Below are 108,532 nucleotides of genomic sequence, written 5' to 3'. Positions count from 1 at the left end.
TGATAATTAATTTTTTTATTTTATTTTTGTGATAACACGGCATGAAAATTAATCAATGGATTGGGTGCAAATTTTTTGCTTTGATTTCTCAGTTATTTTTTGAACTCTCTTTGTTACATCTCTGTGTAAATCATATTCAAAACATATGTAAAAGGTATTCAAAGCTATTGCAAGTTCTCAACATGCCAACTTGGTAAGACCAAAAAACTCCAACAAGAGAGGGCTAGGGATAATTTTGTCCAGATATTAAAAAAAACTGTATGAAATCAGAAAAAAATTAAAATGATACCGAAATTGTAAAATGAGAGAGTGTATTTTTTTATAAAAAAATCCTCTTATTTCTTTGCAATGTATCTGCCTGGTATTTTCTTGGAAATTTCTTCATGTGCATTCTGAATTTAGAATTGGCCCTATTCATCCTTTCCCTTATTTTGGTGAATCATTTTGGTGCCTTCATTGCTCAAGGACACTAGATTTATTCTTGGATCTGACTTGAACATGAAGGAAGGTGGTGTCTAAATAGATAGCATCAAAGAGGCAAATGAAAATGACGAAATAAAACAATAATAACATTTGGAAGAAATAAATGGGAGACCAAAAGGAAGCTACAAGGAGCTAGCTTGCAATGATAATGATAATGGTTGAGACATGATTGACCAATGGTTGGTTTTTTTTCCTCCATTGATGAAGGTATGCCTTTGGGTTCGGAGCAATTTATGAAGTCAGAAGGAGTCTCACAAACGGTCACAAATTCTAGATTTCTGACAGAAATAACAATCTTTTTCTAGATTTATTTTAAGAACTGAAAAGAATCATTCAAGTAGCCTAGTAATCAGATATGTGTTCAACATTGTTGTCAGCAAGCAATCCATATATATTGGGAGACACCAACTAGCAGACCAAAGTCTTGTCTGGAGGATTTAAGCATTTGCTAATTTATTCATATGAGGAACTTCTTTTTTCCTTAGTATAAGAAGAGGAACAAGTATGACTCGGGATTACTAATTTATTTAGCAAGGATAAAAACACTTCAATATATAGAACAATGTGCACGTTATTCTTAGGCCACTCAGATTCCTTAGAAGCTTTCTTTGGGTACAGAGATATAATGGTTTGGAAAAAAATATTATAGGTAACACATTTGTCCATCTGGATTATAATTTACTAGTAATAAGTGTTCTCTTGTTGGAGGGTATAGCATGGCCAATTCATTTCCACTGTCACAAAACAAAAGTTTTCAAAATTATGTGCTGCAGCCTGCAGAAGAGAGAAGATTCAAAGAAGGCTGACACTCCAAAGGCAACAGAACAAGGAGTGGATATATAAAAGGAGGAGCCTACAATTTTATCATGACAAAAGGAACAACAAGAATGAGATGGAAAGGGGGCATATTAAAGGCCAAAGGTTGAAATCAAATAAAAGTATAAAACCGATCTAGCACACATGGAGCTTGTTTTCTATCAGCAAATTAAATTATCTGCTGTTGGCGGTTTTCGATAATGTCTGATGACCAAAGACCCTTTTTCGACTTCGCACCGTACCAAAGTGAACATAGAAAAGGCTTATGATGAGAGGAATCGAAACCTTTTCGAAGGTAAATTTGGTCATGAATGAAATGCCTCCTCGATTTATCCATGTTTTAGTTTTTGTACTGTTCGGTAATCTTGTGACTGGAAGAAGCTATACTTGCAGCTCAGGAAGGGGTCTCAATATGTAAGGAGCTGGACTGGGTTAGAACTTAGAAGTCATTGGACAAAGAGGATGTCTAAGATACCCAAGGTCATTTTCCAGTGCAGGAAGCTGGGAATGCAGTGTACCAACATTCGAATTTTTGAGGATCGATGATATAGAGTTATGTTTGAGGATATGTTGCTTCCGACACCAAATTGGGTGGCCATGCATGGTTCAAGATCTTCTTTGTTTATTGAGAAGCTAAGCCATAATCTCGCAGGAATAATCGATTGTGGGATACCAGTTTGATTTGTTGCAAGGCTAGAGCAGCAAAACTAAGTGCAATACATGGCAGGTTGTAAGTGGCTAGGTCTGGTTTAGTTTCTAGTAACCTAGATCGGAACCAATGGGATCTCATGTCCAGATTTGGTCCCATATCCTCTCCATTGAAGGATTAAATCAGTTCTTGGTTCAGATACTTAAAATATCATAAGATCCATTGGAATAGGTTCGAGCATGTTAAGTCTAGGTCTGTAAGTAGATACTAAACTATATATCTTGAACAATTAGTGAAACTAAAAGCTCCCATGTTTAAGAAATTTATCTACAAAATATCCAATTACACGCTCCAAAAATTAAATTATAACCAGCAAGTGCTCGATAGCTAACTATATGATAATGACTAATAAAAATTTTAAAAGGTGCGCTTAATTTAAAAGTTAAGTACAAACATCTAAACCTGGTATAATATATGATCATTTTTTATTCTTTTTATTCACTTAAATTATACAAGAAATTTTACGTGTCAATAGTTTAGAAATTGAAGAGTATAATAAATAAAACTAATATTATAATAAAGAAATAGGGTAAGTAGTTGGGGCCAAGTTTAGTCAGGCATAAAAAACTCAAAATTAGATTGGATAGAAAATTTCTAATAGATTCGTCTTTGGACCCATATGCAACCTATTTATTGATGAGTTAGGATCGATCAAGATCGAATATCGAATTTGCTGGTTGGAGTGACAGTCCTGGTTATAAAATTTGTTTTTGGATACGATCACTTTTGAGAAATTCGCTAGTGCTTAATGAACTTTCATTAGAACCATGCTTTGGTTATGAATTTTTGATTCTTGTGTGCATCACACTCAGCTCCTCTTTGAAAATGAAGTTTGATAACCCATGCCCTTCTTTGTATCAACTCTCTCAAATGTCCAAATGCCCCATCATATTTTAAAAAATTCTCTCAAGGCAATTTACAGTCAGACCTATGCGCAACAATGAGCACAGCGTGACCTAAAACATCTTTTGCTGCTCAGGACCGTTAAAAAAAAAAAATCCTGCAATCTATAGACAGCATTTTTTCCCTTCGCCATTAATGGAAATTTGTTCTTTAGCTAGGTTTGATTCTAATTGATTGAGAAAATTAGCAATATGCAAAGCGTTAAAATCTTCCAAGCTTAAGAAAACAACCATCAAAACGCAACTATCTAAGTATCTATTAAGTCCAATAGCTATCAATTCAACATATCAAGTTGTCAAGTGGGATTAAGACAATTAAAAGATGTCACACCATAAAGATGCTCGGGGTAAATTGAACCGAAAGCGACAAGTGGAAGGCATTCAATTTTGTGCACAACCCATCGCTATACAACTCAAATTTGAAGCTAGGATGACACCAAAAAAAAAAAAAAAAAAAGGTTTGGGAACTAAAGCGAGTGGGGTCTCTTGATGGAACAGTTACCAAATATCCATAGGTTGGGAACATAAGAGTCTACAAGAAAAATGTTTTTTTTTCTTTTTGTTTTTAAGGTAGAGTACCCAGTACTAGAGAGGAGTTGGGAGAGCCTCCTTTTGGAAGGAGACCTTAAGTACAAAAGGTGTGTTTATATGACTGCTTTGCCAAATGAAACCATAAAATTATCATAGTATTATCTTAGTTAAAGCAATGTTTTAACATTCCACTCTTTAGACTATAAATCATGTTGGCAGTAGAGCTTTTGGAATTAAAGCTTTTTGAAGTAGAATTTTTATAAAAAGTTGTTTGTTATTTAGTAACTATATTTTTAAAGTATCGTAAAACTTTAGCATGTGTTTGGTAAATAAAAATACTTTTAGTATGATAAAATAATTATAAAAAATGTTATATAATATTATACAACAAAACATAATAAAATATAATATATATTAATATATAAATTTATGATATAGTATAATATTACTATAATAGAATATTATATTATTATAATATAGTAATATAATATTATATATTGAATATAATAATTTAATATAATATTAAATGATTCGGCATATGTCCTGATTAATTTTTTCTTTATTAAAGTGTTTTCACATTACACCTCCAAACTTGGCAGCCTGTACAAATGCCGACTTCACTCGCACGGTTGCCACCGAATATCGCAGCCTCATCTCCCGAGGCCGTGGGGCCCCACGAAAACCATTCCGGTCAAACTTGTGCGCGCGCGTAATAACCACACGTGACTAGCACGCGTCACGAGAGCTGCTCCCTCGAAAGCCATGCGCGTAAAATTCCCACGAGGTTGCTTCCCATCCCATGCCAGAAATAAATAGTTCCACGGTTTAAATTTAAATTACATGGTCGGTTGGTCTTGTCGAAGCCTAGAAAGAGTAGCTAGTTATACCTAGGTGGTCCAATGGCCATGAAACTTTTGGGCAGGCGTATTTTAAGTTTTATTTTTTTTTAATTTGATTTTTTTTTGGGCAATGTGCATTGTGCAATCCCACACAGTGTCCATTTTACAGATGGGCAGATAAGAATTGTCACAGCTGTCAATAAAAATATATATTATATATTGATAACTATTTCCATTGAGCAGCAGGATGTTTGTCTGCAGTGGAGGTTAATACGAAAAAAAATAACACCGAAAGTTTCGTATGTGGCTAATTACTTTAAAAACATTCTACGAGTTAGAAAAAAAAATCTAAAATATTATAAAACTTGTTATATTTTAATTTTATTAAATATATTCGTACTAAAATTATATAAATTATTTATTTAAAAAATATAAATAAAATTAAAATATACCTATTAATTTTTATTATTATTGAAATAAGTTTTTGCTACTTATATGAAGTTTTCTTTTTGTTTTAGATAAAATAGAAACATTTTTCGGCATTAAAAGAGAACATATATTTGTCTCTAATAAGATACTCATATGCATGATTATTGATATGATCTAATTAGCATTTTTTTTTCCCAGGCCTAACCCCAAGAAAAATTAAGGTCTGAAAAATTTGCAGCCATAATTATCTATATACGAGAACCGCAATGGAAACATCCAAGGCTTGAACGATGAAAGTCCTGTGAGTTTGAGAGATTTCGCTATAGGATGTGTGAACATCTAGGACCAACTTAAACTGGCTGGTCAAAGAAGCATTTGATGATTTCTAAACTTTAGTGTTGTTTGGTGGCTCTTAATTGTTAGGTAGGTTTTTCAACTGCCTTTATGTAGAGTTTTGAGTCTTATAATTCTTGATTTTTAATCCATAGCAACTCTTTTTTTTTTATATAATTGTGGCTGGGGGAATTGTGGGTTGGGGATAAACGGCCGGTTGCTAAAATAGGAAAAACAGGAAAGGAAATAAATCAAATTGCTCTCTAGATTAATAAAAATCGAGAGCAAATCAGCCTACAGCTTATGTAGATTAAGGGATACTGCAGCACGTGTTCGTAGAGGCTGACCACAGACCGATCACGATACTTGTGATTAGATTTGAATAGATATGAACCCTTAGCCAGACTAGAACATTAGAGTTTAAATGGAAAGAGTATGTGAGGATATGTGCAGGCGTATATTTAGTTCTACATCGATTATTCGTGGAAAAGATTTTGAGTACTTATACAGGATTAAGAAATTCAAAAAATACTTTTCGGTTAGCTATTTTGAGTGAGATTTTGGATTGTTGCAAAAAGATCTTGATATTCTCTTCAACAAATTTAGCTAATGGGTTCTTCCAAAGGCAAAATGTGTAGAGGATCTTCTGCAGGGTAGCATAGATAGCTCTTCAGCTCCTGCTGATCCTAGACTTTCCTCGGATAAGGTTGAATTTGTGGAAGTTGGTAGGCCATCCGTTAATATCAAACAAAACTGTCTCTGAATAGGACCCAAAAATTCAGACAACTCTTGAAAACGATTTATCACAAAAAAGCATCCGAGGAAAAGATGAGAAACTGTCTCTGAATGGGACCCAAAAAAGTTGCATCATAAGCTGATCCCAGATTTTCCTCAGATAAGGTTGAATTTGTGGAAGTTAGCAGGCCATCTGTTAATATTCATACAAGTCTTGATAATAAACCAAAGGCTTGTTTTTTTAAAGCAAGCCATTAAGAGATTTTTACTTTTTCTGGAAGTCTGGTTGATCTAATGAGAGAGAGGAGGTCATACAACTGATCCAACTAGAGGGCTTGGAGGAGAGCGAGACAGCTGGGCGACCCAATCTTCCAGCCATGGGATCGCTAGCTCCATTGGAAGGCTAAAAAACAACAGCACTAACAGCAATAGAAAATAAGTTGTTAAAGAGATGTGCAAGCTGGATGGTCTCATATAGGGTCAATCACTCTGAAGATACCTTATGGGTCAGAATGAAGGAGCTCCCTAGAACACTCCGAAATGCACTATCTTCAACAGACCCAACCAAAATTGAATGCGTCTTCCATCTCCCAACTTAAAAGCGGTGCAATTCCAAAAGGCATCAGATCCTTACTTAATGTATTTCCAAATGGACGAGTGATTTAACAAGAGCTCTTTTTCACCCTCATTGGAAATCTTCAACAAGATCATGAGTAATGCGAGGGCTTGAAAGAAGTTTCCAGGCGCATCTCGCAAGTAATTCCATGACTTCCTTCCTCCTTCGATCCGTAGACAATGTTCCAATTCACAGGGCAATAGCATCCAGAATACTTTCTTTCCTTTTCCACAGAAAGGCCCGTCTCATCTAAATAATGCTACTGATGACCCATCTTGAGAGTTTGAAAGAAGTCATGAAGTAATAAGGCATTATTGAAAGAACTGCATCGATAAAGGCAAGCCTACCACCCCACGACGGTAGCTTCCCTTTCCAAGAAGCAAGCCTGGAACTAAGCTTTTCAGCCAACGGCATCCAATAGAGCTTTGGAAGTCTTCTATCAAAGAGAGAAAAGCCAAGGTAATTAAGGGGGGAGGGATCCTTCCTCGCAACTCAACTAGTCGGCCAAGAATGGAGTTTCCTCCTCAATCATATTGAGCTCCATAATCGTGCTTTTGTAATTTTCCCTCCATAGCAACTCAACATCAATTCAAGCCAGGACTAGAATCATGCCGTGCGTCACATGTGAAATGCATTTGGCAACCTTAATTTATATATGGACCTTTCGATAGTTCGGTGCAACAATTATCAGATATAACAAATCACGATGAATACATACATCACCACGAGCGCATCAAATGAACGTATTTTTTTTTGTTTGTGCTGAAACGGATGTATCATACATGTCAGGTACGAATACATAAAAAAAAAGTCAAAAGATAACAAGTTCGAGAGTACACGGGATAATCCCCCTCTCCTGGCCACGGGGTCTCTCCAAAATGGTTAACCACATATAAGGCTACCAAATTTATTGCCTCATTGACCTCTCGATACGCATGCTTTGCCTGCATGGCCATTCCACCATTGATCATAGCCCGAATATCTCTGAGTAGGGAACCTCTCCCACTCTTTGCTGAATCTAACCAATAACTGTAGCCGAATCATCCTTAAGCACGATAGCATTGGTTTGTAGCTCGCGCCAAGCATAGCACACGCCAGTTCAGGCTGCTCGCCGTATGGACGTGATCTTCATAATTTCAAAAAAAAAAGAAAGAGAGAGATAGAAAACACACAAGGGTATTCTCGCCCACAAATACTCAGCGGCGGAGGTGACGAGCCTTGGAGGGTCAGGTCGAGGTGAGATAAGGAAGGGACGAATCCGGCCCGATCCTATCCGGGGATGGAGGTCGGAATCCACATGGAGCCGAAGGGGGCGTGCACGGTGTGGGGACTTTGTTTTGGAGCGCAGAGACCAAGTCTGTGCCGCTTATTGGCCTATCAAGCCGGTTCATGGGCCTCCTCGTGAGGGCCATCTTAGCCACCCCCCGCGGGCCGTTGGTATTGGTTAATTGGGATGGAAAACTTAGATGGTGGTGGTGGTGGAAAACAAGATGTAATTTTTTTTTTTTTTTTGGATGAAATGGGAGGATTTTCCACCCAGATTGTATTAATTATGTATTTTTAAATATATACAAGTTGTATATAATTATATTATGTATGTACAAGAGAGTTAGGGAAGGATATGCATGTGTGTAAGCGCACACAAAGGGCTTGTTTCGTTCGTGGGAAGCATTTTTCCTTCTAGGAATATAATTCTTGGAAAACAAATTTGTAGGAAGAGGATGCCTAGGAAAGTACTTTTGGCATGTTTGGTTAATCATGGGAAAGTGACAAATTTCCAAAGTGCTTATGTTTGGTTAGCCATCCAATTTTCTAGAAAAGTTATGTATAATTCTTATTATGCCCTTAATAAAAATTAGGTCTTTAATGCTTCTTTAATGCTGAGGAGGTTTTTTGGGGAAAAAAGTAAAAATGGAGTGATTCCCGCCTCATGGAAATGTAACTTTTCCATGTTTCTCATGGGAAAGACTTTTCCATGAAATGTGGAAATCATATTCCCATGGGAATACAACTTTTCCGTCTCCCTTCTTTGAAAACTCCAACCAAACAAGAGGCATCTCATTACTTTTCCGTTGACCACACTTTTCTCCTTCTTTTCCCGCGAACCAAACGAGCCCTATGTTGCAGTCACGACTGTCTAGATATGGTGCCATAGCCCCTAATTCTAGAATTGGACTTATCCAGTTCAACAACGAACTAAAAGTGCCCTTTGCTTCAAGATTTTTGGACAATAGTGAGGGACGGAGGGGCCTTCCAAGTTAAGCATATTTTCGTAAAGCTAATGGGGTTGCGGACTGGGTAACCGGTTATGAAGCCAGTCACTCCGATAGTACCTTGTAGGCCAGAGATGGGGAGTTGCCCCTGGTACTTCGAGGTATTTTATTTTTTGATTTTATTCGGTGTATTCATACCCATCGAGTATGATCCACCCGTCTTAGCAAAAAAAAAAAAAAAAAAAGCCAAATGGAATACAACATAGGCGAATCTTAAAGATGCTATACGAGCCCAAGTCGTACGAGAAGCTCCCCAAAGGAATTTTTTTCTCCCCAAACCTCGTAACTTTAGGCCGAGGCTGTCTTGGGCTAGCCCATCCTTTCTAAGCCCAATAAGCCTAAGAAAGAGAAGCCCATAGTCCATATCAACTAAAGCCGGTCCGACTAAGGCGTCCATCCTCCTCGGCTCGCCCCACCTCGCTCGAATATAAACTCTTCCACTCTCAAAATATAAATAAAATTTTTTTAATAAATATCCTTCTAAATATCAAATTTTATATAAATATTTTTAAAAAATTAATATTTATATATATGCTCTTGTAAAATACTTATTTTGCTATTCTATGTTTTTATCTTTATTTTTGCATATGTACCTATACTATTTAATGCAGTTAAAAAATTAATAATTTTAAATTAAAATAACTAAAATTGTCTTAATGGGTGAATTTGTAAAAGAGAAATATTTATAATTCATTCGCAATGGGAAAAAAAAGATAATTTTAAATTTTATTTTATTTTTAATTAAAATAAAATATAATTTTTTTATTAAGAAGCATTTGAAAAAATAATATTTTATAAAAATATAAAAATAAATATAATTTTTAAAAGAATATTTACATAAATTTAAATTTTTAGAAAGATATTTATAAAAAAAATCATATAAATATTACAAAAGCTCTGCTGGAAACCTCTTCCAAGTACGCCACGTGTCTCAAACGTTCTGGGCTCGCCAAGAGTCGCCTTCCACTCACTTTACAACAGAACCCCCCTCCACCCGACTATAATAAATCCGACACCAAGATCATGACCGTTGAAACGCGATCGAACGGCAAGTTTAATAGCACCATGCACAAACATCTCTATCAGATTTTCTCCGGTACCAGAACCGCAGACACCGAGTCAATGCAATTAAATGTAAACCCCGACGCGAAAACTCGATCTCAATCGTCCATATGATCGGTCTCACAGATCGGACGATCTAAATCACTCCACAATCAACGGTGATCTAGCTAACTAGTACTATTTCTTGTTTGCACCCCCCCCAAAAAAAACCAGGAGAAATAATGAATAAATTAAAAAAAACAGTTATAATTTATCCGGTCATCTTCGTTTCCTGTCGCCCAAGAAATCCGAGCGGCTTCGCCTCCCCTCCTCCTCTCCCGTAAAATCCCTCTCGAGCCTCTCGGTTTCTCTCAAGTAATTTTGAGCGAGGAAACATGGGTCCCGGCCTCTACTCCGAAATCGGCAAAAAGGCGAGAGGTATTCGTTTCGACAAATTAATTAAACCTAAATCTTTTAAAATTCTTGTTATTTCTCCAAGAATTTGTTTTGATGTATTTATTTGGGTGCAGATCTTCTTTACAAGGACTACCATACGGACCAGAAGTTCACCGTGGCCACCTACACCGCCAATGGAGTTGTGGGTGTTTTCTTTTTCTTTTTAATTTTATGTTTTCTTAATTTATTTGTGCTCTTGTTTTAATGAGCTTTTTTTTTTTTAATATACTTTTTTCCGTTTCTGCACCGTTGGCGTTTTACGTGGGGGCTACTTCTGTTTCCTTTTGTAATCTGAAACAGTGCTTCCCCCTCCTAAAAGAAATGGATTGTTGCTGAGATTTTAAAGGCTTGTTCATTTTCTCTTCTTGTTAGTTTCGGGATCGATGATTGTTTGATGCTGTTTCTTGTTTTCTTTATTCACTATCGTCATATGCAGCTTCTACTATTTGATTTTTCTTTAGATTTTTTAATTTAATCAAATTTTGTCTTCTTGGGGAGTCTTCGGATGCTTAGAAATGTCTATCTTGGATCACTTTGATTGGAAGAATGGAGATAGGATATCTTAAAGAAATTATTGCAGGTTTTGTATAAAGATATGACTAGGGGTTGTAAATTTTAGCGTTTATGGAGATGTTCAGGAAATAATGTTTTGAAATTTATGTTATATGTATCTTTGTAGACCGATCTTCTCATTTTGCACCTTTCTTGCATTATCAATATGCTTTTATATTAATTGTGTACTAATTCTTGTTTAAGATAGAAGCGATCGAAGTGCGAGATTAGATAAAAGAACATTAGTTTTTGATGAACTTTGACGTATACAACAGTATGCGGCGTGCCTTGTTTTGTTCTTGAAGGTGCACAGTTCATGTCTATATTGTTAAAATTTGTTTTGATATTGAGTGCCTAGTGCATGTATGAATATGTTTGTTGTGTATTGATAATTATAAATGTTCATAAATTTATCATTTGTATACATAATGTGATCATCATGATCTTTATATGCCATGCTTATATGAGTCCTAGCACTTCAGACATTTGCATAAGTGTGTCAACGATTTGGAAGTTTTAACTGCTCCTTGTTGGAGTCTTTTTGTGATACATGTGTTAGATATCATCTTTGGTGTACTTCTGTAATTGACATAATGAATATTAGCAAACAATCTCTAATGTTGCATATTATTCTGTTGTCTGTGCCTAACGTGTGAATAATTGATTCTCTAAATCCACCATCATGATGCTTTTTAGCTGTCAGTTTTGGCAAATATTTTCTCATGTAGTCATATATTTAACTATGTTAGACATACAAATGTTTGCATGGCAATCTGATTTCTAATAATGTAGAAATTAAGAATAGGTTGAGAGATGCAATTTTCTTGACCAGCTATTTAGGCTTTGAGGATTACTTTACTCGTTTCATTTGTATTTTGGTTTGATCCATATAGCAGATACATATTCCAACATAAATTGGAAACCTTTCTAAAAGCCACATGCTTTTTTGCTGTCCTTTTCTTATCTTCTGCTTTGATCTTTCTTATAAGAATAATCAAGTGATTTATTGTTTTGTGGTCTTGAATCTTTTTTCTGATTCTTGTATTTTGGTTGGTATTTACATGGGTATTGTGTGGTTCATAAATGAGAGGCATAGACATAATGATGTGGATGCATGTGTGCCTGTGCATGTCTAAGTAGGATATTGCACTGAATATACTTACATAATTACAAATTTAATCAAAGAAGTACCATAATTTATCATATCCATGATATAGTAAATCATTAATCTATACACCTTTACGTCATTAACAATTGAATATCTGATGCATCCTTTATTATAATTTCCAGAAGTCAGAAGCTCTGGCATGCATTTTGATCTTCACAGAAATGCCAACTCCTGATATTTGAAAATATTTGAGAGTTTTTCTAGGTTTAAAAATTGTTCTCTCTTTTGTATCATATTACTTGGGACGTTTGATAGGAAGGTACCAAAGGGGAAAAATTTGTTAAACTGACATGTTGCGAGATGAATAACCCTAAAAAATCAGGTTTAGCATTGTTTAGGGGTTTGAGGGGCATATGCATGGGTGGCAGATCCACTATAGGCAACGGTTTTTTGGCGCTAATCCTCATTTTTCAGGGTTGTGCATCTGGGCTACGGTAGTTTATCAAGGTCGAAAAGTAAATTAATATTCATTACCAACACCTGCATTAATGAGTAATTTAGCTATCTAAAGTGAAAAAAAGAAACAAAAAAACTATTTATGTTTGTGCGTGTGAATGTGCACCTCTGTTGCACATATGTATGTATATTGCCAACCATGCTTTCTGCATGTGGGTGGAAGGGCAGGAATGATGTACTATCTGCATGTTGAGCTGATTATTGGTGTCATTTGTACATGAATACTTAGTAACAAAGAAACATATTATTTGTTGAATATACACTGCAATGCCTAATAAACTTTTGATGTACACCTTCATGTTGTTATCCTTAGAGGGAGACTTCACTAGCTACTGGCAGAACATGTTGACCTAGTGATGAAATTTTGTTTCTAGATTGTCTGTTAATCATAACACACATTTTTCAGGATGTATTACGTGTTTCCTTTTGATCTGGCATGAAGTATGTCTATCTTGGTCAATTCAGATGCACACTCTGTTTTACGTTGCAGGCCATTACAGCATCTGGTACAAAGAAAAATGAACTGATTTTTGGTGAGATTCAATCTCAGTTGAAGAACAAGAATATCACTGTTGATGTCAAAGCAAATTCAGACTCTAATGTAAGTTGTTTAAGGAGTGAATCTATTATTTTATTATGCTATGTATACTTTTATATTCTGCAGTCTTCTCTTGAAGAAGTATCACTATCATTTGTTATAAGAATTTATTAGGAACTTATTTATATGTGGTTGGATACTTGTTTTAATTAGGATATATAATTTAAGTATTAAGCTTTGATCGGGAAAAAATCCAAAGCGTTCCACACTCTATTATGCGGCCTGTAGCAAAACTATTTGTACTTCTACCTGGCATTATATCCAAGAGCATATAAGTAGCATGGGCATATGCTAATCTTTTGTGCTTTTGAAAGTGACAACTATGAGATGATAACTTTCATCTGTGTTTTTTCCTCTACCAGCTTTCAACAACAGTTACAGTCGATGAACTTGCCACTCCTGGGTTGAAGACAATTTTCAGCTTTGTGGTGCCCGATCAGAGATCTGGAAAGGTAGATAATTATCTATTTGTTAATCTTGTTTTCTGCTACATCAGGTAATTCTTTTTAAGCCTCGAATATATACACATACATGAACTGAAAATTGTCTGAATCCTTTTTCACTTTTTGGTTGACTTCAGGTTGAACTGCAATACCTGCATGATCATGGAGGGGTTAATGCTAGTATTGGATTAACTGCCAATCCCATTGTCAACCTTTCTGGTGTAGTTGGAACTGATGCTGTTGCTGTTGGTGCCGACGTATCATTCGATACTGCAAATGGAGACTTCATAAAGTGCAATGCTGGGTTGAGCATCACCAATGCTGATCTGATTGCCTCGCTGACCGTGTGAGTATCTCTGTAGTGAACTGTCTATTTTTAGTGTTTTTTTGTCCCGATGGAAACATGAAATTAACTGTAAATGTTCTGTTAAGTGTAAAATGAATGCTATCTTTTAAATGAAACACCCAACTAATTTTCGAACTGAAGTGCTAGATTGTGGAGTCTGATACATCAGTCTGAAATTTGCATGCAGGAATGACAAGGGAGATTGCGTGAATGCTTCCTATTATCACTTGGTCAGTCCATTATCAAGCACAGCAGTTGGGGCTGAGCTTACCCACAGCTTCTCAAGCAATCAGAAAAACACACTCACATTTGGGACGCAACATGCACTGGACCCTCTGACCCTGGTTAAGGCTCGGTTCAACAATTATGGTAAAGCTAGTGCTCTTATCCAGCATGAGTGGAGGCCTAAATCATTCCTTACCATTACTGGGGAGGTTGATACCAAGGCAATCGAGAAGAGCTCCAAGGTTGGCCTGTCCTTGGTGCTTAGGCCATAATGAAAGATCTCCTGAGCATCACGTCACTTCCATTCCGCACTTGTTCAAATGGAAAAAGTTAGAATCAAAAGGAAATAAGACCTACGCATTGTGACAGAAGCGTCTTTATTGATTTTATGACTGCTGCTGTTTTTTTTTTTCTTTTACTTCCCTCTTACTGCAGTATTAGGTTCTTCTTGGTTTACGTTTGGATTGTATGAATAATTTTAGTTGGGTGTCTAGGAGTAGAGATTTCCTCCAACATCATTTCACTGTGACCGGCAAGAACTGAAAGCTGGTTTAAGCAGATACATATTGCTTGCTTTTTTTTTTTTATTCTCCTTCCTTTGTGCGCGCGCTTGCAGTGTGTTTATGTCATGATGTTGCCCGACCATGCATAAAAACCGAGCTTGAAGCCAGTCTAGTTTGAGCGTCTGTCCGCCCGCACTCGGCCATCCTGACAATTCAGCCTTAGTCCTCAATGTAATCGTAAAAAACAAAACCAAGTTTTTTTAACATGTCATTCAGTTATTCTTTACAGGAATAGCTAACATTTTATCCATAACAAAAATACTAATGTCAACTATTTTTATAGCCACCAGCATCGGATACTTCAAATACATGTTTGAGACGGGAACACAAAAAGTAAAATTTTAGATTATATTATGTATAGCTTTTAAAGGAAATAGTGGGATGCTTTTCGTATTTTCTTCTTATCCTAAAAAAAGAGTGATTAGAGTTTAATTTGTTCTTTTATTTCATCTTTAAAAATTATAATTTTCATTATTTTATTTTTAAAAATAATTAAAGCTATTTAAATATAATTTATGCATGCAGGGTAAAAGAGGTGAAAGGATATTTAGGATAGAAAAGAAATGGTAGATGGAACGAAAACGCGATATTTTTCAAAGTATTATTCTTATATATAATATTTTATTAAGTTAATGGAATATTTTATTAGAGAAAATCGAACGAGAGGATGGGGTCGGAAACTAACGGCCGTTACTACCACGAATGAAGGCGTTGATGAAAATCTCGGCGGAACCCGAATCCTGATGAACCGGACCGCGAGGAAAACAAACCGTTGTAATGAAAACCAGACCGGGTTTAAAAAACCTTTAGCACCGGCCTTCCGACGCCTTTTTAAGTCTCGCGACCTCTCTTCATCCCATGCCCCCTTGTCCTCTCTCTCGGCTCAGGTACGATCAAATTTCAAGAACTCTCCAAGCCCTATACGCGAGCCTCGCCGCCGGAACCCTAGATCCTCCTCCCAAACTCTAGCTCCCAGGATCGAGCTCGCGATGGACAATCCATGGCGATTCCGGCCGATCCAAGGCCGCCTCTGCCCCGTCTGCTCAACCCTTCACTTCCCCTTCTGCCCGCCGCCCCCCGCTTTCGATCACAACCGGTACGCTGGCGAGCACCTCCGCCGCTTTCCTCCCGAGATCCATCCGCCCTTCCTCCGCGACCCCCCGTTCCCTCGGCCCGTCTACGACACGCCTTTCCGGAACCCTCGAGCGGCTCCACCGATGCCGTTCCCGGAGCCGGCTGCAAGAGGCCCGGAGCCTTGGGTTAGGAACCTCGCCTTGGAGAGGGAGCACCCTCTTCGTCCTGCTTTTCATCCATCGCAGCTTTTCGTTCAAGAAGAGTTCTTGGAAAGAGAGAACTCCCGGAAGAGGATGCGAGTAGAAGATCCTGCGATGGGTAATTTTCCTCCTCCTCCGCACCCCTACAATCGGTACGATTATACCCTTGGCAGGTTCTCAGCGGATGACGAACGAAGATTGAATTTAATTCGAGATCACGGGTGGCAACATTCTACGGAAGGGCCGCAGCAATTGAATGGCGAATACAGAACGGATAGGTTTGGTCACGACGGCATCCAGAAACAGTACCAGAGCGTTGGAGCTGATCACGGTTTTCATGCCCTAGGGACTGGCTCGGTGGGCAGGAATGGTTCGTTGTTGCCCCAAGAACATGCTTTTAGCCAGCAAAATCACCGTCAGCCAAATGCAAACGAGGACCATTGGAATTTCTCGGGAGCTGTGAATCCTCAGAGCAGCGACCGGTTTGTACCTCTTGAAAGGGTGGATTTTGAACGAGGTGGTGCTTATAACCCTCAATCTGGAGAATACGTGGGTGCAAGAATCGTTCACCCTGATGCGTCTTTTCAGCCACCCAAAAGTTACAGACAGGGTGATTTAGGAGTGGATTCAGAAAATCATGTAGCTCACGTTGCAGAGGAACGAAGAGCCTTTTATGATTCTCGGAAGGCACCTGATTATGCATCAGAAGGTCCGCATGGGAAGTATTATGCTAATGATCACCAACAATTCCATCCAGTCGAGAAATCCTTTCATGGATTTCTAAAGCATCCTCAGTATTCTGAGACGGACTACGGCCAGTATGCTGATGTGATGCAAACCCCTTCTGAACTTAAGCCTCCAGTTCCTGAGGATGTTTACAAGCCATTTGGACCTGGAACTTTCACCTCAGCAGAACAAGCTGGTCCGGTTTGTGGCAACCAAGGAGGCTACCCGCCCTTGCCAGGTAAAAGTAACGGTGGTAATATGACTGCAGAAATGCTTGGTCAGGTACATAATTCTCAAATGTTTACTTCTCTGCCACCACCACCTCCTCCGGAAGTACATACTCAAGCAACCTCTTCATCATCCACAATGCCTTCCACACTTTTTCCTGTCCTGACTAGCACTTCAGCTACCACGTCATTTCCACCTAATACTCAAGCGTTTTCTGAGCATCATCCGTTGCCGCAATCCAGTCGCTACAATGAGCCACCTGTTCATATTTCTACTGAGTTTACTACTGAGGTATGATTACCACTTTGAATAATTGATTCTATTCTTAAATTCCCACTCTTCCCATCAGCTTAGCTTTCAATTTTTGTTTAAACTATTAAATTTTCCCTTACTCTTCCCTTCCTCTTTTATTGTGATATTATCATGCAATCTTGTCATAACGTTCAGTCCAACTTCATGGTGTAATCTGCACCATGGTATACTAGTAAGCCAAGAGGTGGATATACCATGTATTTTGCGGATTGTTTTTGTCTGCCTATATGGGTTTAACTTGACTTTTTTGAAGGGTTTATTCTTGAAAAAGTTTTGAGTAACCATACATTACACATACTCTAGATGATCTCGTAATTCAAACTAGGTCCTAGTAGTGCAACTGGATTTGTTTGACATTAGACCCATCATAAAAAAGCAAAGAAAGAAAAGAAGAAACCTACTTTAACTACAATCGTGACCAAACAAGTGAGGTTAGTTGCCCAAATGTACATGTTTATGTTAAAATGTGTGGGTTCAGTTAGTTTATACTGTCACCGAGGCATGACTCGACCTGGACTTGTGACTTTTAAGGCATTTGGCTGCAAAATCTAACTTAGCGTCTTACAGATTTCTAGTTATATGTTAGTCCTATTTCAGTAATTATTAGCATGTGAAACTAGCTTGATGCTTCTGCATGAGTGACATTAGATGTTACTTTGAGTCTGTCATACTGAAGTATGGTTAGGTAGATTTGTGCTAAGAAGCTTAGATTTATTCTGCTTTAATCTATGGTGCGTCTTTTAATGTGTCATCAGTTTGAAGTAGAAAAGATGCTATATTTGTGATGAGTTGCCATCTTGAAGAAGTTTATTGATGCTCTATGATCGACTAACTTGTCTCATTTGGTGGTCTTTAAGTGCTTCCCCTTTGTGGAAGTTTCCAAATTTTCCCCATCTTTCACTATTGATATCATCTTTATTTACTTCTCTCTCATTACCTTAAATCCCTACTTGGTTTAAACCATATTGTTAGTATTGGAGAATCTCTTGCTAAGGTTTTTTATCTGTGGTTCCAACATTCTACCAGCAATTCCCAAGCCAATAACTAAAGACTTCTAGGGAACCTCTGTGGTTAATATATTTGAACCTTTGTGAATTTGTTTTAGGTTCTTGTTTCAGGCAACTTTTAACAGAGGGGAGCCTCCACTGATGATGCTAATCAGCTTAAATCATTCTACTGGTTGACGTTTGAACTGTTTGTTTCAATCATATTATTGGTTTCTATCTATAACTGGACATTTTCATTTGATTGCATTCCCAATGTTATCATATGATAATGGATGTGAAATGTGACTGCAATTCGTTGTCTTCTAATTGGCAATTCTGGTGGCAGAGAAGTTGATATTTTACCTTATAATCATGCTGATGGGTGTCTAATTTGACTGTAATTGTGTTTTATACATTTTTCTTGTGTGCAAAGTTGTATAACATAAAATTGTGATGTATGAGATCAAATATAACAATGCAGGGATTACCATTCATTCATCAAGCACCATCAAAGCAATATCTGGAAGAAGGAGGGCAAGCATTTTCATTGAACAATTCTCTTAAGGATAAACCAACAGTTATTGATGCTTGTCACTTGTTTAAGCAGCCACATCGTGCCTCTCGTCCTGATCATATTGTTGTCATCCTTCGAGGGCTTCCAGGTTGCTTTTCCCCCCTCCTTGAATTATGTCATGATTTTGCTGGAGATGGCTTGAGATTACCTTAATATAGACATTCTTGACTACCTGTTGTTCAGAACTGACAGATTGTTTTTCGTTAGAACATCCCAGTTTTCCACTTTATTTAGACATGTTTCGGGGAACTTTAAGACCTAATCTTTTTCAAAATTTGAATTTAGTATTAATCAGTTAAAAAAAATTCTACTTACTATTTTTCCCTTGTTGGTTCTTTTTTATCTAGCATCCTATTGATTAACACATCATCTACCCTTCAACTTGAAAATCGTGTTGGTAGAAAAAGTATTTTCAGGAAATGAATTAGATTTGCTTTCCTTTTTATTTCCTTTATATTGTATGGTGAAAGTAATTAGGATTTAGGAAGATTGTGCCTGTAGCATTTGGAAATTGTTACATGTGAATCTAAATGAAGGCCTAAAAAATTGAATTATCACACTCATAGTTTGTTATTTTAACATTTTTGCTTAATATTTTTTAATCTCAGGTCGTTACGCTTGATCTTCATGTGTTGTTGTGTCTTCTGTCCGCTAGCAATATGTAAATCCATCATGTCTGTTAGCCTGTTCACATTGCAGACTCATCTATCTGTTAATCCTTCAGTTAATTCTTAGATGCTATTTATAAAAGTAAAATATCACAATATCTCAAACATTTTATTTTCCAGGCACCTGGATCCTTGATTGATCTTTAATAAATAAGAGAAGTTTGACACACACATGTGATCAGAAAAGTGGCAGCAAGTTCAAGAAATGATTTGGCCAAGTCATCGTGAAAAGATGAGCACAAATCTGAGAGCCACTGCAATCGACCAAAAAAACTAGCAAATCACAGTAGATACCAACATGTCTACTTAACTTTGGATAGAAGATCTGACTATATTTGCATATGCTTCCAAGTCATTGATCAACTCCTGCCATTTTTGTTTTGTTGTTGCATCATTATTTATCTGTACTGCTCCTTAATGACAAGCTCTGATATCCCATTGCTAGTAGCAGCAACCATTTACCTACGAGAGGTATATGTATTTCCTGAAGGTGCTAGTGCATATGAAGTCTTATTGATTCACATCTATAGTCCTAAATTGCCATTAAATGTTTGAACATAAACCCAAGGAAAATATGAAAACAACACAATATGCATTTGGATACTTCAACATTTTCGCTGCATTACGATTTCTTTCTTTTTTTTTCGTTTAACCCTAACTAGAAAAACAATCCTCAATTTAAGAAGCATGAATACTTCAAGTCACATGCTGTGTCTGTATCATATACTAATACTCATCAGATGCTTCTTGGATATATGCTTGATACTTTATCCTATTCTCAATATTGAAAAAAAATCCTGGATACTTCTTGGATATATCCAAGATACTTCCTCACCGCATGAGGAGGGCTTTTTCTTTCTTCTTTTAATTTTGTAGTTTATGATGTTAATATTTAAGTGTGAAGTATGGATTGGGGTCGGATTTGAATGTGTTGACTAAATGATGAGCTTGTAAAAGTTGATGCTATCATGCAAAGTGCGTACTATGTTAATAGCCTACAGTCTTTTACGACACTCATACACATTTATGCATGCGCGCACACACATATATATTATATATATATATGTATATGTATGTGTGTGTGCATGTATATATGTATATATGTATTTGTATATACAAGTACGTACATATATGTATATACATATATGTATATATACAAATATGTATACATATATGTATATATACAAATATATATGCATATACATATGCATTCATATATGTACACATTTGTATATACAAATATGTAGATACATATATACTCATGTACAAACATACCCATACGTACATACATACATATACATATGTATACACATAGATAGATAACTAATACGTACATATATGTATATTTACAATATGTATACATATGTGTATATATATACCTATGCATACATATATGTACATATTTGTATATACAAATACGTACATACATACATATATATATATGCACATATACATACATACATATATATATGCACATATACATACATACATATATATATGCACATATACATACATACATACACATATGCACATATAGATACATACATATACATATGCACATACATACATACATATACATATGCACATACATACATACATAGACATATGCACATACATACATACATACACATATGCACATACATACATACATACACATATGCACACACATAGATAGGTAGATAGATAGATCGATTGATCGATCATGATCAATAAGGTGGATTTGCAACTTAATACTTTATCATAGTTTTAGCACATTGGCATAATGAAAACTATCCATGTTCGTATCTGTATGATGCATAAGTTAGAAGCCATGAAAATATATCGTTTTTGGTTTCTAGGCGTTTCTAATGGTAGAGATCATGGTTCATGGTGTGAATCTTAGATTTAGATGTCCTATTATTTATTTTTGGAGTAGTGAGAAGTAGATACCTCTCCTCTCAAGAGGAACATAGTCCATTTCATATACATAGACATATATGTACGTACGTGTGTATGTATATCCTACTTTTTCTAGATTTACGATATCGGTCTCAAGGATTAATTGTTACCTTTGGACAGCTAAAAGTATGAAGTTGCCTTATCTTGATGGGTGCATGATCTTGGGCTACAAAAATTTGTGGTTTTTTTATTTCTAGACATTTTTAATGTGGTATAGGTCATGGTTCATGGTGTGAATCTTTGATTTAGATGTCCTTTTATTTATTTTTGGACTAGTGAGAAGTAGGTACCTGTCCTCTTGAGAGGAACATAGTCCATTTTATATACACAGACATGTATGTGTGTATGTATATCCTACTTTTTCAAGGTTTGCGACATCGGTCTCAAGAATTAATTGTTACTGACATAGCTAAAAAGTAGGAAGTTGCCTTAGCTTTATGGGTGCATGATCTTGGGCATACAAGCACATAGAATTGTTTCATGGGCGACTTGCAGTTGGAAGTTGCCTTGTTGTCGCTTACCATGAAGTATCAAAAACCTTTTAGAGGACTTGAATTTTTTGCTATCAGGTTTTTTTTTGATGATGAATAAAGTGGAAAAAAGGCTTTTGGTTGCCATCTTCGACTTTTGAGGTTACTGTAATGTCAAAAAGTCTGAAAAAAGGAAAATAGAAGTGCAGCAGATAGTAGATTAGGATCCACTTATTCTAGGAGTGCTACGCAAGCACCCAACTCTGCAAATATTTAGGTGAACCACCTTGCCCACAGAAATTTTACCCACAGAAAGGGCTTGCCACCAAGCATGTGGACCTTCAATCCCAGATGTGGATTATTTAGCTGCTAAACATGTTTTCATCACTGTAACAGTGAAATTGGATATAATGTGATGATGATTACGTCTTTAACAAATTCATATAAAGCACCCACCAATTACTGATTCTAGTACTGCTTTTGGCTTGTTATTCATTCTTTTTTGGGTTTGAAGTCATTTTGAAAGAAATCATGCTCTTAATTTAATGGAGCAGGTGCAGAATATGGTAAGGTTCTGTCAAGGGCTAATTGAATTTTCGAAAATGTTAGTATGCTTTTGTCATGCTATATTAAGTTGAAGAGCAATGAAATTGCTCTTCAACATGTGATTGATTTATTTGGTTGGACATATGCATCCAACCTTTAAAATCAATCTCAAGGATCCTTGACTTGTTATGTTTATGTTTTAGTCAAGCTGTTGAAAACATCAAATATAACGAATATTAGTCCTCATTAATATTTTCATGTTCTATAATGCTCAAAATGTGGATTGTTTCATCTTTGGCCGTTCATTATTGTTTCGACTTTTGACTCTTCATTTTTTGCAAATAAAATTATTTATTATTGATGGCTAAAGTCAGATGTTCATGATAATTCTTTATACATGCAGGTAGTGGAAAAAGCTACTTGGCAAAGGCATTACGCGATCTTGAAGTTGAAAATGGAGGGAATGTACCCAGAATTCATGCAATGGATGATTATTTCATGATTGAAGTTGAAAAGGTGAGAGTGCACCTCCGTGGTCGTGGCCATAACAGGCTATCATGTTAGCTGAGATTTCTTCTGCCATCAATGACTTGTGCAAATGCATAAGATCATATTTGATTGGGTTTTTTTCGTAGAATATTATTGATGATGAATTAATTTACGTAATTTTACCTTATTTTGTAGAAGATTGAAGACCATGAAGTGTCTAAATCCTCTAGTTCATACAGAGGCAAGAAACAGATCACTAAGAAAGTGATTGAGTATTGTTATGAGCCCGAAATGGAGGAGGTGATGCCATTCATTCCTGTTTGTCTCTCTTCTATGCTTTTTTTCCCCAAGAGAAAATCATTTTGTTTTACTCTCAAATGTATAAACGCCATTACAGTTGCTTCTTTTCCTTCCTCTTTGTTTATGAATTGTTATATCGCATGCTGGTAATGCCACATCCAAAAGAATCCTATCATGATTGGATAAATCCAACTAGTTGATTACTCCTGGGCGTAGTATTTGTGGTGAAACAGATTTTGTGAAAGCACAGTTAGCTAAAGGCAACCATTTCCACTTAAGATTTTTCATGGGATGCGGCATTCTCCTTAATAGCAGCCAGTTGTCGTTGAATTGAATGATATATCTTAACCATGTTTGACAATCATCGAACAGCCTAAATTTTTGATGTGTGTGACAACTGCCATATAGTTTGAAGGTGGATTTAAAGAAATCTTAACCAATTATGTCATTATGTATGCTTATTTTATTAAGGACAAATAGTGCAGATGTTTGGAGAAATTTTCCATAGCCTTAAACTTGACACCTTATACTTGTGCTTCTGCGATAGTGTTTCTCAACATTATTTTAATTTTTAAAAGCATTCTGGATATTTTTTTAATTTGTATTGTAATGATTATAATTAACTCAGTTAATGAATCTTGAAAATGGTTCTTTGTTTAAATTTTTGGGCAGACATATCGGTTGAGCATGTTGAAGGCTTTTAAGAAGACCCTTGATGAAGGGATTTTCACCTTTGTAATTGGTATGAGGTTTGGAATGCTGTTTTTTCTTTTTTATAATTTTCATGGAACCTGCATGGTTTGACTTTTATTTTTTTGAACTCCATTGCGTTACCACTTGCTCATATCTATGTGTTATCTTTTTTTATCATAATAATAATTATTTTTAACTGTGAATTTGGTGTTTTGTCATGCATGTTAAAAAAATCTCTCTATGCCATGTCATGGCCTTCTTTATTCTGAGTTACTATTGTAGGTGATTCTGTCTTAACGGATATCATATATGAATAGGGAATCACCTCCTTTCTGGCATCACATTAGCTTCGATTACTGCTCTTTGGCCTTGACATTTCTTACATGCATTTGTTTCGTGTGCTCATTTGTTATATGGAAGCTGAATGGTTTGCTGTACTAGAATGTAGTGAGAACTCAGTAGCACCTAGAATTTGATTGGGAGGCCTGCCCCACTGTCCTGGGGTTTTTACTGTTCAAAAAATTCAATGTTTTAGTATGGTTCTAGATGAAGTGGTCAGATGCAGTGCCTATGCAGTGTGCGCTGCCTTCATATTCATTAACAACTAATGCAGCATTGTTCGGCAACTGACTCATTTGTTGCTGGTATGTTTGCCTCGTTTTAGTGGATGACCGCAATCTGCGGGTAGCTGATTTTGCTCAGTTTTGGGCAGTTGCAAAGGTATACTCTCAATCTCTATTTTGTGACTCTGAGTATTTATGATTCAGTTCCTTTGGTTCTGGTTGTGTTGTAATGCATAGAACATACTTTGAATTTAGAAGGCTTATCTAATTTTCATAACAAGAATGTCACAAAAGATTCATTTTGTAACTCTGGAGGTATATGATATTTGCCAAATTTGCTTTCTTATTTTCCCATATAACAATGCAGACATGGCTTTTCTAGCTGTAGAAAATAAGTCCTTTTGTTGGGGTTGAGAAATGCATGATCTTTTTTTAACATTCAATCTGGGGCTCTAAATGACATCTTTTTAGGTTTAGTATATCATGAGTTATGCTTTTTTCTATGTACAGAAAGGGAATTCCTTGCACCGAGAGCACTAAGAATCTGGGACACGTACTGGTTGGCAGGCGATACGGATATGATATGGGTTTGTACTGTGCCGTTTCGGTCTATTTCGGACTCTTTTTTACAAATTTTAAATGAGGTCAGCATATAATTTGCCGACTTCAATTCAAAATTCAAAAATAAAAAGAGGTGGGGACTGGTTTTTTCCCTTTCTGCTTCGTTCCCTTTCGCAGAGAGAGGGTTTGGGAGGGGGAGAGGGAGAGGGAGAAAAGGAGAGAGGAAGAGAGGGAGGGAGGGAGAGGGTGAGGGACACCCTAACCCTAACCCAGCCAAGAGAGAGAGAGAGAGGGGTGGGGGGGTGGGGGTGAGGGAAACTTTAACCCTAACCTAGCCGAGAGAGAGAGAGAGAGAGAGAGAGAGAGAGAGAGAGAGAGGGTGGAAGAGCTTACCGAGAGAGGGTGAGGGACACCCTAACCCTAACCCAGCCGAGAGAGAGAGAGAGAGAGAGAGAGAGAGAGAGAGAGAGAGAGAGAGGGTGGGGGTGGGGGTGAGGGAAACTTTAACCCTAACCTAGCCCGAGAGAGAGAGAGAGAGAGAGAGAGAGAGAGAGAGAGGGTGGAAGAGCTTACTGAAATTGAGCTGTGGTCTTTCTGCGACTGGAGAGGCGGGTTAGCGTTTACGAATTGGGGGGAGGGCATGGAATCGAGTTGTGAGGGGAGAGGGGGTGAGTCACAAGCGAGCCAGAACCATTTTAATAGCAGGGGAGGGGGTGGAGGAGGTTTAATAGCTGAACCGTTTTATTAGCCGGAACCATGTCGGTCCCCAACCAGTCTGGTTAGGCAGACAATGATCCTACCATTTGTTAACACGAACATACTTTGCGTCAAGAATATCTTATGTTGTTTCTATTAGGGACAAAACCTGTATCCTACCATTCTAAGTCTATGCAAACCTCCTGCTTGTCTTATGACAAAATCCTCTCATTACCATTAAGACAAGAATCCTTTTTGTTAATTTGTTTCATTAATTGTATTTCATTTGTGCAAACCTAAGGATCCTTTTACCATACAGCAGATCAGATGCAGTGAGATCCAATTCAGGTTTACGATATTTTAGACTGAGAATTCAGCTACCTGTTGGCTCTTCTGAACATGATAGATGGTGTTCTGTTAATTTATAACTAATCTTGAGTTGCATGTTTTATATAATGTTGATTTACCTATTAAATTGATGCTACATTCTGTTGTTGAACTCTACCTGCTGCTTGTTTAATAACAAGAAGAGTTTTTGGTCCTTGTATTTGTTAAAAGTTTATGTTTTGCTACTCAGGAAGTCCATAGATATTCTATGATTTATTTACAAGAGCTGTTTCCTAAGCCTGATGTTATAAACTGGGTGCTTGCATGATTAAGATAAATGGTTGCAATTGCAGCTGAAATCTAGAAGGGATGATTATGTTTGAGAATGTAGGACTTCAGAAAGGTGAGATAAGATAGAAGGCAGATGATGCAAGCCCTACTCTGGATAAAATACGGGATCTAGTTGCTATATTTTGAAAGAATACTAGGGCGAGTATATTTCTTGGGGAGTTTCAATGGTCTGTTCATTTTCTTTCTTTCTTTTTCTTTTCATGTCTTTCCCCTGTAATGGAAAAAGGTCATGTCTAAGGGATTGGCATGTACTGTTGGTGGTAATAGTGAGGTCCTTACACTGCACCAACTTTTCGAGCATATGATAGCAGATAGTTATTAAGCTTATCATTTTAGGAAAATCTTATTATATTTTAATTCCTAATATAAGTTTGTTTAGTATTGATAATCTAATCGTGATGTGAAAGAACCTATAAGTTACTTAGAGTATTGTTATTTGCTAGCTGTTTACATTTATCAGGGAGCCAATGGGAATGTGATTGATTTAGAACATATTTAGGGTCCTGCTTGGTGCCAATAGGATTATTCATTCCTTCTCCTTTCTCTGAAATTTTGTAGAAGAATGGGCAACCTGAGTTGGCTGGCTGCTTTGGATAAAGAGCCTATATTTTCTTTTGTTTTGCTCTTTTCTCTGATGTTAGTTCAGCTAGGTTCCAGAATGTGTTAAGTAGTATGAGGCGTCTTGTATATATTACCATTTATGTGTTATCTGCAAGAGTAAGCTGGGATGGCTGGATGACTGCTCATATTTGTTTATATGCATGTATACATATATGTGGAATTTATTGTTTGATCTTCTAAAAAGTAATACATTGACAGCAGTTATATGAGCTTTGGAATCTAGTTTATTAAGATATAAATGACACTCCAGCATGTTTTTGAACCTCAATATATTTTTTCGGTCCAATGCAATACAATCAGAACTCATAAGGTTGTTTTACAAGAATCATATTTCTTACTGTTTGTGGGGAGACAGTTTTGTGCCCCTAGCTTGGACAAGAACTAGCAAAACATAATTGCATGTGTAAAGTGGCAAAGTCTAAGCATGGGTCCTTTTTTCTCTTTTAGCCTTTGTCATGGCACCTTGTCAAGCTTTGTGTTGACATTTACAATAGAATAGTCATTGTCACCTTTAACCAATGGGTTAGTTGAAAGTTACCATCTCACCTTAAATGGACACAAGCCCAGGCCCATGTTTTTTGGTCTTCTCCATGACCTGAATTTGCTCCAATATCATAAAGTTGGCCAATTTGTGTGGCAACCTTTACAATCATTTTTTATCTAGTTACTCTTTGCATTTCTTTTGATTGGATTCATTAGATTCTTTCAAGCCATGATATAGTCCATCAATTCTATCACTATTAGGTGCTAGAGTTGAAAAAAAATGTTCACAGTATGTAGGTGGGTCTGCGATTCTTCTTTTTCTTTTTGTGAACAACTAGGGCTGGTTGAAGCATTGGGTGAGGGCAGGATTCAACGTAAACACAGGTTGCTGATATCCACACCCAATGACTACCAATTGAGCTAGTTGGCACTAGGGGTGCAAATGAGTTGAGAGTAGTTCATGAGTTGCTTGAGCTTGATACGGGTCTAAGCTCAACTCGACTCAACTATTATCAAGCTCAAGTCGAGCTCGAGTAGCTCAAATAGTTTTTCGAGTCATGCTCGAGTAGCAAAATATTTAACTCGAAGGCTCGCAAGCCTATATATATATTTTTAATAATATTGTATTTTATTTATACTATATATTTTATTAATTTAATATTTAAAAATACAAGATTTAAATTTTTAATCTGATCTAATTTCTAACTTTTAACCATATTTTTTAATTATGACTAAGGCTTTAATTTGAACTCGAACTCGAGCTGGAGTATAGTTTGGTTGATATTTGGATCGAATCGAGTTGATCATGACTGTTGCTTTTTTTTTTTTGATTGGGTTGAGTTTGAACTTGGATATTAAGGCTTGATCGCAAGTCGAGTTTCGAGCCCGAGTGTTTTGAATCAAGTCGAGCTCGAGCCTCTAGCTACTCGGCTCGATTGCATCCCTAGTTGGCACCTTCTTGTTTGATGCTTATTGACTTCCATAATTCTATCAATGTAAGGAGACCTAATTTATGTTGTTTATGATTGACGATGTGTCTTGGAGCTTCAAGGGAATCGATATGTCAACATTCTATTTTTTCTTGTTTTAGCAGGTTTTTCTACGAATTTTATTGTTCCTCTATTCCAACCCGAATGCAATGATGCTATTGAGAATTTTTTGTAAAAATTCTATGGAGAAGAAAAAAGAGGGAATGAATATATCAGAGAGTGATGGCCCTTTTTTCAAATAAAATTTGCGGGCGGAGTTTGGTTTGTTACTTTCAAGTGTATTTGCAAGAAGGCTAAAGTTTTGGGAGTTCTAATCGGTTCGCTCCCATCCACGGAGGAGATTAGCTTTACTCCTTTTTTGGCCTTTATTGGTAGTGGCTATAACTAATGGGCTAGTGGGCAAGTTTTAGCCGGTTGTTTTTGAGATAAAGGGTGCAAGTTAACTTTTTTACTTTCAACATTTTTTTTTTATGTTTTACTAGTCGTAAATTCAATACGTAAACATTTTTCTCTTCTTTTCATCTGTTTGATCTTGAACCGCATCATAAGAAGTTGTATGACTATGGTATGCAAGCAATTTTATTTTTTTTGCTCAATGTAATGTAGATAGAATGTGTGATCTATGTTAGAGGCCTGTCATGGATATGCACCGTGGTTCTGGCCTTCTAGGAAATTATATGTGTGTCAAATTTAGTTCTTTTTGGATGTATTTCTGCCCTATGTTTGATGTTATTAAGTTGTTGAATCCTCCTCCTTTATTTTGGTATGTATATTACTTATTCTGTTTATTTTTTAACCAGAGATCGGGCTATGAAGTTTATCTGCTGGAAGCTCCATACAAGGATCCAATGGTGAGTTCATATTTATCCCTTTTCTTTTCAAGTGGTAAGATCGATGTTTGCAATCTCAGTATCAAGGAATGTACTGGTGAGGTGCTGGTACAGTAAGGTATCGAGCTGAACCGTACCAGCACTTGACTTGTAGAAACGTACTGGTTCAATACCAATTCACTATTTTTGCATTCTTTATTTTTTTTAATTTTTTGATTTTTAAGATTATTTAACGTTTATGGATCTTTGTATGTGATTTTAAGGGTGTTTTAATTTTATTTTATTTCATATTGGTTTCGAGAGACATATGATTGCTTAATAGATGATGCAATTGTAATGATTAAATATAATTTTGTAATAATTAAACGTAGATTGCATATTTTGAGCTTGAAAATATATATATATATATATATATATATATATATATATATATATAATTGATTTGAATTATAAATAGATATGGACATCTAATCCCTTGTGGAGTGTCCATGATGCTCATAGAAATCGTGTTCTTTTTCATAGTATCGGCTTCCTGGATATCCACCTTGGGATTGATCCGCTATTGGATACTGAGCTGACCATCCCACGACCATTCGAGAGAAGATAATGGCGGTGAAATTTGACCGTAATTTGGTTAAAGTTGTGAAGGGTAGTAACTACTCAAATACGATGTCTTAGATGAAGGATATGCTTATGGCACGTATCCTGGCTATACAAGATAGGATCCAATGTACAATGAGGATCTAGAAACATTCACGGACCTTACTTCACATGTTATATCATTACCTGCATTAGTGCATTGTCCTAAACCACCTCGAGGGGCTCATCTCCTATATGTGCTTAATCATCACTTAGTTTTGAAACTTATTTGAAGCCATAACCATGTTCGAATGTAAATTAATTGTTGTCAAAATAAGATAGTAAGTAACATGCATATCCCCAAACATGCGAACTTCTTTTTAATTTTTTAAATATTATTTTTTTATTTTTTAAAATCAAATTTCTTTTAATATAAAAACATGATGAACAAGAAATCATGATTTCTTCTTCATTGCACGATCATCCTTAGGTGTGTAGCATATCATGAAATATTGTGGCATGATGTTTTCTGATTTTACCAATTTTTGGCCTTTTTTAGGCATAAATATTAAAAAAAAAGATGAATGAAGAGGAGGGAGGGGATTATACCTGATTTGTTTGGATTTGGGCTCAAAACCAGTATAAATCTTTTATCACCTGATTTTCCTCACAAAACCTACCTTTCCCTTCACAATTTTTGAAGAAGAGGGAGGAGAATGGCATCCCATGTGCTCTCCTCTGTTTTTGGACACCGGATGCCTCGAACCGTCTCAAAGTGAGTTGTACTGGGCGGTTCCACGGCTGGTTTGCATTGAGTCCCAATCCGACAAGTCAAACCGATCCGGTTCTGCATTGGTTTGGCCCAAACCAAGTGTTTCAGGTCAGTTTGGCAGACAGTGGGTAAAATGGTTTTAGATATGCTGTTACATGGAAATAGGTGAACTTCTAGATAGAATTTGCTGTGATTAATTTGGAGTTCCAGAGTCTTTGTTGGGGAAAGTTTTGATCATAACTATTCAGCTAAGAACCTTAAATAAAGGATCTGTTAATTTTTCTTTACAATATCCATTAGCAGCTTCACTGTTGATGATTCTTAATTTTCATTATGATAACATTCTTAAAGAACTTATAATGTCTCTTTTCAAAAAGTTCTAATATCAAATTGCAGTGTACTAATAGAGCTGTTCAGCAAGCCATATAACTAGCAGTTCTTTTTCTCAACTTTTGGGCTTCATATCCCCAAACTCCTCAATTGCAGACACCACTTTCTATTTCTCGTTGGTATTTTGTGGGATACATAGCATAGATAGTGTGGATGAAGCTTATAGGTGAGATAAGCTATGGCAAAACCATCAGCATAAACAAGGCTTTATAGTTTAGAAAAGTTTGTTGCTTATGACTATTTCCTTTTTTTTACTTAAATTCTATGACTACAATATTGCTCAAGGTAACCCTTCTTTGAAACACTTATCCTTGCTTCTAGATGAGAACACAATTATTCAATCAGAGCTCATGGAGCTTTTGCATTATTCTTCTGTAAAGAAAATATAATGCGGAATGACTGATTATTACATCAGTTGAGGAAAGATACCAATCCAACAGAACACAATCAACACATGATGGATCTTTGTAACAGTTTGAATCATTTGTTAATAATCAGTTTGATCTGTTTTACACAGTTCTAATACATATTATTTTTGTTTAATATATTTTCTTATGAGTGCTTGTTTATAGACTGGCTGGCTGGTTGGGCCCAAAGTATTACCACATGCTCATATAAGTACATGGACAGGAAACTAAAAACAATAAAATAGAGTAAATTGTTCCAATTGTCTGTCAGTATTTGTCATAACTTGGACAGAAGGTCCAAGAAAACTGAAAGTAACAGAAATGAAAATGTTAAGATGTATGACTGGTAAAAGTCGGAACAATAGAATGAGGAAAATTTGTTGGAAAACCAATTAAGATGGTACAGCCATATAGGCACGTAAGGTGGAAATCCAAGGAGGCTCCAATAGGGAGAGATACTGAATCTTTGTCAAAAGATTTAGAAAGATGGTGGGAAGACTTCAAGCAACACGCACGAAAGTTGTGAAAAAGCATTTGGGAAAACTCGCAGTAACATCAGTGCCCTTAATAGGATAAATTGCCGTTTGAGGACTCATTAAGCTAACAGTAGGTAGTTGGGCAAAGGCTTGATGGTTGACAGTTGATGATGACTATAAATGATATTCTGTTTCTTTCTTCTTGTCGATGTCGTATACCAACTAGATGTTTAAATCTTGCTTCTCTTACGATTTTATCATGTTTTAAAATCTCCATGGAAAAAAACAGGGTTGTGCTGCTAGGAATGTGCATGGATTCCATGTAGATGACATACAAAAGATGGCGGGGCAATGGGAAGAAGCTCCATCCTTATACCTGCAATTGGACGTTCAGGTATGCCTTTAGTTTCTCTAATGATAAACATGAGACCAAACATTTATGGTGATTTTCAATTTAATCATCTTTTCATATGTTTATCTGGTACATTTCTCATTTTCTAATGCACTTTTATGGACTTTGCAGTCATTATTCCATGGGGATGATCTGAATGAGCACTCCATACAAGAGGTAGTTTAATGTAGTATATACATCATTGTTTAAGCTGTTTACGGTTACCGCCTTTGAAGTTTCTATGATTTGTTTGGTAGGATGATTTATGGGTCAGTTTTCAGTTTCATTTTCTCCAAACCTATTATGTGTATATTTTTTCAATCTCTTCATCTATTTATGAAGTTATTCTCAGAGAAACTATGATTTGCAATCTACAGTGTTTTAATGAGGATGTATCCCACATGGTCTCTTAATTAACATGAACTAAGGGTATGACTCCATGTATTCTCCTATCGAATGTTGGATCTGTTACCTGGGGATATCAGAAGTACTGAAACCTTTTGGATAACTGGCTGACCATTGATATGCACTCATTTGGATGTATGAGATGATCATAAACAGTTGTTGTGTTTATATGAAGTATCTCTCAGCTATTGCTTTTCTAGGATCTGAAGAACTGAAAGTGCCTGTCATCATTGATTGGCAAGTTTTCTGTAGGCCTGAAATAGCATGTGGCATGGTCCTATGACAGTGCGTGCGTGCCCGTGTATAACGTCAGGTGCTGAACACTTAGTGTGCTAATACTAGGCCATCATAGCACTTAAAACCTTGGTGCTATAGATAGGATAAAAAATTCTTTGAATAGGTTTTGCATTATTATGGTCCCTTTTTGAGAAAAAATTACCGCTCTTTAGTTTGCTCTCTGCATTTTAATTCATCTTTGTTGACATCTTTTAATGTTTATAAATGGTCCTCCACAACCTCCCCCCCCCCCCCCCCCCCCCCCCCCCCGCGCACACACACACCCACACCAATATATATTAAACAGCAAGTTATTGTTAAGAATTCTAGCAGAAAGAGTCAAAAAGTTATAATATTTCTTTTTTTTTTTCTATTGGCAGGTGGACATGGATATGGATGATTCAGACTGTGGTGATGAAGCACCTAAATTGCAGGATAAGGAAGATGTTGAGCTGACAGACCCAAAATCATTGGGTAATGCACCTGATGATGGTATGTCTTAAATTGCATTGATAATTTTAGTGGACATAATACACTTCCATCATTTAGTTTTTTCTTTGCTTGCATGATTTTGTAACATGTGTAACATGGGCGTGTGGTTATCTTGCTGCAGATATGATGTAATGAGCTTATTGGCTAAGCTCTATCTTGTTCTTTTATCAGTTCTGTAGGATTAACAAGTGAATAAAGAGATGTTGTTAATGCCAAACATTATCTTGTAGGGTATTAAGCCCAATATTTATACTTTCAGGATCCATACTGGTTGGCTGGCAGTGAGTACGGTACAGTATTGTATCGTACCATTTCGGGGTGTGCTGACACAACACGAGTTGGAGAGGAAGGGGAGAGAGAGGGAAGGAGGAACAGGGTGAGGGAGGGAGGGAGGAAGAGGGAGGGGGAGAGGGAGGCTGAGAGAGTGGGAGGGAGGAGCTCTGTTTTAATTTGTCAGCTTCGAACTGAAGTTGGCAAACCACTTGCCTTTTTTAAAGTGAAGTTGGCAACTAGTTTGCCAACTTCAGTTTGAAGTTGGCAAATTAAAAAAGGGCTCCTCTGTTTTGTTTCCCTCCGTCTCTTGTGGCCTCTCTCTCTTCCCCTCCCTCTCTCTCTCGCATCCCTCCCTCCCTCTCCCTCCCCTACCTCTCTCACTTTTCCTCTCGTCCCTTCTCCCTCGCCTGATTGTTTGAACTGAGGGGCGGAACCGTGCTGGTTCGTCTTGGGTGTGGTTTGGTATGTCTCGAAATGGAGGGTTCGGGGCGGTACGGCGAACCTTGTTGAGGTGCAAAAGACTTGCGAACAAGGTCCGCCGTACCGGTACCGGTCGGCGTACCGGTGGCCGGCCGGACCGGTACGGTACCGGTCCGGTCCGGTACGTACCGGCCGGTACCGGTACGGTACGCGGTGGTTTCAAAAACCACAACGCGCGGTGCTGTGGTTCTAAAAAAAAAAAAACCGTACCGGTGCGCCGGTTCGCACCGGTACGAGGCCGGTACCGGCCGGTACGGGCTCCGAACCGGCCGGTACGGGAACTGGCGCACCGGTACGAGGCCGGTACCGGCCGGTACGGGCTCCGAACCGGCCGGTACGGGCCCGTACCGGCCGGTTCGGATAAAAAACCGGGAATACCGGTTTTTTTGCCGTTCCGGTACCGGTCTAGGACCGGACCGGTACGTACGGGCCGGTACGGCATTCCATGCTTGCGAACATATAATTGTGGAAGAATCATGTGCTTGTTTACATTGCACAACCATAATTACCTGTGACAACTCTCCTGCACAAACTCATAGTGGATTGTAGACAAACTCATAGTGGATTGTAGCAAGGTCCGCCGTACCGGTACCGGTCGGCGTACCGGTGGCCGGCCGGACCGGTACGGTACCGGTACGTACCGGCCGGTACCGGTACGGTACGCAGTGGTTTCAAAAACCACAGCGCGCGGCGCTGTGGTTCTTAAAAAAAAAAAAAAATCGTACCGGTGCGAACCGGCCGGTTCGCACCGGTACGAGGCCGGTACGGGCCCGAACCGGCCGGTACGGATAAAAAACCGAGAAATACCGGTTTTTTTGCCGTTCCGGTACCGGTCTAGGACCGGACCGGTACGTACGGGCCGGTACGGCATTCCATGGATTGTAGTCTGTGGGCTTTTCAGACAATGACCTTAAATGCGGTGTGGAGTTGTGAAGGAAAATAATGTTGGCGGAGGTTAACATTGACAGTGATAAGGCAGGTGAAGTGGCGTGATTCTTGTATGCTTCTGTGACTCATTGTTTTGTTACATACTGGTTTTATAGCAATTCAGTTTTCAATCTTGTTGCTAGGTAAATGAATATGGATTCCAAAGTCATGAATATGATGGTTGCGACAAATGATGTTGAAAGATGACGACATTAAACAATAGTCAACTTCAGAGAGACAATACACTAATATTCTTTTACTGGTGTATCTAGTTCGTTGCAAAAACTTTAAAAGCTAGCGCCCAAGTGTTGGTTTGTACTGTCTTCATATAGTTGACATTGATTGAAGCATCTCGTTCCAAAGAAGCGGAAGATAAAATACATGGGGAGCGAGATATAGCAACGAAGAGTTGCAGAAGGAAGTAAAAAGGAGTTGAATAGTGAGCATGACATGGAATGCCGCCAAATTGGTTGGCAATGTGCATAAAATGTGCATCGTCACAGAGAGAAATGAGAAGCTTGATTAAACTTGCATTTTGATCTTTGTATCATGGAAGCTGGACAAAATCAATTTCTATATATTGCTTTCTGCTCCGAGAAAACATCATGCAATTAGAGAACATCTTCTAGACCAATATGCCTCAAAAAAAAGATTTGAGACCAGCACTTTGCTATTGGTGGTGTGTTGTGAAAAACGGTCATCTAAGTAATTCGTTGACAATTATTATGTCACTAACTTAGAGGAGAATCGCTTAATCATGAAAACCTTGTGTAAGTGATGATAGGTTTTTTTCCTTTGAAGTTTCCATTGAACTTGGTATCAATAATCGTGTTAAGAACACTAAGTAACACCTGTGCCTATATGAGAAGACTTACTAGCACAAAATGTGCTACTGGGTGTGATCTCCCTATCAAAGAATCTTTTTGGGGGTTGCATTTCAAATCCCTTTGTAATGCATTCAATGCCAACATCGCTTATTATTTTTCTTTATTATTACTATTTGCTTTGAATGTTGTTCTCTCTAAACCCTTTTTTAGATTAGTAATAGTTTAGTAACTTTAGTTTTTTGTGGTAGTGCGTCTAAATCGATGTTTCAAGTTTGATATTATAAATCCATTAAAAAAGTTACCAAGTAGATTTTCAGGTAGTGTTTCCAACTTATTCCTTAAAGAGTATTACTTCACCTCTCTCATGCCCAATTTTTTACTCAAGCTACTGTAATTTGAGATTTTTGTTCGTGTGGCGGAAATCTGTTGTATGCTAAGAAGCTTGCTGCAGGTCATATGGAGGTTAACTATGAATTCACAATGATTGCGTTGGAGGAGGTTTTTCAGATCCATGTGATAGAGTGGCTAGCCATAGTAATATGCACAAGCATATACCAGGTCATCTTGGCTACAGTTGTACACTTCATCAATATTTATGCCATACTTCTATATTAACACATGAGCAACTTGCAAGTCCTTCCAGAACCTAACATGATAATCATGAAGGTTTAAATTAATTTATTGTAGTTAATGAAAACCCTGCCATATGGGAAGGAACAAGATCCCATGTTTTGGCTTGCTTGAGAACCTAAAGTTCTTTTTGCCAGTTTTGACTTTTAGGACCTAATACTAGGATTCTTTCTCTTGATATGCATGAACAGTTTTAGAGACTTAAATTTTGCTTAGTATCTTGTAAATAAGACAGCGAGTCAACTTGATCTGTCATTTTGGCATAATGGTGTGATGCTGAAAGTTGTGAATCTTTCAGACGACAATGTAGGCATGGGGAGCAGCTGATGGCATGGACCCGTCAGCATGTGCACCAGACAATCTGATAGCATTCACACATTGGATAGTCAACATAGCGCATAGTTTGGAGGCAGCATGATCTTGAAGTTTCAACTTATGTCTTTCTAGGAAATGATTGAGGTATGAAAATGGAAGAGAAGAAGAGAGCTAGAGCTAAAAGCAACTTGTTGTTAAGAGAATGCCCAATAGTTTGAGCTTAGGCATTTAAAGAACATTGTAACTTGCAGAAGAGTTGAATAGGTCAATGATATATCTAGATGATGGAGTAAAGCGGCATTGTCAAAAAGGAGAACATAATGAACAATTTGATCTGCAAGTTATTACTGTTGAGTACTTGCCCAAATAATGTGTCATGTTTTGAATGCTGAAGCATCGCAGTTAGCATACAGCACCCCTCGTAAGCAACTCGGCGCCTAACAAGATGAAAAACATGGATAGCGGCAATGCTCGTGGTAACTAGGAACACATTCAGCAAAACTTGATGCTTTCTCTCAAAGAAAACAAACTTGCAATTCCATGAGCAAGCAGCCAAGAGTGTAATTCCTTAAAAGGTGCCAACTTGAACATGCATTGAGTAGTAATTACTGGATAACTTTGATGTAGTAGAGTATTAGACCTGGACTGGCACAGCTAAGAAGAGTGCGTTATTTTCATGATGATATTAGTTCCCAGCAACAATATTCTGCTTGATGGAGTGTTGGTGTGATTGCCAGGAGAGAGTCAAGCCTGCAGAACATCTGAGATAACTATTGTTAATATTGCCTCTTTTTCTTCATTTTTAATGCAAAAAAAAGGGCCAAGATACAGAAAGTTTCAGGCCAATCACAGCTTCGATGGCTTCGAGGTTCATTATTTTGACGGTATGCACAGTCAGATTGATGATGTGCAGACAAATCGCTAGGTCTTATTTCAGTTTTGGTGATCAAATAGTGTTGTTGTGAAGTCATCCATTAACATCTTATAGACTTTTAAGCAATCATAGATTTTTTGACAAGTCTTATTTTTACAATTTCATTTTGTCAGCATTTGGAGTTAGCAAGGAGTGATCTATGTAACTGGTGAGGATTTGCATCTCCGGATTGTGCTGTTGTACAAGGAAGAGCATGTAGTGAATTCAGTTAAACGGTCAGCAGTCTAGATCTAGTGCATTTATTATGAGTTAGTCAAGACAACAGCCAATCTGTACATTTACAATGGAGCAGTGCCACTATACTTGGATGGCAATAGTACAAAGCTTTACTCAGGATTGATTTTTATATTGTGCACAACAGTTGCTGAATGTGATTTATTTTGCTCTGTGTCTATACATTTTACTATGGCTGCTTACATCTAATTTCTTGTGATCTTGTTCTCTGTGGAAACCTGAGGATCTTTTATGGTTCCTTTTATGTACTCAATATTTTTATGGAATCTGAAGATCCTGATTTCTCTCTTTTTGGTGGAACTGTAAACTAAGGGATCCTTCTTGGAATTGGCAATTGAGCACTGTGTCGTGGCCCAAGTATGGGAGTGATATAACATAACATATTAGTAAATTTTGTTTCAAGAATTGTTGGATTTGCATCTCTTTTACTATTAGACATATGACATGTATGATAAGCATATAAAAACTTTTCTTGAAATGCATCTATATCTGCACAAATATGCTGATTATTCACCTTCACACAATATAATTGTTCATGGTCTGCAGTAATAGATTCTTATTTTGTTTAGGTTTATCAAAAGCTGGAGAGAGATGGGACTCTGAAGGAGAAGAAGAGCCAATAGGAGTAAAAGAGCTAGGAAGGAGTAAATGGTCAAGAGATTTGGATGAGGACGTTGAAAACTCAGATGGTGTAGAAAAAAATTCGAATGCTCTTTCAGGACTGATTCAAGCGTACAGCAAGAGTGAAAAATCTGTTCATTGGGGAGATGAGGTATGCCTTGCACTTTAGCTATAGCAATTAGTTTGTGCTCATGGTTTCTTGAAGTTTCTTGTGCTTTGGTACCTAAGTAAATCTTCATCATTCTTTATCACGTTTCTTTTGTCTTATCGAGGAGTATTTATATTAAAAATTAATCAAATCTTGTTAACACAGGTAAATAGTAATTTACTAATTTGTATACTTCTGTTGACAAATCCTTTTCTTGATTAGATGTTTTTTGATATTGAATTTTTCAGCATCCTTAATCAAAATGATGTTGTTTTACCAACATTAAGTCCTGCCGAGTTATATTTTTTAAATCTTAATTCTTTTGGTGCTGTTTTACTGACATTAAGGAAGTATATGGATGCCTAGATTTGTTATCTGAGACATCCATATGTGGACAAGAGAGATAAGTGGGTTAATATATTGGAGAGGTTGCTAGTTTAGTATTTGAGGTGGAGCTGGAGTATCCAACCACATCCATATATGTAATATCATAAACCATTAATAGGTAGTCTGCTTTATCCTGAAAATCTAGAGAATATGTGATCAGTAACTTCTCCCATCTTTCGTACTCACTTCCTCTGCCTCCTCGAGCTGCATGAAAAGTTTTCAACCGGCAGTGTTATAAGCCACCACATGTTGTGCAGTGCTGTATACCTTGTACCGTGCTTATAGCTTCTGGCATGGTGTGTTTAACAGTATATGATGCCAAATGAATAGGTCATCTATTGTCGTCCTTTTACATTTAAGTTTTCGATTTGGCAGATTGAATGTATTAAAATTACAATTTTAGTGTAAGATATTAATTTATATGATCCAGCATGTATTTTGGAACCTGGACCGAACATCTCACTATGTACTTTGTATTAGTTCATGTGTTTATTTCGCTTTATGTATCAAAATTTGAGATAAATTTCTTAGTAGGTTTTTTCAAATAAAGATATTGATAAGTGAGGCTTTTTGGTTGGATTAATTATGCAAGTGAACATGCATTAAGTTAAAAGATGTTGTCTACATAGAGGTAGACAGAATTCTGTAGCACTGTAAGCTATGTGTATGCATCAATTTCTTTGTATGCTTGGGTTTCAGATTAACACAGATGGATGTATCCAAATTCAATAACATATACATTAACTTTTTATGAGTGAATATGTAGAATCAGATATCTCTCTCTAAAAAAAGAACTTGTAATATCAGATAACTGTCAGTGTGCACACGTGCTGTTTTTAAGAAGTGGCCTTTCATGCCTGCAATTTGTAACAATTCCAAATATGATGTACGCATGGAGGAGAGTAAAAGGCCTTAACCTCAAAGAAGCCACCTGCAAAATATCCATGACCACCATAGCCATTACTGTCTTTGTTGAAAACCATCATAACTGTCGAACCTTGTGCCTAGCTATTTTGGGCCTTCCAGATATGCTTAGACCTAATAAAGTCCTAAACAAAGACAATGCAGTGGATCACTTAACCAAAGTAAACCTGATTACAGGTTTAAAGCTGCTAGTGAAGATGCTCGGCCACATTGTCCTGACATCCTAGGCTTTGATTAGGGTCCTTTTCCGCATAGGTGCTTTCCCTGGCTTTCAGCTGGCAGACCCTATTCTTGTTCTCAACTTAAAATTGAGATTGACTCCTTGTAATCCTTCAAATGGAATTATGCGACTATCATGGGGCCCCACAATCATTGAGCGAGAAAATGTTACTCTATTGGACATTTATGGATAAGGTTCTAAGCGCAGTAAAATTAGAGAAAAAAATACTTGGAACTGTGTTTTCGCTTTTAAGAACTGCAGGAGTATAGTTATAGAATCATCAGATTTCAACTTTTTTCTTGTCCATCAGGATGCAAGCAGCATTTGGTCAACGGCTCATAGCTGTTGTTGATCATAGACAATCCCATATAAAGATTCTCTATGTGACAACATGTGCATAAATATTGAATGGTGATTGATCCTAATTCTGCATCTTACAAAAGATTAGAATAACCTGGCAGTGAATATAATTTTATCCTCAACCTTTCCACTCTACACTCCATGCCACTATTAATTTTGTACCTTGTATTCTTCTAGCTTGCTGGTCTATAGTGGTTACAGTGAAAATTTTCACAGGTGGTACCAAATGTAATCCAAAATATGCTTTTGAAGCCTCTTGATAAATGGGCTCTGCCGCTCCAATGCCTGTCTTCAATTTTCTTTTCTTGCCTGTGCACCACACATGCTTCAAACTCCTCATTTTTTAGATCTGTATAATGAACATATGGAAGTGATTATGATGTATAATGAACCAAGCAGGATGCTTTTGTATTTTTCTTTGGGTTGTTAACTCATTAGTGTAATCTTTCCAAGTTTTTTGCTTTATAGCTTATTGCTGGTCTGAGCAGACTGTCACAAGGTAATCTGGGATCTGTTTTCCTTCCCTCACTATTATTAGTGGCCACTCACTTTGTTTGTTTGTTCTTTTCATATAGCTTTCTCTACTTGTCTCTTTCATATATGACTTTTTCACAATTTGTTTTCTGAGTAAGGAGTTTTCCTCCTCTATTTTTTTATAGTTTTTTGGTTGCAAACAAGGAGTCATTTAACCATTTGGAAAAAAATTCCTTTAAACCTCAATATTAGTGCAGCCACAATTAGCATTCTCTACTTCTCTCTTTCATATCTGACCTTTTCATGATTTATTTTCTGAGCAAGGAGCTTTTCTTCCTCTTTTTTTTTCTTCTTTTTTAGTTGCAAACAAGGAGTTGGTTCAACCGTTTGGGAAAGAAAAAGAATCCTTTTTTTTCTTTACACCTCAATATTACTGCAGCTACATGTTTATTGAGGGCTACATATTATTATGGACTTATGATGACTTTTGTATTGCTATTTGTTTTCAGGTTGATAGGACTGGATTTTCTATTGCTGCTGCCAAGAAACGAGCCACCTCATCATTAATAATTGGTCCAGGCTCTGGTTACAATTTGGTCTGTGACCCATCCCTGTATACATTTATCTTTCTCTTTTCATTTTTAGTAGGCCAATTTATGCTTTAATTAGCGATCAAATAATTTTATGTTTAAGTTTGAAGGTTTTCACATCTCACGAATTATCTCTGTTTATTTAAAACTATCTTCAGTGCTTTTCCCATAAAAGTCTTGACTGCAAACTTATTGATGTTATATTGAGTTGATAAATAACCATGTGGTCCTAGTTTATTATAAAAACAAAAGGCTTTATGTAAATTTAAGTTAAAGAAACAAGTTTTATGGTGACTATATTTATATTCATGTATAATGTAAGTGGCCCAGCATGAACGGGCATCTATGCGTGAAGCCATGAGGTTAACCTCCATAAAGGAATGAATGGACATTTGCATGTGAAGTCATGAGGTGCACCTCCATGAATGCACTCATTTTTTTATTTATGCCCTCCTTGATTTTCTTTGTTTCATAAAAAAAATACGAAGCACGTAAAGGAACCGTGGTAAAAAAATCTCAATTCACATTTTATCAGTTGATGTTATCACAGTAATGCAGCATATTTTCTTGTTTTGAATCATCATGTGTTTCACACATTTCAAATACTAGTGAGCATGCGTGTTGCAAGCTTAACCATAATCATAACCATAACCATCTAGCCTTATCCTGCCTATTTAGGTTCTGCTTCGTGGATCCGTGTTGACCAAGCATTCTTGTTCAGGTTAACCTTTGACTGTGTTATTTGAAATCTTTTCTTATATTTTTCTCATAACTGCCACCCATATCCATGTTACTTCAGCTTTTCTCCTTCTCTTGCATCCTTCAGTATATATTAGAGTACATATCTTTATAAGGGCCACCTCCAATCGTCATTATACAAGCCCATATCATCTCAATCGATTATCCATTGCTTTGCCCTTAATGTGTACAATTCCAAAATAATTCCTTCAACTCCACTATACTCATTTTTTATTGCCCATTTCATGCCATAAGACATTTGTAGGCCTTCAAATCATCTGGCATGCATGCAAAGATTTCATGGTTTTCTTTTACCGTTCTCAGCCTTTTCTGTTCTAAAAAGGGTCTTGTGCCCCCTCAGGATGCCAACCCATTAGTTGGTGAAGAGGATGCTGTAGGGACTACTGGGAGGAGCAACATCAACGAGTCCAGGAGGAGATTTCATGAGCAACTTCGTGCTGAAAGGGAGTCCTTCAAGGCAGTTTTTGATAGAAGGCGACAGCGCATCGGGGGCCTCCATGATGTCGAGGATGAATAGCAGTCTTTCTGTCTGCTACACATTAAGCAGTCGAGTTTGGTCCCTGACCTCTGATCTCTCATTATCATGCTGCTGATCTTTTACTGGTCTGAAGGCAGGACACCCCACCCATAAGGGAAGCATAATGGGCTCAAAATGCTGCAAAGAAGAGAGATCATTTTTGACAGGGAAAAAGAAAAATCTACCCACAATTTTCTGTATGTTGGTTTTTTGTGCTTTATTCAACTGTGTTTATGCTGCATTGATTCCAACAAGAGATCCAAGAGGGAACAATTGTTTTGGAAGTTTGCATCCACGGTGGGCATTGATCATGAAGGAAGATAATTTATGAGGCTCAGCTGGCTTTTGAGAGTCTTTGTGTTGGCTTTCGTTTATTTTAATCACTGCTACATGCATTTGTTGAATCTTAAATGAGTTAGAAATTTTTAAGTTACCTCAGCAGGAGGGAGTTGATATTTGTAACTAATTCCTGTAATGTTGAAGAGAAGTGCTTGAACAATCGTCTTTATTGTCTTTGTATTTCTGGTAAGACATCACGACAAAATTTTTTAGACAATTTACTAATCATACGCATGCTATTTATTGTAGAACCTCTTGATCCCAAAACCCCTGTTTGAAGTGAGAATGGGCTGGTTGTTATTGATCGGAGCTATTATTGTGCATCTCTTGCACCAAAGAGGAATGTGTTACCACCTTGTGTTGTTTATTTCTGTGACAGCAGATGAAAACTGAAAGAAGAGTGTGATTTTGTAACAAGGAGAGATGAAAATTGAAAGGACGAAATGAAGTGGGGATTGAGCATTTGTAATGCACCATTTCATATTTTCATTGTTCTATTTATATATCATGGTTATTTTTAGATATATCTGTATTGGTAAAAGTTAAACCTAATTTTATATAGCAGGAGCTGATATTCTTGCAAGTCTAGCATGATATGCTGTCAACTTGATTCCTTATTATAGAAATTATTGATTATTGGTAACTTTATTGAATGAGGAGTCGGTGTTATGTGAAAGTATTACTATATATGGTTGAGCAGCAACTCTGGGAGATTGGCAACATGATGCGTGAGTGAAATATTGTATTGATGTCTGCCTCATGACAAGCCTAGTTACGGGGTCTTTGATGGTTCAACAATATAAGGAAATGAGTGTACTGCATGCCAATTGATTAATTCAGTTTTTTTTAATATCTGATCTTAAAGAATTGTAATTTTTGCAAGCATGAGATACAAAAGGGGAATACAATCAACCTCTTATTTAATCCAAAAAACATTTTTTTTTTGTTTATATAATTGTTGAAAGAGTAATGGTTTAGGCCTTCCCTCATGTATATCTAACATCTTAGTGAAGACTAGAATTGAACCCAGATTTCTCCGTATAACGGTGTGAGACCTCATAACGTTCTATATCATTCAATATTTGATATGGTTCACACAATTAACAAACTGAAATACATAATCAAGCATTATTTTGCCTGCATATTTATAGTCTTTTGAAATTTTTTCATGGAGATCTTGGGTAATGTTTTTTGATGCATTGTTGTGGCCATATTAATTGCTCAATTCAAATTATTTTTATCTAATTCTTCTTTATGCCTTGTGATCTTGTTATGCTTCATTTCTTTTTCGTCTCTTCCTCCTCTTTTTTTATTTTATTTTGCTACTATTTTTTGAAATTGAGATGAATAGATCGTCCAAGGAGAGGAGGGGCATGACTTGCATTTTTGTTGTAGATATTTTGTTTAATGTTTATTGATGCAATTGATTACTCATTTCACATTATTTTTATTTGACTCATTTGCAAACTTTCTGATCTTGATGAACTTCATTTTTTCACAGATATTTTGACGTATATTCATTGTCATACTGTTATAGGCTTACTGTCCATTCTTTTCACATTATGTTCATTTGACTAATACACAAGTCTTACAGTCTTATTGAACTTTACTTTTTCCAAATTGTTAAGCAAATATCAAGAATGTTAAAGATATTCTCAATCTAGTATTTCATTTTATTACTTCACATAAATGAATTTGATGGTTTTATCTATTTTTTCTCTCAGAAACCAAAATGTGTAACCCAAACTTTCTTATAATTCGAGCAAATTATAAGGTTTGTATGTGCTAAAAATGGATGACCATATTACTTAGTTATAGATGCTATTTAGGTGGAAGGTTGTTGAAATTTTTGTAACTTATCATGCTTATCATATGGCATGGAAGTGCCTTGATAGTTTTGTATAGATTGAGATACCCCACTTGTTGCAAGTGGTATGCATTAGCTAAAATAAATAGATAATATTGTTTTGTATTTCATGCACCGCAGATTTAGTAGCATGTAGTGCTCAGACATCTAAGTCATATTTATTGTTATCCTAAAATTTAGTTCCTTTTATATTTTGAGTTTGTAAAAATTGCTTATCTTTTTATTTATTAAGATTTTAGAAAAAAGGTGTTTATATCGAAGGATTAGTTTAACAAGCTAGCAAAATTTTAAATTATTAAATTAGCGACCTCAATTTTAGAAGATTAGGGACATTTGGAAGAGACCTATGTGGCTGGTGCATAGCCTCCTCTGTTCTGTTGAAGGAAATTAAAACTGCTAACAGGATTAAAATATTGTTTAATAGTTTAGAATATGGAAAGTAAAAATATGAAAATGGCGGCAAGGCGACATGCCAACGCCAATCCGTGACCGCACTCGTCTTCCGTCACTTACTGTAGCCTTCCCTCCCTACGTCTATAAATACCCCGGTGGGAGCGAGGTCATGCGTCGCTTCGGCGCTTGGGCGCGGCTTTGAGTGAAGCTGGGAAGAGGGAAGTCCTGCGCGAGCGAGAGCTCAAAGGGGAAGAATTAAAAGAAATTCTCCCTTCCGTCCGGCAGAGATGACGGACGGCCATCTCTTCAACAACATCCTCCTCGGAGGCCGCGGCGGAACTGTAATCCCCCTCTCGCGATCCTCTTTTGATCTTTCTAGGGTTTTCTTGAGTTGTTTTCGATCTCTTTCTTATCTTTTGTTTTCCCCTTTGTTTTTCGTGATTTGAAGAAGTGAATATAGGGTTCTTTTTCCTCTTCCCCTTATCTCTGTGTGTATATTGTCTGCGGAAATCCGGTGCATTTCGCGTTTCTAGGGTTTCTGATGTCGCTTTGGTCGATTCGGGGTGTTTGAGCATGGGGTTTCTTTGAAGGCTTTGGAAGCCTAGGGTTTTTTATTATCATAGTTCTTGATTGCGGACGACAATTTTATTTTCTTTTCTATCCATGTGTTTCGAAAGTTGAAATTTTATTGTACCAAAAAAAAAGTTGAAATTTTGATTTTTATCAGTTGTTTTTATCAAAAGGTTTTCGGGTTAAATAGGGGAAAAAACAAGTCCGGCTCTTGGACCTGCTTGTGCTAATATTTCACAATATTTTGTTTTAGATTTTCTTTTTTTTGCATTTTTTTTATATGTGCTACCGTGGAATTTCGTTTCTTTAGATATCTTTCCATGTCTTCTGTCAATATTGATGGTATATGGTGTCCAAGACAACGATAGTTGAGATGAAAAATGAAATTGGAATTTTTCTATTTTGTTTTACCCTTTTTTTTGGAAATTCTTTTTTCCTTAAGTAAATTACGGGTATCTAGCTGTATCTGGGTTTCTAAAATTCAGTTGCTACTTGGTGCATATGGTTTCTAGGACACATACATCCAAACCTTTGTAGCTCTAGGAACTTTTTTATGTTATTTGGTGTACCAAAATAAAAAATATTATAAAAATCTTTTAGAAGTTATTTGGTCATCAAACAAACTTTGAAAATCTGAAGTTTGCTTGCCTTTTGCAGATTATATTTGTGCAGTTGAGAAACTTTCATGGAAAATTTCTGTGAATCCACTACTGTTTTGAAATTAGGAATCATAGGACTGAGTTTCAGGACTACTCCGCCGGTATATTGCACTGAGGTTTTATGATCCTGAAATTGCACTTGTTTTATATGGGTGAATGCAGAATCCAGGGCAGTTGAAGGTGCACGCAGGAGGGATTGCATGGAGGAAGCAAGGTGGTGGAAAAATCATCGAAATAGACAAAGCAGATATTACTTCTCTGACCTGGATGAAAGTTCCTAGGGCATATCAGCTTGGAGTGAGGATCAAGGATGGCTTGTTTTACAAGTTCATCGGTTTTCGTGAACAGGTGATTCTTGCAAATCTTTTGATTATATATAAAGTAATAGATACAGCTAATTTTATTTGGGAAAAAGCTAAATACTTCAAAAAATATATAAATTTCATAAAACAATTCAATAGACATAAAATGTCAAGAGAAGTTTCTTAAAACAATGAAAGGGTAAGATTTTTAATGTTCTTTATGCAAAAAAAATTATTATCAAAAAGTTAATGCAACCAAAATGTGACATAAGCTTGAAACTCATATTGTAGGAAATGGTTATTGGTTTCAAATTATAGGTTAAAGACCTACTGCAATGGTGTATTAGCTGATTAAGATTTCTAGAAGAATATTGATCTATGAATTAGAGCTAAATGTATGGTTCTTGTTAAGGTGTATTACCAAGGTGATTAGAGATTAGGAGACCCAAGATTAGATGAAAGAGTTAGGTAGGCACTTAAAGGTGTTGTTTGGTTGACAAATTTTGCTAAAATGACTTTATACAAAGCCCAAGAACGAATATGTTTAGTTGCTTTCCGTAAAGTAAGTTTCTTTATTGTTTTGAAAACCAATTGCTACAACAACCGTAGTGCTTGTTATAGCTGTTTTACTTGAAATTGCCATGCTAAATATGACAGCGACTCTACATAATGCTTTGGATATGAAGATCCTAGTATATCTATTTTTTTAACTTGCTATAATAGTCACTAGACTACAGGTTCAAAGTAGGTTGTTTATTCCATATCAGGTTGGACTGGTTTCTAAGGTTGGAAGTGGACCGGGCCATGCCCCTACTTGAACTCGGCCCGTTTTTTTTGGGCTTCAAACTGAGCTTAGGCTCAAAAAATTTTGGATAATATAGGCCCGAGCCCGATCCAAGCCCAGGCCCAAGCCGAATTACCTGTTTGGGCCAAATATAGGTCTGGCCAAACTAGATTGAAGTTTAATATTTTATAATATTGCTTCATAAGTAAATGAGCTAGTTAAAAATTGGGCTCACTCTTATAGTACATGATACATTATTCTCAGTTAAACCTATTTTAATTTGTCTTTTACTTCCTCATTGTTCTCTTTAAATAACGGCATACAAAAACAAATTAATTTGGGCCTGAATTCGGGTTTCGTTTCGGGCCTTGTTTGGGTTGAGGTGTGGGCCGAACCAATGACATGCCTGAGCCCGGCCCGGAAAACAAAAGAGCTTCACAGTTAAACCCAAACGAGCCCTAGCCCGAAGTTGGCCCGGCCCAAGCCCATTTCCAACCCTACTGGTTTCTAATTAGATGACTCGAACACTACTAGTTTTGATGCTTACAGAGCAGGCTTCCTAGCAGTAGTAGATAACAATTAGTCATTGATATAGCCAACTAGTATTTGTTATTTGTGCTTTTTCTCTCTCTCTCGACGAGTCCATAATCTATTGATGATGATATTTTCTTTGGTGAATTATGCTATATGATTGTGGATATCTTTCTTTTATAGTTGATATATGATTGTGGACATTGTTATTTTATGGTTGACATTATATGGTTGTGGATTGTTTTATGTTTTGAGTGATGTTGTTATGCGTAGTGGATGATATTCTGGGCTTTTACACTATATAATGTTGACCTAATATTCTGATATTGGGTGGATGTCGTTTTATAGCTTTTCCCTTAGTTTTTTATTATTATTTTGCATGAAGCAGATATTGATTTTTGTTACTTAGTAAGGAAAATACTTATATATTTTTAGTAGCTTGTTTGCTATAGCGCCCCCTATTGGATATGAAACCTCCAGGCCAATATGTCTGTTAACAATTTAGTAATATATTGGTTTTGTCAATTGTAATAAGTCATAAAACTTAAAAATGAGTTTTATGAAAGATAGAATTTCACCTCTTTTCAAAAGCAATGCTATAGAGAACACATGTTTTTGTTAATTATTTATTTTATATAAACTTTGAAGCAACTAAACAACTCTGAAGGGTTATTCTTTAGTTTTGAGGGATTTGAGGTGTTTAATGAATAATAACTTAATCAAACAAGAAAAGGTTAACTAGGGACTCGTGGCATGACATGGCTTGTGAATTATAATTCAAGATTAATTGTGGACCATCATTTGCAGTAAAAGGTAGCATCTATAGTTTCTTGGAGATAATAGAAGAAAGACTTGGTTATTGATGTTTGAAGTTCATTTTTCTCATATATTAGCATAGAGACATGGAAAGCATGTGTGAGGAAAAAATAGTCTTATATTATAAAGGAAAACAATATAGTCGTCCTCTATTCATACTAATACAAGGATCTTTCAGTGGGTCATGATTTATATGGCTTACTTTACCTTTTGTAGATTGTTCCTATGTGTGTGAGGCTGGAATGAGGGATAGGTATGGGATATTGTTGGATTGGAATGGTAGGTTAAAGTATCACCACTAACTATGTTTTATGATAAGGTGCGGTTTTAACATAGTCTTGTTTTGTATGGTTTATGTACTATTCTAACTTTATTGATATATATGGTATCATTTAGTAATGCTATGAGGTCCGGCGTTGGTAACAAAGTTTCCCTTCGCAGTTGGCACGCTTCTTACGGAAGGCTTGGTGCCATTCACGGATTTGGTGGTATAAATCCCCAATCAATCCCCTTTGTGTCATGTTGCATCCTGTAATTTAAAGGATTCACTTTTGGCCATATGATTGGGCCTCGTAGCATTTTTTTTCTGTTTGGCAATAGGCTCGGGCCTCATGGCATTTTTCTATTATTAGACATCGAAATGTGTGATGACATCGAAATGTAGTATTCTTTTTTATTAGTTTCTCTGGAATAAGGAGAATTTGTATTGATGTTATGTCCTGTTTATATCATTCTAGAAACCAATATTTGGATAACAGTTGGGTGAAGGAGATTTGCTCACAATCTTGGTGGATTGGGTGGGATGACAAGATGGAGGTTGTGCATGCAGGATATATTTGACAAAGTAATGAACATGGTTTCTTAATGGTATTTTGGCAAAAAAGTTGATAAATTAACATCTGACCAGTGTTTTAAATGTAGTTCATGTGGCTGCATACGTGACCGCATTGTAATAGGTTGGGCCACATCGTGAGCCATCAAGCATCTATATAGGCCATGTTGGTGATATATGTTGCATGGTGCATATAGATTGTGATGATGTTTGATGGGACAATCATTTACTAAATCAACATTTTGAGTGTCTTTTTAATAAACTAGTAGCTTAAATACTACATGTTTTGCTTTAGCAAGATATTTTTAACTGCAGTTGCTAGTCGTGCATCCTTATTGCATGTTGTTATTGTTCTTATTTGTAAATTTCTTGGTTGCACTGATTTTCAGCATAGTTCATAGTCAATTGTTTTAGGTTCACATTTTATACTATAGCAACTTGTTCGAGCGCATAGTTTAATTTTCATTTTTTTACTTATTCATTTTCTTATTTTTACTTATTTATTTTTTATTTTTTATTTTTATGTTTTAATAAATCTATTTTGACCTAGATATTTATAAAACGCCTAGTGCTTTAATGCCTATGTATGCTAGGGGTGAAAGTGCACAGCATTTGACTAATATCTATGTTTGTATCCATGTCTATAGCCATATCAATCGAAGAAAAATATATATGGATATGGATAGATAACTATTTGATCTGTATCTGAATATGCTATTCTATTTGTAATCCTATTTAATCTTATATAGAACTCATGAACTTCGAAGTAAAATAAGTGACATTATTGTCATGTTATAAGTTGATTTACCGTCCACTTACTAATATCTTTGATTTTGTGGTCATAAAGTTAAACTATCTGGTGTGTATCTATATTTGCATCTATACTTTCAATATCTAATTTGTATCCATATCTGTTTAAACCAAATATGAATATAAATTTTTGCATCTGACTAACATCTTTATTTGTAGCTGTATTCGCTAAACAAAAATACAGATATGGATATACTGATATCCACTCCGTATTTGATCCATTTTCATCCCTAGCAATGTACATGCGCACCGCAATGCACTATGCTGTACCTCAATAGCTTGATGACCATTTTGCAAAACCTTGATCTTGATGGAACATCCCAAAACTCGAGTTTTGATATATGTGAACATTCCTCCTAGATTCTGTCTGCATTTTTTTTCTATGACTATGTCCTCCCAAATTTTAAAGAATATGTAAATTATCTTAATTAGTTGTCCACTTTTTCCATATTTGTAGATTACATTCCAGAATCAATTTACAATTTCTAGAAATCAACGATATTTGGAAAGATTTTCCATAATCAAGTTAATCCTCTTATCTATTTAAAAAGGAAAATTTAAGACAAGCATGTGTCTTGTAATAAGAAAAGATTTTAAAAATAGTTTGAATAGGTTTTTTTCAAAACAAATTAGACGATTCTGCTAGTTAAAATGGAAGGAAATTTTTACTCACCTAACAATATCCAAATCAGTCTCAAGTTTCCAAAAACAATGATATTTTGTGAAACCAAACTATTAGCTCTAGCTAGTAAAAAAAGATAAATTTCTCACTCCCTCCACTCTTATTTCTATTTATCTATGCTGATTTTAGGTGAGGTAGATATCTCTTAATAAAATGGGTGTTCCAGTACATGAGGCTCTTGTCATTAGGGTGGGTTAGATGTATGCAGCCTTATCTCCACGTGCAGAGAGGTTGTTTCCGCGTTTCGAACCTATAACACAGGTTATGATGGAACAACCTTATCGTTGCGCTAAGGTCGAGAAAGGCATCTCTTGATATAGATAGATTTTGAATATCTTAGTTTCAAAAAGTAATTTTTATTTTTTGTTTAATAATGTTTTGTAGTATGTGTTTAATGTAATTTATAATTTTGTTTTATATTTTTTCCATCAAATATGCGTTGCATATGCCTTGTTGCTAGTAATTTTTTAAAATAGATGGACCTCTAAGAGAGCTGCTTACATTGTCCTATAAATAGGAATAATTTGATCATGGGATTGTAGTCACATATAATTATGGTATTCATTATGTGAGTCCTCAAAAATAGCCAAAAGGATAGGTGATAAGTTCCTTCTTGACTTAAAAAGATATGTGTCAATTCCTTTTAGATGGCCTTTCTAAAGAAAGCGAAGAAAGAAATAGCGAATTCTCTACCAAATGAGAAACTAGAAACAGGAAAAAAGTCTAACATCTTGGCCTAGCCTTTGTTTGTGAGGGTTATTCTCAGGAATTCAGACCAACACCTCCAAAGGCTACAAAACAGTGAAAAGAGTTAGGGCTTGCTAACTTAGGTAGAAACATGTAAGTGGTGAAACAGCCTGACATCACCTCCCTAGTGAGGATTATCCCTAAAAACTTGGCAAAGTACCAAAAGTCTTCTCCTTATTTAAGAACTCCAAGGGGCTTCTACAAATCATACAGGGAATATGTGAAACAAATTTGAAAACTCTTATTTCAGTCATTTCTGTCTTTCTGCTTTTTCTTCACCCTTACTATTTCTTATTTTTCTTATGTAGGATTGAAAGCTATATCATTAATATCATAATTATGATAGGCTTGTAATGCAATAGGTAATGCAATAGGCAAAAAGTAAAGGAAGTATATGGAGACCAAGGGAAAGAATTGATATGAGTGATTTAAGATATTATTGCTCTATTTGAGATAATGAAAATCCATGCTAATCCTTCAAGTGAAGGTCATAGATACTGGACATGGGATATTTATTGAATTGTGGGTCATTGCTATGAACTTAGATGACTACTTTGTATGGGTGCCTTATTGGTTGCAGCTTAACATCATACGGCAAGGGAGTGGCACTCTCCCCTAGCATGCTAGACATTTTACACAGTGTTTTTGTTTGGTGCATTATACATAAGCAAAATTTAAGCCAACACGTCTATAAATGCTAAGTTGAATATTTTTATGGGTGCTCTTCTCATGCAAGATAAAAAAGTCGTGAATATCTTGGTTCCATGGTCTATGGCATTATGTTATATAATTCTTGATTAGACGAATTATTTTAGATGGACTGATTATCATAGTTATTTTAACATTTTATATTTCACAGAATGGGTTATGAATACTTTCTGGTGGCTTTAGATAATGGTTGTCTTAATTTAACTTTGTAGGATGTCACTAACTTGACAAATTTTATTCAAAAATCTATTGGAATAACACCAGAAGAGAAGCAGCTTTCCGTCAGTGGCCATAATTGGGGAGGTGTTGATATCAATGGTCGGTATTCTTCCTTTAATTACTTATTTTTTAATTTCTGAAACATCATTGTCACCTTAGTTACTATGATCATTGTTAAACATGCTCTAGCTTTGCTCAGCAATCCCACCCCCCTTGGACTTAGTTTCTCCATAGCACTTCTCTTAGTTTCTCCATAGCACTTTTTGATGTGGGACAGAAGAAAGAGGAGAGAGAAGAAGGGAAGGAAGAAAGAGAAGAAGAAACAAGAGGAGAGAGAAGAAGAGAAGGTAGAAAGAGGAGAGGAAGATAGTGGGAGAGGGCAACTCAATATTCTCGAATCTCAATTCTCAATAATGGAAATTTGTGTTCTCAATAACATAGCAGTGGTTTTATATAGACTCAAAATCCTAATAAGAATCCATATAGAAATAAAATATTGAAGTCCTCATAAAATTCTAGTCCTAGAGTCCAAATAAAAATAAATTTTCTAATTTCCAAATAAAATAAAAATTTTCTAATTTCCATATTGCGCCTAATAGAAGTGTGCCGAGATCTCTTATAGGATGGTCCTCCGTCATATTCTTCCTGTTGGAAAGAACTCGACTTCGAAGAGTTTGGGTGCAAGTTCACTTGAGAAGCTCTAGATCCAAGGTATGAGATTCATCCTCTGTAATCCAAGAAGCATCAGATGAAGGGCGGCCTTTTCATTGGATAAGATAACGATTGAAGCCGCTATAAGAAGAAGTAACAATTTCGTTATCCAAAATTGCTTCAATCTCATCTCTAATAGAGTCAAAATCAGCAGAAACAGAGGTTGAAAACGGAATCAGCACATCGAAATTAGCTAGGAATAGGTTCTAGTGCCGACGACAAGGACTATTAACATGGCATCAATGTGGTGGCTGACGTTGACGGGTGACTCAATTCTGCTGACTGCTTGCTTACGTGGCAGATATTGATTTTGTGGCACTGACTGGACTATATGTTGATGTGGCAAAAAAATAAATAGGGTCGCTGGGGTAGATGTGAATCGGAATTGAATCTGTGGGGCTCCTTACTGAGTCTGGGTTGGATTTGGATTAGACACGAGTTTGTAGTCCTTTCTTCCTTCCTCGTGAGGCTTCGGTCCAAAGCCCTAGCACGTGTGGTGAAGGGCCTAGGCCAGGTGGTGGTGGGCTTAGTCTGATCGGAATGGGAGGTTGAGGTCGACGGTGATAAGAGGACGACGTTGAGGAGGGGTGGATCGTGGTAGAGAGGCCACGAGCAGGGTCGACTCACAGTGGGAAGCCTCCTCATGGATGTTCTTGTATGGCGAGACGACGGAGTAGGAGATCCGATGGTTGTGAAGGAGCTGGAGGTGGCGATGAGTGGGTGCAAGTGCGCAATAGCGGATGAGAGATTCGGCAGAGCTTCACGTTGGAGGTCGCCGAGGATGCGGCGGCGCTGTGGGAGGAGGTATGGTGGTTGGGCCTTCTCACGGTAGAGGTGGCTGTGGGAGAGATCCATCAAGGCAAAGGGGTGGGTTCAAAAAATAGGGGAGTACGGCGGGTGTTCTCGAAAAGCAGGGGATCCCAGATTATTATTTTTTTTTTGCATTTCCTTTTTTTGCTTTTGTTTTTCCTGGTGTTGTTGGGGTGCGATGTGGACAGCGAATCTAAGGAAGGTGGTCCAAGGTGTTGCTAGGGCTGCAGTTATGGAACGGCAAAGATGCGATAATGGTGGTGGATCAAGATTTGCTCTGATACAAAACTGACATAGGACAGGAGGAGGAGAGAGAAGATGAGGAAGAAGAAGAAGAGGAGGGAAGAAAAGAGGGAGACGACAATTCAATATTCTTGAATATCAAATCTCAATATTGCAAACTTGTGATCTCAATAACATAGCAATGGGTTTATATAGATCCAAAATCCAAATAAGAATCTACATAGAAATAAAATACTGAAGTCTTCATAAAATTCTTGTCCTAGACTCCGAATAAAAATAAAAATTCCTAATTCTTAAAAAAGTAAAATTTCTCCAATTTCTATATTTGCGCCTAATAGAAGTGCGCCTAGATCTTTTTTAGGATGATCCTCCATCACTTTTTGCATTTGTCAAGTTGGTATATCTAAATTGTGTTTTTGGTATACTTCATTCGAATAAGTGATTTCACATGCAAACTTGTCATGGTGTTACTGTGAAGTGTTGATTTTTAAGCTCAAATTTGGTGTTTTGGGGTTCAATAAATATATTAATCTTGAAGTATAAAATGAATTATGCTAGTTGGGAATTAAATTACAATCATTCTGGGGCTCTTAAAGGTTAGAGACAGGAAGAATCAAAATGTTGATCCTGTGAATCAAGTGGATTAGTCATGTTGATATGATTCTGCCCACTATCAGTATTTTGAACAGTGCTGAAAGACAGGCAAAAACCTAAAGCAACTCAAACTAGGAGGCCAAGATGCAAAGTACTCTAAAGAAATTGTGGTAAAATAAGAAAAGTGCATCCATGATATATGAACAACTTGCCCGAAATATTTAACAATTTTAAGTATCTGCCAGGCATTGGGTCCATGCAGTCCAAAAGAAAATTGAAACCTACAATACTTTATGCCGAATGACAACTCAAACATTTTGTGATTTTGATGTAGTCATCATTTTGTTATTTAAAGAAAGAAAGAAGGAAATAAAAAAAGTGTAGAGGGAAGAAAAGGTTAGCTTGGTCAGAATTTGAGTTTTGATTTATTTTCATATCCGACTGAGGTTAAAAATGAGGGGACAGGGGTCAGAGTTGAGTTAGGGAGCAAGAGGGTCTTGGGTAAAGAGAATCTGCTCAAGGGAGGAGAGAGGCCTAGATCAAGAATTTGAAGAAAAAACAATTATATCTGCCAGGTATTTGTTTCGTGTGGTCCAAGAAAACTGTAAATTGTATTTATTTGACAATCATATATACTGTATGGCACCTCAAGCATTTCTTAGTACAATCATCATTTTGCTGTTTAAAGAAAGGAATAATGAAAAAGAAAACTTAGAAGGAAAAGTAGTTGAGTCAGAGTTTCAGTTTTGATTTATTTCTAGATCTAGTTTTGGTTAGAATGTGGGAATGAGAGACCCGAGGAGTTGGGAGTTTGGGAGAAAGAGGAGTCTTAGGTTAAAAAAAAAGGCCTGTAGAAGGGATGGGAGAGGTATAGATCAAGAATTGGAGAAAAATATTCGGTCATCGTCTTTTCCTCTTTCACAGTCAACAAACTAACAACAAAAGCCATTTCTCAGTTTCCCTCTTTTATAGTCAATATGCTGACAACAAAAGCCATTTCCAATATCATTACTTGTAAGTAGGGTCTGCTGAACCGGTAACCTGTATCGTATCGGTATCGGCCAGCATCAGTACGGTACAATCATAGAATTCGGTTCGGATCGGAACCGAACGGCTCCTTGCCCGTACCGGTGCGAACCGGTCCGGTTCGAATCGGTACAAGCCCGATACCAGGGAAGAAGAAGAGGAGAAGAAGAAGAAGAGGAGAAGAAGAGGAGAAGGAGAAGAAGAAGAAAAGGGAAGAAGAAAAGGAAGAAAGAGGAAGAAAGAAGAGGAAGAAGAGAAAGAGGAGAAGAAGAAGAGGAGAAGAGAAGAAGCCTACCTGTCGCACCGGACCTCGGGCCAAGGATTACCCGTCTTACTCGTGGTTCCGGCCTCTTCTTTACTCGTGGGAGAAGGGGGGAAAGAGAGGAGAAGAGAGGAGGAGAGAGGGGAAGAAAGGAGAGGAAGAGAGTTCGAGAAGGAGGAAGAAGGGAAGGGGAAAAAAAAGAAAAGAAAAAAAAAGGGCGTCCGCGTGGGGAATCACTCGCGCCCTGCGCCCACATGTGGCACCGCGCGCGAGCCCTCGCGGCCCTGCGTGGGCATTTAACGCTACTCTGTGGATAAAACGTGGACACGTGCGCGTTGCGATTTTTTTTTTTTTTTTTTTGCAGTTCGGTACTGGTCCCCATTGGTACGTCGGTTCCGCGTACCTTGCCTGTAAGTAAGAGGTGTGGTTACCTATACATGGGGTATGCCGCTATCATTCAGAGGATGCTGCTTATTTCCTATAAAAGAAATTAAGTACACGCTTTCAAAAGATAAATCATAACACAACAAGGTGTTGACATAAGTGATTGTAGTCTTCTATTAACTGATCAGATGGGATCGTTTATTTATGAATGTAAATAGTCTTTGTTTTCCTTTCTATAGTGTCACTCAAATTACATTATTGCAAACTTAATCTCAACTTGCATTGCAGGAAACATGCTTACATTCTTGGTAGGTTCAAAGCAAGCATTTGAGGTTTCACTGGCAGATGTTGCCCAAACCCAACAGCAAGGAAAAACAGATGTTTACTTGGAGTTCCATGTCGATGACACTACTGGGGCTAATGAGGTTTACTTCTAACAATTTTGGTTCAGGCTTAGGGAAATTGGTTTAGGAGAATTTCCCAAAGTATACTACTACTAGGGTCATTAGTTTTTTGCTGACGACACATTACCATTCGTTACCATTGAAATGGAAGACTATGACCGTATATGCAAATCAAAGTCTGTTGAAATAGCATCGTGGAATCAGTGCAGTGGTTTTGGGATAACTCATCCATCTATATGTTGCTGACTGCTAATTTCTGTATGTTGCCATCTAATGACAGACTGTTGTTTGTTGAGAAGTCATAGTTGGTCAAAATATTGTCGGAGAATCAACACATGACTGTAAATCTCAACATATCTGTTGGTTTGTTCAGGAAACAACCATCCAAGTGCATTGTCCAGGATTCTCTTTTTCAGAGAACATAAATTTCCTTTTTCTTTTTCTTTATCTGTTCCTCATTTTCGTATTGCTTAATTTAACGTGTTGATGGTATATGATGACATAATTCATGCTATAAATTTGTTCTGGAATTTATGTGATGGTAGTTTATTCTGTATAAGGACTGCTGGTTTATGTTACTGAGGTTATCTTTAGACTATGTTGCCACTATTCTGTTCTTGTTTCCTGTGCCACTCCGATTCAATCCTCTTGTTTTCTGGTATTTAATTAGGATCCTTTTTCTGTCCTAGTCTAGCTTCTATGTCCCTATTATTTTCTTGTATCTATTATGGTTCAACTGAAACTCATCAAAAACATTGAAATGTCTTTGTTCCTTTACAGTTCATGTGAAATTAAGTTAGTGCATGAAGTTGATGCGACTGATAATTCGCTTTTGGAATCAACGATAAACCATAAAGAATGTGTTTTGATCTTAGGAAATAAATGTGGTGCTTTCTTTGTTATAAATTCTCTGCTTTTCTTTGTTTAATAAGTACAGTTTGCCGATCTTGATTGTATATAAATATGATGCCTTATTGTACTTCATTACCATGTCAAAACCTCAGAGAATAGAAGGTTGGTTTTAATAGACCGCCTCTTATTATTTTAATTGGATATTGCTATCTTCAGGTCGAATCGTGGCATAGAATAGTTAGTAAATATTTTGCCAATATTGCTTGACTCATCTTGCCGCTGAATCCTTATATATTTTATCCTTGAAACCATAGTATGCTATATTGTACCGTATCGGACAGTATCGGGTGTGTCGTACCGGTTCGATACTGGTACGAGTGGCATACTGATCCTTGGTATGCCAAAAAACTCAGTATTGTACCGCACTGACACTATGCTAGTGTGGCATTGTTACGGAATCCGGTATCAGTACGACGAATCTTGCTTGAAACAAAAGTTATTGTTTGTGCTGGCGTGTGTCAAGTGATTGTATGGGTTTGAGTTGATATTTTTGGTTACATAGATTGGTACACCACTTTTTACGACCAGAAATTATGTAGAATACTAGCTTGTAATTATATGTTTACAAGCAAGGTCCGCCGTACCGGTCCGGATCGGCGTACCGGTGGCCGGCCGGACCGGTACGGTACCGGTCCGGACCGGTACCGTACCACTTTCTTTCCCATCAAAAAAAAAAAAAAAAACCACAGCAAGGCGCTGTGGTTCCCCCCCACCCCCAAAAAAAAAACACCGTACCGGTGCGAACCGGCCGGTTCGCACCGGTACGAGGCCGGTACCAAGCGGTACCGGCCGGTACCGGCCGGTTCACAGAAGAAAACCGGAAATACCGGTTTTCATCTGTGTCCGGTACCGGTCAGGGACCGGACCGGTACGTACCGGCCCGTACCGGCCGGTACGGACCGGTACGGCATTCCTTGTTTACAAGTAAATAGTTCTAGATTGGGAAGCCATTATCTTCAATGCATGATGGTGCTGGTTGATTTTAGTTCTACACTGGGAGTCAATAGCAGCCTATTAATTTTGTTTTTTTTGGGAGAGAGAGAAAGGCAGGGTAATCCCATGCATCTATTAAAATAAATAAAGTAAAACATCACAAAAAATAAAAACAAAAAAAATACAGGATCAGATATAAGGAGAACAAACTAGGAGATTGCCAAGCAAAATGTAAAAGGTTAAACAGCAATAGATGGTATTTTTTCCAAGTGGACTGGTATATAGATTTGTTTTATGCTTGAGGAGAGATGACTTCTTTAAAGATTGCCAGTGCTGTATGAAAAACAGAACAAACAATAACTTTTCCCCCAAGAAAAATCTTGGAATTTGTTTCCTTCCAGACTGTTCAGCATAAATGTAATACCAACCGATCCTGTAAGGCCCCAATATCTTCACACCTTGCACACCACAGAGTCCAAAAGGAAAGAAGGCTAGCATCCTTTGATTCCAAGAGCCAAGTGTAGCTTATGCCGGACCATTAATTTAGAAAATGAAGAATTAGGTTTAATTTTAGGGTTCCATTCCTTTTTTGACTTTTATGTTGTTGCCTTCTGGATTCTTTAAGTACTGTCTTGGCTATTGTCCTTTTGAACCTGTAAAAAAGGAAGAATAATTGTGGCATGGTTTTTGCATGTCCAAAAAAGTTTTGCAAGTCTGGCTAAAAACACAAGGTTGACCCTTTCACCAGTAGCTTAAACAGCTAACGTGATGGGATAGTGTATTGCTGTTTATCTGATATTTGGTCTGATCCATATGACGTGAATGAAATTAAACTTCCAGAATGTTGGTCTGATCCATATGAAATGAATGAAATTGAACTTCCAAAATGTTGTTTAAAAGCATCCATCTGTTGTGTGTTCGACATTGGGTGGTGCCCTGCTGTTGTGCTTCTCTCAACCATGAGTTGTTGCCATGTCAATCGAAAACTGCTGAGGTGGGTGGAAAGATGATCTTGGGAAAGATGGAAATCAAGAAGCATGAGAAAGTGAGGTGGCTGAGAGAGTGAGGCAACCTGATATTTTCGTCATCTTCTCTGTACTCTGTAGACTTTAGTTAATTAACATACTGGAATGTTCTATTAAAAAAATCAACGAGATTATGTTTTATTGATTCTATTAGTAGAATTATTCCAATGTTCTCGCAAATTTATGTTTTTCATTTGCATTGGTATGTTTTTGGTACATTTTGGTGTTTTCTACTATGCCTCTCTGACTGCTTTTTTTCCCCTGATTCTAGAAAGATTCGTTGATGGATTTAAGTTTTCATGTACCTACTTCCAATACTCAGTTTGTTGGTGATGAAAATCGTCCTCCAGCCCAGGTAAATAAAATCAATTTGCGCTGGTGTATCTGGCTGAATGCTGGATTTTGCCATGGTCAGTCCACAAGAAATTTAACCTTTAATTTTTAGGTTTTACTAGAAAAAATCTTGTCATTGGCGGATATTGGTTCATCAGAAGAAGCCGTTGTCACATTTGAAGGAATTGCAATTCTTACACCTAGGTACACATGAACTCGCTGACTGCGTATTGAATCAATCAATTTATCTACTACATGCATGCGTTTTTTTTCCTTTTCTCTTGGTGTGGATTTTTTTTTTTAGCGCGAAGGGGGGGGGGGGGGGTAAATTTTTCCTTAAAAGCTTATAATTTCTTTTTTTGCATCTGCAGAGGAAGGTATGGTGTTGAGCTTCACCTTTCATTCTTACGGCTTCAAGGACAGGCAACTGATTTTAAGATTCAATATAGCAGTGTTGTTCGACTTTTCCTGTTGCCAAAGGTTGGGCTCTTTGTGTCAATATTCTTACCAAGAAGTTTCTCCCTGCTATTGTGGTTTTAAAAGAATGGTGTCTTACTTTATGCTTTTATGTTAAATATTTTTGCTTTAACATTTGCATGATCACAATAAGTTCTTCCTTGAACAGTGTAATAAATATATTATATCGTGTTTTGTGCAGTCCAATCAAACTCATACTTTTGTTATAATCACACTTGACCCACCAATTCGCAAAGGACAAACTTTATACCCGCATATTGTTATTCAGGTAGTTAAGCTATTTCTCTTTTCCCTTGATGGCACACAATTTGACTTTGATCATTGCCCCACTTAATGGTGAAATGCTATTTGTTCTGCCTTGGTATAGTTTGAAGCAGAAGCTATAGTTGAAAGGCACCTGTCCCTAAGCGAGGAGCTCCTAGCTACAAAATACAAGGACAAACTGGATGCAGCGTATAAGGTGAAGTAGACTTTCATAACTCAAGACTTGGCTATTGCTTCTCAGTATCGTGCCATAATTTGGTTTCTACTGAAATGCAATTCCTTGATCACCCAAATTTTTGGAACTTTCACTTTTTCCTTTTCTTTAAAGTAGTTATCTTCGAGTGGCAGAGAGTTAAGGGATGTAGAATTAAGAAGAACTTACTTTTGTTTGGACTAGTGAAACAAGTTAGGATTTGGAAATTGCTGGTTCCTATGATACAATCACAACCACTGTTTTGCATGTCTGCAAATTATGACTGGCATGCTGAGATTGAATTCAGTGCACAAGTTCTTTGTCTCAGAGATGGTGAATTTTGGATTATCTACTTGGTTCACTAAAGCTGTCATAAAGCTAGGTGGTGAGCACTTGTTGCATTGTGTTGGCACAGCTGAAGAAATTAAACACTTGAAAAGGTTACCTTAATGCTTGTACGGGTGCAGCGAGCAAACCTTAATACCTCAGATGTGCTTTTGGTGTGGGTGGTCTCATATTGCCTTGTACAAGTCAACACTTGATGCTGTAAGGTTTTACCTGAATTACCGAATCTCTGGCATTTTTACAGGGTTTGTCTTGATGTATATGGTGCTAATTTGTAATTATTGATCTTCTTTAAAATGTTGAGACTGCATATTATCATGTTGCTATCTCAACTTTTTGTTTGAATTGTCTCTTCCCCCCTCTTCCCAGTCTTGTTTTGTTAGAACTGATATTTAAGTGGACCTTGTAAATTTGTCTGCAATTGTGGAACAATAAATATAGGGTGTATGAACAATAAATCTGTTCTAGTATACTTAACCTTCATATGCCTCTTGTTGTTCCTGGTGGAAAGTCTAATGCATGGAATTCTAAGCTTATTGCTGTCCTCGCTTGCAGAATCTTAAGAATGATCGTCTCCTGTGGAAATTTCAAGCTCAAATATTGTTTTGATGATATTGGGATTGATGGTAGCTGAGACAATCTCTTATAAACCTGACTAGCTTCTTTCTATGCTATACTTGCGTATAGAGAACGTCAAATTTCTGCTTTATTTATTTATAGCTTTTTTTTCTTTTTTCTTTTTCTTTTTTTTTTTCCTTAGGCCGGCGCTTCACAGTACACGAGTACGGAGACACCTAATAAAGTCAGAAAATAATATATCACGGAGAGCCCTGGGCAGCTCTCCCCCCTGCATCCACAAAATGCCGCCTGAGTGACTGGCCACATAAGAGGCCACCCAATCCGCGGCCCCATTAGCCTCCTGATAAACATGCCTGGTCAGAAAGGCCTCGCCATCTCTACCCATGGCCCAAATGTTTCGGAGTAGGGGATGGTCCCACCCCGACACCCTCAGACCCTCCTGGATCCACCCTATAATAGTGGCCGAGTCGCCCTCTATAATAATGGAGCGAGCCTGCAACACTCGTCGGGCATATCGAAAACCCTCCCGTGCAGCTCTCACCTCGGCACTATTTATAGCTTATGATAACATAGAAGAGAAGTGCTTCTCTTCAGATCTGCAGTCTCAAGAGTTTTGAGAGCATTTGTTTTTTATATTTTCATGTCGGGTTTGTGGTTTTTTGCATTGCTATAATTAAAGTTGTTTTTACATCTGCAGGGTCTAACTAGTGAAGTCTTCACTAAGGTTTTGCGTGGTTTGTCTGGTGCCAAAGTGACAAGAGTAGGTTCATTCCGTAGTTGTCAAGGTGGATATGCAGTCAAATCATCATTGAAAGCTGAAGATGGATTGTTATATCCTCTTGAGAAAGGATTTTTCTTTCTACCAAAACCTCCTACTCTCATTCTTCATGATGAGGTAATGAGTTGTGGAACATACAATTTTGAGCAACCAACTGCTAGTCTGTGGTATATTGGCTCAGTGTGGTGCGTGCTGTACATTTAAATATACTGGTGCAGATCGAGTATGTTGAATTTGAAAGGCATGGTGCTGGAGGTTCAAGTGTGTCATCTCACTATTTTGACCTCCTTGTAAAGCTAAAAAATGATCAAGAACACCTGTTCAGAAATATCCAGAGGAGTGAATATCATAGCCTTTTTGACTTCATTAGGTAAGATGCCCTCATTTTTTACTACCCTTTCCTGGATGCTGTCTGATGTCTAACTCCTACTTTGGATTTATGAAGTGGAAAGGGTTTGAAGATTATGAACCTTGGAGATGCGCAAGGCACGAACGGTGTTTCAGCTGTTCTTCAGAATTCTGATGATGATGCTGTTGATCCACATCTAGAGCGAATAAAGAATGAGGCTGGTGGCGAGGAAAGTGATGAAGAGGTGCCCTCTACCGTCACTTATTTCACCAGTCTAATTTTGTTGCAGATGAATCGTGGCACTGCTGATCTTTTTTCCCCTCTTATTGCAGGATGAGGATTTTGTTGCTGAAGAGGATGATGGTGGGTCTCCTACTGATGATTCTGAAGAAGAGGAGTCTGACGCGAGGGAAAGTGGAGATGAGAAAGAAGTATAAGAGAAAACAATACTTTCTTATTGTTCTCTTTTCGAGGCTGGTTTTCTTGTTCTAATTTGACTTGTGACAGATGATATATGCTGAGAAAACTGAAATTACTTAAATTTGCCAATCCAGAAATCTGCTGCAAAGGATTTGAAAAAGGAAGCTGTTGGTACTAAGGCATCATCTACTAAGAGGAAATCTAAGGATGGGGATGAAGAAGGCTCGAAGAAGAGAAGGCAGAAGAAGAAAAAGGATCCTAATGCACCAAAAAGGGCGATGTCAGGGTTTATGTTTTTTTCAAATGCTGAAAGAGAGGCAAGTTGCATGTCCTGTAGAAACATAGTTGTTCTTTTCACTGTTGGCGCACGAATTATCTTTACTAAAAATCCTTGTATAGTGTGTAATCAACCTGATTCTGTACTCTGCTTCATTTGTTGGCCGGCTAAAATAAATATGCCATCTATGGCCTAATATGTTTAAAATATTCTACCTTTCGCAATTCATAGAACAGTATGTGGTAATGATTTGGCCTGGGGTGCACATCAATATTGCTGATTGACTTTGTCCTTGAGTTTTACTTTAAAGAGATAGTCCTTGGTGATGCTCCCTGAATCAAGTTTGCTTTCGAAATGCTGGCGAATGTATTGCAGCTTATTTGTATGATTTTTTTTTTGGGTTTTTTTTTTTTTTTTTTTTGTTGTGCGAACTCCACTAGCTCCTCAAAGAATTTCTGTCCTCTGGAGTCCAAACTTTCATGCACTAATACTTTCTCCAACCTGTTATTCTGATTATGAAGTCTTTTGTGTGATTAAACTAGCTCATGAATTTCTCTTCTAGTGGTGTGATCTTCCGATGAGCTGGCCACCCTATTACCTTGATTCTTACGCTTGCCATTTTCATCAAAATGCTTGTCACTTTTTCCCCCTCTTTAATAAAATGAATACCTGATTTCTATTACTGCATTTGTCTGAAATGTTTCATATTGTTCAAAATGATCATGAAGTCTTCTATACTACCTCCTCACTTCTTCCAGAGGTGCAATCTTTCATTGAATAATGAGCTGTCCAGCCTTTTAGTACCAATATTCCTACTTTTGGATTCTCATCAATATGGGTCCCCCCCCCCCCCCAAAAAAAAAAAAAAAAAAACAATAAATACAATAAATTTTTGTTTTTTGATCCCACACTTGTCTGAGATTTGTCATATTGGGAGAAATGTTGATGAATTTCTTTGTTTTGTTGGTATGCAAGTAATATGGACTTTGGAATATTTCCCTTCAAGTTGCAGTTGGTATCATTTTCTTATGAATCATACAGTGAAGAAATTGGTATTTCGAACTACTTTTTTTTTTTGTGTCCTACTTCTAACAAAATAAACCTTGGTTCTTCCAGAAACAGCCATTCAAGACAGAGGTTGGTTTTATCTTCATGTGAACTGGCTGACGCTGAACATGACTGGATCGGGTTAATACCTGTCTTGCTTGACTGAAAAATATTTGCAATTTCATTTGCTTCAGTCCATCCAACCTCTAAACCTTACTGAAACATCATTAGAAATTGGAAACCTGAACCTCACAAGGTATATGTTAATTTTCGTTGTACGAGGAGCTTTGGCAGGATTATTGGATTCCTTGACTTGGAAAGTAGAAAATGATGCATCAAACAGCAGTGATAACTCAACATGACCTGTAATTATGATATGTGTGTTGGTTTTCTTGACGGTATTCTTGACTGTAATGGAACACCCATTTCTTATTTTCCATTGCTGTTAAGTACTTTTTATCATTTTTGGAAAATGTTTATGAGAAGGTAATTTCGTTTTTGTGCAGAATATTAAGAAAAGCAATCCTGGGATGTCATTTACCGACGTTGGGAGGGCTCTTGGGGAAAGGTGGAAAAAGATGTCAGGTATGTTTTTCTTACTGGGAACAGCTGATCCTTTTTAACCAGTGTCCAACTATTTCTGGAAAATACAGTGAAAATGTCAACTGCGAAGAAAAATGCTTCTTGGGAACATGCTGCCGAACATTTATATGTAGAGCTGGGTATGTTGTCGGGTGCCTGCAACCCATGCTTTTCGTTCGCATGCACTTTGTGCATCGAGCCATCAGCAATGCATGTTGCCTTTACAGGCACATGAAGAAACCATTATGTTTTGGTCTTTGCTCTAAGTTATTTTTGATGTGGGGGGTTGTTTACAGGGAAAGCATGGTGTCATAGACACCAACTGGAAATTAGCTGTATTGGAACATCTGCCATTAGTGGTATTCTGTAAGTTCCAGGGATGGCAGGACTTGTACTACGGGGCACCACTATCTAGTGGTTTGCACTTCTTAGTACCCTGTAGTTTTTAGGATATTATGACTTGTATATTTTACATCACTAATCCTGTTGAGCGAAAACCGTGTATATGCGTCGACATGCCGCCCTTATGTGTCTATGTACATCTCCACCATGCTTGGACTGTTTATAATAAAATAGATTCGAAATGCAAGGAGCTGATATCATTAACTTAATGTTATTTTCTTCATCTTTTGTGTAGCTGAGGAGAAGGAGCCTTTCGAAGCAATGGCACGGGCGGATTCTAAGCGTTACAAGGAGGCCATGGCTGGCTACAAGAGCGGCGGCCCTACAATAAACGTAGATTCAGGTAACGAGTCTGAGTGAGAGGTCGTTGCCTCTTAGCATGGCCCGACTACCAGCGGTGCTGAGGCAATGTTTGCTTAGGCCTCGTACTTGAACTAGGCAACTTTGGTATGTACATGAATAATTTAACATAAATTGCATTATCAATCGTTAAAGATCCCTAGATCTCTCTCTCTGTCTCTCTAATATGTGCACACGAACATGTTTTGCCATGCAAAAGTTTCGACCTCAACAGACATTACTGAAAGGGAAGCTGCAAACGGTATTCACTTGAGCTTCTGTTACATTACAGCGGGCATTATTAACTTGGATGGTTCTGTCAGCTATTTTACTTGAACAAAACTGTAGAACAAGAAATGGGGATCATGCGACCGCTCTGATCATTCTGCGGAAGTAGACCGGAACGGCACGGTGTGAGCTCCCCTTCAGGTCTTTTAGACGTGTCACATTGGTGCGAGATCACACATGGGCTTGCAGGGGCCTCCCTTAGGTAATGGGCTTGGGCTTCATTGGAGGATCGTGCCTGGTGGATGATGCGGTCTCGTTACTTTGGGCCTCCAACCCCGCCGCCGAGTCCCTTGTCTCAAGCCCACGTCGTCTACAATCACCAAAACTTGAGGATGAGGTGAATCACGAACGTGTACCACTTCGAGCCCCCACCCTATTATAAAAATTGCTTATAATGTCAAAATAATATTTTTCATCTATTGTTATTATTTTTTTAATAAAAATTCAATTGATGAAATATGAAATATTTCAGCTTTTTCTTTGCAATATATCTAAATTTTGTTTGTTCAAAATATTTAAAATTATCAATGCATATAATATATTTCTCTATAAAATAGGTAATTCTTGATTTTTGATTCCAATATATTTTTAATACGAATTCAATTGGATCGATCTTGCTATCTGTGTCCCGTGTGCAGGTTATTCCTAGTTATCTCTATAATTGAGTCATGTAAGAGGTTGCCTTCGGCTTCGCTTGCCAACAAAATGTTGAAGTGGGCTCCTCCTGGACTAAAATGAGTTCGGATGTTTAGTTATGATAACTTCCACGCCATGGCCAATCTAGATGCTGGGTGTGGAGTGTGACATAAATAGACCATAAACATAAATTAATAATATAACAAAAATTCAGGAAAATGTGACCTCTTTTCATCATTCAATATCAACCAAATCTTCCTAAAAGTTAACAGATCGTGACACTATCAACATACTGGATGGAAGCTGCATTAGTTGCATGCAGCCATAATCTCGGTAAGGGTTAGGTGGTAGATACCATCTTCATAATATGCTATCGATTATTAATATCATTTTCAGATCTTAGGGGCCACGTGTTTATGATCAGAGCCACACGCAGCTTGTCAGCAGCCTATTATTTCCCCGCGCTCCCTGCAAAAGCTCCAACGGACTTGGAACCCTTCAGATCCCCCCGTCCCCTCCCCTCCCCTCCAAAGGAAGGCCGAGAAATAAATAGAAAACGAAGAAAAAAAAAAAGGGGTGGGGGAAGAAAACAACAGCGAGACAAGCTCAATGGCCGGCCGTCTATCGCGCAGGGTGGGTGACCACCACCATTGGCTCTCCCCTCGGCCCGTCGTTCTCTCGCCCTCCCACCTTATTTCTATTTATTTTTTGGTTCAACACCTTGTTTCTATTTTGAGCTACGCCCTCCCCCTTATATAAACGTCCTCCCTCCTCATTGTGACCCCCACTGAATGCCGAGCGGACCATGATCTTGCCTCCCTAGTCTTCGTGGGTCTGGTCGGTTGGTCTGGTCGGGTCTGGTGGTCTCCTAGACTATACCGAACCCCTCCACAACCACCCACCCCAAAGATAATAGAAATATATATTACATAGAGATATATAGATGCATATATACGAACATCAACAGAAGAAGGAATTAGGAGAGAGCGATAAGGTCCGGCAGCTGACAATGGAGGGCCTCCATACCAAACCCAGCTTCTTCCTCTTCTCCCTCTTCTTCCTGGCCTCTGCTGCCCTGTCCGGCGCCAATGTCGCGGAGCTTGACGACCACTGGCAGAAGAAGGCGGAAGAGGCGTTCGCTAGATCCCGCGCCGCTTACCACCCCGACCCCGAGGGCGTCACCAACCACTTCAATCAGGCCGTTCACTTGTAAGCCCCCCTCTTTCCCCCCCTCTCGCGGCATGCTTGGATCCGTGTCTTCTTCACGTACGTACGTAATTCAGATTAGCTAGATTTGCGTAGCTCCCATGAACATGGTCGGTTAGTTGCCGAAAAACCATTTGCGATCGATCCATGACGTGCTCTTACCATTCAACTTGTCGCTCTTCTTCTCCTCCTAAAAGGTCATGAATGAATGAATGAATGGGTGGATGGATGTGGGGTGCATGCAGGGCCCTGGCGCAGGCGCGCAACAGCACTCGGAGAGGCCTGAAAGCCGTCCGTGCAGACAAGTTCCGGCAGGGGCAGTGCGTGGCCAGCAACCCGATCGACCGGTGCTGGAGGTGCCAGAAGGACTGGATCAAAGACCGCAAGAAGCTGGCGTCGTGTGGGAAGGGGTTCGGTCGCAACGCCGTGGGTGGCAGGGACGGGGACTTCTACGTGGTGACCGATCCTTCCGACAACGACCTGGTGAACCCCAAGTACGGGACGCTCCGGTGGGGCGTCATCCAGGACCGGCCCCTCTGGATCATCTTCGCTCGCGACATGATCATCAGGCTCTCCGAGGAGCTCATCATCAACAGCAACAAGACCATCGACGCCCGCGGGGCCAACGTCCACATCGCCTTCGGCGCCCAGATAAGCATCCAGTTCGTGCAAAACGTCATCATCCACGGCCTCCACATCCATGACATCAAACCCGGCAACGGCGGCATGATCAGGGACTCCCTCCGGCACTACGGCTTCAGGACCAAGAGCGATGGCGATGGCATCTCCATCTACGGCTCCAGCGACATCTGGATCGACCACTGCTCCATGAGGAACTGTGCTGACGGCCTCATCGATGCCATCGAGGCATCCACTGCCATCACCATTTCCAACTGCCACTTCGCCCGCCACAACGACGTACGTTACCACCACCACGGCACCACCACCTCCAAATTTAATTTACTGACATATCGATCCTTCTTCAACCCCAAACTCTCTCTCGCGCACGCTCATGTTATGTTGTTGTTGCTGTTGTTTAATTATCTTGATGAGTGACCGGAGTAGTACTAATGCAAGCCCTTCGTTCGTTCATTCAGGTGCTGCTGTTCGGTGCCAGCGATTCGAACGAGAGGGACTCGATAATGCAGGTCACTGTTGCCTTCAACCACTTCGGGAAAGGCCTTGTGCAGAGGATGCCGAGGTGGGCAAGCCAAAGCAAAAGAGAGACACTATACTCTATTTCGGATCTGCATGCGAATCCTTGGCAATTGGGTAAGGTTAACTGTGTGTCAGTCGAATCTAATACATGAATTTCTGGAGCAGGTGCCGCTGGGGCTTCTTCCACGTCGTCAACAATGACTACACCCACTGGATGATGTATGCCATCGGTGGTAGCCAGCACCCTACCATCATCAGCCAAGGAAACCGGTTCCTTGCTCCCCCTATGAGATTCGCCAAGGAGGTAAAAGCCCACCAACGACTCTCTCGGATCGTCTTATATCACACACATCATTATAATAAGTCCTAGTCCACACACACGTACGGAATAAATATAAACACAACAAAAATAAAAGAATGGATTTGAGGGAGCGGCCGAGCTGAAAAGAAGTTTGGGTGCTGCTGTAGATCACCAAGAGGGATTACGCGACCGAAGATGTCTGGAAGCACTGGACATGGAGATCTGAGGGTGACTTGATGCAGAACGGAGCCTTCTTCCGCGAGTCTGGTGCTCCAGCCAAAAACAATTTCGATAAGAAGGACTTCATCAAGGCGAAACCAGGGACATGGGTGAAAAGGCTCACACGCTACGCCGGTCCGCTCGGCTGCAGAGCCGGCCGTGCATGCTAATTAAAAATGCCTCCTAGCTCCCATATCTCGATGGAGGGAGGGATGGATGGAGGGCGAAGGGCCGTGTCCTCGCCACACCGGAGAGAGGACGAGAGAAAAAGAGAGAAGGCATGTGTCCAAGTGAAAGACCGAGAGGAGTTTAAAAAAAATTCTACTGTGCATGCAATCGTTGTTTGAGATTTCATCGATCATTTTATGGCGTATTTATTTATTAGTATTATTTTCTTTTTCATTTTTGTTTTAGGCTTCCCATTTCCTGCAGAGCTATTCTTCAATGAAATCACAAATGAGTCGATTGTAGTTATTGTGTCCATTAGAAGAAAAAAAAAAAAAGAGCAGGGACAAACCTAGCTGATCCCATTATCGGCTCTCACTTTAAATTAAAGTAATGAATAATTTTCAGCCACATTACCAGTATTTGGGTTGGGTTGCTTCATGGGTTCAGCTGCCTTGCCTGCGAATCTATCGACCAAGCTCTCCGACGTAGATTCAGAGGCTCGTCCTCACGAGATTCGTCGTAATTGAATCAACACGACCTCCTTCGTCCTCACGGGATTCATCGCACCTGAAACTCCTTCCTCTGCGACAACACGACCCCCCTGAATTTTTCTTCTTAATTAAGTAAAAAAAAAAAGGAGACAGGAGTATTACTGAGATTTGATTTTAATCTAGTCTCTATCTACTTTTTTATCCCTGTTTAATGATATATAAAGATTGATAGAGAAGAAACTTATTCCTCAAGGGTTATGTATGGAGGAGTGCTGTATATACTCTAGATATTAAAACATCCTACACGCACCGTTTTCATGACATGTGGCATTCTGGTCAAGAATTCCGAAAGGTCAATAGCGACCACTTGACATGGACTTTAACTGGTTAAAACCTACCTTCTGACCTCCAAAAATGGTGCAATCTTCTCCTCATCATATTGCTTGTTGTTCCATCTACTTGTTCTCATTGGTTGTTACTTATTTTTCCTCCTGCCTTCGCATTGTACATTCCATCCCTGTCTCTTTTGACTCTCATGTACATATTTCTCTCGCATATTCAATAAATTGGGTGGCTCAGGCTCCCCTTCCTTTGGAAAAAAAAAAAGAAAAGAAATACCTCATCGCTTATCTATCTTGTTCCTCCCCCTCCCTATTCTCACCTCTGCCCGGCTATCTCGATGTGGTGCTCCGGCACCTAGCTTATGGGATGGAGTGTGGAGGCAAAGGAGCGGCAAGAGACACGGAGAACACGGGTCTTTCGGTACAATTAAAAACCACACCTCTGCTTCCACCTCCTTGTCTCCCTCTCTCATGTCCAAGTTGCTGGCCTCTTTTTCCAACACTAAACTATGGTTCTTGATTTATAGAGCACAGCATCCACAGAGATGGAGCAGAGTAGGAAGCATTGCTAATCGAAACACATGGGAATGGCTCTCTTTCTGAGAGTAAGGATTGGGTATTTGACACATAAGAGAGAAGTACAAGGAACAGAAAGCAAAAAGAGGATGAAAACTCTTACGAAAAATTAAGAGCAATCTAGTAGCATGCATCTGTGAATTAAATCATCTTATGAAGTTCCCTCTCTGGGTCCAAAATCATATGGTAATTATAATAGTTCCAACGCCAATGAATTGCACAATATGGTTAGAGGTCAAGTTTCGCTAGTAGCCAAGTAAATGAATACATGCACATAAGCTAATACAATACGTGAATCCTGCTTGCAAAATTCTTTAATGAAGGACGGTTTTCTTTTGATTTTCCTTTTTGGCACTTGATCTTTTTTTGAATTAGATTGCCAAAGTCAAGATTATTTTGCAATAATTCTTATCATAACTTGAGAACTCAACTCAACTTAACTAAGCTTTAATCCCAAACTAGTTGGGTTGGCTACAAGAATCCTTTTACTCTATTCCCACTCTATTTATGGCCACACACTTTGAAAGATATAGTGATATCAAGTCCTTTTTCACTATTTCATCCTATATGATTTTCGGCCTATTTCTATTCCTCTTTTCTCATATATATATATATATATATATCAAATCACTCCATGTTCTTACTTAAGTGCCAGTTTCTCAAAAATTTTGTCGGCTAAATGCTGGATGTGTAAATGTTGTAACTTCTTCTATTATTGCTACGGATGCTTGGTTAACCAAATGAATGTTTCTTTTTGTTTTCACGCTTATTGTGTCATTGTTGTCATGTTCTTTTATTGATAGGAACCCAATTTCTAATTGGTAGTCTCCACTTCAAGAACTCTTCATTAAATTACTTTTCTCCATGATAATCCTCATGAGTCGCCATACCTATGCATACTGCTCTGTATCGAGCATACATTGTACCATACTATACTGGTACCAAATTAACTTTTAGACTAGGCATGTGAGAAACTGTTCCTACATAGTATCAATATGGGATCCGGTATTAATATGACGAATCTTGCTCTAGACATATAGTAGAGTAGTATGGCATTATGACAATTGCTTCGAAAAAAAATTTGCATCTTAGTCCGCTCCATTATAGGGTTACTGTCTTTAAGATTTTAAAAATTTGTTAGTAAACTACTCTTTCTTAAAATATAGTAAGTCGGAAATGTATATTTCTTGCCCGGTGCAAAATTGACTTGTGATGATGATGGGCTCCAAGCAACTCCATGAAAGTTTGGACTTTTTGAAATATTTTAGATATTATACATACTTGTTTTGGTATCTTCTGGTTATATATATATATATATATATATATATATATATATATATATTCTCTGGTAAGAAAAGTTTGAAGACAGTCTGCTGATAAATAGATACATGGATTTATATATCCCTAGGTTTGAGATAGCTCTGCCTTGATATGTACCTAAAGAAGCAATTTCAATTAGTTTCATTGAAATAAGCTTCAGGCATTCTCTTTCCATGTGTATTCTAGATTACCCTTTCTTTTCCTGTTTCTTCCCTTCTCTTCTTTCATTGCAGCCCTGTACTCTTCAGAAATTCCATCAGTTTGCTAAACACACAGTTTCGAATTTTCTTTCCTGATTCCTTTTGTTCTCTTTTGCACCAGTTTGGAGGTTCTGTAAAATATTATGATGCATGTCGCGCACAGTGTAATAGCTTATACAACATGATATCTACTATAGTAAATGCATCAGGTTTAAAGATGTGATATCGAGGAGTGTGAGCCTCAATAAGGCAGGAGTTGCATTTGCTGCAAGTTTTTGAAAGCTAATCAGGATTGCCCTGAATTCTGGTTCTCATTTGAGGATTTAAATTACGCATCAAGAAGAGTGCATAAGCTGTTTAAAAGGGTCGAGGCCTTAAGATTCAAGTGCATGGTTGAGGTATAGAAAGGAAATTGGCTGATCTGAAGTAACCTGTTGCCTGAAATGTACGTTCCAGATAGCTTATCTCTGGAACAAGATAATGATTATCTGAACAAAAAGAAAATGATGTGAATAAAAGGTTTTGGGAAGATATGCAGTTACTTATCTCTTGATAAATATCACTCTTTTACCAAGAAACACCATTGGAACAAAAGTATTACATGCAAGTCCTCAACAACGGTTAGTTTAAGATTGAACCGGATGATTTCCAGAATCTTTAGGAAAAAAAATGCAGATTTAAATTTGTTGCGTAAAACTAAAGCTATCTATTATATTTTCGCTTTTTTACGATTTTTTTTTGTTGTTACAACGGATAACTCATACACTTCTAGTATGAATACATCCAAAAAAGTCAAAAGATAACACGTCTCAGAGCGCTCGAAGTATCTCTCTCTCACCAACCGAAAGAGTTCCCCAGAGTGGTCAGCCACATACAAAGCCACCCAATTCACAGTTCGGTTAATCTTTTTATAGATATGCTTAGCTTGGAAGGCAATATCTCTATTTATCATGGTCCGAATATCTCGAAGCAATGGGTGGCAGCCACCCATATCGCTGATGCATCTCTGCATCCAACCAGTCATCATCGTAAGCTGAGTTATCTACAGAATATAACAGGCTTAACATGGATGAACCCAAGCTGCCCTCTTTCGAGCTAGGCCTAGGCGGTTTGTTTTAGACCGATGATGCCGGTCAAGGATCTGCCGACTTAAAAGTCCGTCACGTTAAATCAAAGCCGTCCATCCTAGGGCACCGCACGTGCCAGGTTCCGATAAATACTGGGTCGGGGGCACCTCCGCGAAGCCGCTGCTCGCTCCTCTGGGCTTCTGGGGTTCCCTTTCGTTGCTCTTTCTCCTCTCTTGCGATTCCCCCCGAGTTCCATCGTCTCTGGTCCGGATCACTCCGCGGCGGTGATCGGACGGGGGTACCGGTCGGGCCTGCTTTCCCCGCCACAGACCACGATAACGTCTGCCAATGCGAAACCCTAGACGACATCAAGAAGCACCTCTGGGCAACCAAGTACGCCCCTATCTCCGGAATGGTGAGTTGTTTCCCTTGCCTCCGTTATTTAAATCCAAGATATCCTCTTTGACGTTCAAGATCCGTTCCTTTTGCTCTTTAGCATGCGTTTTTGGGAGATTTCTTTGCGGCTGTATAATATTTTTTATCTTGTCATATAAAAATCGAAATTCGATGCAAATTTTGAGGTTTACAAGTCATAGGCTCTATAAAAGTGGGAAAAAGCTTTTGTTTTCATAGTTTTCATTGCGTAGCATACCAAAGATATGCCATTATAGTGACCTGTTGTCATTTTGTTTGGATTTTCATATTCAGCAGAATTTTTGCTTGGAGTAATCGGGTAAGAAGAAGCATATCTTGACATCTCAAAAGTTAAAGTTAGGTTTGTACTGTAGGAAGATGAAACCATCCGAGTCTTCTTGATATCTTGGTATCTTGATAGAGTTAATTTTGTAAGTCTTGTATCTTGATATCTGCGTCTTCTTTACTCATTGGCTGAGATGTTGTTCTTGGTTGGATTCTTGCTTGATGACCACTAGTGGATGAAAGCAGGAAGGCTCTGGAGGAGTCGTTCAAAAGAAAGCTTGCGATTTTGAATCTCGGATTCGATTCTTTATGACTAGGGGAGCTGACCTTTTTGTTTTATTAAAGAAAGGGCTATGCTTCTTTTTGTTTGTTTTATTCCTTGCAAAATCTTGTTATCGCACTTGGGCTGTGGTAATCTATTTAGTTTCGTTATAAGAAAATTTAATGGGCCAGTGTCATTTTGTCCTAAGTCTTTGGTGTAGAAGATTGTTCTTTGCAGCCTCTCTGAATTTATTCCAGGCTTCCTGCATGCAGTATAAATTTTTTGAACTAATCCTTGCCTCTGGATTTTGCTAGTTAGCAGGAGTCACTGTTCCTTTATGCCTCCCCTGTGAGATGTACTTTCACCTAGGAACCCTGTTATTGAGATGATATCATATTATAATGAAGCTTTGACCTAGCAAAATGTTGTTTCTTTGTTTGCTAGATGCAAGCATTGATTATCATGAAGGCAGTAGTTGTAGGAAAATTTGATGGATCTTGGTACTTGTTTTTATTATCTTTTCTAGATCATATTGTGATGGTTCAAAGTGAAAATTTCAACTAATTGCAGAATCTTCTCCTTTACATACAACTACCATTGTGGAAAAATGCATCCTCATATTGGTTGATGAGTGCAAACATATGTTACTGCCAAGCCACGGAGTCATTGTTAAACTTTCTTGACTTTATAATGTACATGTCATTGCATTTATATATTCTGTGATTTCAGTTACTGTGTTTTTCCTTGCACACCATGTTCAGTTTTCTTTTTTGCAAAATCAAGTATTTATAAAATATTAAAAGTTTGGTATTTGACATCTAGTAAAGTTGTATTTAACTCTTTTCATTTCAGGTATAGTCACATGATTAACAATGTTGTCCTTATGGTCATTGGCACTCTACATGAGAGAGAAGTCCAAGAACTATTAAGAAAATGCCATCATTTGGGCATGCCCGGTAGGTATCTTGTTGTATTAATTATACTGAATGAATTGGATTATGTGGAATGGGGCCATCTTGTTTTTTCATGAAATGGGATGTCCTGCTAGCTCTCCCTATTTTTGACACTTGGGGTGGGAAATGTCTCTAGACACATTGCATGGGATGATCGTACAATAGTCGGTTAGCCCCATCCTAAGACTCAGGACATTGCCCCATCCTCACATCCCATGATATGCCCCACCAAGATTTGAATCAATGCTTATGTTCTTCATGTTTTCATTTCTTGAACTATTAATAAGAGTGTGTGTTTTCTTGCTTTCACTTTCTTCAGCATCACTACCCTTGCAGTGTCCCAAAATATGTGTGAGCAAGGTTTTATGTACCGATGGGATGGTAGGGCATTCCACCATCCCCAGCGTTGGGACAAGGCACCATCCCTAGTGGGGATGGGAAGAGTCGAGAAATGAACTAGGAAGGGAAGTATCAGTATGCCGGATGTCTCATTCTAACCCTAATGTTAGGACAAGGCAATGTCCCCAATGTCAGGACGGGAAGAGTTGGGAAATGACTAGTATGAGAAGTGGCAGAATGCAGGATGTCCTGTTCCATGAAAAAACCAGGACAATCCCACCCACGGTATTTAAAGCATTATTCGTGAGCTTTACAAGCTAGTCCTTGTTCATACACCATTGGCTTCATAGTTCTCTGGATGTGTCACATTAGAGGTACTTTATACTGACTTGGTCTTTTCAGAATATTGCATGTGTATGCTCTTTGTACATATTTTTGTTGGGAAATTGATAAGTCTTATACCTGTCTTGCTTTTACTTGAACTATTAACAAGAGTGTTAAGCTCTTGCTTACCCATTCTTCAGCATTGCTACCCTTGCAGCGGCCAGAGCTTTACAGGCTAGTCCTTGTTGATACACCATTGGCTCCATACTTCTGGGCATATCACATCAGAGCTACTGACTTAGACTTACCCATTCTTTTCAGAATATTGCATGTGTATGTTCTCGTACATATTTCCATTACAAAATAAAAAGGCTTGTTTTTCTTGAAAGTGGTAAAAGCGACATAATGGTTTGGTTTTCAAAATGATTGTAGCTCCACCAGTAAATTGTTGTTGCTCATGCCAAACGGCTAGGCTGACTTGATATCATCCTAAACAAGTATGATGTCCAAATGATTTTGCATTCTAGGTAAATAGCTGTTTACAGTTCCTTGAAGTAGCATAAGTGCAATCTTGACATTCCACCTTTTTTTTATGCAACCCACAATGTTGCAACTCCATTAATCCAATGATTTTTAGTCCTATAATATTTTTCTCATGCTACTGTCAGTTTCATGATAGAAAATTTCAAAGTGGCTCACTGTTGTTGTCTCTTTAGGTTTTATTGGTACAATATTAGCACTGAGCTGACTCGAGATGACTTTTGGAAGCTTTATGCTAATTTTGGTTTGCTGCAAGCTTTTTTTTATCTTTATTTCATATGGAGGTCTTCCTCTTGTAAGAGATGCTTAATTGAATAGTATCTTTAATATAGTTTCATATCTTGGGACCATATTCATCCCGTAGCTGTTTTCTCTAATTAATGGTGATTAATGAATTGTGGAATTAATAAGCTAATATCCGATATGAGAATGCTAAAAATGAGTGCCTGGACCTCATGTTGTTCAGTGCATATTAGTGCATACTAGTTTTTGGATTTATTATGAGAGCGCATTGTTTAAAATCTGGCATAGCAACAGGTAAACTTTCAGCATGTGAATGCATTTTATTCACGTCTAAGTTTTCACTGCTAAGGAAGAGCTTTTATGTGAACTCAATTGCAAAGTGCAATTTTAGGACAAAGTTCAATGTTAAGATACCTTTCTGACAGGGAAAATAGGAAGGTCTGAATCTGCATAGGGAGAGATGCAATACTTCTACTACCCTGATATCTTGCATGGTGACACTGGTCTTCGCATCGCCATTTGTAGGTGTGCCTATGCTAAGATTAGGCTGTTCCAGACATTATAGTGTTTTTTGCAGTTCATTTTTCGTTGCTTTTAGACAAGTCAAACCTGCCCTAGGCCGAGCGCTTCCTCCTTGAGAAATGGGGTGGCGTGGTATTCCACGAGATAGGTTAATATTGTGGCACACAATGTAAAGCGTGTGATGGGCAGACATAAATATCTGGCTACCTTTGGCCGCTTTGCTGTCTCGAGCAGCAGTCAGAGCGAGAGGTTTGGCCAACATCTCTCTTCTAATATTTTCTTTACAGTTGTGCCTCTTTTAATGGATAAAACAATTGGCCAACATCTCTCTTCTAAATAACAATTACAAACCCAATTTGATCGGGTTGGTTTGGTTTCTGATCGCGGTGTTTGGTAGTCCATATCCAACACATATTTGAAATAGATCATACTTTTCGGTCCAAACCTAATGAAATGGCTTTGGTTCATATTGTAGTAGGTTATTTCCAAGTCAGTCCTAGATCGGCTAGATCAAAAGTGGGTCAATCCAAAACTCCAATGTAGGGGTGCAATCTAGCTAAGTCGAGTTGCTAGAGGCTTGAGCTTGACTCTATTCAAAATACTCAGGCTCGGAAGTTGACTTGAGATCGATCGAACCTTAATATCCAAGCTCAAGCTCGAATCGATATATATAAAAAAACAGTAATCAAGATCGATTCATCGCGACTCAAGCTCGAGCTCAAGCCTTAGTTATGATTAAAAAATATGGTTAAAACAAACTATAATATAATATAATTTTAAAATATTAGATTAATAATGTATATATATACACTTGACTAGGCTTCGAGCCTTCAAGCTGAGTGTTTTGCTCTTTGAACTCGACTCGAAAAATTGTTCGAGCTTCTCGAGCTTGGTAATTGTCGAGTTGAGTTGAGCTTGGACCAGACCTGAGATCGAACAACTTGCGAGCTGCTTGACTCATTTGCACCCTTTCTCCAATGCACCTGACTCCTACATAATGTGGCACTTGTGCCCTACCTTTTATTAGAAATGTAACATTAAAATGTACATTGAATCATGGAGTATTGTATATTTCAAGTTCCTAATTAAATGTCACAAAATTTGGGAATATTGAGCTTTATTATTTCCTCAGGAATTTTGACTTTTTTTTATTCTATAACTCCAGGACCGCTGATGAGAAATGAATGGTTTGCAAATGGGAAATTATTTGACTTTCAAATAAAAAAATTGTGTATAATATTATAAAAACAGGGTTTTATATTCTGTTTCCAGTATGATTGATTAGTAAAGCTCATCATTTTTGTTTTCCATTTCTATGTGTTTTTTTTTTTTTTGTTTTCATTCTTTTAATCTTTGCATCTATCAATTTCTCAAGCAGCGCTTTATGAAACTCATCATTAAGCAGTGCTATGTAATGCTCGGAATTGAATGTTTGATGATGTTTGCATTTTTCCTGTTCTTCTGCTCTCCTCCCTTCTTAACCAAAGTCATGTGGTAATATTTGTGTTATAAGGTCTTACAAAATTATGTAGCTTTGCATATAATACCTTTATGTAATTCAGTTTCAGTTGGCATTATCAAATTCTGTGACTACCATGTCCCAGCTTGATCTAGTGGCCATATCATTTCCTTTTCAGTTTGTGTTCAATAGCTTGGGTTGGTTATACCTTTTTGTGATTGACAATAGCATGTACATATGGTTTTTGTACCTTTTTGTGCCTTTGTAAAGCTTCCAGGTTCATGCTGCAATGGAGAAGTATCCTCCATATCAGTCAGTTTTTTCCAAAATTTCTCATGGGGAAAGCCAGATGTTGGTTAAGGCATTTTGTGAAGAGGAGGTGAAAGAGCTCTGCTTGGCATTTGAACAGCAGGTATGCTTGATCAAGCATGAAGTTTTATTTAGATAATTTGTGGTTATTTCAGTTGGCTTCTTTTGTTATTTACCATGGCATTGTTCCATGGCAAAGAGACTCATTCAGATTAATCATTGGTAAAACTCCAAGCATTGAGGAACACCTGATTAAAATGATGATATTTGCGGTTTTGATAACTTAGGCATCAACAAAATTATGTGCTCTTTTTTTTTAAGTAAATGCAGAAATACCTAATGAAAAAATTCTGCAGTTTTGATAGCTTTGATGGCCATTATACGATGTGCTCTTTTCATGAAGCACATAATGTGGAGTAGTGTCATATGTTCCTCTTCTTTTTTGTGTTCATCAGCCATGTTTGTCCTTGCCCATCTTCTTAAGCATTGGCTTTCTGCTTGCTGATTAACTTTTCCCTGTTGAGAACAAGGGGTTGAATAGAGAAGAGGAATAATAGAGAGAAGAGAGAGAATAATAGAGATTAAAATATCCACAAAGGAGTCACTTTATTCAATAAATAAATAAATCATACAAAATTTGTTCGTCCGCATTGTCCTATATTTATTGTCATTCAAACAACCCTAAGACAATGTTTTCTAATCATTAAAGGACGTCAGACATGCCTATAATGGTCCTACAACTTATGCTGTGACCTGTATTTATAGTCATTCAAACAACCCTAACACAATGTTTTCTAATCATAAAAGGACTTCAGACATGCCTATAATGGATCTACAACTTACACTGTGACTCAAAATTGGACTCGTATTCAACCAAAATTTCTATTGTATCAACTTGGTTCACCTTTCCGACAAAAATATCAAAGACTTTTAGGCGAGAGTAAATTCGAAACTCCATTGAGTTCCACATAAAAGACCAAAAATCTTTCCAAATCACAATTCTAAAGAGTTTAAAACTTTCCTAACCGACCTAGACCTAAGGTAGGACTTTTAGATGACATTATATACTCATAATAAGACTCAAAGATCCACTAGAAAAATAGCTCTGAAAAAATTGGTACAAAATTGCGAGAAAATAAAATACTTAACTAACTTTGTAAGACTCCATAAAACTAGAATATAACTAAGCCTAATTTAGACCTAAACTACATCGTCCGTCCTTCGGACTAAGGTTTTTCTTGCTTGGTGCAAATGCTAGGATGTATGTGCATACAGGTTCTGGAAGTCATTTGCCATATTTTGGATATCAAAGCACACTTTGATGAATTGGATGCTCACCTACAAATTCTAGCAATATGCACAGTTCCACAAATTATTTCACTGTTCAGCCGGTCGGATGGGCAAGTTTTGTTGTGAAGCTTCCCCCTTGAGTAATGAAGTTATTCATTTTAAATGCATTGTCTTATGCTGTCTGATTTTGGTTGTGATCTTCAGGATTTACAGGCCGTATGTAGGGATCTAGATTTTTATTTTTGGAGACCCAGTTTTGGAATTTGATTGCATAGCAGCAACTAATTGCAGATTTTTTATTTCTTTATTTTGCTTCCAATACGTTATTTTTTTTTGTGATAATGAGATTAAGAACCAGTCATGTATAGTGTACGTTGATATCTTTTTCATGTAAAACGTAATCAAATGACAGCGCCCTTAGCGTGCAGGTGTTTGATTAGCTCTCCCCAGGTTGTTCCCTGAAAACTGCGCACATTTTGTGACGCCACCAGCGACGGAGTTGGTTTCACCAAAGATTGTGACGAGCTTTTCTCCAAAAAGAGCCCGTGGGGGTCTCCCATGGCGCGAGCAAAGATTTCCAGCCTAATGCTTGCCGGATGTCCATTTCTTGGACGACCTTGAAAACTCTTCCAACCAAAAATCCTTCCTCAGCCTTTTTTTTCCCTCTCTTTTCTTGTTTTATAAAGATCCTGACTTCTGAATGAAGCTGGGGGGGAGAACTGAACGGAAGAGGGCATCATATAAACACTTATATTTCTTGCTTGGCCATGCTCAATAAAACAAAGTGTACATGCTACAAAAAAGAATAAAGGGAGAATGCTAATGATGCAAGGTTCGAAATTATGGCTATCATAGTATTCTAATGATTTTCATAGTTTTGAAGGCCTATCATTGTGCAAGATCTATTCATGACAGAAATTTTAACGATCCCACCTCTACTAATAATTATCCCTTCGAACCGACCTGCGGATGCTTCTGCGTAAATATATTTACCATTTGAAACTTTCCTCTCGTTCTCCTCGACTGGAGGGCTATGATTCGTCGACAGGATCTTGGTTTCCTATGGGCCAAAGAGGAAACCACATCGTTTAGCTCTTAAACTATAGTTTCCAAAGCCATAGAATCTTGTCCACCCGAAGAAGGAAAAGTTATGGGTTTTTGCCTTTGATAATTTACAATTGATAAAACGTGATGATAAAGTAAAAGAGGAGGGCCCTTGCACAGCCGAAGAAATGGAAAATTTCTTATAATTTTAACCTCCAGAGTAGAATCAGCCTGTCCTAATGACACAGGATTGCTATGCCGCTAACCTTTGTCTTGTGTCAGACTAGCTAGTTTTTTATTCAATTTGGGTTGGACGGACTTTCATAAACAAACCCAACTCAAGCAAGCATGACGGATGCTAATTAGTAGGCTGAAGCACGTAGCTTGCACTGCCTTGACCAGAATGATATTCCTGAGCTTGAGCAATATATGCTTAAGTTTGACCTTAATTTCTTGCCGATTGCTTTTCCTAACAGACTAAACCTTTTTAACATGATATTAACTAGTTGTTCAAATTAGCCAGCTGGCGCTGGGCTAGAACTAGCTTTATTGCATGTCAAATCCGTCAACCATCGTTGGTCGAGCCAAGCTTGCATGTAAATGGAAAAATATTGATCTCCAGCTATTTGCTCTCCTAACACTTATTTAATGAATGGAATCAAGTTTTGCCACCCACTGTTTCTGGTATGCACCCATGGTATTGCTCGTGAACGTCTCGCTCTTGGTAGAAGATCAGTTCCTAGGGTTGAACGTGCCTTTACTCAACCCCAAGGTTGCCATGCTGATATTAGTTTTTTGATGAAATATTGCTGATATTAGTTATCTACCAGGAATAAGAAAAGGCCAAAGTCATGGCATTTAGAAAACCATCAAGTTGTTGTACCGTGTCTCTTATAATAAAAGAATGAAAGTTCTTCTGCCTGGCTTTTGCTTCTGATTCTCTTATTCAGGCTCTTCTTCTAGAAAAATTATTAGTTGGATTAGATCCATCATGGACCTAAAATAAAATTATCCTAAGCCGTATTTTATTGTATAAGAATAAGCATGAGAATGTTGAAAGAGCGATAAATGACCATGCTCAAATTTTATTGTATAAAAATAAATAAGTATATAAGAATGAACAAACCATGCATTATCCTCACGGAGCGATCATGAGCGGTTGCCCTAAAGCATAATTTCACACAATCAACAAGTATAATCCTTCACGGACAACTTAAATATACAAAAGGCATTGTAAATAGCATGGTGGCCCACTTTTTTTTTTATTTCAACTGGGGGGAAATCTGTAGGAACTTTTTTTTTTTTTGCTTAAGACGGGTGTTTCATACAATACGTGTACGAATATACCTAATAAAGTCAAAATATAAAAGTTCATGGAGTGCCAATAGCAACTCCCCCTCTCCAGACCAAATGGTATACTTTGAGTGGTAGGCCGCGTAGGCAGCTACCCAGTCAGCCGCCCCATTGGCTTCTCTCAATACATGCTTTGCCTGGAAGGCCCCCCATCTCTCATCATCATCTCTATGTCTCGGATCAGGGGGCGGTCTGTGCCCTCACCCCTCGACTCCCTCTGAATCCATCCGATGACTGTGGCCGAGTCGCCCTCCAAGATGATCGAACGGGCCTGCAGCACCACCCGAACATGTCGAAGGCCCGTCCAGACTGCTTACAACTCTGCTCCTGGAACCGATGTGTCAAACAGCTGGCAGCCACCTGCCGCTACCACCCTGGAGTGCAGGTCCCGAATCACAAAACCAGCACCGCCCCGTATACCGCCATCCAGCACCGAGCCATCGAAGTTGACCTTGAAGAAGCTCGGGGGTGGGGGCTCCTAGGTGAAAAACACCATCTGGGAAGCTGCCGAAGCAGAGAGAGAACCCCAGGTGTCCCAAGCTAACAAAGGTCTATCTGAGGGGTGGGTGGGCCTGATCTCCGTGGCCTGTGCCTGAGCAAACTCCGCAACAAACCTCGGTGACACCCTATGCTCATCGAGTATACGAGCGTTCCTTGCCAGCTAGATCTGATATGCCGTGCAAGTTGCTCTAATAGCCTCCTGACAAGTCTGCGAACTGGCTAGCCACTGTCTCATCACCTGTAGAAACTGTGTCCTAGCACTCTAAGCCTCCTGCGGGATCCCTAACCACTGCCATGCCGACCTCGCCCATGTGCACTGGAAGAGCACATGGTCCACCGATTCCTCAGCTCCACATGTCTCACACTCTGCGGGGAGCCCAAAGCCACGCCTGCTCAGCACTGTTCTCGTCGGAAGGCAATCCCAAAACACCTTCCATAAGAATAGGGCTGCCCTCGGGTGAAGCCCGGACCTCCAGATCCATGTGCAATCCGGCCCCGGCTCATGCTCCTGCTGGATGACACGAGAGAGATCACCCAATCTAACACTGGCCCAACACGAGGTACCCCACACTCTGACATCTAGCCCCGCACAACCTGGTACCGGAATAGAATAGATCCTCTTTGCTAGGTGTGTCCCGAATAGCTGTCGAAGTCTGGCCCCGTCCCACTCTGCCCCTCCTGGTGTTAGGAGGTCGCACACCCGCAGCCCCTCCATTGCCTTTGTATCAACCATGGTCGGCCAACACCTCAAAGGAAGGGCGTCCACCCATGGATCACTGGTCACATCAACGCTCTACCCATCGCTGATCAGCCACCTGGTATTCGCCGACGCTGTCGGCAGGTACCTTCCGATCTCGCGCCACATGAAGGAGACTCAACAACTCTATGGCACCTCTGAACCCCCTCGACCGTATCTGGCTGCCATCATCTGACTCCAAAATTCGTGCGGCTCTAACATGAACCGAACTGCAAGCCGAGCAATAAACGCCTTATGCCTCTCCAAAAGGGACTGCACCCCTAGGCCGCCCTCGTTGGTGGGCAGACAGATCTGCTCCTAGGCCACCATATGCACCCCATGACCTCTACTGTGTGAGCCCCACAAGAAGCTCCGAAGAAGACGCTCAATCCTCAACAGAACCGTCTTTGGTACCACAGTATTGGCTATGCGATACACCGGCATGGACCCAAATACCGATCTGACCAGCGTCAATCTCCCCATCATGGATAGGGAGGATGCCCTCCATCCCTCCAACCTACTTTGGACTCGCTGTACCAGGCCCGAGCACTCTGCCACCCGGAGCCTCCGGCCAGTGATAGGGACTCCTAGGTAGGTCAGCGTCTCCTCCTGCTCCGGTATCTGCAATATCCCTCGGATCTCCTGTCCGACTTTGGTCTCCGTGCTGGGGCTGAAGGAGATTGCTGACTTCAAGAAGTTCACTCTCTCGCCGGACGCTGCGCAGTAGCCCGCCAACACCCTGCGAAGGACCCGTGCCTCAGTAGCCTGCGCCCTGGTCAGAAGAAGACAATCATCAGCAAAGAGTAAGTGAGAAATAGGCCCAGCCCCTGGTGCCGGAGCATAGGCCTCCAGCTCATGACTGGCGCACACTCTCTGCGAGGTACGAGACAAAGTGTCAGCACAAATAATAAATATGGGGATAATGGACATCCCTGACGCAAACCCATGGTGGACTCGAAGAAAAATGATGGAGAGCCATTGACTAAGATAGAAAATCTTGGCCCCCGGACACACCCCATAACCCATCCAATCCACTGCCTGTGGAAGCCATACGCCTCCAGTGCCCGCTGAAGAAAACTCCACCTGATCCTGTCATAAGCTCTCCCCATATCCAGCTTGACTGCCATCAAACTTTTCCGCTGCGATGCTCGCTGAAGATCCCACATCATCTCCTAGGCTAACATGACATTGTGGGAAATGTTCCTGCCGGCTATAAAAGCTCCCTGCTTACGGCTAATAATGCCAGGCAGTAGGGGCTTCATCCTGCCCATAATTATTTTTGCCATAACCTTGTATAAGGTTGTGCACAAACTAATGAGCCTGAAGTGACAAGGTTCAGCTGCATCCTGACGTTTCGGTATGAGCGTGATGAAGGTGGCCTAGAAACTTTTGCTCCAGGCTTTTTACATTGTTACGACAAGTTGATAGCCCGCAACACAAATATCAAGTGGGTCAACAGGAGGAAACCATCGAATGCCTATCCATGAAAGATTCACGAGAAGAATAAGACACTAGCTAGGAATCCTCATGCACACCCGCTGGGATAAGGAGGAGGTTGATATTATCTTGTCTTCTTTATCCCTTTCATCAAAGAATCCCATACGAAGTCCTTACCCCGCCGAAAGGTCGAAGACGTCCAATCAAACGTTGGATCCCCAGCAAGGCTCTTCTGCCAACTCTCAGTAATGGGGACCAAATGCACTCTAACTCGGAGAAGCTGACAGTAGCCGTATGGCCCGTATCAGATTGGAATCAGGATTATGAATTGATCTATCCACAAACGACATAAAACAAGTCAATGAGTCGAAGCCCCACCTCCACTTATACTAGAAAGGTCTTATATTGTAGACCTAATGGTGTCTTGGCTTGTCAGCTTCAATACCATATGCCTTATATGTTTTTTTCTAGACAATATCCAGCTTTTATGAACTCTGAGTTTTCATATAATATTTCTGGATTAACATGAGATGAACAATGAAAATGTACAGTAACAACTGTTGTTATTATATCATGATCATCATAATGGATAATGGGAAGACATCCGTTACTTAGAGTTATATTTTATATATATATATATGGGGTCATGGGATGTTTTTGAGACACAAAGCTCGTCAACTTAGCCGCGCCGCCAAGGCCCGCAGAGGTCTCGGTTAAAAACGTGAATGGTGGCAATTTTCAATTATATTTCTTCAAAAGTAACAATCGATAATAACGATTAGTAAGAAGGACGATGACGGCAGCTGCCGCAGCCTCAACGACAACGACAAGAACAATTTTTCTTTCTTGACTTGTGAGTCAACTAAGCTGGTATGTTTCGAGGTTTGGTGTTTTGTTTTCAGTTACCGTGACGATAAATACGCTTGTACTGCGTAATCCCATACTTCAATCTAGTCTATATATCTGTATGAATCAGAAAATAAAATACATAATTTTTTTTTTAAAAAAAAATCCGAGCAGCTCTAAAGATTGTTTCCATATGGTTAGTCGAATTTGCATATAGTCCGTCATCTTTTATCGTCGTTGTTTTCTACTTTTAGTGCCTTGTTGATGAAATGGACTAGTGGGACGGAGGACTTCTATCTTACAATTGCGTGAAAATGTCTCTCCCCGTTCGTCCAAATTTGAGTCGAAATTTATATTATTAATGCACTGGAGGTTTCTTCTGGCATCACACTGCATGAGTTCCACTTCGGAATCACCCATATATAGCCCAAATGGCAGACCAACGCACCGGAACTCGCCCTGATGCTTTCGATCAACCATTAAAGCTTACCATATGGGCGACTTTAAATATGCATAGAGAGTTTTTTTAAATTTCATTTTTTTTCAGATGGCCATTTGCGCATCTTATTTACTTGAGCATGAGTTGTTTAATCATATATTCATTAACCATTGTTGACGTGCCACAAGTTAAACCCATTTACGGGACTGCAAAATTTGTATAACAATTTTTTTTAGAAAAAATACTCAACATGTTTGTATTGATTGTAGGTCACTTTTTTGTATTTTATTTTGCAATTATAATATCATAAAACATGATATCAAAATTAATCAATGTTCCATGATGCTTGTGGCTATGTCTTATTACAATTATGATTTTAAAGAGTTCACTTAATGAATTTCACCTGTAACGGGGAGATATTTGAAATCAATCTCAACTCAAGCCTTCTCATACAATTTTTTCGAAATTTAGCTTCTCATTCTGACGGTCTACACCAGCTTCAATGACTTAGTGACAAACTTGATTGTCTGTTTGTAATGGACACCAAGGACAATCTTGGATTACCCACTCAATTTGCGTTACCCCCAGTATTGTATTGCAAGAGGCAGAGATAAGAAAAATATATAGTATAAATTGATAAATTAACTGAAATAATAGCAATAGATAGAATGGCATGGACATATAATGCTTGATTTTCAAAATAAAAAAAAAAAATATAACACTTGATTGGCCAATTTGTGGTGTCCAAATCATACAAAAATATAAATACTTTAATGAATATGGCTCCTTTATTCCTTGAAAAAAGTAAAAAAAAAAAGTTAAAAAAAGAGTATGATTTAGCATGTTATACGATTGATGCATGCATTAGCCTATAGCCTATAGGCTGCATCCATCAGTGTTCTTACGTGCCCTCGATTGATGCAGTGCACGAGCCCCATCACATACACCAATTATACGTTACCATGAATAAAAAGTTACATATTTTAGTTGTTTGGTATGCAGGGTTGGATCAAATACTAATCAGATCGGATACATAATTTATTAAAAATTTATCAACAAATCTAATTTATTAATTAAATGGATCAAAAATCAACTTTCAAACCTGCTCATTCCATTAAATAAATAGTCCAATCAATTTGCAATAAATTAAAACAAATTAAACAGCCCTAATTTTTGCCAGCAATACCCATGGATTTAGATGATCTAGTCCTAAATACGATTACCATGTCCTAGGTTGAGCATCCTCTCCAGCCAAACTCGCCTCCATCTTCAAATATCTTGAAATTGTTTAAGTTGTCCAAGTAGCTGTAGCAATTAAAAATGAGAAAACAAATGATACTTCTCATGGCTAGTATCTTTCCACAACATTGTGGATTAAATTAATTTTATGGAAATTAAGTATTAGTTTGGTATCTGCACTTGTATTGGTCCACATGTGCCCGAAAAAAAAAAAGTAAAAAAAAAGAAGAAAGAAAGAAAGAGGGGAAGTGGTGAAAGAAGGATCTTGGTAGCGAAGGCTGTTTTGCTGCAGCCCACAGGAAAGCGGAGACTCTCGGTCGCCATGGCCCGAGGTTTCTCGTCCCAAACTGATGGGATCAACGTAGCCACCAACCCCACCATTACTGGAGAAAGGCTTCGATTCATTATCATACATAAAAAGCTTCTGAAACCTAAACCATTTATATAAGAATGGTTTACATATACGTATCGACCTAAGGCAACTCGTCTCCTCCTTTCTTTCCCCCTCCCTCCCAGTAGAATAGACACCGGTCCCGTGCTCTGGTCTAAAAGTGCCATCTTTTTCCCCATTCTGAGGTTGCAGAAGCGGGGCGTTCTCTAGGGTTTCTAATTTCCTTCTCTGCTGCTGTGGTGGGCGCGGGTGATCGGTTCCTCGGCCTAGGGTTACTTCTTTCTTGATGAAAATTGAAAGCAGCCTGGCGTCGGGAAGAGAATTGGCGTCGGAGAGGGGCAGGCCGTCGACGAAGAAGAGCAGGAAGCGCCGGAGGAGGCCGGGCTCGATGCCGGGGCTGGTCCAGCGGCTGTTCGAGACCTGCAAGGAGGTGTTCGCCGATGGCCGGGCCGGTTTCCTGCCCTCCCCGGAGGACGTCGTTCGACTCCGGTCCATTCTAGGTATCTTGCTGCTCCCTCGTCGTTGGATGTGAAAGCTGTGACTTAGGGTTTCCAGGATTGGAGTAACAATATAGTTTTGTTTGTGTGTGTTATCTGATAAGATTTATATGAGTTTTTAGCCTATAAGAATATGATTAGAAGAACCATATTGCGTCAGGTTTTTTACATCCAATAAAAAAAAAATCATATTGCATCAATTGTACTGATTTAAATTTGGTAGATTGGATGAAAGTGTGTTGTTTACCACGTCTTTTTTTTTCTCTTCCTTCAATGCAAATCCTGTCTGTGGGCTCTCAATTGGACCTGAGCACTAAATTTGGACCGCTTTGTTGCTTAAAGAATCAATTGATGTCGAGCAAAAGATTTAAGGATCATTCATTGTTTAATATTGATTATATTTTATCCTTTTTTTTTGTTGGTTAGGAATAAAATTTTAAGGTTATTTAGCACCCTGCATCCATTTGAAATTTTATGGTGACCTCCCATTGCCTTTCACACAAAAAACAATACATTGTAGGACGTTATAACTTGGGGTGATTGCTTACGTTGCTTCCTTTCCGCTGTTTTTAAGCCTTTCCCATGCAATGCAAAATCTCATGAGTGCTTAAATCTTAATGGAAAGCATGCATTGAGAGAAAGCTTACCTGATTGATTTTTATATAGTGCTTTAGAGCTGCACCTTATTCTCAATGTATTCTTGTTGATTTCATTCTCCTTGTAACACTTGTACGATTTTGATTTCATGATCATGTGCAATGCTGTATTGACTACTCAATAAACAGGCTGCTTTGCAAGGAAACCTACAGATCAGTGTTCTTTTCCTTGTTCAATAGTACTTGTCGAAGCTTGAAGCTTGTTGGTTATGATAATTAGAAGTTGGCTTTGAACTTCCATACACAATAGAGGATACCAAATTGTGGTATGTCTTACGTTTTAAAACACTAGATGGGAGGCCCAGTAGTTACAGCTTATAAAGTTTGAGCTCTTGGGACGAAGTTCTGGCACCTGCGCCAATGACGGCAAGCGGGGATCCATAGGGCAGACATTTCAAAATCTGCCCCATCTAACATGTCTATGCTTTATATGGTTGTTACTTTTTAACACTTTACCTCCTTGTTTCATCCTTTGCCATTTTCAATTAGTATTTTGCAATTTTCCAAGCAAGGCTAGTTTAGTAATTTGCCTCTTAGGTTTCTCTTATTTCTTGCTTTTCACTTTCAGAATCGAGTCTATTGCCTGTTAAGCATGTAGATACACTTATTACTTATATTACATACACTTTCGAATCTGTACATGTGCATACTAAATGACCCTCTATCATACTTGAGATAAGTTAGTACATTATCTCTCATACTTATTACTTATATTACATACACTTTCAAATCTGTACATGTGCATACTAAATCTGTACATTATGCAAGCATGTGAAGGTGATGATCACATCGCGAAGCGTGTGCTCTATCATTGTGCATCATTCTTCTACATTTGGCCTTCCACTAAAACTGCTGCACAAGCACTTGATCCATTTTCAAATGCCGCCCCTGTGATGTCTTATTCTGGAAGGCCCGAAGCAACTCATCCTATATGTTTAGATAGGGACAACCACAGGATTAGGGGCAATATTTTTCGGTCTACTATATTTGCTTTAAATGATTATGAGTAGGTCTATTTTATTGGTCAAATCCAGAAGCATTTTCTTATCTTATTATTGTTGCTGGGTGTACAACTGCATGCAATGTGTGTATGTCATGTCTCTAATTTTCATTTACATATATAACATACTTGCATCTCTAGAAAAGGCTGCTGACTATATTAATATGTAGACTCTTCTTTAGTTGTTGATTGTAACTATGTTTGCTTTTATGCAGATAACATGAATGCATCAGATGTTGGTCTAAGTCAAAACATGCCATATTTTTGGAATGTGGAGCCCCAAGGAACACCTCCGATAACATACCTACACCTTTACGAGTGTGATAAGTTCTCGGTATCTCTCATACTTGAGAGAATATTGTTTTAATCATAGTGAAAACCCTCTACATATTTTTACTTTTTTTTTTGGGTGTTCAACTGCCTCACATTATGCTTGTTTCCTGCAGATTGGTATTTTCTGTTTGCCTCCGTCAGGTGTCATTCCACTTCATAATCACCCTGGTATGACTGTATTTAGCAAGCTTCTCTTTGGCTCCATGCACATCAAGTCGTATGACTGGGTTGATGTTCCTAAATACTCCAATGATGTCATCAACCCTGCACACTGTAAGCTCTGTTGATATCCTTTCTAATTATTACAAAAATAGGTTATTTCTGACTTCCATTTTATTTTATGATTAATCATTATGCTTGTCTTCTCACTATCTTTCGTGCTTTTTCCATATATCTAGTTGTAGTCTAATCCTCATAACTTTTCTTTTCCAACTAATTTTATGATAATCCACGTTCTTTTGGGGGGTGCTGTAGCAGTACAATCCCCAGGAGTGTGCTTGGCAAAAGTAAAGACCAATGCCATCTTTACAGCACCATGCGAGGCCTCCATACTTTATCCAGCGGATGGTGGCAACATGCACTGTTTTACTGCAAGGACATCTTGTGCGGTGCTGGATGTCCTAGGTCCTCCTTATTCCGACCCTGAAGGAAGGCATTGCACCTATTACAATAATTTTCCCTATGCAAGTTTTCCTGGTATGGTTTGTATCCTTTCACATGTTTAATTTATTCTAATGGTACGTTCATTTATGACCTGTTTGGAGTTTAGCAAGGGGCATACATGTTTGAATATAAACAAACAGTGTCAATAAGGGATTAATCTTTTTTTTTTACATCTCTGCTTCTTTTCTTCAGCATCACAATAAATATATTATAATTTTTCATGCCGTCGTCGTTGTTGTCGTACCTGTCATTATCTTAAGTAATTGCATTTGCATTTCCACCATCATACCTGTGATTCCTTGTCCCACAACTTTTTCCTGTTTGAATGTGTAGTTGGACTAACAGGTTAGGAATTGTGTCGATATTGTTTATCTATATCGAGCGAACTTAATAATCATGTTGGAGTACTTTGCATGGGAAGTCAGCATAGGTTCTTAATCAAAGTTGTTTAATCGAGGGGTGGGACCTGCACCATGGTGTTGGGTCCTATGGCCCCCAAGAAACCATTTCCCTAAAAGAAAGAAAAAAAAATCAAATCCTTTCGCACTTACGCATCCTTCCCCGACTCCATGTGATACTATTGATGTTCTGCATGCAGTTTTCTCACCTTTTTCAAACTTTTTTAGTAGACTGGTAAGTTTTTCTTGGTCAATTTGCCCTAGTGGGTACCACATGCCGTTGCCTAGATTTTTAGGCTATGGGAACTTCTTGTTTGCACACATTGATAGGTACATCCTTCAAGCTTTGAAAATTCTATTTCTCCTCTATCTTGAAGCATTGATGCTCGTCTCAAGAGGCTGCTAAAACACCATCTTCTTGCACATGAATTTAGTGTTTGATGACTTCTCTTCCCTGCTCAAGCAAAACAAAAGAAAAGATCCTCAGGCATTTTTTAGGAGTTTATTAAAACAATTTTGCATTACGTCGACATAACAAACAAACTAACTGGATGATAGGATGTTATTGGATTCTTTGTTTCAGAAACTGCGGTTCTGGTGCCTGGTGAGGGTGAGGGGTATGCTTGGCTGGAAGAGAGGGAGAAGCCAGATGACTTCGTCGTATTTGGGGCAAAATATAGCGGTCCAAGAATCATGGAGCGCTAATTTATATGATGATTTTGGCAGCTAAGAAAAACAAGGTTCTCTGCAGTTTGAGTGTATATACACAGACTTGAAAAGAAAGGGATGAAAGAATAAAATTCCCGGAGGGGTTGTGCACGCTCTTCGACAGATCCTTTGTTTCCAAGGTAGACCTTAGTGGAAGGATTGCTGTGGCACCGAAAAGCTTGTATCTTAAGTTTATCTCAGGTATCATCGCTTCATAGGGAAGAATTCAAGTTCTCGTCATCTTATTTTTGTCAAACGTGTTCTCTGTTTAGCAAAATCATGAAACATGTATTCCAGGCATTAATCATAATTTAATTCAAGGGTTTCTTTTTCTTTTATGTGGTGCTTTATTCTTGTTCTGAATTCTTATCCACCCACAGCAATATGGGGTCCATTAAGATGAGCCTGACATCCTAGGATTCTAGAGGATTTTATCATTTCAGCATCTACTTGCCTTTGTATGTATGTTCTGTAACTTTATGTCCTCTGAACTCCAAAGGCTTCTTCTCATCCATCGCGAGCTCACGTTTTAGACATCCAAAATTTTGGCATGGGTTGACGGAGAATAGCGTCCGTTGGATTTAGGGCGTGCACCGACCTTCTCGCAAGCCGATGCTTTGTAATAGTCTCTTGGTTGTTGTCGAAGGTCTTTCTTATCTGTTGCATCCTACAAGGAATAATGCCCTTGTTCCTGCTGAGCTCCTTGTACACTTACAAATAAGTGTACATCATTGGTTTATAAAATTGTGTGCGGAGATCAGAGCAAATGTGCAATGGCATGATGGCTCTCTACATCTTCTTCTCCACCCTCTACTACTTGAATACTCCGTATTGTCTATTGCTTCACCGTCGTTAACAACCTCGCCATCTAGTTTGCCGCTGCTGCTGCTGCCTTCCGCACCATTATCTCCTATGATGTTCGTCTTGCCTCCCACATACGAGGTCGAACTCTACATCAACCCTGTCCTCCACCAATATATATCTTTGTAGCCTTCCAAGATTGCATCTTTCCTCCCTAGATTCAAACATATAGCAGAATTGAGGTTGAATTTGCCAAACTGCAGGCTCCAATGATTCGACCATGCAGTGGGGAGCTAGGGCTTATGGCGTCATACATTGTTGTGTTTGCGTGTTCCATGAGTTTGCCAAGTTCATGGTGGAGGATACATGGATGGTGGTTCGCATCTATCTTTATCCGAAGTCATACGGTGATGCGTGCATACACTAGATCAATGTCATCATATGAGAAGAAAAAGAAAAAAAAAAAATCTAATCCTATCTTTTTGTGTAAAATCAATTATGAAGTTTTTTTTTCGCAAAATTCCATAATTCCAAATTAAAGATTCATGCGCTTAACTATAACCATGTATCTTTATTTTTCCAGGAACCAACCACACTTGGGCTACAAAGAAGACAGATTTAATACCACGACCACATGCGACAACTGCAAGAGAATTAAATTCTTCAATCGTAGTTTATAACCTGTATCATTTTGGAAGACTGGAGAGTGATCTTTCTAGTTTTCCCTGGACTCCCCCTGTGGACTCGGCTTGTTCTATTTGTCGCCCGTCAGGTGCCATTCCGGTGGGTGGCACTCGGTATGGCTGATTCGAATGGTTTTGCTACTTCCAACTGGACTCAATGGAACCCTTGTGCTCATTGCCCACAGTTTCTCACGTAGACTTGTTACTTCTCTTCTTTATTTGTCGTCTCGGTTGTTGTTTTGATCATTGCAGCCCAAGTAGACTGCTTGCTGATAATCGATTGCAAGTGGGGCAAAGCATGCATTGCAAATACTGTAGGTTTTAATACTGATGTTATTTCTGACGTGGTTAGGAATGACTAAAGTTTATCATGAATGACAAAGCCTTTTTTGAAAAATATTATCATCTTGCGGGAGATTTTGACAGTGCTAAGGTGGGTGTTATCTTTCGTTTATTTCCTGAGGTTGCTAAAGAGGATGCAGGAAAGGTTGAGCCATTTATTGTTTTTCAACTAGCTATTGGATAATTTGTAAGAGTTGTTTGCTTGTCAATTTATTGTTTTTCATTATCTCAACAATTAGCTTAGTCAGAGACTATCTCTTCTCCCTCTTTGGTTTTTCCAAAGAAAAACCAAAAAATATATAGAAAAAGAAAACATAGTCATCTTTCGAAAATTTCGAACCCTAGCTCGCCCTAATCGAAAGGCTAAAAACCGTGAGTTGTCGTCGTTAATTATGGTTTGTTCATGGAGTCTGGACTGTGTTTCTTTTCCCATGTTATACATGGCCATCTGGCACGCTCCAATATCCCCTCTAATAAGAGCTAACCCTGGAAGAATGTGATGTAATGGTTTTAACCTATCTTGCTTGCCGAGTTTCCATCCAACTTAATCCATTCAATAACCGTCCATCCCAAGCTCGATGAAGACATTTCCTTAATGTACAGCTTAAATTATAACATTGTGTATGCAGCTTAAGTCAGGGTAGAATATCCAACTGATAAGCTTGAAGAGAATGATGCACTAGTTCTTGTTTCCTTGGATGAACATAAATGGGCTCATGGGCTCAATATCATGTCTTTGGCCCAAAATGGCCTCCCGCAGTGTTCGGCAGCTATCAAATCGGCGCGGTTGTGGCCCATAGACGAACTTGGTCATAGTAAAATAGCCAGGTCTTGGCCCATGGCTCATCCAATGGGCTGTACTACTTAGGAGTTTGATATATTCTTTATGGAAGGCTCATGCTTGGGAAGATATACAAGTTTTTGGTAAATTTGTATTTTCTTCCAATAACTTTCTGAATATTCTTTTATTTTTTTTCAAATTCCAATAAAAGCTTGAGATCACTATGAATCAACTCAGGGGTCTCCAACTACGTCCTTTGGGAAAGGAGGACCATTTTCATTACCCACGAGGTGCTTTCCCATTTACGACGGTCGAAGGCAAGATTAATTAATTACTATCATAGTGTCCGAAACACCTGATTTATCGATCAAACGGTTCTGATTTAACATGCCTAAGCCCTGACCTGTAAGGCTTATGGTGTGTCATAAAACAGTAAAATTCATGCCCATGGCTTTCTAAGTTCTTCCAAATGTTTCGCATATGATTCCAAAAGAGAAGGACATAGATGACCTTTTAATACTTAATACTTTCCTAGCCATTTTTAAACATCATCTGAACTCAGAGAGTCGGTGTTCCAATCTCACTTCCACAATCTCTCCCCCCATTTAATAACACCAAAGTGAGAATTTTCTCTTCTTCCCGGTGTGAATTTGTTCATTGACATGTTCATAGCCTAATTTCCTGGCTCCTACAATGGAAGACGTAATCCTCCTTTGACGCTTGGATTGTTCTTGTTTTCAAGAAAGACACTTGGGTTATTCTTATTGCAGATAATTAGTCTGCTCAATAGTGTTGCGTCACAAGAAAAAAAAAAAAAGAGAAACCTGTTCAATAGTGAATATAGTAACCAATCTTCCAGGGAGATGGTTATATTTTAATTTGATCGGCCGAAGCCTAGATCTCTTAGGTCAACTTGTTCACCTAAGTTGGTGCAATAATTGGTTTCATCAAGTTCAAGTGATACACTTTGATTTGTTTCATCCCAATCTAATTTCATCATCTGGTTATGTATAAAAATTGATTTGGAAGAAAGGCAACCTGAGTTGAAAAGGTTCTATTTTTCACGTTTTTGTCACCACAAATAATAATCAATGCCAGCCAAAGGCTTGGATCTATAGGAAAATGGGACCTTAAAAGGACCTAAGAGTAATACTAGACCTTAGAGTAATACCATGTGAACTTAAAAATAAAGTGGTAGGCTTTATGCAATGTTCATTACTCATTGCTCATCTATTGGTGCAACAACTCTTTCGGGCATTTTTTTATCTTTCGCATGAAAAAAGGATTAACCTTCCTTTGTGTGAATCAACTGTTAGATCACACAATGAATGCTTAGAGATCCATACATGAAGATGAATTAGAAGGTTCGGAGTTCTTTGAGACCTACATATGATTAGATCCAATGGTCAACTATCTTGCGAGAAAGATGCAGCCCGAACCATTCATGAAGAAAGATAAAGCTATGTAGCTAAACAGATGAAGCACAAATGCATCCGGCCCGTGGAGTTCTTGACTTTAGTAGATCGTGGCATCATCCAAGTATGTCATTTTTTTGATAAAGAACTAATAATGGCAGTAGACTTTCTGAAAGTAGATTTAATAAACCCTTGTTTTCAAGTCATGTTGGTGATGGTTACAACAACAATCCAATCACTCCAGCAGTGGATGGATCGTGCCTATAGAAAACAAGTCAGGTCGCACTCACTATGTAGGGACCAGTCTTTGTTTAGGGCTATCTATTTTCTTCGCAACATTAGGAAGCAAATCTTAGTTGAAGTTGTGCATCAAGGTGCATAACACTAAAGAAAACAAGAGGTCCAACCTCAATTGATGTGCTCAATTCAATGCTTGATCAAAGCATATGACCTACTTCAATATGATAAAGGCAATTTGACGTGACCTATTTGTTTTATAACAAGAACTTCAAAGTTAAAAAGCTTCAACAAGCTGCAGAACACCCCTTATATATAATAATTGCCTGTGGGCCATTATACAATTGATTGGGCTCCTTGTACACATGAAAACTTTTAAATCAGTTTAATTTTTCTTTGATGGTTTGAAGTAATAGTCACTAACTTATATAGGAGTAAGCTTAACCTATCATAGAATATTGTTATGGACCCGATAATGCTTGGAGAAAGTAATAATGAGTTAGCATAAAGTGGAACCCATGAATCTTATTAGGTGATGCTTGCTTGCTTGCTTATTCATGTTAAAAAGTCTCAAACCTGCTGTCTAAACTGAAAACAACAATAGCGAATGGGCAGCTTCCAATGCACTCTGGACCTATCGCCGGAGAAATTATTAGGTCGATTAGGTCCACCATGGACGTAGGGCGAAATGAATCCACCTAATAATTTAATCCTGGGATGAAATGAATCCATCTAGGATGATTTCATCCTAGGTCTACAATCGATCTGGTCTATCTAATAATTCAAGCTCATTGCAGGATCCTACTTGAGTCCCAAAAACAAGAGCATGCAAAGCAGACAAGTTGCAGCTGCTTGACTTTGTACTAACATTAAACTTGTTGTAAGTTCCACACGAAAAAGGACACTACAATCATGAGGTGAACTTGGAGGTTTCTGCTCGAGTCCTGGCTTTTTAAGGAATGCTTAAATCCTGGTTCTCTCCCTTTCTTATAATGTTCAAAATGTTTAGTGCAATTTTTGAGAATGTAAAGATCAAAGGCATTGGGTTCTTTTTTCTCAAAAGAAAGAATAAAAAGAGGAAGAAAGAATGAAAGAACGCATTAGGTCACTAAAGAACCTAGCCTTCTTTTATTCAAATATTAAGTTAGATAACAAAACTTGAGTTACAATGATAAATGCATGACCTAAGTCATTTTATATCTCAGTAATCATTGACCACTTGTTGCATAAAAGAAGGCATTAGGATCCAAGGACTTTGTCAGGTTATTATTCTTACTAATTAGAATAATTAGAGCTGCTTGGCTGGGCCAAATCATATTGTCAACTAAATGACTTAATTAATTACATTGGACGAGTAATATTGGCCTCATGAAGAAGAGCAATGGTTGTCGACAACATCAATTGTTGCAGATGGTATTAATCCCACCAGGCCATTCATACACCACTAATCAATTTGACTGGAGTGACAGGTCATGGTATACCAAATCCAAATCCCAAGGTCAGTTTACATCGTTAAGCACACTTCTTCTTTGGGCTTTTCGCATATTGGACCCATATTTCTCAAAATTATTTATAACTTATGTTACCTTCTCAAGCTCCTGCAAAAAATATCTTAGGTCAAGTTTTCGATCAACAAATCGGGATCAAGACCTTATCTTAGATGTTACGGGTGTCATTTATATTTTATAATAAAAGTACCTTTCTTCTTTTTCTTCTTCTACTTCTTTCTTCTTTCCTCTCCAAGTTATTAGATCTCGAGGAGTGAAATCCCCTCCCCCTCCTTTTTTTTTTTTTTCTCCCCAAAAAATATTAAAATATTATTTAGATCGAACGAAGTCAAGGTATATAGTATAAGGAGAGGCCCATTGGAGATGGTCTTGGCAGCCATCCTTGCAGCTGAATTCAGTATCAATTAATATGGATTTAAAGTCGTGGACCCGGGTTGAGACCAATTTAGGGTAGTTACACCTCTGATTAACTTAACTAGGATTCTTTTTATATTAAATTTGGGGGATGGAATGCCAAAGGAAGGTGCTCCTTCCAATATATATGGTTGGAAATTGTCTGAGTTCATTTGTAAAAGATTGGATTCGATATGTGAGAAAAATTATTCATGTTTTGAGCTACTAATAAATAATAAAGGCAAATAGCTATCAATTAAGACCGACAACTACCCAACGCTGTTCGGAACAATCTTGCTGACTCTAATCTGTCCTAAAAAGTCTTCATAATACCATGGCTATCGTGAGAAGACCAACTCAGATCAAACATCCAATGGCCCACCTTAGGTGGGAAACCAATATCTCTCTGAAAACAATTTCAGCAGTTCCTGGGTTGTGGTACGTACATGAAAAACATTTGTAAAGAATAAATATATAATTTTTCTTACATAAATATCCTCCTACAAATTTAAATTTATATGAATAACATTTTACAATTTATATTTATTTCTATCATAAAATATTATTTTTGCGCAAATGCTCCTAATATAACTGTTTTCGAACACCGTTAATAAAAATCAAAATTTTATTTTAATTAAAATAAAATAAAATTTAAAAATTACTTTTTTGTCCTTCATCACGATTATCTTATAAATATTTTTTTTTTACACATCTATTCATTAAGAATAGTCTAGTCATTTTAATTTACAACCATTAATTTTTTAACGGCATTAGATAGTATGGATACATAAGCAAAAATAAGGATAAAAAAGGATAGAATAGCAAAACAAGTATTTTACAAAGGTATACATGCAACTATCGATTTGAAAGGATATGCATGCAAAATTTGATATTTAAGAAGGTATTTATATAAAAAAATCTATAAATATATAAATATATATATGACACTATGAAATTCTTGCGGTACAAACAAACATTTTATATGAAGTAACCTTTTTCATTAGAGAGAGAAAATTCTGACCTTAATATTATTTTATCATATGATATTTATTCACTCTGCTATATTTTTTTGTCTGGCTGGTAGCACTACAGAAACAGAGGGTTTTTCCAACTCTTTTCTACCGACGCTAGGTAAAAATATCGGTAATTTTGGCAAAGGCGCCAAATTTCTGTGCTATGGCATAGCACTTTCCAAGCCAAACCCGGTCAACGGAAGACCAGAAACAATTAAATAAAGACCAAACCCTTGATGAAATAATACCTTCCAAGCATCAAATACCTATGGAGTTTGATAAACTATTAATTATTGTCTTCACGTTTCTCCCTCTCGGGGCTGGTTTGACAAAGGCGTTGAAAGCTCGGCCTCGCACGGTCCGATAAGTTGAAGTAAGACGGTTCAGAAGGGAGGTCTCTTCAATCTCATTGACTCCTTCAGCTTGCTCCCCTTTCTCCCCTTCCTTTGATTCAATCTATTGACGAGCGATCCCCCTTAAATAATAGATACATTGACTAATTGTTTATCTTATTAAGCTGCGCCACTAAAGATTTTCCAAGTCCATCACTGCACGTATTAGCATGATGTCGCACGTACAGTATTTTAATAAAAAAAGTCCGCCAAAGGCCTTGACAACCATGCGAGGTACCTACTTCTTCTTTGAATCCACCGTGCCCGTTTTATTTGATAGCAATGACATTAATTCCATGTTGGACCTTCTCTCATAATAAAATGGGCGGCAATGTCTCCCTTTACATCAAAAGAAAATGACATCAATTCCATGAGACTGAATTTGGTCAAATGGTTATTAGACTATTTGATAATTAGATAATGCGTCTGGCTATATTTCAAGATTTGAGATGGATATGATTATCTATATATATATATATACACACACACATATACATATCGCATCAATACATTACACTTTGTATGCATTTTAATGCCCCCATGTGTTGTAGTTGATGTTTGCTGCACCAAACATTCGAGTGATATCATAAATGTTGGACCTACGCTTGTCCCTATCTGTAGTTAATGTTGTCGCACATAAGAATTATCGTATAAATGAGGAATTTCGTTAATTGATGATCCATTTGTTTGCATCAAATCAAGTATATATTTTGATTGGTTGTTTTCATCAAATCAAGTGTTGAAAGTTCGCTTAGGAATAGAGTCCAATGGGTGGGCCTGCAAGACCGCCAATTACTAAAGTATCATGCATCCAACGACTTTCCAGCCAATCTGAAGTCTTGGTTGGTATCTCAAGTCTGTACATAGTTTGTTTGCACAGGAGTTGGCAGTGGAGGGTAGGGGAAGCGACCTAAGGCGTGTATGAATTCACCGTCGAGATCTAGGAAAGGGAAGGTTTCCCCTCCCCCGAACCCCCTCCCCTTCTAAGGGTTAGGGAACCCAAACCTCGTAACCTTACGTTCGGAAACTTTCAGGGCTCGTTTGGTTCGCGGGAAAAGAAAGGGGGAAAGTGTGGTCAACGGGAAAGTAATGAGATGCCTCTTGTTTGGTTGGAGTTTTCAAAGGAGAGAGAAGGGAAAGTTGTATTCCCATGGGAATGTGATTCCCACATTTCATGAGAAAGTCTTTCCCATGAGAAACATGGGAAAGTTACTTTCCCATGAGGCGGAAATCACTCCATTTTTACTTTTTCCCAAAAAGTCCCTTCAGCATTAAAGAAGCATTAAAGAGGCATTAAAAATCTAATTTTTATTAAGGGCATAATAGGAATTATATATAACTTTCTTAGGAAAGTGGATGGCCAACCAAACATAAGCACCTTGGAAATTTGTCACTTTTCCATGATCAACCAAACATGCCAAAAGTACTTTTCTAGGCATCCTCTTCCTAGGAATTTGTTTCCCAGGAATCATATTCCTAGGAAGAAAAATGCTTCTCGCGAACCAAACGAGCCCTCAGGATATCAGGGGATGGGATGGTTTTCCCTCCCCCGAACCCCCTCCCCTTTCTTATTAGGCTATGGAACGTTACCTCCCTAAAGCCCCCCTCGGGGGGGGGGGGGGGGGGGGGGGGGGAATAGGAGGTAATTCAACTAGACGAAAGGCCGGGGGGCCCATCCTCCAAACCTCCGGTGTTCTCAAACGGCGAAGCCTTATCGCTTCCGGTTTTGAATCCAATCCCTAACCTCAGAAATTGGATCTAAAGTGGGATTCCAAGCACCCGATCTACGCGTCCAACATTAGACACCCAAAAACGCCTCCTAAACTATCTAATCACTACCCCACGTCTCGAGTTTCTAACCAATAAGGATTGGTTTTAGCTTTCATTTGCTTGCGCTATTGCTATCAAAAGTCTAAATGCCCTAAATACCATCTAGTGTAGATACATCCAAAAAAATTAAAAAATAATACATCATAGAGAGCGCTAGGCAACTCCATTTCTTCGATCCACAGAATACTTCCAGAATAATCAGCCTAATCTGAAACTTAACATCACCCTTCACCATAACCCGAATATTCCGAAGTAGAGGGCGACGCCCATCTGCGCCACCAGATCCAATATGGTATAGCGTTTCAAGAGTCCATCCTATAGTACAACTAGTTGGATAGGATAAATAATTATCTCTATGTCTTAGTAAGAACTCTTTGTCCCTAAGAAGAAAAAAAATAATAATGTATAGAAGGATGTGGCATCATGTTATATGAATTGGTTTTGTTGGTCAACATTAAATACCCCATAAATTGCCCTATGGTTAACAGCTTGGTCGTGTATACGGTCATCTCTGAAAAATAAACAGGTGACGGTGCATGTGCTCGCAGGAATTAAAATAAAGCTACCATTTACACGATTTCTCTTCCCACTTGTTGAGAAAAGAAGAAGTCCAAGAAAAACCGAGTGCGAAAGCTATTGGTCCTGGCGAAGAAAGCGGCGCACGGAGCGCGTCCGTAGCTTGAACGGAGCCGCAACTACCTAACCCGTACTACCAAAAAAAATTGGCAAACGTTGAAACCCAAGGAGAAATTAGAAGCCGAGGCATTTTGATTTTGGGCACGACGGGGTGGGGCCATTTTGGTCAACATCGGAAAAAAAATCAGCTGGAGGCCGTCGAGATATGACCGGAATCCCCGCGCGAGTTCGCCAACCCAACGTTTCAACGCCTTGGGATCTTAAAATAATTCGATTATATTACCCACCGTCCTTCTCGAACACCAGCCGGCTCGCCGGAATCTGCTGATCGGAATCTTGCGCGAGACCTCCGGCGCCTCTGCATTATTTTATGCTTCTCTATGTAAATGGTACAGCTAACTAAGATCACAGCACTAATAATCTATGCTATTCGATTCTTCTAATCATCTTTCAGTCTGTGGTTGCGTATTTGTTTATTTTTCAAGTTATCTCTATACATACATACATACATATATATATATATATATATATATATATATATATATATATATATATACATACATACATACACACACATACATACACATACAAAGCTTCTTATACTTTATTTGCTTGGAAGGGTCCTTGGATCTTGGATCATGTAATGATTCTTGACATATAATCGCGAGTTTGGCATCTTGGTTTTACACCACAAGAAAGAAAATTCAACATTTGGGAAATTCAAAAACGCACCAAAATTTGAAAATATATTAGGTAAGACTTAACTATCCAAGTGTGGGATGAAATGGGCTATGCCAACGCCCTACCAAAACCTAAAGGTCTGCCACCCTAGGAGACGACTGCAATGAGTCTTCATAGAAGCTACCCTCCTCCTTCTCTAGGGTTTGGAAGAACCTACTTCCAACCAACCAGGAAATAGCCCGCCAAACCTCTAAAAGAAGTACAAGGTTGTGTGCAAAAAAAAAAAAAAACTCTTTGGATCAGAATAAGATACTCTATAGCCGGAAGATATTTTGTCACAACTAAAAATGTTACCCAAAAAAGCTAGCTTGAATGTATTTTGGGAGTTTTTTTACTTCTGTATAAGTATTCAAAATTTTTCCGGCGAATAATCGATATGAGATTAAACATACACCTGCACAAGTCCTCACATACTTCCTCCGTTTAAGTCGTGACATTCTCGTCAGACTAAGAGTATAAATTTATTCAAATCCAATCACAACCATGAAAATTAGCCTGTAATCAGCCTCAATGAGCCCGTGTTGGAGTATCCCCTAGTCCACATGGACCATAGGCCGGATCCACTCTGATATCATTTTATAACAACCTAGGATCTCACCTAAAAAGGCTAACCTGTTTAAGCTCTAGTGTCCTCGTTAGACTAAAGAGTCAAATCCATTCAAATTCAAGCACAAATATCACAATCAGCTCGGGGTTAGCTCAAATATATCCGTGCAGTAGTATCAACTAGTCTATATAAGTTATGGATTGGGTCTGCTCTAATACTATGTATCACAACCCAGAATCTTATCCAAAAAGGTTAACCTGAAGGTATCTTTTGGGCTCCTTAGTTCTATATAAATATCCAAGATCTTTCCAATGAATAACTAATATGGAACTAAACACATGTATGCACAAGTCATCATATATTCGCTTTTAAATTCTCTCACAGTGGTTGAAATAAGGTCCCTAAGAAAGAGATGCAGGATGCTATTCCCTAATTCTATATGTGGTAGTTTGAGCATGATCCCCTCTCTTGCAGTGCAACTAGTGGCTCCGGTTTTGGTCATTGCCTTGATGACCGAGCCATCCCCTTCTGATTCCCTCATCTTAACAAGTCTTATGGAAGAATCTCGACGGGATACAACCTCTATTTTTTCTAGTTTCGTGGGCAGATGTCGAAGGACAACCAAAGAAGTGTTCATCAAGAATCCTTTTATTATGATCCGCATGCAATATCTATGCTCATACTCTTTTTTCCCACCGGGAAATATATAAGTCAGTTTTTATTGTAAGAAATAATGGGAATATTATTTTGGAATGTGAGGGGAACGAGGAAACTAGCAAAATGAACTTAGATTAGGGACACTATGAATATCTCTAAATGCTCAGTGGTTTGTTTTCAAGAAACTAAACTCAATCGGATCACATCAGATATAATCTCTTCAGCATATGGAACGACCTTTGATTCATGGGTATCAGTATGCAGTTGGCTCAGTATGAGAAATTTTAACCTGTTAGAACTCTGTTTGTGAGGATCCTTACGGGCATGTGTTTAGCCCCACATCAGTTATTCGTTGAGTAGATCTTAGGTACTTATAATATAAAATCAAGAACTCAAATAATACCTTCCGGCTAGCCATTTTAGGTAAAGTCATGTATTGTGACAAATGGTATCAAAGCGGACCTAACTCATAATCTATATAGGCAAGAGGACACTACAGCATGGATACATTGCAGCCGACCATGGGCCGATCATGGTGATTATGACTAGGGGACACTGCAACAAAGTTCGATTATTTTTTGAACAATCGTAGGCCAGAAAGATCTTCAAGGATTATTTCAATCTCTTGAGGATGATCTTCAAGAACCATTTCCTTATCTCCCTCCTTGGAGCAAGAAGATTTGGTGCAAAATGGTTGCTTCAATCCTACAAATGAGCAAAATTGCACTCCTCATAAATGGAGAACCCGCGCACAAACTGGATTCAGACTAAAAATGGAATTAAGCAAGGAGGTCCCCTCCCTTCCCTCTTTTTTTATTTTGGCGACTGATGTTTTAGATCGCATGCTAAAGGTGGCAGTAAGGAACAAGATGATTAAAGTAATGGGAACCTCAAATAACTCAGCTGAAATTCTTATACAACATGCAGATGATACTCTAGTTCTATACAGCACAAGCAAGAGGTACGCATCTGATCTCAAGTTTATTTTATACTCTTTTGAACTTCTTACAGGGCTCCAAATAAACTCTTAAAAAAATTCGTTGATTGGAGTGGGGATATCAGATTCGAAATGCAAATCTTTTGCTGACCTGATGGGCTGTAGCTTATCAAAATTGCCAACAATTAACGTACTCGAGTCTTCCCTTACATTTAACCAAACTCAGAAATTCAGATGTATCTCCTTAGTAGAGAAAATAGAGAAAAAACTATCAGCATGGAAGGCTAAGGTTCTGTCCATTGGAGGAAGGCTGGCCTTCATCAATTGGATACTTGGATCATATACTAGTCCATTGGATGTCTTCTCTCCTCATACCGGCTGAGATAATCAAGAAAATTGAGAAGAATCGTAGGGACTTCTTGTGGAGAGGAAGTATGACGTGCTATGGGTGCCATTGTCTTGTTAGGCGGTCGCAGGTTTGCAGACCCAAGGAAATAGGAGGATTGGGACTTATTAATCTCAAAATCTTTAACCAATTAATGTCTATTAATAAAGAGATGGTGGAGATACTATAGAGAACACGACAGGCCTCGGAGAAGGATTATTTAGAATGCAGATTATGCAAGTAGATTACCAAATCAGATAACCCCTCTATCAATCAGGGTCGGCATCCACTAATTGGAAGAGTGTGATGAAGTCCAGAAATTAGTTCTTTCAAAGCTTACGTCTCAAGGTTGGAGATGGGAATCAAACAGCCTTCTAGCAGGATGAATGGGAATCAAACATATTTGGCAGCAAATCATGAAGGCGCTTCACACACCACAATCACTAAGTGGTATAGAAGAACTGTGGACGACATGGAGAAATAAATGCCCAAGGATGCATCAAAGACTACATGGAATTGCTTAGCATATCTGTAATTTGTTGTTGCTGAACGAAATGGGCGAATATTTTGATTCGAGGCAAACTCTCAAATCCTGAAGCAAAGCATTTTTTTTGCTGGAAAGTTGGACTTCTACTACACCAACTGCTGTCAAGTGCTTCAGGGAGTGGGACTTTCTGCATGCCTTTTTTCTTTAATATATCTACCGGGTGGCTTGACCTCCCGTTCCATCAACAAATGAAAAAAAAAAAACAATCAAAGCGTCAGCCATGTAACCAAACCCTCCATCCCCTCTGAACAGCTTGTCTCAAGAAATAGAAAGAGAAATGAAATATGATACGGATGAAAAGGATGTCAGAAGAATGCTAGTTCACACACTATTGCATGCATATATATATATATATATATATATATATATATATATATATATATATATATATATATATATATATATATATATATATATATATATATATATATATATATATATATATATATATATATCGGTGACAAACAAAAAAAAAAGTTGTTTATCTAACTAAACCATGTGGGAGTTTCTAAGAAGATGTAGACTCATTCAGGAATTAACAATGAATAATTCATAAAATTCATGACTGTTTATTTAGTTTATAAGAATGGAAGAATGACTTGGAGGATCGTTTTGCCGATAATGTATTTCTGGATATAGA

At 38.3% G+C, this 108,532-nt stretch overlaps 7 protein-coding genes across 45 annotated transcripts; 6 read left to right on the top strand and 1 right to left on the bottom strand.

The window, feature by feature from the left end:
- Nucleotides 1-9,939: 9,939 nt before the first annotated feature.
- LOC103704973 (mitochondrial outer membrane protein porin 1-like) lies at nucleotides 9,940-14,538 on the top strand. The gene is made up of 6 exons (XM_008788519.6): nucleotides 9,940-10,145; nucleotides 10,238-10,305; nucleotides 12,830-12,940; nucleotides 13,300-13,389; nucleotides 13,518-13,726; nucleotides 13,914-14,538. Exons 1-6 carry the CDS (start codon nucleotides 10,103-10,105, stop codon nucleotides 14,221-14,223), a joined length of 831 nt encoding a protein of 276 aa, XP_008786741.1. The 5' UTR covers nucleotides 9,940-10,102; the 3' UTR covers nucleotides 14,224-14,538.
- An 810-nt stretch (nucleotides 14,539-15,348) lies between these two features.
- Nucleotides 15,349-43,537, top strand: LOC103705529 (P-loop containing nucleoside triphosphate hydrolases superfamily protein). 3 transcript variants are annotated; one of them, XM_039130450.3, is made up of 13 exons: nucleotides 15,349-17,033; nucleotides 18,522-18,702; nucleotides 22,640-22,752; nucleotides 22,924-23,025; nucleotides 23,698-23,767; nucleotides 24,383-24,438; nucleotides 29,110-29,160; nucleotides 32,053-32,157; nucleotides 32,287-32,331; nucleotides 33,216-33,327; nucleotides 38,517-38,719; nucleotides 41,591-41,677; nucleotides 42,771-43,537. In XM_039130450.3, the coding sequence occupies exons 1-13, from the start codon at nucleotides 15,504-15,506 to the stop codon at nucleotides 42,945-42,947; spliced, it is 2,832 nt and encodes a 943-aa protein (XP_038986378.3). In that variant the 5' UTR covers nucleotides 15,349-15,503; the 3' UTR covers nucleotides 42,948-43,537. The 3 variants fall into 3 exon arrangements, with proteins under 3 accessions (XP_038986378.3, XP_038986379.3, XP_038986380.3); XM_039130451.3 differs by having other exon boundaries at nucleotides 22,921-23,025; nucleotides 38,529-38,719; XM_039130452.3 differs by having other exon boundaries at nucleotides 22,921-23,025.
- Nucleotides 43,538-45,624: 2,087 nt separating this feature from the next.
- LOC103704982 (FACT complex subunit SSRP1-like) lies at nucleotides 45,625-67,669 on the top strand. Of its 4 annotated transcripts, XR_005513497.3 has the most exons (18): nucleotides 45,625-45,887; nucleotides 46,938-47,123; nucleotides 53,200-53,305; nucleotides 57,525-57,661; nucleotides 60,782-60,865; nucleotides 60,956-61,047; nucleotides 61,215-61,323; nucleotides 61,502-61,588; nucleotides 61,688-61,780; nucleotides 63,399-63,596; nucleotides 63,698-63,849; nucleotides 63,925-64,072; nucleotides 64,161-64,259; nucleotides 64,383-64,565; nucleotides 66,079-66,157; nucleotides 66,792-67,003; nucleotides 67,116-67,157; nucleotides 67,244-67,669. XR_005513497.3 is itself a non-coding variant. In XM_008788527.5 (16 exons), the coding sequence occupies exons 1-16, from the start codon at nucleotides 45,834-45,836 to the stop codon at nucleotides 66,914-66,916; spliced, it is 1,932 nt and encodes a 643-aa protein (XP_008786749.4). In that variant the 5' UTR covers nucleotides 45,625-45,833; the 3' UTR covers nucleotides 66,917-67,058. The 4 variants fall into 4 exon arrangements, 1 of the variants encoding a protein (XP_008786749.4); XR_005513496.3 differs by having other exon boundaries at nucleotides 67,116-67,669; XR_015971680.2 differs by lacking the exons at nucleotides 67,116-67,157; nucleotides 67,244-67,669 and having other exon boundaries at nucleotides 65,642-66,157; nucleotides 66,792-67,058.
- A 953-nt stretch (nucleotides 67,670-68,622) lies between these two features.
- Nucleotides 68,623-71,093, top strand: LOC103704989 (pectate lyase). The gene is made up of 5 exons (XM_008788538.5): nucleotides 68,623-69,028; nucleotides 69,271-69,943; nucleotides 70,123-70,226; nucleotides 70,349-70,487; nucleotides 70,652-71,093. Exons 1-5 carry the CDS (start codon nucleotides 68,763-68,765, stop codon nucleotides 70,871-70,873), a joined length of 1,404 nt encoding a protein of 467 aa, XP_008786760.4. The 5' UTR covers nucleotides 68,623-68,762; the 3' UTR covers nucleotides 70,874-71,093.
- Nucleotides 71,094-75,000: 3,907 nt separating this feature from the next.
- On the top strand, nucleotides 75,001-82,655 carry LOC103705002 (V-type proton ATPase subunit d1-like). 23 transcript variants are annotated; one of them, XR_603711.5, is made up of 5 exons: nucleotides 75,002-75,281; nucleotides 76,680-76,783; nucleotides 77,100-77,493; nucleotides 80,478-80,619; nucleotides 82,235-82,655. XR_603711.5 is itself a non-coding variant. In XM_088708032.2 (5 exons), exons 1-4 carry the CDS (start codon nucleotides 75,215-75,217, stop codon nucleotides 80,588-80,590), a joined length of 309 nt encoding a protein of 102 aa, XP_088564158.2. In that variant the 5' UTR covers nucleotides 75,020-75,214; the 3' UTR covers nucleotides 80,591-80,619; nucleotides 82,235-82,655. The 23 variants fall into 23 exon arrangements, 8 of the variants coding, with proteins under 8 accessions (XP_088564158.2, XP_088564159.2, XP_088564161.1 ...); XR_003385346.4 differs by lacking the exon at nucleotides 77,100-77,493 and adding an exon at nucleotides 75,575-75,599 and having other exon boundaries at nucleotides 75,020-75,281; nucleotides 80,485-80,619; XR_003385348.4 differs by lacking the exon at nucleotides 77,100-77,493 and adding an exon at nucleotides 75,575-75,599 and having other exon boundaries at nucleotides 75,020-75,281; nucleotides 80,485-80,619; nucleotides 82,228-82,655.
- A 3,103-nt stretch (nucleotides 82,656-85,758) lies between these two features.
- LOC148700538 (uncharacterized) lies at nucleotides 85,759-86,370 on the bottom strand. The gene has a single exon (XM_088708868.2). It carries the CDS (start codon nucleotides 86,368-86,370, stop codon nucleotides 85,759-85,761), a length of 612 nt encoding a protein of 203 aa, XP_088564994.2.
- Nucleotides 86,371-89,621: 3,251 nt separating this feature from the next.
- Nucleotides 89,622-95,723, top strand: LOC103705025 (plant cysteine oxidase 2-like). 12 transcript variants are annotated; one of them, XM_089926692.1, is made up of 6 exons: nucleotides 89,627-89,879; nucleotides 89,985-90,292; nucleotides 92,161-92,279; nucleotides 92,392-92,551; nucleotides 92,753-92,974; nucleotides 95,432-95,723. In XM_089926692.1, the coding sequence occupies exons 2-6, from the start codon at nucleotides 90,079-90,081 to the stop codon at nucleotides 95,653-95,655; spliced, it is 939 nt and encodes a 312-aa protein (XP_089782818.1). In that variant the 5' UTR covers nucleotides 89,627-89,879; nucleotides 89,985-90,078; the 3' UTR covers nucleotides 95,656-95,723. The 12 variants fall into 12 exon arrangements, 10 of the variants coding, with proteins under 10 accessions (XP_026659870.4, XP_089782818.1, XP_026659864.4 ...); XM_088708027.2 differs by lacking the exon at nucleotides 95,432-95,723 and adding an exon at nucleotides 93,923-94,385 and having other exon boundaries at nucleotides 89,640-89,879; nucleotides 92,810-92,974; XR_016398085.1 differs by adding an exon at nucleotides 93,923-94,248 and having other exon boundaries at nucleotides 89,642-90,292; nucleotides 95,432-95,566.
- The last annotated feature ends 12,809 nt before the right edge of the window (nucleotides 95,724-108,532 follow it).

Source organism: Phoenix dactylifera, chromosome 12 (genome assembly GCF_051530095.1).
Source record: "Phoenix dactylifera cultivar Ajwa chromosome 12, Ajwa_hap1_PhDact_Kaust_v1.1, whole genome shotgun sequence".
Classification (NCBI taxonomy): Eukaryota; Viridiplantae; Streptophyta; class Magnoliopsida; order Arecales; family Arecaceae; genus Phoenix; species Phoenix dactylifera.
Note: the sequence above shows the minus strand (reverse complement) of the source record. Positions and strands in the feature narration are given on the sequence as shown.

What these genes read in the sequence shown, in the direction of transcription:
- LOC103704973 (XM_008788519.6), top strand. Translation starts at nt 10,103, where the DNA reads ATGGGTCCCGGCCTCTACTCCGAAATCGGCAAAAAGGCGAGAG. An exon ending in CCTACACCGCCAATGGAGTT is followed by an intron (nt 10,306 to 12,829) that starts GTGGGTGTTTTC and finishes TTTACGTTGCAG; the next exon opens with GCCATTACAGCATCTGGTAC. An exon ending in CCGATCAGAGATCTGGAAAG is followed by an intron (nt 13,390 to 13,517) that starts GTAGATAATTAT and finishes GGTTGACTTCAG; the next exon opens with GTTGAACTGCAATACCTGCA.
- LOC103705529 (XM_039130452.3), top strand. Translation starts at nt 15,504, where the DNA reads ATGGACAATCCATGGCGATTCCGGCCGATCCAAGGCCGCCTCTGCCCC. An exon ending in GATTTTCACCTTTGTAATTG is followed by an intron (nt 23,768 to 24,382) that starts GTATGAGGTTTG and finishes GCCTCGTTTTAG; the next exon opens with TGGATGACCGCAATCTGCGG. An exon ending in CTCCATACAAGGATCCAATG is followed by an intron (nt 29,161 to 32,052) that starts GTGAGTTCATAT and finishes GGAAAAAAACAG; the next exon opens with GGTTGTGCTGCTAGGAATGT.
- LOC103704982 (XM_008788527.5), top strand. Translation starts at nt 45,834, where the DNA reads ATGACGGACGGCCATCTCTTCAACAACATCCTCCTCGGAGGCCGCGGC. An exon ending in ACCCGCATATTGTTATTCAG is followed by an intron (nt 61,589 to 61,687) that starts GTAGTTAAGCTA and finishes GCCTTGGTATAG; the next exon opens with TTTGAAGCAGAAGCTATAGT. An exon ending in AACTGGATGCAGCGTATAAG is followed by an intron (nt 61,781 to 63,398) that starts GTGAAGTAGACT and finishes TTACATCTGCAG; the next exon opens with GGTCTAACTAGTGAAGTCTT.
- LOC103704989 (XM_008788538.5), top strand. Translation starts at nt 68,763, where the DNA reads ATGCATATATACGAACATCAACAGAAGAAGGAATTAGGAGAGAGCGAT. An exon ending in TTCAATCAGGCCGTTCACTT is followed by an intron (nt 69,029 to 69,270) that starts GTAAGCCCCCCT and finishes GGGTGCATGCAG; the next exon opens with GGCCCTGGCGCAGGCGCGCA. An exon ending in CTATGAGATTCGCCAAGGAG is followed by an intron (nt 70,488 to 70,651) that starts GTAAAAGCCCAC and finishes GTGCTGCTGTAG; the next exon opens with ATCACCAAGAGGGATTACGC.
- LOC103705002 (XM_088708030.2), top strand. Translation starts at nt 75,215, where the DNA reads ATGCGAAACCCTAGACGACATCAAGAAGCACCTCTGGGCAACCAAGTA. An exon ending in ACGCCCCTATCTCCGGAATG is followed by an intron (nt 75,282 to 75,577) that starts GTGAGTTGTTTC and finishes CATATTCAGCAG; the next exon opens with AATTTTTGCTTGGAGTAATC. An exon ending in TTTTTGCTTGGAGTAATCGG is followed by an intron (nt 75,600 to 76,679) that starts GTAAGAAGAAGC and finishes TTTTCATTTCAG; the next exon opens with GTATAGTCACATGATTAACA.
- LOC148700538 (XM_088708868.2), bottom strand. Translation starts at nt 86,370, where the DNA reads ATGTCCATTATCCCCATATTTATTATTTGTGCTGACACTTTGTCTCGT.
- LOC103705025 (XM_089926692.1), top strand. Translation starts at nt 90,079, where the DNA reads ATGAAAATTGAAAGCAGCCTGGCGTCGGGAAGAGAATTGGCGTCGGAG. An exon ending in TCGACTCCGGTCCATTCTAG is followed by an intron (nt 90,293 to 92,160) that starts GTATCTTGCTGC and finishes GCTTTTATGCAG; the next exon opens with ATAACATGAATGCATCAGAT. An exon ending in TCCCTATGCAAGTTTTCCTG is followed by an intron (nt 92,975 to 95,431) that starts GTATGGTTTGTA and finishes TTATTTTTCCAG; the next exon opens with GAACCAACCACACTTGGGCT.